This window comes from Bos mutus, chromosome 7 (assembly GCF_027580195.1).
Source record: "Bos mutus isolate GX-2022 chromosome 7, NWIPB_WYAK_1.1, whole genome shotgun sequence".
Lineage (NCBI taxonomy): Eukaryota > Metazoa > Chordata > Mammalia > Artiodactyla > Bovidae > Bos > Bos mutus.
The window spans coordinates 96,633,248-96,777,426 of NC_091623.1; the positions used below are offsets into that span (position 1 = coordinate 96,633,248).

At 41.2% G+C, this 144,179-nt stretch overlaps 1 protein-coding gene across 2 annotated transcripts; it reads right to left on the reverse strand.

The window, feature by feature from the left end:
* Positions 1–24,653: 24,653 nt before the first annotated feature.
* On the reverse strand, positions 24,654–105,356 carry PRELID2 (PRELI domain containing 2). 2 transcript variants are annotated; one of them, XM_070374553.1, is made up of 8 exons: positions 105,111–105,356; positions 89,202–89,259; positions 86,753–86,826; positions 86,170–86,193; positions 85,072–85,232; positions 64,033–64,138; positions 31,199–31,268; positions 24,654–27,129 (listed from the first exon to the last, which is right to left on the reverse strand). In XM_070374553.1, exons 1-7 carry the CDS (start codon positions 105,183–105,185, stop codon positions 31,209–31,211), a joined length of 558 nt encoding a protein of 185 aa, XP_070230654.1. In that variant the 5' UTR covers positions 105,186–105,356; the 3' UTR covers positions 24,654–27,129; positions 31,199–31,208. The 2 variants fall into 2 exon arrangements, with proteins under 2 accessions (XP_070230654.1, XP_070230655.1); XM_070374554.1 differs by lacking the exon at positions 86,170–86,193 and having other exon boundaries at positions 105,111–105,345.
* Between the last annotated feature and the right edge of the window lie 38,823 nt (positions 105,357–144,179).

Below are 144,179 nucleotides of genomic sequence, written 5' to 3' on the forward strand. Positions count from 1 at the left end.
ATGTCTGACTCTTTTGTGATGTCATGGACGGGTAGCCCACCATGCTCCTCTGTCCATGGGACTTTCCAGACAAGAATACTGTAGTGGGTTGCCATTTCTTTCTCCAGGGGATCTTCCTGACTCAGGGATCGAACTCGGGTCTCCTGTATTGCAGGCAGATTCTTTACCACTGTCCCAGAAAGAGAAAATCTGTACTAATTGTGACGAAACTTAATAATAGGAATGATTACAGGGAAGAGACTTAAAGGTGACAAGGACCCAAGATAGCAGTCTCAGAAGGGCACAAAATCTGAAGAGGAATAAAAAATCACTTTACAGTCTGGGGTGGTAAGGATAAAAGCATGTCAAGGAAATTTGGCATCCTACCTGACAAAGGAAAATTTTTAATATTTCAAATTGCAGTGCAGGGAATAAACACTGCAACTTGGCCACTTTGATAAACAGACATTAGAGAAACTATTTCACTTCACAGACAGAAGAGGAAGCTCTTGAATTAAACACTTATACAATCTGAATTGCCAAGTAGGTCTACAAAATAAAGATTCAATATACACTACTATATATAAAATTGATAATCAACAAAGACCTACTGTATTAGCACAGGAATTCTACTCAATATTCTATAATAACCTATGGGAGAAGAACCTGAAAAAATGAATATATGTACTTATATAACTGAATTACTTTACTATACATCTAAAATTAACACAACATTATAAATCAACTATACTCCAATATAAAATAAAACTTAAAAAAGTAAAAAAAAAAATCCAAAACGATGTTCATCTTTACAAACTTGGAAGAATAAAACTGAAACTTAAAATTGAAACAAACTGGTGAAAATTCTCCCACACCACCCTAAAAGCAATAAACAAGTAGAAAAAACTATAGCATAATGCATCAAACTAAATCCAGTATTTTCCAACAAGCATGTGGAAATATGAAAAAAATACCTTGAATCAGATAACCAAAATCTAAGGAAGCGAAATGACCATAAAGCTGGAAGAAATATGGAAAGAAATGGGAAAAAATAACAGTCTCAGAAATGAACAATTAAATTACCAGTTTTCCTAGAAAGATTATATTCAAATGAACAATTAATAAGAGGAAATAAAGTAGAGAAACAACCAAGATGATAAGAACATTTTTTAAAAGGGTAAAAAAGAAAGTAGTTTAAATGGAAGCTACATAAGGGAGATCCAATTACACAGAACTGGACTTTCAGGGGGAAAAAAAGCAATGGAATAGAACTAATATTTTAAAATATAATCCATGAAAAGATTCAGGAAATTATAGAATATCTAAATCCATATACTAAATAGGCTCAGTAGGAATCTAGGAAAACTTACCCAGAATCATCAACCCTCAGATATATCCTAGTAAAAGTGTTAGATTTTCCAGATACAGAAAGAAATCTCAGATCTCAACAGCAAGAAAATTAAGCTGGTATCAAAATTTCCAAGAGTGCCATACAAATCAAGGCAAGAAGAAAACAGGATGTGCAAGAAACTCAAGGGAGAGAAAGGTGAACCAAGGATTTTATATCCAGCTAAGCTGTTGTTCAATTTCAAGACATAAATAAAAAGTAACACACACATACACACACAAAACAGTTTTACACATTTAGGAACTTGGGGAATACTGTATTCACAAGTCCTTAATCTGCTAAAGGATAAATTTCATCCAGTCAAGTTATGACTGAGGAAATCTGGGCAAAAGGAGTAATGGTAAGGATTTAATATATTTAATTTAATCAGAATAATATAAAATGCTATATGTTTTGACAAAGCAAATATAATATGAATAAAAAGTACAAGGGAATGGAGAGGGGTAATGGAAAGAATAAATTCATTGATGTGGCACAAAGGAGTCCTCAAATCTTTTGACCTCCCAAGTCCTTGCACTTGTAAAATTTTTGAGAATCTCAGAAAGCTTTTATTTATTAAGTTATAGGAATCAATTTATTCCACTTTACAAATTAAAACTGAGAAGGTATTTATTTAAACATAATAAAAATAAGCCTATTATGGAAACATAAATAACATTTTTTATGAAAATAATACTTTTCCCAAAAAATATAATGAGAAAAGTGGTACCTTTCACATTTTTGCAAATACCAAGGCCTGGCTTAATAGCAGACACCTGGACTTTCATAGGGCTTACCCTCATAGCTCAGTTGGTAAAGAATCCACCTGCAGTGCAGGAGACCCTGGTTCAATTCCTGGGTTGGGAAGATCCTCTGGAGAAGGGATAGGCTACCTGCTCTAGTATTCTTGGGCTTCCCTTATAAGTTCCACACTTGTAGCTATTTGGTAGCTATTAAAGGGATAACAGGCTTCCTTGGTGGCTCATTGGTAAATAATTCATCTGGCAATGCAGGAAACACAGGTTTAATCCCTGGGTCAGGAAGATTTCCCTGGAGAAGGAAATGGCAAGCCACTACTGTACTCATACCTAGAAAATTCCATGGACAGAGGACCCTGGCAGACTACAGTCCATGGGGTTGTAAAAGAGTCAGACATGACTCAGCAACTTAACAACAACAAAGGGATAACATCATCAAGTATCATGTAGCCTCTGGATGATGTTTGTGTGCATTCATAAGAAAATAAAAGTGAAAAAGTCATGTAAAGTCTTACTTAGTATTATGAAAATGGTTTTGATATCACAGACTCTGTGAAGGTTTCAGAGCCTTCAGTGGATCACACTTTGAGAACATCTGTTGTACAGATAAAAAGGAGGAGTCAAATGTACATTAGAAACTGACACAGTAGTTAATAAAGTTAACTAAGAAAACAGCAGAGAAGGGCAGTTTAAAAGGCGTAAGCACAGAGGTTTTCAATAGATACCTAATCCTAATATCAGAAGTTTTTTCAATTAAAGACCAAAGCAAATGCATCTCCTAGAGAAACAGAAATTTTAATAAAATGAGACAGTAATTATACTTGAAATGACAGAGACCCAACATAAAAAGTACATTAATATATGTGAGTTAGCTTAATGCATCTTTTAAAAATATTTCCAAAGTGATTCAAAGAAACAACAAATCTTTGCTATACAAGAGCTGCATCTGGGGAAAAAAGGTGATTCTGAAAGGCTAAACATAAAAGTATTGGATCCAGGCATAATAGGCAAATGAAATCAATACATACACAGTGCTTGCACCTGACATCAAATTAGGACGCAAGCCAAAAAAAAATTACTGTGACAAAAAGGACACTATTAATGCTAAAAGCTGCAATTCAAAATAGAGATATAACACTCAGAAATATCTATGCACCAATAACACAGAAATCTTCTTTATATACAGCAGAAACTACAGGAGAAGCAAGTAGAAATACACAAAACACCCTGATAATAGATTTCATCAAACCACTCTAATTACAAAACGAGTAAGTATACAAAAATTATCAAGGCTACAAAATACCTAAACAGCATTCTCAATAAAATACAGTAGATCTTATGGAATCATCAAACATTAAACCCTGATAATGGAACATACATTGTCCTCTCAAGCAACATGGGACATTTACAAAACTAATCAACTTGTTAAGTCACCAAAAAAAGCATGAGTAAGTGGTATGGAGAAGAAATATTACAAACAACACTCCTTAATTATATTTGCAATAAAATAAGCAATAAATAACAATATTTAAAAATACAAAAACTCCTGAAATTAAATTTTTTTCTTGTAAAAAATTACTAAGTGACAGAGGAAATACAACCCCAAATTTCAAATGCAATAATGATGAAACTACTACAGATTAGAATCTATGGGATACATTCAAGCACTAATCAGAAAAGAATAATCAATTTATACACTTGCTGCTGCTAAGTTGCTTCAGTCGTATCCGACTCTGTGTGACCCCATAGACGGCAGCCCGCCAGGCTCCGCCATCCCTGGGATTCTCCAGGCAAGAACACCGGAGCGGGTACTGCAACCTAAAAATACATCTTTTTAACTTTAAGTGAGCCCAGAACCCTCCACAATATTCTGAGGCTTACTTTCAAAAATTATTTTTTAAAAGAACAATAAAGTTAACAAAAATAAAGCACCAAGAAGAAAATAGATAAAAGTGAAAATAGTAGAGAAGAAAAATATAAGAAATCTGATTAATAAAATTGTTTTTAAATGATTAATAAACTAGACATATCACTAATTCACCTGATTAATAAAAAAGGCACAAATATATGAAGAAATGATAAGAAATTACCAATGAGAAAAAAATAAAAGCTTTCAAATCATGAGATTAATTTACATATTTCTTTGCAAATAAATCTGAAAACCTGTATTAAATGAAAAACATTTGATGAAATAAAGTTTATCAAAATTGACTCAAATAGAGTTAGAAAGCACTTTTTTTTTTTTTTTGTCACACTGAGTGGCTTGCAGGATCTTAGTTCCCCAACCAGGGACTGAACATGGGCCTTGGCGGTGTAAGTGCTGAGCCCTAACCACAGAACCACCAGGAAGTTCCCAGGAAGCATTTTAAATGGACCAATGCTCATAGAAAAAAAAAAGAGAGAGAGAGAGAGAAATTTAATCAAAGCTAGACCTCACAGAAAAGTCCACCAGGCCCAGATGGTTTTAAAAGGAAATTTTACCAAACTGTCAATAACCAGATAGGTCCAGTGCTACAAAAACTGCTCCAAAACATAGAAAATGAAGGAAAACAACTTTTAAATCATTTTATAAAGAAAATATCATCAGATCAGATCAGTCGCTCAGTCGTGTCTGACTCTTTGCAACCCCATGAATCGCAGCATATTGATGCCCAAATATGATATAGTTCAAAATTTTTAAAAATCAAATTACAAACATATAGTTTATCAAAATTAGCACAAAATACATTATTCATCACTATGCTATGAAAATAATATACAATAACCAAGCAGGATTGGTTCTAGGAATACCATGTGCACTCAATATAGGAAATGCATTACCATAAAATACCATAAATCTGAAAAAAAAATTACTGTTTTTACTTTGATGAATCCTAGAAACTTCTAAAAAATGCAACATCTATTCCCAGTAAATTCACACACACACACACACACACACACCATGATTCTGAAGCCCCATTCCTACTTACTGTAAAAACACTTCAGACGTGTACTTCTGAGATGGTCTCAACGATCCCCATCTCCACATATTCACTTCTTTGAATAGACCCCACCACATTGAAATTATGGAAATGATGTGTACTATCCAATACTAAATTATATTTTAAAAAATATAGTTTCTACCTCATTCTCTCTGTGGGATCTTTTGTCCAGTGGAAGTCAGTTACCATGTTGTGAGGAAAGGACCGAGTGGTGAGAAACTACGGCCTCCAGCTAACAGCCAGCCCCAACTTGTCAGCCACGTGAACAAACCACTTTAGAAACACCAGTGAAGCCTCAGGTATCTGCAGCTCCACAGCCACTATCTTGACTACTACTTCAAGAGGGACCCTCAAGCCAGAATCACCCAACTAGACTTGACTTGAATTCCTGACCTATAGAAGGTGTGTGTGATAACGAATGATGATAATCGTTTCAAGCTATTAAGTTTAGAGGTGATTTGTTATGCAGCAATAGATAACTAGTACTGTGTGTACGTGAAACCTTAAAAACACCACTGAAAGGCAAAAAGTTAGATTCTAACAAATAAAGAAGAGCCCTTGTTCTTAGGAAAACTAAGTGTCAAAAGAAAGATCACTTCTTACACTAATTTATAAATTGAAGGCAATAACAAAAATACCAATAAGCTTTTTTTTCATGAAGCTGGATAAGTTGTAATGAAAGTTCACCTGAAAAAATAAACATGCATGAAACACTGAAAAAGCTGTGTTTCAGGAAAACACTGAAAAAGCAAAGTTATGAAAAGGGACTAATCCTACCAGATACTAAAACATTGTAGCAAGCTTCTATAATTAAAACAGTATAATACTGGCACACGAAGAGGCAGACAGACTGGTGCAATAGGATAGAGTGAGATGCCCAGATAGAGAACCAAGTACATATGGAAATTTAATACATAATAAAGATGGTCCTCCAACTCCTGGGCAAAGACAAACAATTTTTTTAAAAAGGTACTCACATAACTGGGTAGTCTTTTGGAAAAAGATACAATTAAATGCATCACATCGTATGTAAAAATAAGCTCTAAATGTATCCAGGGATTTAAATGTGAAACATAAAACTATACAAATACTAGAAGAAAACATTGCTGAATTAATCCATAGTGAAAGTGAAGTTGTTCAGTCGTGTCCGACTCTTAGCGACCCCATGGACTGCAGCCTGCCAGGCTCCTCCGTCCATGGGATTTTCCAGGCAAGAGTACTGGAGTGGGGTGCCATTGCCTTCTCCATAACATGGGTATAAAAAGAGAATTTCTAAATAGGACAAAATTAAGTTGAAAAAATTTTAAGATAAATGTTACTATATAAAAATTTTAAATGTTTCTCATGGAAAAAAAGCCACAATCAAAGTAAAATGGCAGAAGACAAAGTGGGGGCGGAATTTGCAAAATATACCACAGATAAGGAGATACGATTCTTAATATACTTTAAAACTGTTAAAATAAAGGGGGGATGAGCAAAACGTCAAAAGAACAATGAATTTAAGGCCCAAGCAAAGAATTTATGAAAAAGATATACAATGGTTCTTAGTCATACACAACTATTTCAATTTTACCCATAATAAGAATAAAAGCAAATAAAATTACACTGGATACCGTTTCTCTTCTATCAGGTTGGCAAAAAAGTAAAAAATCTTGGCAACGCTTTCTACTGGCAAGGCTACAAGGCAGTCTCTTTCACTGCTGATGGGAATGCAGATAATATAACCCTTATGCTGGGGAATTTGGCAATCTCTAACAAAATTACATATGCATTTCCTTTTAATTTAGCAATCTGAGTTCTAGGAATTTAGCCTGAAGCTAACAAGAAAATACAACCACATTAGGTTATCCATTGCAGCATTATTTGTAAATACAAAATCACTGGAAACAACCTAAGTATCTATATATAGGAGACTGGTAGAAGACATGATACACACAATGGCATGCTTTGTAATAAATAAAGGAGATCCCCAGATGAGTTATACTAAGTGAGTTCAGCATACGTGATCAGTGACAAAGGCATAGTGCATATATATTTATATATCCACAGTCACAAAGTGTCTACATAAAACTTAAAGGAGAATGGTCATTGATAGACTCACCTTAAGTAAGTGACCAGAGTTAACACTTTCAGTAATGGTAAAAATTGGTATCATGTACCTTCTGACATGATGCCCTGAGACACAATATTACCTTTGTAGTATTTCTACAAAAAAAAAAATTATAATCATGAAAAAAAAAATCACACAAACTTGGCAACAGTCTATAAAATAAAATGTTAAAGCCAAGAAAGATAAAGAATTCTGAGGCAGAGAAGGAAAGAAAGGAGGGAGTGGAGGAGGAAAGAGAAGGAAGGAAAAAGGAAAGGAAGAAAGAAAGAAAGGAAATAAAAGAGATGGAACAGGCAGAATCCTGGTCTAGAGGGAGAAAATAGTTATAAAACTCAACTTTGAGAAAATTGGCAAAATTTGAAGTTGGAGAGTGGATTAGTCAGTGTTCAACTTTCTGATTTAATGACTGCACTCTGGTTATAGTTTATTCCTATTCTTAGGAATGTGTGTGTGCTCAGTCCTATTTGACTGTTTGAGACCCATGGACTAGCCCATCAGGCTCCTCTGTCCATGAGATTCTGCAGGCAAGAATACTAGTGTGCCCTCTTCCAGGGGAATCCCCGACTCAGGGATCAAATCCACATCTTTTGCATCTCCTACATTGGCAGGTGAGTTCTTTACCACTGCGCCATGGAAATAACTAAGGTAAAGAAATAGATGCTTGCAATTACTTGTAACTGGTTCATTAAAAACATAAACTATGGATTGTGTTTGTGTATGTGTGTGCATACATATATATATATATATATATACACACACATAAAACATACAAAGGAATAAGAAAGAATAATGAGCTAATGGAGCAAAATGTTAAAAGTAGTACATCTGAGCAAATAATATATTGAAGTTCGTATGTATTACTTTTGCAATTTTTCTGCAAGATTGAAGTTCAAAATACTGTTTTAAATCTGGAATTTTGTTTGGTAAGTGACAACAATGACAAAGTTCACTTGTGGTTGCAAGCATGGGAAAAGATATTTTGAATTTCTGAAACTCACAAGGCCTTGACTGAATGAAAGGAATTCTTGCAAAGCAACAAGAAAAACCAGAAGCTCCAACAGAAAGCCATACAAAGGCTTTCTGACCAGATAATTTACAGAGGAGGAAATCCCCAAACCTGTCAAACATATAATAAATAAAGGGCTCAGAATCATGGATAGTTTGAGATATTCAAATTAAAAAAAACAAACAAACAAGGAGATATCACTTAACCCTAGCAATTCACAAATGTTAGAGTTCTAAACAAATCTAAGGGTTGGTAGAAATGTGGGGATGTAGAAACCCCTAGGAATTGCTACAGATACAAATATGGAAATATAAATGACATGGTCATTCCACCCCTTGGAATAGAATGGCACTCCTTAAAACGTTACTGGACACTTGTTAAAAATATCAAGGCTGACTTTATTACAATAGAGGAGAGAGACTATACTCAACTCTGCTGAAATAAAAGGCAGGAGAATCTTCAAATGCTGACATGAACTAATGGAAAGGGACTAAGGAATATTATGGGGAGGTTGGTTGATGTGACTGGGCCACCCATGTTTCCAGTCACTTTTCAAAGGTAGGCTCCTACCCTCCCACTGGTAGCCTTCCATGATTACATTTCAAAGAGATGACTCTCAGGTCCTAGAGAAAGATGTTTCTGGGTGGTAGAAATTTTACAAGTACCAGTTTTCTAAAATTGATGCCCTAAGGAAAGAGAGGAGGGGGCCTACAATCATGGACAAACTTGCCTCAATTTTAGTGAAGCTAAAGGGAGTGTTTGGGCAGTCTTGATCAACAACTATCAGCAACTCCACACCAGCAGATAGTTGACAGATTGACAGAAAGATGGATAGATAGACAGACAAGCAGATATGTATGAGTATGTCTACTGGAGATTATATTTAGGATCAGGGAGTTGGAACCCAATACCCAAGAATGGATAGGTCACCTATGGCATACACACACACACTTATTTAACAACCATTCTGCACCATATGCCCTTAGCCGAGTTTTTACATCAGCTATCGCTTTTCACACTGACATCTTTCACCCTTCCACCTATTTTAGACAGGTTTTCTCCCAAACAGTAGGAATTACTCTACCCATATAGTGTGCATTGATGTTTGTCTGGAAGTGACTCAGGTCTCTTCCAATTATATTCCACTGGCCGAAGAAATTCACTTGGTCATGATCAATTTCAAAGAAGGGAAGAGAAGTGCAATTCTACCATGTTCCGCAAAGATAGAGAACAAGTAATACCTATGAGTAGAACTAAGGACTAGAACACTCTCAAAATGCCCAACTAAGGTGGTTTTGGCTAGTCTCTTTTTTTTTGGTTTTGACTCTTACTGAATGACATAAAGATCCATGACAAGCAGTCATTTGCAGTTTTACTGAGCCATGATTTGAATCACATGTTAATGAGGGTTGGAGGTTGGTTGGAGAGAGCACCAAAGCAAGTCTCTTATCTGCAAATGAATCAAGCTAACTTCCCACCATCTATATCACATCACACTGCAACTTCATTGTTCTGTTGTTGCAAATGCACTAATGCTTAACGTACACTTAGATTTCATAGGAGAATTTAACTGCTATACATTTGGGGACTATCAGAGTGCTTGAGGGGCTTCCCAGGTGGCACTAGTAGTAAAGAACCCACTTGCCAATGCAAGAGATGTAAGAGATGCAGGTTTGACCCTTGGGTCAGGAAGATCCCCTGGAGAAGGAAATGGCAACCCACTCCAGTATTCTTGCCTGGGGAATCCCATGGACAGAGGATCCTGGCGGGGTACAGTCCATGGGGTCAAAAAGAGTTAGATATGACTGAAGTGCCTTAGCACATGCACACAGAGTGCTTGAGACAGGTCCATTCACTGATTTGCTGATCATGTCTATTAATCGTAGCAAATGTTCATATCAACTACTGTTCTTGGTCATAATGCCTCCCCACTTACAAGTCACAGTGACTAAGATGCATACTGACTGGAATTCAGTGAGTCCAGTGTTATCAGAGAGAGACAGTCATGCCTCAAAGTGGTCTGGGTACAGTGGAGTTTTTATTCCAAAATGTGGAGTGGGACTTTGGAAAGAGCACAAGATTTGGAGCACAGAGGCTCGCTAGCTGTGTAATCACAGCTATGTGATTGAATCATTCTTAACTTCATTGTCTTTATTAGAAAATGAGACTATAATACAGAAAATATGACTTTCTTCCTTGCCTCACTTTTTTTTCCTTCTACCCCTCCCTCCTGTTGAAATTATGCTATGCTGCTGCTGCTGCTGCTAAGTCGCTTCAGTCGTGTCCGACTCTGCGACCCCATAGACGGGGAGCCCACCAGGCTCCTCCATCCCTGGGATTCTCCAGGCAAGAACACTGGAGTGGGTTGCCATTTCCTTATGCTGTGAGAAACTCAAATTTAGCAGAGAAGGGCTTGCTTGTTTCCATTGGAAAGATTATAAATACCTGAGCCGCCTCCTATGAAAGGAGGCAAAGGTTCTAAGGGTCTTCCTTCCCCATCTCAGCAGAGGACCCCAGGTCCCTGCTGCCAGGATGGAGCCACAACCCAGGGGAGGAGCAAACAGAGAAGGAGATCCAAGAAAAGCCTCTGAATGACCTGAAGGAAAGGTGGTTCCGTGATGTACAAAAGATGCAAAACCTATTGTGCGTCACCTTCCCTGTTTTCTTACCTGCATGTCTGAGTGGATACTCCATGTATGACCAATGGGTACAATAATAACTCTGTCACTCAAGGCAGCTGTAAATCAACAGCCTTTCAAATTATAAAGTGCTGCATGTAAATATAACACTGAGCTACAAGGGAAGCACAAGAATACTGGAGTGGGTAACCTATCCCTTCTCCAGTGGATCTTCCCAACCCAGGAATCGAACTGGGGTCTCCTTCATTGCGGGCAGATTCTTTACCAACTCTGCTATCAGGGAAGCCCATACATGTAAATATGAGAGATGATAATTTTGAGCTCAAGGATTATAGTGTGTGTAAGTATGCAATTCCTCCAGAGGGAACTGGGTGGGGGCATATTTGAAGTCCTTTAACATGCTGAATCTAGAACCATTACTTAAAGTTTTCATATTTAGAGCCTTTCTTTTGTCTTCTCTTTGTCAAGGACTCTCATTTGAGGAATGAGTTATTCCACACAAGCACAAAGAAATGCTTGATATAGAAAACGTCTCCAATTAGAAAAACCCACAGCATTAGAACTGGGAGAGTTCTTAGAGATCATTTAGGAAAATGTTGTCCCACGAACTTTATACAATGATGGACATGTTCTATATCTGGACTGGGCTATACAGGTGCAGCCTCTAGCCACATACGGCCATGAGGCACTTAAAATGTGGCTAGCACAACTGAGAATTTTTCAATTGTACATAATCTTAATTTAAATTTGAATTTTGAGAACAGCCCTCAGAACATGCATAAATTATTCTAAAATTATATGTGAAATGTTGAGTTTGCAAAACAACACAATCTTCCTGTAACATAGCTATCCAAGAATAAGTATTAAATAAACTAGGAAGGGTATCTACAGGGAGAATGGTGTAGGGCTGGGAATGAAAATGGTGATGAGAGGCGAAGGTAAAAACAAGAAGATAGCTTTGCACACAAAAATGAGAGCTGAACACAAACTGAAGGATTTAGTAACTCTGTACCCAAAGTACTAGAACGAAAGGAAAAAAAAATGTCTGTGTGGATGTTTTCCAAGGTCAGACTTAGCATTCACCAAATTCTCAAAAAGGCTGAAGACTTCCACCAAAATGTCAAGAATCTCTGAGCTAGGGGAGAATAACCTCCAAACAGATGGGATAGAAATGGAATGTGGACTGATTAAATAATAAAAGGACAATCCTTTACCTGACCATGTGGTTGACAGTTCTCTGGTTAACCAACAAAGTGAGACATTTTATCTTACAGTGGGAAAACAGTAAAAAATAGTACTCAAACATTTTAAGGAGAAGGCAATGGCACCCCATTCCAGTACTCTCACCTGGAAAATCCCATGGACAGAGGAGCCTGGTAGGCTGCAGTCCATGGGGTCGCTAAGAGTTGGACACGACTGAAGCGACTTAGCAGCAGCAGCAGCAGCAGCAAAAAAACATTTTAAGTATCTCACTTCAACTTATATAAATTACATGTAAGTACCTTTGCCAGTCTTCTTGTGTGGAACCAAGGACTTTTCATGAATGCATCCATTGACTAGATTTCTGTATTACATTTCTCCCATAAATAAACATAATGCCTTTTCTGATTCCCACTGTTTCTCTAAATGAAGCAAGAGCATAGGGACACTTCAGAAGCAACCTGAGTCCAGAATCCTTCTTGACTTTCTATAGTATCTAGCCCACCTCTAACTCAAAAGCAATCTTTTTTCAATTTAATGCAATTAGTCTTACCAATGGAAGAAATTAGGTTTCATAAAAACACCCCCTCTCTGCTCCCTAATGTTGATAGCTATGGTATGCAGAATAATGATCCCCCAAAGATGAACATGAGCTTCTCTGGTGGCTGAGTGGTAAAGAATCTGCCTGCCAATGCAGGATATGTGGGTTCGGTCCCTGCATGGGGATGACCCTCTGAAGTATGAAATGGCAACCCATTCCAGTATTCTTGCCTGGGAAATCCCATGGATAGAGGAGCCTGGCAGGATACCATAGGGTAGCAAAAGAGTAGGACATGACTTAGCAACTAAACAACAACAACAACAAAAAAATGACCATGCTCTAATTCTCCGAACCCATGAGTATAATACTTTTTGGCAAAAGATGATAGCAGATGTGATTAAATCAAAGTTCTTGAGCTGGGGAGATTATGTCAGCTTACCCAGTGAACCCAGTGTAATCATAATGTTCCTTGTGAAAGAGAGAGGTGATGAGGCAGAGAGAAATTTGAAAATACTGTACTGGTGGCTACTACGGAGGAAGGAGCCAGTCACAAGTCAAGGAATGTAGGAGGCATTTAGAAATTGGAAAAGGCAAGGGAACAGGTTCTCCCTTTGGGCCTCAGGAAGGAATGGAGTCCCGCTGACAACTTCAGCCAGTGAAACTCATTTCAGATTGACCTCTAATAACATAATACATTTGTATTGTTTTACTTTGCCAACAAGGGTCCATCTAGTCAAAGCTATGGTTTTTCTTGTACGGATGTGAGAGCTGGACTATAAAGAAGGCTGAGCGCTGAAAATTTGATGCTTTTGAACTGTAGTATTGGAGAAGACTCCTGAGAGTCCTTTGGACTGCAAGGAGATCCAACCAGTCCATCCTAAAGGAAATCAGTCCTGAATATTCATTGGAAGGACTGATGCTGAAGCTGAAACTCCAATACTTTGGCCACTTGATGCAAAGAACTGACTCACTGGAAAAGACCCTGATGCTGGGAAAGATTGAAGGCAGGAGGAGAAGGGGATGACAGAGGATGAGATGGTTGGATGGCATCACCAACTCAATGGACATGAGTTTGAGTAAACTCCGGGAGTTGGTGATGGACAGGGAGGCCTGGCATGCTGCAGTCCATGGAGTCACAGAGTTGAACACAATTGAGCGACGGAACTGAACTGAAGCCACTAGGTCTATGGTTATTTGTTAAAGCAGCAATGGGAAATGAATACACCTATTTACATAATATTTAATTAAATAGTCATAACTGTAATGAACATAAACTGCTTTGGGAATAAATACAAGTCTTACAAAACATGTAGTTCAATTTTTGAGAACAGAATTCTCAAAGTAAATGAGTGAGGTATACTAGCAATGATTATTCAGGATGCTGTAGATATCAGTCACCATGTATAGGGGAAAACAGAGAGCGTTCATCAATCCAGCCAACCAACCTCCTAATCTAGAAAGAAAGCTCACTTTTTTTGATTGGTTGCTAAATGCCAGGCACTGTTCTAATTACTTTACAACATTTCTGTCAGTAAATATAGTTTCCAATTACATTTCACCAATGAGAAAAAATTCAGAGTGCTTAAATAACTTGTCTCAGGCTACGCAGTTAGTAAATGGAAGACTTACTAGCCAACACTTGATCCATGATCCATCCAATTTGACAGTTTAGGCTCTTAAAGCCTCTTCTAAACATGAGTTTCTACATTCCCCAGATGCTAACCCAAATAGCTTATTTTACTGGTGAAAAAACTACAATTAGTATAAGTAAGTCTGGCTCTATCACCATAGTAGTCAAAATCACAGGAAGAAACAATAGTCAGACGGGGTAATTTGAAAGGAACTAAAAAAAGGCCTTTTCACAAGATGTATTTTTATACACACTCAGAAACCATCAACTGAGTCAAAGTGGAAGTTTATTCCACGTCAAGGAAAGAAGGCAAATAAAATTCACATGAAAATGACATGACAAAATGCAAATAGTAGTTTGTGATCAGGAAATATCAAGGGATATATAGACGTTTCTCTCTGATGTTTCTAGCATCACATGGCATTATCAAGAAATTTCATTTGCAATATGATAAATATGTAGCCAAACAATGATTCCAATTTAGCCACTTACTACCTATGTGCTCTCAGACAAGTCAATTACCCACCGTGAGCCTCCGGTTCTCACCTGAATGTCACCTTCTACCACCTCCACACGGCTGCTTCAGGGATTACACATGATAATGGATATGGAAGTGCTTCGTAAATAAACTGACATGCCCTCTACAGATATGAGGGATGATTACAACATGTGAAATAAATGAAGTGGATGATCCGCATGACCAGCTGTGTCATTAGACTAATGCGTGCTAACTCAGGCTCCCTCTGAAATGAGTAGAACTTTAGCTCAGAGAAATGCTGGGTTTTGTTTAAAACCTTGTTGATGTTACAGGCTTTGTCATCCAGGACCTTTCATCACTGTCTCTGACATCTGAGAAATGCCAAATCGAATAATCATCCTTAAGTAAAATAAGATGACAAATTAAAATCCAGGCAGAGTCCTTTGCAATTACAACCTACCACTGCAACTGGCCCTTGTTTAAAATAGTTTCCTTAAATCCAACTGCTCAATTCCCTCTTGCAATGTATGGTATTTAACTGCTGCTACACAGTGAGGCCACACATTTATTATAAAAATAAAATGCCAAAAATCACAACCATTTTGGCCTTTATTTTTCAAAAAAAAAAAAAAACCTTTTACTGAGTGTACAATATAGTCACAAGTGAGCTTCTCAGACCTGTATTTTTAGAAAAACACTTTTGTTTAAATGTATGAACTGGTGAGGCAGAATAGATGCTGAGTGAATTGTGAAATGGACTATCTTAACTTTACATTTCTCATACTCCTGAGCAAAATATTTGTTAAGTGAATGCTGAAAAGGAGAGGGCGGCATGTGGATGACCAACTAATCTGGAGATGCAATTCACAAAAGATATGTAAATAATAATAATATGAAAAAATTTCAACTGCAAGCTCCATGAGAGCAAAGTCTTTATTTTGTGAACTATTCTATCTCCAACACCTTCTTCCACCGATTATGGAACACAGGAGATGGTTGACATTTATTGATAGGATGGATGAACTTCCCTGGTATCCAAATAAGTAAGTGCAAACTAAAACCATAGGAAGAAGTCATTATTTATCTAACAGATGACCAAAATTTACATTTTGCTTTTCATGAAAAACAAAACAATGTTGACAAAGCACAGAAGTAGAAGATTTCAGGTGTGATTCTATTTTGGAAACAATCTGGAAGGAGGAGTAGGGGAAAAGGAGAGAAAAAGAGGAAAAATAGGGAGAGAAAAGGAAAAGGAGAGATGGAAGATCTCCAAATTCATTTATTCCAATTCCCTCATTTTACAAGTGATAATGTCACTCATTTATTCCAGACGGGACCAAGTCCCTTCCCTCAGAGCTGTCAACTGGAAGAGATAGACCTGAACAAGTTATAGGAAGCAGTACAGTGTGCTATGTGAAAGGGTAATGGGGATCCCACCTAGTGAGCTTAGGCTCCCTCGGAGCTAGCGTAGGCTCTGAAGGAGCTTCCCAGAAATGACACTTCAGCTGAGAAGCAAAGGAAGGAGCGCAATGACTTTGGACTTATAAAAAAAAAGTCAGTGGTACTAAATTTAAATCCCTGAATGTTACAGAAAAAACAAAACAAGCATACTATGACAAGTGAAGGAAAGAAGACAAATCAACTAGGAAACTTGAGGTCCAAACAACAATATGACAATTAGTTTCCCTTGTAACTCACATATTTCAGGCTGAGTGCTGAAGAAACCAGCAACCTGGAAATGCCAACGGGCACAGACCCAAAAAAAAGCAAACAAAACAATAAAAGCCCTCTCTCTCTAGGCAGAGGACCAGGAAAGGGGCAGCCTAGTCATCACTAAAAGAAAAGGTTACCCAAAGACAGTCACTCAGAAACACCACATGATAAACCAAACAAATTTTCTAAAATGTGTTTGAATGACCCCAAGGAAGGCATCCCCAAAACAGAACAAACAGAATTTTTTTTAAAAAAAAGGAAGACTTAAGCCCTAATAAGTCAATAATTATATTAAATACAAATGATCTAAATAACCAATTAAAAGTCAGAGAATGCAAAACAGATTTAAAAACATGACCCAACTGTATGTTATTTATAAGAAATGCACTTAAAAAGTAACATTAATTAAAAAAAAATGTAGGCACTCCTATTAGAGGTACTCTAACTAAAAGAAACTTTAGGGCAAAGAAAATTATAAAATTATAAAAGATTAATCCAAAAAGAAGACATAGCAATCCTAAAAGTATACATACAAAAGAACAGAGCTATAAAACACGTGAAGCAAAAATCTACAGACATAAAATGAGGAGCAGACAAATCCACAATTGTAATTGAAGAGCTCAATAGCCTTCTCTCAACAACTGATAGTACAGCTACATGGAACATCAGATAGAATACAGAACAACTCAACACCACCATCAACCATTAGGATATAAGCAACGTTTGTAGAACACTTCCCCCAACAATAGCAGAATATCCATTCTTTTCAAGTTCCCATGAAATATATACCAAGATAGTTTATACATTCTGGGCCAGAAAAAAAAAAACACAGTAAATTTAAAGAGTTGAAACCATTTGAGTGTGTTCTCCAACCATAGTGTAATGAGATTAAAATCAAAAGCAAAAAGGTGTCCACAAAATTCCCAACTGGAAGACTAAACAATACACTTCTAAATAATCCATGGGTCAAAAAGAAAGTCTTGAGAGATATTTTTTTAATATATTGAACTGAATAAAAATGAAAATACACCATATTAAAATTTGTGGAACACAGTTAAAGCAATGCTTGGAGGGAAATGTATAGCACTAAATGTATACATTAGAAAAGTGGAAAAGTCTCAAATGAATAATCTAAAATTCCTACCTTAAGACCTACAAAAGAAAAGCAAAATAGCAAAGCAAAGCAAGCAGGAGACAGAAATAATAAAAACACAAGTCCATAAAACACACCAAAAAATCACTGAAACAAAGAGCTGGCTCTTTGGAAAGATCAATAAAGTTGACAGAGCATATGATTAAAGACCAGGCAGACATCAAAAAGATAATATGAAAATACTATGAACAACTCTACAAAAACTTGACAATTTATACAATATGCAGCAATTCCTCAAAAAACACAAGCTACAACAACTCACCCAGTATGAAATAGAAGAGCTCCATAACATAGATCACATTTGTAATTAAAAATCTCCCTAAAACAAAGATCTTCAGGCTTGGATACTTTCACTGGCAAATTCTACCAAATATTTAAAGAATTAATACCACAGTCTCTTCTAGAGATTGCTTGAGTGTTTACTATGTGCCAGGCACTCTTCCATTCCAACTGTTTTTACATGTCTTAAACTCATTTAATCCTTTCAACAACCCTATAAAATAGGCCCTATTACCCCTCCATCCTATATGAGGAAAATGAAGCCCAGACTGCTTATTAGGCACACAGCTAGCACAGAGCATAACTAGGATTCTAGTTTAAACCTCTGGGCTCTATTTGAAGCCAATCAGATTTCTTGTATTTTAATCTAATGCCAAATTTATTGTCAAATTTCACTTTTGTGAAGGGAAATTCAGATCTGACCAGGATGTGTTATTTCAACAAAGAAGCTGGGGTAATACCAAAGCTGGCATTCTCAACAGAAACATGTATTTTTTAAACAAAAATAAAGGTTATTCCTGCTAGCAGCTGCCATACAATTTCCATCTACATGACAGTTAAAATATATCTATAAACCAGAAAAGGGCTTTCTTATTGGAAATGATAAGAGCTTCATGATAGCAGAAACAGCCGCACCACTATAATTACAAGAATCAAAACACTGCTTCATTAGTTTTTTCCCTGTGTTTGTTATTTTACCCCATCAAGACTAATTACACCCCTTCCCATTGATTTTAACAAGCACCCTGGGTTAAACACCACAGACAGCCCAGTTAGAGAAAGCTGTGGTTTATAGCTGCATCTGAACTGTCTCTGTTTAGAAGAAAACAGTATGTTTAAAGCATTATATTGACAAATGAAATTTTCTTATGTTTTCTCTGAATAAAAGTGGAAACATGACTGCTCCCCTCAAAAAAAAATGTAGTGAAAAATAATTTAAATTTTAATAGTCAGTAAAGGCTCTTTCTACTTATGTACTTCCTTCTCAACAACTAAGAGCTCTACATTAACTCAGTCCCCAAAATAATCTGTGATGCCCCTGAAGGCAAGCCTTGCCCAAGTTTCCTGGGTATTTGACACGTTTTCTACTACAAGACATTGGCAGGCAAAGGCCATGCTGCCAGGAAGGAAGGCCGACTCAGGGGCACAGCGGTTCTGGCAGTTTTGGGGGGTCAGAGGTGGCTCCCATCAGGTCTCTCCAACTTTTCCAGAAAGGGACCTCTAACCAGCAGAACAGGGCCCGCAGGATTTGTTGTTTAGTCGCTAATTCGTGTCCAACTCTATTGCCACTCCATGGACTATAGCCCACCAGGTTCCTGTGTCCGTGGGATTTCCCAGGCAAGAATACTGGAGTGGGTAGCCACTTCCTTCTCTAGGGGATCTCCCAGAGTCAGAGACCGAACCCGCATCTCCTGTATTTGCAAGCGGTTTCTTTACCATTGGGCCACCAAGCTTTGAGGATGTACTAATTGCAAGTGCTTCTGTAAGACTGAGCATATATAGCTGCCATCCTTCAGAATTTCCATATATTCAGCCTAACATAACACCTGCTATGTACAAGGCAGCTTGTGAAGCAGGGTCCCAAGCAAGATGTCTTTTATGTCTCCTTTTGTTAAAATTAAGAATCCATTGCAATCTCACACTCCATGAAGTTATACATTCAAGAAAAACGTTTTTCCTGCAAATCTTTGAGAGAAATTTGCTAAGAGGAGCATTTTGCCCATCTATCTTTCAGCTCCACGCATCCTTCAGAGAGATGGCCATATTTTCCCAGTACAAATACATACACTGCTTTGAGAATTGCTGGTGATACCCCTAGGAAGAGGTTTCAGAGGTAGATCAGAGGGACTGGCTGGCACTTTGATATTCCCCATTTCTTCGCTGCAAAATCTTTGCCTTTAATAAGGCCCCCAAACCATTGTTACTGTTTATTGTTTCAGGACAAAATGGTTCTCATAGCACTTGACAGAACAATTAACACCTAAGGAAACAAGTTATAATGCTGGCTCTAACTTCACACATACAAAAAAACTACTCTCCATACTGGAATGGTTCCAACTGTAATCTGATGCATAGTTTAATCCAATTTAAAACTGTAATTAAAAATCGTAGCCATCTAGTTTCAAAGCTTTAAATCCAACCACCAAGACACCAGAAGAGCTGTATTGAACTTTTTTCTGCTGTATCTGTGGATACGTTCAGAAATATTTTTAAACAAATTAATTAAGGCTCTAAACCTCCACGCTATATTCCCCAGCTCTGAAATGTCATTTGGGAAAGAAATTAAGACAGTAAAGTTTTCCTTGTAGTCACCCTAACCTAATCAGTGACTGGTATGACCTTGTACATTTCTCCCCTCCTTGCCTCAAATCCTGTTTCCATTTACTATAATGTTACACTGGGATCATTCATTTATTGAATTTTTTCTGGCTGCTTTTTGGAGACTTCATGTCCTGAGGACCACAGAAAAAAATTTTTTGACCAACTGACAAGAATGACTTTGGTCTTGACTAATGACTCCATCCTTAAACTACACAAATAACAGAGGAGCTTCAGCCCCAAAAATAATTTCCCCTAAACCTCTAAAGAAACTGGAAATGGAATCATTTCAAAGTCTGAATAACTGATGGACTCCTGAATTTAAGGAGACACCTAAACTCAAAACAGGAAAACAAAAGCATGCAACTGAACAGTTAGCATTTTCTCCTTTGTCATCGGATCTAAAAGTTCATCCTGGCACCGACACAAAGCAGTAATGATTCCATCAGCAGCTTAACAGATGGCAGGCACTAAATGGCTCTAACCTTCTCGTAGAATGCTGGAGAATAGCTCCGTGGAGTTTAATTTAACAGGATGGGGACTGCTATTTTCTCTCTGCTGTCTCCTGCACAGCATGACTGTCCATAGCTTAGAGAGCTACATCTTAAGGTCCAGCAGTGCAGTCACTCAGTTTAACCCTTTAGGACAAATAAAGGTCTTGAGTTGTTAGGGGATCCTTGCATGAGATTCTGTTCCACCAAATACAACCCAAAGTTTTGAGTTAACAAAGCAGGCTGTGCGTGGTGGCGTATTTTTAGGCTCTCTTTTCTTCTATTAGCATTTAAGAGACACTGGATCATCTTTTTCTTAGACAACGAATTATATTTTTCTGAAGGACTAAAATCCCAGGTGGCACAGTGGTAAAGAATCTGCCTGCCCATGCAGGAGACACAAGAGACATGGGTTCAATCCCTGGGTAGGAAAAATGCCCTAGAGGAGGAAATGGCAACCAACTCGTTTCTTGCCTGGAAAATTCAATGGACAGAGAAGCCTGGTGGGCTATAAAGTCCATGGGATGGCAAAGAGTCAGACATGACTAAGCACACACACAGGCAAAATATTAGGAAAAAAAAGTTTTCATTTTGCAAACTCCTTCTCCCAGCCAGCTTAAGGATAACCACATTATTTAGAATCCTGATAGAATCGCTGCAGCTGTTCGTGATCAGTTGGGGAGCTTGATGCAACCCTGAGGCAGGGGCTGCAGCCTAGAATCTCTGGGGTGGGATCCAGGCATCAGAATTTTTGAAACTCCAAGGGGATTCCAATTGGCAGTCGAGGAATGTAAGAAATATAGCATTTTAAGTTAAATCTCTCAAGTGTTTCTATAAGTTAATTTTTATTCGGAGTCCTCATTGCACTGGGTCTGTCCTTACGACTCTACCCCTTTACCTGCCTCAGTCTCTCCAAGACTTGTGTGAAGGCTCCAGGGTTTTCAAGATGAGCCAGAATTAGTATGACCTGCCCAGACATCAAGGAAACCAGACACTGAAACTGCAGCCCTGAATTCAGGGATGTCCTCAGAGCAGGTTGTAGTGGTTAGAAAGGTCTGAAAGTAAAAGCCTTTTATGCTGCATATTGCTCCCTGCAGTCATGGTGCACTCCTGACCAGGGTAGGAGGTGGTCCCACACAGGGCAGCTCCACCTTTCTGTGTATAAGGCTGAGCCTGGAGAGAACTCATCTTCCAAAACATATGATGTGCCCTGCACTAATTCAAACATGATTACACAACCATGCAAGCTGCTGGTGAGGCTGTGGGGCCATTGAGCTATACATTTTGTGCTGAGCTCTCCACTGTGCATCCTGTGCTATTTTCTGCATCTTTTAATTAAATAAGCAATCATGGTGTGATTAACCCAAGTGATAGGTGTATCTGGTCTTACCATCAATTAGTGCCCCCTATTGTTCCCTCTTAGTACAAGGAAGTGGTAAGCCTCTTGGAAACCCACTGGATCAAGTCAAAAGAGAAGACAAATCCCGTCCTTCTATTGCACACAGTAGGTGTTCAATAAGTGCTGGATGAATCAACCAAGGACTCTACCCCTCAAGGCCCCCAGGCTTTAACAAAGGAAAGGCATCAATAGGACTTGGACAGGGCACTTTGGAAACAAGGCACTGAAATCTACTTGCATACATTCAAGTAAACGGTGGACAAATACAAGGACAAAAGCAAATCTCATGTAAACAAAGTACAGAAAGTATAGCTGAGCCTCACAAACAGGTCAACACGCAGCTGCTCTGTCTCTGCCTCCCCTTTAGGACCACATGACTTCATGTCTGTTTCTCATGCCTTCCTGCCCTGCAGAACCTTTGTTCCATTAGCACAGGACCCATTTTCTCATCTGGTAAGAGCAGCCTCTGCTTGTTTCTGGGAGAAACAATGGCTCCACTTGGGAGAGGCAGGGAACGAACATATCTGATTGGCCTAAAACTCTTCTCTGGGATTGCTAAAAAGAACTAGATTACTACATTAGATTATCATTGCTACAAATGATACATACAAGCTCTGCCGGGTGGTGTGATTCCCTCGAGAAATTAACATTCACACATAAATATTAGTTGTGACACTTTTATTTCAGAAGGATGACAGGATCAAATTTCAAAGGGATACAACTAATTTGTAGCTCTAAATCACAGTAACACTGAATCAAAAACACTTTATCCCAGACAGACAGTTGGCACAGATATGTTCATTTGTAATCTACTTACATTTAACATTATAAAACTGTATATATAAGAACACTAACACAGTTGGGGAGACAACAGAGTACAGATCTAAGGACATCATTGGTACCAATACCTCAGTTATCTTGTGGTCACAGATCTGACAACTGCAGTTGAGGATCAGGAAGTAAGTCAGAGGAAGTAGCAGAGCCACTAAAATAACATAGCAACACTGATCCACTTCACTGTTAGAAAAGCCTCCCGAAGACTCGCTTGGCTCCTGTTTACTGTTCCTTCACACAGTATGCAATTAACAGCATTACCCAACCCCAGGTGGCAATGGAGACGGAAGTTCACAGAGATACGCAGAGTTAAGGCAGCGAGACATGACAGGCAACAGTGACAGAAAAGAAGAAACTTGGAAAACCATGGAAAAACTCAAGGAGCAGAGCTGTTCAGCAGAGGGGCTTTAACAAACCTGAACAGAACCTGAAAGAAGGCAAAACATAAATGACCACGCTGAAATGAAATTCCTATCTTCAGTAGAGTCTGTTTACAAAAGCAGGGAAATAGATACTAAATTAAGAGTTTCACGTAAATGGCTGAATTAGAGCAAAAAAGACGTGCGACTTAAAAGAATAACCTTACTGAGAGAGTAGCATTGACATATAAACACTACCACGTGTAAAATAGCCAGCCAGCTGGAAGTGCTACGTAACACAGGGAGCTCAACTAACTGCTGTGATGCCCTAGAGGGGTGGGATGGGAGGGCGGCTCAGGGGGAGGGGATATACGCATACACATGGCTGATTCACAGTGCTGTACAGCAGAAACTAACGCAACTTTGTAAAGCAATCATAGTCGATAAAAAACAAAGGATAACCTTGAGTCGGCTATACCATGTGCCCATGATGTCTGATAAATAAGATATTACTACACAATACTGCTTATAAAATACACAAAGCAATTTATATCCAAAGAATATAGCACCTTTTATATCCACATAAAACCTGAAACCACAAAAAGCTCATTCATGGTGAGAGCACCTCAATCATGTAGGGATAGCCTAAGTCAGCCTCTCTGTGCATGAGAGCTTGATACTGTGTCCTGTATTAATCAGTGGGCCCAATCAACTATAAAGCCTTCTTATATGATAGACACATAAGCCACAAACACTTCCCCTAGATCACCGTTTCTCAGAATCTGGTCTGTGGAACAGCACAACCAAATCTGTTAGTGAACTTGTTTTAAAATGCAGATCCCTGAGCCCCAACTGAAATTTCATCAATCACTGGGGCAGACTCTCGGAACCTGCAGTTGAGCCCACCTCCTCAGGATTTATGGTACAAGCAGAAGCCTGAGAATCACTTTGATACAGCCTCACCTTCACTTGTAGGTTCAGCAACCAGGCCAGGAGCAGGCTGGCCAGGTCTGGGAGTTAACCCTGCCCACTCATGTTCCTGATGTGCTCACAAGGCTATACTCCTGGTTTTGACATTTTATAGATAGTCAAGTTAGACGTGGACTTCTGAATGTTGTATCACATGAAAAGGGTTCTGACATATAATTTAAAAAAAAAAATTAACAAGCCCTAATTAATTTTAAAAGGAGCATAAGATTTCTAAGCCATATATGTAAGCTTGAAGTAATGGATGCCCACGGAGAAAAAAATAGTGAAGAAAAGTGTCTGATGTGAGTTCAGAGGACTGCTCGGGAAAGGGGAGGAAAATACATGTGAAAGCAGTCTTGGAGGAGAGGCAGAGAGCAGCTTACATCCAGAATCAGGAAATGCAAATCTCTCAAAAATTGGCTGAGATGTTTAAGCTGGTCCTTAACACTCTTGAAGCAAAGGCTGGAAACTACCGGCAAACATGTTTTGTTTGGCTGGCACAATGTTTTAAACAATCCTGAATTCGTTGCCAACACATAAAAATTGGAAGTTTTTTTTTTTTTTTTTAATTCTATCCTTTCCCTGGAAATTGGAAGAACAAGAAAAACCAGCCACTTGGCAGCACTGTGCTGAACTGGGTGGCAGCTGCCCACCTTTGGCCAGCCACATATTCCTGGGGTCTCCCTGGGGTCCAGCAGCCTGCTTCATGCACCAGATCTTGCCAGACCCTGGAGGCATTTGCATCAGCTGCACCAGCTTTAAGCAGTTAAGGCCAAAAGTCAGTCTCTCTGTGCTTTACTCTAACAGTAATTCCTGCTACAAAGATGCTTTCCTACCTTGGAGGTGTTACAAAAGGAATCAGATAATACCTGCAAATCACCTAGAAATCACTGTAGAGTTCGTGTCCTTAGCTGTTCATTGGAATCACCTAGGGAGCTTTATAAAAAAAAAAAAAAGCTGATGTTTAGGATCCACCCCTGGAGACTCTGACTTATTGGTCTGGGATGAAACCCCGGCAATAGGATTGCAGAAAGCTCCCACGTGGTTCTAATGGACAGCCAAGGCTGAGAACTCCTGCCTTCAGGGAATGCAAGTTATTGAATGTGAAGGGTTGCATTTATTCTCTTTTTTTTTTTTTTTCTGGCCAAACCTTGCAGCTTGCAGGACCTCAGTTCCCTGACCAGGGCCTGAACCCAAGCCATGGCAGTCAAAAAGTGGAATCCTAACCACCAGGCCACTAGGGAACTCCGAAAGTAATGATTATTCTAACATCAACTTTCAAATACTGGTTTCCCACCTCTCACCTCCATGATAACTCACAGTACCTTTTATTTTTGGAAATGTGCCATTATTCCAAAAACCTACGTTTACAAACTGGAAAAGGAGGTCAAAGCATGTTCAGATTTCCACCATTCATTTTCCCTCTGAACCCAACCAAAGAATAAAACACTAAGGAAATAAAGGGAAATTATCCTGAGATACAAAACTCAGGCAGCACAAACAGCTCAAATACCGTATGAGGAGCTCACAGTGGCTGGCTTGTATTTAAAAAAAAAGAAGAAGAAAAAAAAAAAAAAGAAGAAAGAAAAATACAATTCCTCTGAAATTCATCAGTGCACTAAATGGAAAATTTTTAAATATTAAAAAAAAATGATTTCCCCAAGACTTTCCAGTAATGGCCCAATTTTTATCTTAAAATGAATTGCAAATTATTGCCTCTCTTCAAGCTTTCGTTTAGGTAGTGCATACATACATTTTGGTTTCCGATCATAGGAAATGCAAACTACCATCATCTAATTTTCAAACAGTAATACTACGTTACGTTACACTGGAAAAGCACATTTCCAAAACGGTATCACATAATAATAATAACGGCTTCTATTTACTTCTGTGTACCAAAAAGCATGCTAGGCACTTAATCACATGTTGTCCAATTGTTCCAACAACCTTGTAAGGTTAACTCTATAACCCCATTTTACAATTTTAAAAATGAGTATCAGAAAGACTTTAAACTACATACATGATCATGGAGCTGCTGGGAGCCGCGTGTATGTTCAAACCCGCTTCTGTTCGTTTGGCTCCCAGACGTGCACCAAACACCCTGGTTTAATCATCACAAGTAGAAATATCTGTGCCCGATTATCCCCATTTGCTCAGTGAAAAAAAGCCAAGAGGTCACGTGATCTGCTCCACATCCCAGAATGAGTTAGAAGGAGCCAAGATGACAGCCCACAGGCCCCCTGCCCGCTCCAGGTTGTGTTAAGGACCAATCACAGTTCACATTATAAAAGCTATGCTGGTGGCAGGTACGTTGTATTGCTGGGTAGAAAAAAATCAAGTGCTCCTGACTTCTGAGACTCTTCAACATTACTATGAATATGGCTTAACTTCAACACAGGTCTGGTGTTTTTCTGTCTGTTTCAGGCCACCCAAGAATCAGGTATCGGGTTTAACTCCTTTATTTGCCCCAGCATCCTCTTGTGAATTCTATGAGCCATGATGCATAGAACAAGCAGAAACACACAGCACTTTCCAGGCCTCTGGCCCATCCTTAGCTGCCCTGACACCATCACCAGGCAATCAAAAGGATGTCCTGATGAAGGACGGACATCAGCTTCTCCAGAATTTTTTCTTTGGACATCACCTTCTCCAGGACTTTTTCTTTATTTGTAAAATTGCAGAGCTTGTGCTGCAAGAATCAGCCAGAATGTGTCAGCCCCACAAAAGCCTCTCTCTGGGGCCGATTCCCAGGGGCATGGATCACATCAAGTGCCAGCAGGAAGGTCTCCTCTTCTGTAAGCTGCCAACACCACATCCTTAAACCTGTATCTCTAAACCCATGTCTTTGGATGTGTTGTGTCCGAGGAAAGATTCTCGAGCAGAAGAAGACACAACACGGCTTCCCTGCAAGAGAAAGAAAACAGGCTTTATCACCTAATAAATATGTCTCAACAGTCAATACTTATTTGCCTGCTTTTTCTGAAGCAACTCTTAAGAGTCACTTGAATTCTATTACTTGAAGAAATTGCATTTCTGCCTCCTAATGATCTTCTAACAAAGCAAGCACCTCATTTTATTAAGCCCAGCTACCCAGAGGAGCTGGTTCAAAGGGAAGTTAAGATATAGCGAAAACTGAGGTCTTTATCATTCCGATGTGAAAGAAGGTGACTATGTTATCAAACCTCACCAGGCCCGGCCTCCCAACTGCCAGCAGCAAGAACAAACAGATGTCAGGGCTATTTGTTTTCTTCAAAAATGACAGGAAATCAAAAATCTATCAGATAGATGTGTCAGCTGCACACCGCAAGCGGACTGGTTAGTGAGATTTATGCACCTCCCTCTTGGCTCAGGACAAAATCACCTTCTAACTATCAACACCAACTAGGATACACGTGCCACTGAGATATGGAAGCATCATTAGTGCGAGGAGGTACCCTACACAATGTGGTCAGGTTCTATGTGTGATTTTAAATTATGCACATTTGAAATGTGTAGTAGAACAGACCCCATGGAATGCTTTTTGAAAACACTGCGACATTCCAAAGCTCAAAACCTGAGTACACTGGACATGGCACCTACAGTATCGCCACAGCAGAGTGCTACTGCACCTGCTAAACAAAACGCCTATATTTCCACCCCACTACGCATGTGCACTAGAACTTTATGAAGCAATTTTAATGGTCACTATTGCTGGTGTCTTAGCTTCATCGTTGTGATTGTTTTAATGCTTTTTCATGCCTTAAAATAACACCCTCCAACCCCTGGTCAGAGTTAACGCTCATGCTATTATTAACTTTGGACTAGAGGCGAGATGTGATCAAATGATACATTTAAAACAAAACAAAGACCATACCACCACCAGGAGGCCACCTCATGCTAATTTAGGAGCCATCAAACTCTAATCCCTGGGAGAGGCAACTTTTCTTAAAGGGCCAGATGGTAAAAGATATGTCACAGCTCTATGCTTCTGCTGTAGCTGGAACATGACCAGGAACATAGCTGTGTTTCAATAAAACTTTATTTACAAAAGAGGCCACAGGTTAGATTTGACCTCTGGGTTATAGTTGGCTGACTTCTGCTCTTTAGCTATGGAGCTAATCCCTACCCCTCACCTCCCCCTCAGCCCTTTCTTTTAATGTAGCATTTTATTGCATATAAAAGAAGTTTCCCCACCTACATTCTCCCACTCTGGTAAATGTAATTTTGAGGAAATAAAAAGTTCCATTAAGATAGACATATTTCAAACTTGCCAAAATTCTGTAAAAACAGTCCAAAAAATGAGCTAAAAGGTGGGAGCAATAAGCTGGCAACAGCACTACAGGAACAGCAATGCCTCAAAATGTTCCATATTGTGTTTTTCATGATGTATACATTTGTCAAAACTTACCGAGTCATACACTGAAATTAGTCAATTTAATTGTGCTAATGAAGGCAATTTAACTGAGCAATGAAGCCAATTTTGAAAAAAGCGTAAAGCCTTGGCCTTAGCCCCTAATTTGCAGTGACTGTAGACCTCTGTGGTAAGAGTAAACAGTACTTAATTCATATTTGCCCCTGAGAGAACTGGTCATAAATGATGACAGTTTGAACTATGTAAATCCTTCAGGAACCCTGTTGCATTAAAGGCATTAAATGCAGCTCTCCTGCACTCAACTCCTCATAGCATCCAGACCTCAACTTCTTCACTTCAGGGAGAACTGGTTGCTTTTTAGAAACAACAAAAAGCCTCGGGATCATGACTTAGCTTTCTACCACAGTAAAACCAAAACCAAAAAACAAGAACATGGATCATTTAAGATGGGAGGTAATGCTTATTAAATTTCCACTTTTTCACTATAACCCTTTAAATCAAAACCACAGGCTGACGATTTCAAACATGAGGTGTTGTTGAGTCTCAACCCTTTTCAGTCATCTTTGCTCCACTGTGAAGCCTGTCAACCTTCGAGGAGGGGGAAGAAAAGATAAAAGTGTCAAACAAGAAGAGGCTGAGGTGCTAAACTCAGGGAAAAGCCAAACACAGAAAATTACTCCTCCTCTGATTAAAGTTGATGGAAGATGTACACAATAATTTCAAAACGCCAGCTATCAGCTTTTGCAGGATCCTTGCATTTCAGCTGTCTCCAACTCCAAGATGGGAACTTATTTAAAGCAATCGTTCTTAAAGTGTGGTCCCTGGAGCAGGCTCACCAGCATCCCCTGGACTCTGGTCAGAAACACAAAGTGCACTGGGACGACCCAGAGGGATGGTATGGGGAGGGAGGAGGGAGGAGGGTTCAGGATGGGGAGCACATGTATACCTGTGATGGATTCATTTTGATATTTGGCAAAACTAATACAATTATGTAAAGTTTAAAAATAAAAAAAAAAAAGAAACACAAAGCCCCAGGCTCCGCCCAGACCTCCTGAATCAGGAACTCAAGAGTGGGACTCACCATTCTGTGTTTACCAAATTCTCCAGCTGATTCTGACACTCCTAAAGTTTCCAAATCACTGATTTAAAGTCTGAAAACCAATATATACTTGTAAGTGGAGTTCCTCATTCTCTAATTGACCTGACTTTAGATTCCACCCTGCAGGGTAAGATGGGCTCTGTGCCCAAGTGCACAAGCACCAGAGGTCCTTGGTAAGCCTCACAAAGAGGCCAGCCTGGAAAAACAGGGGGATGTGGCCAAGTTATTCTCCACAACGTTCCCAAGAACAGAGCAGATGTGGGAGCACACCACATGTCGATTCCATGCCAACATTTTTTGAGCACCTGCCATGTGCCAGGCTTTCACTAGATGAAATTATCTTGCTTAGCCCTTCCAGTAATAAATAGATGTATCAGTATGTGTTAAGTATACAGAGGTTTAATATTCATCAGAATGGAATCAAACTCGCTAACAAGCAGAAACCCTTTATAATTCTCTACTCCTCACACCCAGGCCTGGCCAGCATGCTTTGAATGCTGAGGTTCTTGTATACAAATGTTCCTTTTGCTTCTTCTTTGGTTAACTGTTCTCAAACTTTATTGGATATCAAAGTTAGAGACCAGGTCGTTTATACAAGACCCTGTATACTCTAGTTTAAAGCCAACATAAGGAACTTTGAGGTAATTCTGAATTACCCATGACAATGTTTGCTCTACTCAATGGTTTTACCTTCTCTCAGATGTTAAAAATCAAAGTCAGATGAATCATGTAAGATGCAAATCCACTAACTTATATTAGGCTTTTAGTCTCTCAGATAACTTTGTTCTGCCCTTCCCAGCAAGCATGCCATTCTCCTTGATGTAGATAATAAAAACTTAAGGAACTGAAAAGGAAGCACTTCTGGAATCCACCTGCTTATCTGTTAACCCAACATCACTTGCCCTGAAAGTGGCATGTGCTCCAGTACAAGTACTATCTGCCCATGGCATCCTCTGCCCATGGCAGGCATTGCTAATCAATCACAACACTCTTACCCAGAGCCCAAGAGTTATTCTCCAGGCCTTGGAATCCTCCTCAGTAGCATTTCAGACAGCCACCCCTGATCGGCAGGAGTACACATGACTGATGAAATATCTGTATTTCACTGGTCAATCAACATGCCCCTTTCTTATTTTTTTTTCCTGCTCCAAATACAGCTTTAAACCCCTGCTTTCACTGTTCTTTGGACACTAAAATTAAGCTTCAGTTAATTCTGAACTGCAGTCTCTACAACCTATGCTATCTTGAGGGTGGCAATCACGGTGGATTATATTGAGCAGTTTAAACAATCTAAGAGCAGTTGTAACCCAGCATGTAGTACAAAACTGCTCTGAAAATCAAAGAACCAAGCAAATAAAGGTATATAGAACAGATAATAAAAACACTTGCAAGAAGCATCCTGTGAGTATAACTGGGAAACATACAGCAAGAATAGCCCAGGGAGGCTGAACCATAATACTTAGGCTTATAAGCATGAAGACATAGCTTGAGTAAATAATTCTGATTTTGCTTTTGGTACTCACTGGTGATTTTTTATTCGGCTAAGGGGGCACCACACTGTTCCTTTAGCAGCATCTCCATTATTCTAATTCCCTATGGAGAGAAGAAAGAAACATCAAAATGCCACATTTCACGGACAAGCACTTTTACATTTATCACAACCTTTCCCTTCAAGGAATCCAAGCAATGGCCATGTATTCATTTCAGAAAAGTAGGCTTGTAGTCATATCTCGCATTTTTATAATATTCCATTCAGCAATTTTATATACATTATCTCCACATGTGCTCGGAACTACTTGGGGAAACAGGCAGAGCAGAGCTGTGAATCTTCCATTTTAAACATAAGAAAGCAATTCAAGCGACTTACTGAAAGTGATCCAGCTACTAAGTGGCACTGCCAGAGGTGGAATAACCATGGTGATAGTTAACACTACACTAGGGACACCAGAGATCACAGATCACTGTAGCAGGTATAATGACGACGAACAAGCCAGAAAGTACTGACATGTGACACAGAGACACGGAATGAGCAGATGCTGTGGGAAAAACGATGCCAAAAACTTGCCTGGGGATTTCCCTGGTGGTCCAGTGATTAAGAATTTGCCTTCCAAAGCAGGGGACATGGGTTTGATCCCTGGTCAGAGAACTAAGATCCCACAAGCCACAACCAGAGAAGCCTGCAGGCCACAACAAAGACCCAGCACAGCCAAAAAAAAAAAAACTTGCTTGATGTAGGGTGGCCACAAACCCTCAGTCTGTAAAATGTGCAATATCTCAATATCTGTGAGGTGTGATAAAGGGAGCTATGCCTGTGTTTACCAATACTTACCCAAGTGCTAGACTCGATGCTAAGGTCTGCATGGGCGTTATCTGGTGCACCGTTATCTGGTGGTGGGTACAAGGTGCATTACAGAGATCCTCCCCCTTCTGCCAGCACACAGCCACCCTCAGCCAAAGGGAGCTGCAGTACCTGAGGTCATGCCCCTCTCCAGGAGTGGCCCACATCGGATGGCTAGCTGATATAAGGTAGAAAGACCCAGCCCCCCGGGTAAATTTGGGTCCGCTAGGAAGGGCATCCCATGGCCACAGTTCCCCAGGGGATCAGCTGGGTCCTTCATCACAACTGCACTGCAGTTCACGGTTACCTTCTGCCTGCTCCCCTCACTCCCTCACAAGAGTTGTTCCCAGGAGCCCACTCCAACAACCCTCTGCACAAAAATCTCCATCTGAGCCTGTGTCTGAGAGTCCAACCTTGTTTAATACACACAAAATTCCTGAACAGACACCCTCATTTCACTGATGAAGAAAACAGAAATTCAAACAGGATTTAGTAATTCCCCCCACATTATACAGCTATTAAATAATAAAACCAGAGGAAGAACACAGACGCTGAATTCTGGTTTCAGGGGCACCCCTTAACATCACAAGGCTCACACCAAGGCTGAACACATCAAGTTGCCGGCCCACCCACCTCAGCTGGTCAAGTTCTACGCTGAAGGAAAGAAGACAGCAGATACTCCCTCTTTCCTTCTTGAAGGACAAGTTCTGTAGATCAGAGGCTAAACCTTCAGATGGAAAGGCAGGGTTTTTATGTAATTATGAACTGGAGTGTTAAGGAATTCAAAGCTGGGTTATCAGAAATGGGACACTGCACTCAGGGACAGGACAGAGGATAACAAAGCTAACTTAAATTGCAGGCCTCAGGCCCCACACAGTAAGGCTTTGATTTCGGAGGACTCTAGTAGACCCCAGGGTGCTGTATTTTTAACTGGTGCTTCCCACAGTCAAGCAGGGCTAGGAAACACTGAGTGAACCTACAGGAGACAGTAGGGACTTCTTACCCGGGGTTTGTTCTGAGCCACAGGTAGGGAATGCATCTCTAGAGAAGACAACACAATATACTGAGTACTAAAGTACACTGAGGGCTGCCCTGGTGGCTCAAAGGTAAAGAACCATCAGCAAGGAAGGAGACATGAGTTCAATCCTTGGGGCGAGAAGATCCCCCTGGAGAAGGAAATGGCAACCTATTCCAGTATTCTTGCCTGGAGAATCCCATGGACAGAGGAGCCTGGTGGGCTACAGTCCACGGGGTCACAGAGTCGGACTCGACTGAGCAACTTCACTCACTCATAAACAGAGGAACCTGGTGGGCTACAGTCCATGGGGTCGCAAAAGAGTAGGACACAACTTAATAACTAAACACCACCACCAAAAGTACACTAAACAAAAGTTAACATTTCCTTGAGGTTCCTTGAGGTTTTCCAAAGGTCCTTCAGATTTCTAGCCGTTGTTGTTGTTCAGTCACCCAGTCATGTTCGACTCTGCAATCCCATGGACTGAGGCACACCAGGCCTCCCTGTCCCTCATCATCTCCCAGAGTTTGCCCAAGTTCATGTTCATTGCATCAATGATGCCATACAGCCATCTCATCCTCTGACGCCCTCTTCTCCTTCTGCCCTCAATCTTTCCCAGCATCAGGGACTTCTCCATTGACTCAGCTGTTTGCATCAGATGACCAAAATACTGGAGTTTCAGCTTCAGCATCAGTCCTTCCAATGAGTATTCAGGGTTGAGTTCCCGTAAGATTGAGTGGTTTGATCTCCTTGCTGTCCAAGGGACTCTCAGGAGTCTTCTCCAGCACCACAAATATAGCCACTATCTTGAAAGGAAGAAATATTAACTAAAGGATCTTGTTGATGCCAAGAAGCATGGAATGTGGGGCGAACCCAAACATCAAACTATAGGGCCAGGAGCCCTGATGAGTACCCTGCTGGGTACCTCAGGCTCCTCACTTTTACCAAGGCATCACTTAGACCAGAGAGTTCAGGGCACCCGGAAGCTGATTAAACAGTGGAACCCACAAAAGCAAATACAGATTCCCAGCCCTGCCCGGACCCCTACAATCAGAACTTCCAAGGCTGGAGCATGGAGTCTGCAGACAGTCCTCTTGTGGTTCTGAAGCACAACTTGTTCAAATATGAGAATTTTTTTTAAAAAAAAGGCAGCTGGATACCACCTCCTGACACTAATGAAACTGTCCTTAATCATTTCTGAAGATACAGCACATACTCTTAGAGCTATTTACCTTTTTAATTAGACAAGAAAGGAGGGGTTGGGGATGAAACAAATGGAATGACATTTAAACTAATTCTGCTCTCACTCATTCAACAACAGAACCAGTTCACAAATATTTACTGGGCACCTGCCCATGTGCACTGGAGAGTAAATGGTGAACAAATCTAAATCCCTGCCTGCATGGAACATATGGACTAGTAGATTTCATTCCCCTTGTCTCGTTTTTTTTTTTTTTTTTTTCCCTTTGGTTCAACAAACCCCTGGGCAATAATTAAATGCCTTCCTTCTCTTTTCAGGATGAATAAAAACAGCCATGTTAATTCTGTTGCAAGCTTCTTTTTATAGAGTGGGCCCCAAAGTCTAGTCGGTATGTCTTTAAAACCAGAAAAACAGATTCCTTCCTTAGAAGTGAGCACCAGTGAACTCTTCCCATCTGTCTAAATTAAGAATGCCACCATTTACTGAGCCGAGAGCTAGCTGATGTAAGTGAAGACTTTGGGGTGTGCCTTGGGAATTGAAAGACATTATTTATCGAATCAATTAAGCTTACAATGTGACAGTTGATTTTCTTTCCCTTTTACCCCCTCTTTCACATCACTTCAGTCTTTTTAAGTAGAACAGTTAGAAATAGAAGGTGGAGAACAAGGGCAAATAGAGAGACCCATAAAATGAATTAAAAACAAAAAAGGCCTACCAGGGAGGCCCAGCCATTATTTAGTACTCTCTTTGGTAAGGAGGGACCAAATCAAAACCCAGTCAATAGAGTCCTTTGAAATAAAGTCTCTTAAAATCCAACTCCCAAGAGATCAGGCTTAAAGGGGCTAAATTTACACCACTTATCACACAATGATGCCTGAAATGCAAAACAAACATTGCTTGGACCCACCTTTATAGATAGAGCTTAACTCAAAAGCTTTTTGGACTGATGAGCCATAAAGCAGCTTGATTTTATTATTTCCTTCCCCTCTGAGCATTTTTTCCCCTGTTTCCCAGCCATCTTTCTCTATTTGCCAATGTACAGACATGGGAGCCCTCCCACTCTCATCTCCTTCATTCCAGGGCTAAGCTGGCCAGATGGGTCCCCAGGGAGGAGACCCAGAGTCGCATTTTTCAAATTCAAAACACTTCACAAATTCCCCTATTCTCAGAGCATTTGAGAAAGCTAATTATTACAGAAAATGAAAAGCTTGCCTGAAGAGGAGGCAGAGAAAGTTACTAAAGGTGGCTAGATCCAGACAGTATATTTATTTTATTATCAAACAGATGCTTCCTTAAGAAGCTCGGACTTAAATTCAGGAGGTCCTGAGGAGGCTGGCATGAAGGAGGACTGCAGAAGCTGCAGTTTGAGTAAGACCCAAGCCTGGCTGTGACTGTGACATACAGAGTGAAGGGAAGGTTCAAGCAGAGGAGAAGAGAGGAATATCAGACCTTACAAAAATTACAAAGTCCTTAGGGAATTCCCTGGTGGTCCAGTGTTTAGGATTCTGCACTTCCATTGACAGAGGCCTGGGTTTGATCCCTGGTCAGGAAACTAAGATCACACCAGCTAAAAAAAAATTACAAAATTCCAAAGCAGTTCTAAAAGACACATCTGTAGGGGGCTCTTAACAAAAGAGCTGCTCACCTAATTATCACAATAATACAAGATTGGCCATAATTAGATGAAGAATAACTATTTGTGTACTTAGTGTTTAACCAGAAGCTAGGTACTGCGATAACCAGCTTAAGCACCAGAAGACTTCTCCCACTGCTGAAAAGAAAGCATTCTTGTGCATCATGGCTTTGGAATAAGTACCAGGGACAATATTAGCACCCACTGTGTATAAAAGACTGCACTGATGCTGTGAGGAATGAGCTGCATGTAAGGCATGATGCTTCTGTTCAAGGGGTCATCGATTTCTTGGGAGGAATTACGAGGAATGCAAAATAACTGAAAAACAAGACAGCCTCTGAGAAGTATTACCATGTTTAGAAAAAAAAAAAAAGTTCAATGGAAGAAGGAAAGTACACACTGATCCTGCATGAAGGGAGGACCTAGAGAAGCTGCTGGAAGATGAATGGTTTGAACAAGACCCAAGCCTGGCTGTGAACGTGACATAAAGAGCGAGGGGAATGTCAGGCAGAGCGGGGACTAACAACAGGCATGGGGGCGGGAACATCAGTGCTTGTGCGGTTAAGCGTCCGCCTTCCGGAGGGGGAGGAAGTGGACTGGATGCAGCAGCAATGAGAGTATTACACTTCCCATGTTTCCACGCCCCCCACCACCACCTGCTCACACACACCCTTCCTCCCACCTCAGCTCTGCTCTTTCCTAGAAGAGACAAAAGCACATACAACTTCCCATAAATAGCCCTGTAATTATGCAACAACACTCAGATTTAGGGCCAAGTCCAATTTAACTGTGAAACTTTGGGCATTTTACTTAGATTCTCTAATCATCAACTGTCTCATCTTTGAAGGAGATGATGTAGTAACAGGCTTTTGTAAGAATCAGTCAAAATAATAATGTTTTATCTGGTTACCAGAGTACCCAGCTTCTGGTAAATACTCAGTAAATAAATAGTTGTTCATCTAAATCTCTTTCGTGACCATCTAATCTCACTAGAATGCAAATTCCATTAAGGCTGAGAGCCTTGTCTGTCTTGTACAAGTTGTGACCCCTAGAAGAAAAACGCCCAGTACACAGAAGGCCTGCAGTGAATGTCTACCGAAGGAATGAATCTATCATTCGACCAATTAATCATCGGTTTACAAGGCTACCACATTAGACGAGAAGGTGCTCAGAGACAGGCAGCAACAGTTACATACATTTGAATCTTTACTGTCTAGCGCAGAATTTGGCACAAAACACATGCTCAATATTTATGAATCATAAGGCTGATCAACTGATTAGTTCTGAATGCCAGGCTGATGAGTGTTAGTTTTGGAATTATAGTGCGATCGGCCCAGTAGTTAGCATCCTAGACAGTGTGGTAAAAGGTCAGGATAATACGAGTTGCCATAGGAAATGAAAAAACAAAAACAAGGAAAGAATAGAAGTATGAACGATAAATGGGAGGGAATGTTGTGGAAAGAGCTGACTGACAGCAGCTTGGAGGCCTGAAAATGGGACCTAAATCCGGATCAGCCAAGAGGAGCTAGAAAGCGAGGTCATCCCAGGTGCCGAGTGTGCTTTATAAAACCACTCACCTCCTGCTAAGAACGTACGCAGCAAGTTTACTTTAAAAACCTCACTTCTCTTTTGATTCTCAACTTTTTTAAGTTGGTTTACATAAAACTTCCCCAGAATCTTTTTATTTACTTTATGTAGAATCCTAACAGTACCAATAAAAAACAGAATAAGAAAATGTTGCTTTCCCTGCTTTAGTGTTTCACTGCTTTTATAGTATAATTCACCTTCTTTACCACGGTTAGAAGGCTCCAGGTGATCTGGCTCTAGCCCACTTCAACAGCAGAAAGGAAGGAAGGAATGAGGAAGGGGGACGGGGAGGGAGGGAGAGACAGAAAGGGAGGAATCCACGATCAGGAAGAGAAACATTGCTCAATGCTTCTCCAGAAAAAGATCTTTTCCACAATAAAGTGTCTTTTATTCTGAGGCTTTTATATCTGGCATTTCGCATTTATTAAACTGGGATAACACCAGACTACAGCAAGAGTTAAAATGTCCTGGCACATACTGTGTGCCAGGCACTGTGCGGAGTGTTTTACCTGCATCGGCTTATTTTACCCTCCTATCTGCCTTAGAGATGATTTTTTTTGGATGAGTCCCAAGGCTCATCTTGATTTCACCCAATACAATCAGGATTAACTCTGAATATTCATTAGAAGGACTGACACTGAGGCTTCAGCTTCAGTACAATACTTTGGCCACTTGCTGCGAAGAACCGACTCACTGGAAAAGACCCTGATGCTGGGAAAGGTTGAGGGCAGTAGAAGAAGGGGGCGACAGAGGATGAGATGGTTGGATGGCATCACTGCTTCAGTGGACATGAGTTTGAGTAGGCTCCAGAGATAGCGAAGGACAGGGAAACCTGGTGAGCTGCAGTCCATTGGTATGCAAAGAGTCAGACACGACTTAGTGACTAAACAACAACAATCAGGATTTAGAGTCCAGGATTCAGGATCCTAGAACACCGGAGAGCTGTAGGGTTTTAATGAGACTGCACGCATTAAGGCACCTAGTGTGATGTTGGGTACACAGCAAGAGTTTTTCTTCCTTTCCATATCGATCCTGCTCAAAGAGCCTGATATATATATAAATCAGATATTTCAGCCCTGCACCCAAACTAAATGACAAGATTCTTAATACACAAATCAATATTTAATCACATCTACAAACTATTTTAAATACAATGCTTTTCAAGTAGGAATATCCTAACAGACTGTATGACTTCAGTATCATTTTCCCACAGGGGCTAATAAACTCTTGAGTAAGATTTATTTTTATTTTGATAAGTAACTCAACATTCTTAGGTGTAACTGCAGAACATTAAATTGATTCAATAATTCAGATGTCTCTGCTTCAATTTATAAATCTTCCTCTCTTCTTCAGGAGAATATTTAATCTCGGATTTGTAAAAGGAAAAGAATATATCCCCAAATAATAAAAATCTAAAAACTTGCAAAGGACACTATATTATTCAGTCCAGATAAGAAACTCTCAGCAAAGAAATGAAAGCAGCCCATCCAGTTTAGGGAGTTGTCCTGGGATCAAATATCACAATGAGAGATGACAGAGCCTTTTCCACACTGCCAATTTGCAAATGATCCTTGACTTGAAATCAACCTTTTAGTGGCTAAAGGCCTTTAGTCATTGGTCTCCCACAATCCAATGTGACTCAGTAAGTGTATTTTCAATTTTTTTAAATGTGACTTGTATAAAATTTCAGTTTTCCTCAGACTTCGTGCAAAATATGCCCTGTTCATATGTATCTGTCAGATATAATTAGCAGTAATTTTTTTACTTAGTCGTGTCTGACTCTTTTGAGACCCCATGGACTGTAGCCCACAGGATCCTCTGTCCACAGGATTTTTCAGGCAAGAATACTGGAGTGGGTTGCCATTTCCTCCTGTAGGGGATTTTCCAGACCCAGGGATCAAACCTGCAACTCCTGTGTCTCCAGCATTGCAGGTGGATTCTTTACCTGCTGAGACATCAGGGAAGCCCAGTGATTTTTTTTAAACATCAGGCTACCCTCCCACACTGGCCAGTGCCACATCCACCTATGACATTTCTGACAACTGATCATCTTGCTTAGAAACCTCCATTGATGGGATGCTCTTTACTCCTTATTCCTTCTATCTCAGGCCTCATTACAACACAATCTTCCTTACATTGAAGCAGCACTGGCTGGGTGCCTGGCACCAAAGGGTCCCAGTACCAAGTCTTGTGCCAACTCTTATCCTGCTGCTGCTGCTGCTAAGTCTCTTCAGTCGTGTCCGACTCTGTGCGACCCCATAGACGGCACACCACCAGGCTCCCCCGTCCCTGGGATTCTCCAGGCAAGAACACTGGAGTAGGTTGCCATTTCCTTCTCCAATGCATGAAAGTGAAAAGTAAAAGTGAAGTCGCTCAGTCGTGTCCGACTCTTAGCGACACCATGGACTGCAGTCTACCAGGCTCCTCCGTCCATGGGATTTTCCAGGCAAGAGTACTGGAGTGGGTCGCCAGTGCCTTCTCCAAACTCTTATCCTACCAAACTAAGACAACAGGGTTCCTATCAATTCCCTTTATTAGTTTTTTTTTTTTTTTTTCGCTATTCATCAGGTTTTTTGCTCAGTCATAATTTCCCCTTGTTTTTTCCCCGTTCTGAGAGAGACAATGGCTAACAGCATGCTTGTACATTTAATCAGTGAACTGTCCCTAAAAGAATAAATAAATCCAACCGTCGCCTAGATAATAGATAAATCCAACGGATGCCCAGACAATTTTCTTTTAATCTTTTATCTCTACTTTTCTCCTTCCCCTAAATTCTCAAATTTCTATAATAGCCTTCTTTACAAGCAGGGCCAGTCTGTTGACTTTGAATTATGTATTTTCTTTGAACAAAATATAATTTTCCAAAGCCTTATTTTGGTCAAAGCTATATCCCACCAAAGCCTGTGACTTCCCTGGTGGTCCAGTGGTTAAGAATCCACCTTGCAATGCAAGGGATATGGGTTCCATCTCTGGTTGGGTAACTAAGATCCCACAAACTGTGGAGTGACTAAGCCCACTCACTGCAACTACTGAACCCATGCACCCCAATGGAAGACCTCCATGACATAATGAAGACCCCTTGTGCGGCAGCTAAGACTTGACGCAGCCAAAAAAAAAAAAAAACAACCGATCAACCCATCCCACCAGATCTCAACAATACTGAGGCTAACAATTTATCTGGGGCGTACTCAATGCTGCGGGGCTTTGCCTACATTATCACATTTAATCCTCTCAACAGTCTTACAAGGTGCTATTTTTACTCTCACCATTACAGGTAAGAAAACTGGGCATGAATAGGTTATTCAAGGTCACATGGCTAGTAAGTAGCCAACCTGGAATTTAAACCTGGATCTCTCCCACTTTTTCCACAATGGGTACTCACAGTGCATCTGTGTCTGTGAAATGGGAGGAGGGAAGAGAACACACACACACACATCCTTGTAGGATCACTGTGAGGATTCAAAGAGGCAAGACACAAAGCTGCTGACACACGACACTGTCATTAACCATCACCTTCCATTCCCCCTATGGCCTGGAAAGTAGCTACCGATTTCTCTATGGACCTAAATCTGACTGGGGGCCTCACAAACTTAAAGAACTTTTGCATCCATATGTGCTACCGGGTATTGGGACGCCCACAACAAGGGACGGCAGTTGGTGGTCAGTGACCTGAGGAAACGTCAGCAGGGGCTCACCTTGTGCTTGTTCATATTTTATGAACACAGAGAATATTTCACTTGCTCGCAACATCACCTCTAAGAGTTAGTAATACTGCTGCCTGATAACACTGAGCTCAGCAGGGTAAACCAGCCTTCCTAGGTCACAGACGTCGTCTGCAATAGAGACGGAACTAGGTAGAATCTGAGCCTGATTGCTGAGAAGCTGGGGCCCAACGGGCTATGCTGAGCACGTTACAGGCCTTGTCTTATGTAACCCTCAAACCCAAGCTATGAAACAGAAACATGTGTCCTTGTGCTCAGTTGCTCCGTCATGACCGACTCTCTTTGACCCCATGGAACGTAGCCCACCAGGCTCCTCTGTCCATGTGATTTTTCAGGTATGAATACTGGAGTGGGCTGCCATTTCCTTTTCAGGGGATCTTCCTGAACCAGGGATCGAACCCACATCACCTGCATTGGCAGGCAGATTCTTCACTGCTGAGCCACCTGGGAAGCCCTGAGGAAAGCGAAATTCAGATGAGGGAAGTGACCTGATCAAAGGCTCTCAGCTAGTAAGTGCAGAGTCTAGATTCACATCCAGGTTTTTTGTGACTCTAAGCCCTAAACACACCACCTCCCTAAAGAGATTTGTTAGCTTTCCTGTTTGTCATTTTTTCACCTTGGGCACAGTCCTTCCTGCCGTCATAAAGTTATTTCTATCTATATCTGGGTGGTTTTAATCTTACAAATTTAGGGGAGGCAGGTGAAACCAAATTACATACAGTTCTTGGAACTGTCCTAAGAATAAAAGCACCTCACCACAGCTCCAAATCCATTTCATGTTCTGTTGATAGCAAGTGAAGCTCCTTCGTGCACCCTGCAGAAATCAGAGGACACACTTGGGCGCTGGAAGCGCTTCTGTTTCAGCACAGCATCTGCTGATTAGAACTCCTTGCTTGGTCAAATGCCAATCCGGAGAGCCCTTACTTCCCCTGAAAGGCCTTTCAGTGCTAAGCATGATCATTGCTTCTTGGGGACAAAACCAGAGGAGGGAGAATGAGGAATCAGGTTACAACTTGGCCAGCGTCCAAGGGAACATGAGCAACAGAGATATAACAGTGAAGCTCACCTTCACTGCCCATCCTTCATGTGACCTGGGGAGTGGCAGAACAGTAAGTTTAAGATGAGATGCTTTTTTTAAAAGCATTTAATTTCACAAAACAAGAGCAGCCAGGACAAAAGCTACATATACATGCCTAAAAGAGAAAAATCTCTATACACAAAAAACAATCTAAAGATAACCCACAGGCTGTTTTTTAAGCATCAATCATTTGCAGAGGGGTGGGGGCGGGGGGTGGGAAATACTGGGTAGCACTTATAGATGCAAAAGTTCTTTAAAATTCCCAGGCCCTGTAATGAACTGATATGGGGAAAGGAGAGACTGAAGAAATGGAAGTAATAACATAGCTGATACTTTTAAAAGTTGCTCTAATATTTCAACTGCTAACTAAACAGGGCATTATTGGTTAATCCTTAGGCTCATACTCTTTGTACTGTTCGGTCCCAGATATTCCTGTGTGGATGAATAACCCCCATGTGGATAATGTTCTAACTCTAACAGCTGTCTTGAATGTTAATAAAATCTAATAAAATTCTTCCCTTCAATTAAAAAATCTGAGGCTTGTAAAAAAAATACATTCAAACACCCTTCACTCGGTGAACCGCAAGGGTAGAATTCCTCTTAAATAAGCAGGGTGGTAAGTAATTCTGCCTCTCGTTCTGAGGCTCATGCAAAATGCTCAGGGCTGAGGGACAACTCTTATTCACACCTTGTTTGAGATTTGGTCAACAAAGTCAGGCTCCTTGGGAAATCATTTGTTAGACTGGCTGGAGTGTAAAAGGGTACAGTGTGGAAAAATTAAGATTAGCAGGAATATGCAACCTAGTCATCAAGTGTTCAGACTCAGGATCCAACTGCCTGCTTTGAACAAGGATTTTACCACTCACTAGCTGGGTGATCTTCGGCAAGTCAACTCACTTCTCTGAGCCTGGTCATCCATAAAAATCATACTTATCTCAGAGAATTGTTGAGCAATTGGGAGGAGCTAATGCATGTAACGTATTAAGTATGATGCCCGGGGCAAGAACATGTTCAACAAAATATTACTTGCTACTGTTTTCTTTCCTGTTGCCCTAAGAGATAAAAAGCTTCTTTGCTTTTAAGATTTTTTTAAAAGATAATACAATGGAAATATTAAGCAGTCTTACTACTTTTGGAAAATAATACACTAGGATATACATTTGTTCACTAATTCACTAAATATTTATTGGGCACTAACTGTGTGCTAGATACTGAAGACAATGTGGTAAGATCCACTCAGAAGCCTATCATTCAGTGAGGGAGACAAAAAATACATTCAAAGAGTCATGAAAATACTCACAAACCAATATGGATAAAGAAAATATCCTGGCACATATACAGTGGGAAATTACTCAGCCATAAAAAGGGAATGAAATTGTGCCACTTGCAGAGATGTGGAGGAGCCCAGAGACTATTATACAGAGTGAATTAAGTCAGAAAAACAAATATTAGCACATATATAGAGACTTAGAAAAATACTATGGATGAACCTATTTGCAAAAGCAGAAATAGAGACGCAGACACACAGAGAACAAACGTATGGACACCAAGGGGGAAGAGGAGGGCCTGGGATGGATTGGGAGACTTGGGCTGACAAACAGAGACACAGACTATTGACACTAGGTATAAAGTAGATAACTAATGAGAACTTACTGAACAGCACAGAGAACTCTACTCAGTGCTTGTGGTGACCTAAATGGGAAAGAAATCCAAAAAGGGGTGATATATGTAAACATATTTATTCACTGTGCTGTACAGCAGAAACTAACACAGCACTGTAAAGCAACTATTTTGTTGTTGGTGTAATTGCTAAGTCATGTCCAAGAGAAGACAATGGCAGCCCACTCCAGTACTCTTGCCTGGAAAATACCATGGATGGAGGAGCCTGGTGGGCTGCAGTCCATGGGGTTGCTAGGAGTCGGACCTGACTGAGCGACTTCACTTTCACTTTCCACTTGTATGCATTGGAGAAGGAAATGGCAACCCACTCCAGTGTTCTTGCCTGGAGAATCCCAGGGACAGGGGGAGCCTGGTGGGCTGCTGTCTATGGGGTCGCACAGAGTCGGACACGACTGAAGCGATTTAGCAGCAGCAGCAGCAGGAAGTCATGTCCAACTCTTATGGTCTCTTTTGAGACCCCGTGGACTGTAGCCAGCCAGGCTCTTCTGTCCAGGGACTTTCCAAGGAAAGTATAGCGGAGTGGGTTGCCATTTCCTTCTCCCTGGATATGGGAAGGAAATCCAAAAAACAGATGATAAATGTAAACACATCTGATTCACTTTGCTGTACAGCAGACATTAACACAACATTGTAAAGCAACTATACGCCAATAAAAATTAACTTAAAAAAAAAGTGAATGCAGGAGATGATACCCTGATCTTTCAACTGTACAATTCAATAATAAACCTTATTCTAATGGTTTCATAAAAAGAAAAAAAAAAGAAGAAAATACTTACATACCAGTAACATTTAGGGAATTTTTCTAAGGTAATGATATAAAATAGGAAGGACTCTGTGTATAAAGATGTTTCACATGGCCTTGTTTACAACGGTAGGACTCAGAAAGAACTTTGGTGCTCAATACTGAAGAAATGGTGAAATCAATTGTTATACAACTACTTAATGAATATTATGCAGTCATTTTTTGGGGCTCCAAAATCACTGCAGATGGTGACTGTAGGCATGAAATTAAAAAAATCTTGCTCCTTGGAAGAAAAGTTATGACCAACCTAGACAGCATATTAAAAAGCAGAGACATGATTTTGCCAACAAAGGTCCATCTACTCAAGGCTATGGTTTTTCCAGTAGTCATGTATGGATGTGAGAGTTGGACTATAAAGAAAGCTGAGCGCCGATGAACTGATGCTTTTGAACTGTAGTGTTGGAGAAGACTCTTGAGAGTCCTTTGGACGGCAAGGAGATCCAACTAGTCCATCCTAAAGGGAATCAGTCCTGAATATTCATTGGAAGGACTGATGCTGAAGCTGACACTCCAATACTATCTGAAAAGACCCTGATGCTAGGAAAGATTGAAGGTGGGAGGAGAAGGGGATGACAAAGGATGAGATGGTTGGATGACTCAATGGATATGAGTTTGAGTAAACTCCAGGAGTTGGTGATGGACAGGGAGGCCTGGCATGCTGCAGTCCATGGAGTCGCAAAGAATTGGACACGACTGAGCAACTGAACTGAACTGAATGCAGTCATTAAAATGATGGCTTCACTGAGAGCTCTAAGCTGTGCACTGCAACTACTGAAGCCCTGGTAACCCAGAGCCCGTGCTTCACAAGAGAAGCCACCTCGATGAGAAGCCCGCGCACTGCAACTGGAAAATAGCCACCGCTCGCCGCAACTAGAGAAAGCCCATGCAAAGTAACAAAGACTCAGAGAGCCAAAAATAAAGTAAATAAATCAGCCTATAAGATACAAAGAATGAGTTATATTTTCCAATGAGGCTATGTTATGAGACCATGAAATGTAATACTCTAGAATTCATTGAAAAGAAATGTTTCTGTTAAAGGTCAGAGGATATATTAAAATTGCTGTAAGCAAAATATATTTAAAAAAATGATGGCTTCAAAGTTTGTGTAGTTACTGTGAAATGCATTTGTGATAAAACAATACTTGAAAAAAAGCAAGACATAAAATTATACTTATACTATAATTATGAGTGCTTGAAATCTGCACATAAAAGACTAGAAGGAAATATGCCAATTTGGGTTATAATGGAAAGATAACAGTTATCATTTATGGAGTATTTATTGTGTGGCAAGGTATTTTGAGCACCTGTTTATGCTATTTCCCTTAATTCTCCTACTCACAAGGTAGGTACTACGTTCATACTTTACCTACAGAGGTTAAATTCGTATCCACCCTATAAGGGAGGGCACAGACATTTAAACACAGGTTGAGTTGAGCAAAAACAGGCTCATCGTAACCACCAAACATTTGTCTATGGTGTCATAATGAAAATTTCAGTTTTTGCCTATAACATCCTTGCATTTTTCTTTTTAAATAGTAGTAACAACTGATCATCTACTGGATACCAAGTCCTCTCCTAAGCATTTTATGTACGTAACTCATTCACCTCTCACAAGTAGTATCTGAAGTAGGTTCCTACATTATCCTCATTTTACAGATGACAAAAATGAGACTCAGAAAATGAAGCGGTGTGCCTAAGGTCACACGGCTGGTCAGTATAAGGTATGTTGCTGCTTTCAAAGAAAGCCAGGGCAAAAGAACATAAATGCCTCTGCTGGAAATATGGTTTAAAACATTTATGCGCAGGTAATACCTACTCAAAACATTTTATATAAAATGTTTTTTAAAATTTTGTTTAAAAACTGAAAGAGCCTTCTGGAGGGAGTGCAGCCATTTTTTAAATTATGAAATATTTCAAACATATCAAGAAGTGCAGAGAGTATAAAAACTAGTGGGCTTTCACAAACATTCATGTCTTAAGAGTAATAAAAGCTACATCCTCACCAAAGGTGAGTGATCGAGAAAAATTTTAATTATAGTCTTTTAAATTCTTATTAAACCAGGTGTCAACATGAAAGGAGTTAATTAACTCTCAAAAACCCACCATTTTTCTTTACCAAGAAAATTCAGAGAAAAGCTGTTTAGCTAGAATCTAAGGAAGAAAGCTAGACAAAGAATAAGGCAGCAAATCCCAAGCAGCAAATGCAATGCCAAGGCAATTGAAAGAAATATCACCACAACAAACCTGGGTTTCTGAGATACAAGGCTCCTTTTCTCCTTAACAGGCAGACACCCCAGCCTGTCCCCCATCATCTACCTCGGGTTCTGTCTGATGTCCCCAGGCCCACAGAGGGTGGGCACACCAAAAGGACCCTTCAGCAAGAGATGACGTTCTACTGCAGAGTGAGATAAAATAAGAAATGACCACCGACAGGCGGGTAGAGAATGATCAAGATGAACAGCTGGACACGTTGGAGCACTCAAGGGGCATTTAATTATCACACTCCAGGACTTGAGCACAAAACTGAAGTTTCACTATTAGATGTACCTTCAAGAAATTAACTTATCTTTGCTATTCAAGTTGCTCTACAGAGAATTCTGTATTAACCCCTGATCTGAGATTCCTGAGTGACCTTTTCCTGGCCTTGTTGGTCAGAGAGGCTTAATTTAGCACCAAGAATTTAGCCGAATCCAATCCCAATTCTACAACAGACTTGATACACCAAAGATCTGTGACGAAAATGCGCTTAGTCCATACATGCTGTGGGGCAGCCCCTACTTCTCAGTATTTCAACACAGCCCGGTCAGAGCTGTTTCAGTTCTCAATTCTGCGCCTATCTTAGGTGTACAAAGTGTATGCGAAGATTGACAGTGGCCACCAATTCCTATTTTCCCACTGTCTCTGAACTCACCACAACAGAGTCTGAGAACAGACTCAGAAAAGTAATAGATTCGTTGGAAAATCCAACCAGAACAGTGAGGAGAGCAAGACTTCAAAATCTCCAACGATTCTGGTTGGGTGTGAGCATAAAAGAGCAACAGAAAAACAAGGGCCACAGCGTACAGTTTAAGGTTTAAGTTTCTAATTCAAAGTCAGGCGTGTACCAAGCTCTGGATACTGGCTGATGACACTGTGCATGTAATTTAATCTCCACGTGCCTCTGTTCCTTCATCTGTAAAATGGATAACTGGCAATAACAACATCTCTCTCTTAGAGGATTATTGGGAGAACTCAATGTTCATAAGACAGGGCAGGACCTGCCTCCTGGTGAACACTCAACTAATTACAGTTACTAGTATTAGTATTGTATCTGGCTTTCTCCAAATTTTCCAGAAAAGTCTGTGTTTATAGAGGCATGGACTGAACATAAGCCAGCATAACTATCACTGGATACCAATACTCAAAGACAAGGGGACTTTCCTGGGGGTCCAGTGGTTTAAGAATCTGCCTTGCAATGCAGGGGACATGAGTTTGATCCCTGGATAGGGAACTAAGATCCCACAAGCTGTACAGCAATTAAACCCAAGCACTGCAACTACTGAGCGAGTGTGCCACAACTAAAGAGTCCATGCACTGCAACCAACGATCCCAGATAACACACAGAACAACCGTCTTCATGCTGCAACTAAGACCTGACACAACCAAATAAATAAATATTCTCAAAAAGATAAATATTTATAATATGCAGTGCATTTAGCTCACATGAATAAAATTATAAAATGACATTGCAACAACCCTACCACAAGCTTACCACCCTCTCTTGCTAATTCGTATTTCTAAAAAGTGCCTTATTTTTAGGGCTTCCCTGGTGGCTCAGTGATAAAGAATCTGCCTGTCACGCAGGAGACACGGGTTCAATCCCTGGTCCAAGAAGATCCCACATGCTGCAGAACAACCGAGTCTGTGCACTCCAACAATTGAGCCTGCGCTCTAGAGCTCTGGAGCTGCAACTGCTGAGCCCACATGCCGCGTACTGAGGCCTGTGTACCCTAGAGCCTGTGCTCAGCAACAAGAGAAGCCACTCAGTGATTGTCCACGCACCAGCAGCCCCTGCTCACAACTACAGGAAAGCCTGTGCAGCAAGGAAGACCCAGCACAGCCAAAAATAAATCAATAAATAAAAATGTTAAAAAAAAAAAAAGTGTTTTATCTGTAAATATTTTATTGCTGTCACCTCAACCCTTGACTGTCTACTCACTGCATGAATCATCTCTGATGTTCTTGGATCTCTGCTGCTGCTGCTGCTAAGTTGCTTCAGTCGTGTCCGACTCTGTGCGACCCCATAGACGGCGGACAACCAGGCTCCACCATCTCTGGGATTCTCCAGGCAAGAACACTGGAGTGGGTTGCCATTTCTTTGGATCTCTACTTGGCTTCAACTCATGAATTTTTATGCAGACTTCAGGACTATTTGTCAGACAAATTTTAAATTCTTGGTATTTACACACTGGGGGGAAAAGGAAGTGTGAAAGTGTTAGTCACTCAGGTGTGTCCAACTCTTTGTGACCCCATGGTCTGTCCATGAAATTCTCCAGGCAAGAATACTGGAGTGGGTTGCCATTCCCTTCTCCAAGGGATATTCCTGATCCGGGGATCAAACCCAGGTCTCTTGCACTGCAGGTTGAGAAACTTTATCATCTGAGCTACCAGGGAGACCAGACATATACAATGTCAGAATTGAAAACAACCTCCTAATCTAATCCCTGATTTTACAAAAAAAAAAAAAAATATATATATATATATATAAATAGTGAAGTTCAGAGGAACTAGTCCAAGCACTGTGGCCAAAAAAGAGCAGTCAAGGCAGGGCTGGAGCCCAGGTTCCTGATTCCTGGCCCTTGGGCTCCATGCTGCATTGTGCAGAGACATGACTTCCAATCACTATGCAAATAATGACACAGTGAAGCATCCTGAGCTCAGGAACCCACTTTGTAACATTTCAGGAAACAGCTTAACTTCCCAGGTTTCATTTAGTTTCATAGACAGTAAAACCCCAGAATTCCAGCTGGCTGATTCAAGGGATTCCCAAAAGCTTTACCACTGAGTAGTCTATTACAACCCCAGTGAATTCAAATGAGCCGTGGAGGGATTTCTGAATTCCTTAGTCTCACAGTCAAGGTAGAGGCATGGATTTAAATTCTGTAGAGGGAACAAAAACTGCATCGCTGACAGAATACTCATTTTCACTAAGATGTTTTCACTGAGAAGGTTACATTTCTTGGAACTAAAACACCAAAGGTAAGAGCAGGCTGAGAGGAGTTGGTGGGGAGTGGGGTATACAAGGAGAGTGCAGTTACCATTATTTAACTGATCTAGAAATAAGTTGTTAAAAATCAGAATCCTGGTAGTATTCTCACACCATCTAATGAATAAATATCAAGTAAATCAATCTATCTGAGTGCTCAAGAATGGGATTAAAAAGTATTATCAACAGATTTAAATTGAAAGCTGGGAAATAAGATGGACAGAATATATTTCATCTGTTCTTCAAGTGATTCCAATAATGCAAAGAATCTTAAAAGAATTCACATAACCAAGTGGGAAATACATGTCTTCCATATAGTCAGCAGAACATTACACTAGTGTTCTTATGTTTTATTTGTTAGTTTATACTTTAGAATGACAGTTTTATTTGCTCTCTTCTATCCTGGAATCATTATTGGGTTTGGAAATGGTCATTCATTTTTAGGACTGTGACTACCATGCATGTGTGGATAGGAATTGAGCAGTTCAGGGCAACTCACCCAAAGACACAGTTCAAACCTTGGAGGAGAACTGAGGTCACACAACTAGTTAATGACAGAAGCATTAGCTCTCACTGTCTTTAGAGTAAGAATTAAAAGCCTGGAGCTGACCATTTCATTTCTTCTTCACAACAGTCCTATGAGGGTGGACCAATTAGCCCTGCTTTCCTACTAACAAATGGAACTTTTAAGAGGTTGTCCTTCATTCAAGTCATACAGAAAGAAAACTGATAATACCCAGAGCCAGCTCATAGTGGAAGCTAAAAATAGGCAGAGTTCTTCTGGAAGCAAATTGGTGATACACATCAAAAGTCTTTAAGTTGTGCACACTTGTTAGCATAGAAAGTGACCAGAAATAAATACAAGCATTTACATTTATGGATTCATTACAATATTATTAACAATACTGGAAAAAAACAGAAATCAACAATAAGGGCTATTATGCCAGTGACATATTATGAAAGCATCAAAAATCATGGTTTCAAAGAATATGGAAAATGTGTCATGACATAGAGAAATGTTCACAGTATGTCCAAGGTCAGAATAATCTCAATTTTGTTTTTCAAAAAAATACATATACATACATATGTAAATATACACAAAGACATATGGAAGGATCCATATCAAAAGTTAAACGTAGACACACTGAGAAATATAATTATGAATTTTAATACCATTGAAATATGTGCATTACCATATGTAAAACAATGACCAGTGCAAGTTTGATGCATGAACCAGGGAACTGAAAGCTGGTGCTCTGTGACAACCCAGAAGGATCGGGTGGGGAGAAAGGTTGGGGGGCAGGGGGATGGGCCACGTGTATACCTGAGGCTGATTCACATTGACATATGGCAAAAACCATCACAATATTGTAAAGTAATTATTCTCCAATTAAAATAATAAAGATAAAATAAAATAGATAACCAACAAGGACCAACTGAATAGCACAGGGAACTCTATTCAATATTCTGTAATAACTAAAAGGGAAAAGAATTTGAAGAAGAGAAATCATAACCTTGCAATGAGTAACTGAATCACTTTGCTGTATACTTGAAACTAACACAACATTGTAAATCAACTATACTCCATTATAAAATAAAAACGTTAAAAACTCAAATGAAGACACACATAATGAAGAACTTTCCTGGGAGTTTACCATAAAAAAATAAATAAATTTACATACCAAAAAAATGATTGCAAAATAGTATTTAAAGAAACAAAACCTTACCCATACTGCTGCTATCTAAAATTTTTGTTTGGATAAATATTTAAAGACTTTCCTGGTGGTCCAGTGGATAGGAGTCTACTTGCCAATGCAGGGGACACAGGTTCGATCCCTAGTCTGGGAAGGTTTCACACGCTGTGAAGCAACTAAGTCGGTGCACCACAACTCAGCTCGTGCTCTAGCACCCGAGAGCTGTAACTAGCCAGCCGTGCAGGCCCTACAGCCCAGGCTCCCCAACAAAAGATGCCACCGCGAGGAGAAGCCCTGAACTGCAAAAGAGAGCAGCCTCCACTCGCTGCAACTTGAGAAAGCCCATGCCCAAAATGAACATCCAGTGCAGCAAAAACAAGTAAATAAAATTCTACAAGATATGTAAAAGGCTATTTACTTATGAAAATATACCTCTTACCAGAGAATTTCTCTTAATGCTAGTAATTATGTAAGCTTTTCTATGTGGCAGGTATGTTTCATATGTATGCACTCAAACCTTGAAACAACCCCGTGTAGGACTGTTATCACTCCATTTTAGAGGTGAGAAAACTGAACATCCAAGATGTCAAATGTGACATCTGAGAAATGAGAAAACCATTTACTAAGGGGCAATTCTCCAAAGCTTAATATTTGTTACACACACAGGCAAAACCTTGTTTCACACCAAATAATCTTTCTAAAGGCAGAACATACTAGGTTTTTAGTTCAGGAGTTGGCATCCAGAAAACGATTATTAGGATGTCTATAATTGCTTCAAAATATTCCAGCATGTGCAGCATAATATTATGGTGCACGTGTTATTCAAGTTGCATACCAGGTAGTAAGTTGCCCTAACACAGGCTTCACCCTCCAGGCATTGGCTATAAGTGTTCTAATCAGCAGTCTCACTCTACAGAAACCTCAGTTACCTTTATCTGAAAACACCAGAGGCTTTGATAATTAGCAAAAGAAATGTCACAACTGTGAATTTTTACTGTTAACATTAGTGGCTTACTAACTAGCATGATGGATGTTAGAAACGGACTTCATTAACTCAATTAATAGAACTTGAGATGTGGGGATTAGCTCAAAATTCTAGAGACACACTCAACGTTGCAATGAGGATTTGAGACTATTTAGCACCAGCCAACCTTAGGGATGGCACCCACAGTTTATGTCTCAATGGCCCTGTAGCCAGACACTGGATTAAAGATTCTAGCTACCTGATATTATCTGTAAACCAGCTGAATCTTGCCTTAGGAATATCATCAGCTCCGTCTTCAGGGAATGAAGCACCCAGAAGGACAGAGATGTAATAAACCTTACAGAACAGGTAAAGTTACTTTGAGCTTACTTGTAAATGATTAACAAAGAGTCTGCACGTATTACAGAACTTTTTTATAAGCTGGTAGAACAACTGTGAGGGTGCAGCTGACCCTCACCAATTATCTATTTCCAATAGGTACCAAAGAGACCTTAACTGTACATACAAATCACTGAAATGACTTTTCAAATGCCCATCTGGACTGCATATATAGTACCTCAGTATACTATACTATATACATACCACACACACACGTGTGGTTTGTATCTGTATATATGTGTGTGTGTGTATATATACACACACGTATATATATATACATACACACATATATATAGTATACAATGGGCTTCCCAGGTGGCACAAGTGGTAAAGAATCCGTCTACCAATGCAGGAAACAAAAGAGATGCAAGTTCAATTCCTGGGTTGGGAAGATCCCCTGGAGTAGGAAATGGCAACCCGCTCCAATATTCTTGCCTGGAAAATTCCATGGACAGAAAAGCTTGGTGGGCTACAGTCCATGGGGCTGCAGAGTCGGACAGGGCTGAGTGACTAACCACATCCACATAGTGTACAGTGTATAGTGTGTGTGTATATATAGATTGTGTATGTATCCATATATAAAACAATATATATATATATATACACACCAGTGTATACAGTATAGAAGAACAGTATCTGTGGTCTCAGAGAATTATCTTCCACTACTGAAATGGATTTTGTAAGGCTCAAATAAGCTCACACCCTGAGGAAGCCACATATTCAGATCTCTTCAGCTGTAGCATGCCTAGTCCAGACCTTCTTCAAAATGACGCACAAATCGTTTGACTTGCCCACATTGTTTCAGTGGCAAATATTTCACAGGCTTTTGAATTCTACCTCTCTCTGCTTCAGCCTTCCCATCAACACAATAAGAATAATGATGGAACCAATAATGGGGCCTTGCCAGGAGAGTGGCTCAAATAACTAATTATTTTATCACGCAGTGAAAATGTATTTCACAAACTTAAAAAAAAAGAAAAACCACCTCTGTGCGGGTGCATAATGAAGGCCCTGCGTTTCACAGCATTTGTATCATCCTAAAGTACTCGGACAACTGGACCAAAAAAGAACACGTGCATGACAAGACTGTCATCTCCTGTATTATCTCCTGCGCCTCTCCCAGAAAAGAGTGCGATTTACAAGAACCACGTGGGAGCTCACTGAAAAGTCCCTTTGATTTTCGTTTGGAATTGGAGGGGTTTGTGGGGAGGGGGCGTTGCAGGGGTGGGAGTGGGGGAGAACTGGTGATTGTTTTGTTTTGATTTGGAGAGATGGAGGCAAAAACTACAAAAGATAGTTACACTCATTGCAGTACAAAATATGCTTTCTCAGTGGGGACAACACTGAAATAATTTGTTCATGGGAGTGAATAAAAAATATCTTACACTTATTAAGTATCTAGCAAAGATATAATAGAGTACATACACAGATCATTAGGATACCTATGGTAGTAACATTTCCTGAAGTGAGGGACAACTAGGAAAAAAATGCCTGAAAAGGATTAGTTGGGGCTGACAATAGAATGAAGACTGAGCAACACTGGTGGAGGGATGCCTTCTCAGGGCTGAGGATCACCTGCAGAGCCATGCCTGCCCCAGGGAATATCCTTATCTCTGCTTCTTGTTCTGAGGATTCCTGAGGTTGAACTTGACTGGCCTGGGTTACTTTCAGCTCTCTGTTACAGTTGCTGGCCATTCCCCTAGGCAGCAGAAATGTGTATGAAGACTTACAAGTGTCCCAGATTTCCACCAACCCCTATTTTCCCTCAGATTTTTCTGTTTCCTTAGTGTTTTGAGTGTGCTTGCTTCCCTGGAGGCATATGTATTTGGCATCCAGCATACTGCCTGTCCATGGCACTTTTTCAACACTTCCAGCCCATACTCTGTTGGCCATCCTGGGCCAAAATTCTCCACCAGAACATGAAATCAGCGCGAAGAGACAGAAACAATGGCAGAGTCAAGAGACAGGTGCGCGCCCTCCAGAATGAAGAAAGTACCTGCATGGCATGCTTGCTAGTGTCATCGGCCAAGAGTGTAGTATAAAGAGCACTCACTTTCCTGAGAAAAACACACAGTAATGGTGCAGGCTACTGCTGTCATGGATAAAGATAGACTGCTATCTCAAAAAGAAACTTTCAAGCAGTTTCTTGACAAATTAAACCCAGAATTACTATACACTCTGGCAAAGAACTAAAAGCAGAGATTTGAACAAATAATCACTTGCCTTTGTTCACAGCAGCATTTGTGTCAGAAAGGCACCCCCCAATTGCAGATATCAAGGTGGTGAGGGGAAGAGGGAAAAGCAATCAAACAAGTGCCCAGAGGCAGAAAGAAAAAAAAAAAGAGACCTCACCTTAGGGGTGCATATCTAGTACTAGGTTTTAATTTCTATACACAGAGATATATACTTCATGAGCACCTAGTTTTTCTCTTTCTGATGAAAAAAAAGTCCCACCTTCATCACTGTTACTATGTCTGTTAGCCTTAAGCTCTAACCAACCCTCTTCCTTGAAGAAAGATAAATGCTATCTTTGTCTTACAGGAAACCACCAGAACAGAAAAACAAGAGGCCAGCAGAATTGGTTAGAATCAGCCAAACCCAAGATGGCAGAAGACCAGCCCTCTAGCAGACCCCGAGCCTCTTGACATGCTCATGGCAACATCAGCATGCTCAGCAACACACCTGCTAAGCGCCATGACAGGGATCACCAGACACAGAAGGGAGAAAAAGAAGTGACACCCAGCTGCAGGAGGAAACCCACCTTTTCCAGAAAAACCAATGCATATGCTCCCTCTACCATTAACCCTGCCTTTAAAAATCTTGCTTTGATCACCCTCCACTCCCAAAAGTTGACTGTGAACTAATTTCCCGCTTCTCCATTCTCTGGCCATCAAAGAGTTTGTGCTGTTTCAGTCTCAGCATCAGTTTTGTTATTGGCTGTGTGAATCCAAATGGAAAAAGACCCTTCACCACTGAGGCAGGGGATTTCCAACAAGCTAGGGTCCAACTGGGAGTCCATACAACCAATTTGGAAACACCACCACGAAACAGCCTCAGGAATACAGTTCTAAAGGGAAAATTAGTTACCTAAAACACTCTAAGAAAGTAGGGAAAACCACTAGACCATTCAGGTATGACCTAAATCAAATCCCTTATGATTATACAGTGGGAGTGAGAAATAGATTTAAGGGCCTAGATCTGATAGATAGAGTGCCTGATGAACTATGGACTGAGGTTCATGACATTGTACAGGAGACAGGGATCAAGATCATTCCCACAGAAAAGAAATGCAAAAAGGCAAAATGGCTGTCTGGGGAGGCCTTACAAATAGCTGTGAAAAGAACAGAAGCGAAAAGCAAAGGAGAAAAGGAAAGATATAAACATCTGAATGCAGAGTTCCAAAGAATAGCAAGAAGAGATAAGAAAGCCTTCTTCAGTGATCAGTGCAAAGAAACAAGAGGAAAACAACAGAATGGGAAAGACTAGGGAACTCTTCAAGAAAATCAGAGATACCAAAGGAACATTTCATGCAAAGATGAGCTCGATAAAGGACAGAAATGGTATGGACCTAACAGAAGCAGAAGATATTAAGAAGAGATGGCAAGAATACACAGAAGAACTGTACAAAAAAGATCTTCACGACCCAGATAATCACGATGGTGTGATCACTGACCTAGAGCCAGACATCCTGGAATGTGAAGTTAAGCGGGCCTTAGAAAGCATCACTACTAACAAAGCTAGTGGAGGTGATGGAATTCCAGTTGAGCTATTCCAAATCCTGAAAGATGATGCTGTGAAAGTGCTGCACTCAATATGCCAGCAAATTTGGAAAACTCAGCAGTGGCCACAGGACTGGGAAAGGTCAGTTTTCATTCCAATCCCAAAGGCAATGCCAAAGAATGCTCAAACTACCGCACAATTGCACTCATCTCACACGCTAGTAAAGTAATGCTCAAAATTCTCCAAGCCAGGCTTCAGCAATATGTGAACCGTGAACTTCCTGATGTTCAAGCTGGTTTTAGAAAAGGCAGAGGAATCAGAGATCAAATTGCCAACATCCGCTGGATCATGGAAAAGCAAGAGAGTTCTAGAAAAACATCTATTTCTGCTTAATGACTACGCCAAAGCCTTTGACTGTGTGGATCACAATAAACTGTGGAACGTTCTTCAAGAGATGGGAATACCAGACCACCTGATCTGCCTCTTGAGAAATCTGTATGCAGGTCAGGAAGCAACAGTTAGACCTGGACATGGAACAACAGACTGGTTCCAAATAGGAAAAGGAGTTCGTCAAGGCTGTATATTGTCACCCTGTTTATTTAACTTATATGCAGAGTACATCATGAGAAACGCTGGACTGGAAGAAACACAAGCTGGAATCAAGATTGCCGGGAGAAATCTCAATAACCTCAGATATGCAGATGACACCACCCTTATGGCAGAAAGTGAAGAGGAACTAAAAAGCCTCTTGATGAAAGTGAAAGTGGAGAGTGCAAAAGTTGGCTTAAAGCTCAACATTCAGAAAACGAAGATCATGGCATCCGGTCCCACCACTTCATGGGAAATAGATGGGGAAACAGTGGAAACAGTGTCAGACTTTATTTTTCTGGGCTCCAAAATCACTACAGATGGTGACTGCAGCCATGAAATTAAAAGATGCTTACTCCTTGGAAGGAAAGTTATGACCAACCTAGATAGCATATTCAAAAGCAGAGACATTACTTTGCCAACAAAGGTTCGTCTAGTCAAGGCTAAGGTTTTTCCTGTGGTCATGTATGGATGTGAGAGTTGGACTGTGAAGAAGGCTGAGCGCCAAAGAATTGATGCTTTTGAACTGTGGTGTTGGAGAAGACTCTTGAGAGTCCCTTGGACTGCAAGGAGATCCAACCAGTCCATTCTGAAGGAGATCAGCCCTGGGATTTCTTTGGAAGGAATGATGCTAAAGCTGAAACTCCAGTACTTTGGCCACCTCATGCGAAGAGTTGACTCATTGGAGAAGACTGATGCTGGGAGGGATTGGGGGCAGGAGGAGAAGGGGACAACAGAGGATGAGATGGCTGGATGGCATCACTGACTCGATGGACGTGAGTCTGAGTGAACTCCGGGAGTTGGTGAGGGACAGGGAGGCCTGGCATGCTGCGATTAATGGGGTCGCAAAGAGTCGGACATGACTGAGCGACTGATCTGATCTGAAAACACTCTAATGATGATTTCTACAGAAGCCTCTTATGCTGGCTCAGATGTGAAGGTTTATCAGGAAGTCAGGCTGTTACCAGAAAACATCACTACTTGGATATTAGAACTGAAAAGCTAACTAATTAAACTAAACCTCTTTAAAAAACTCTGAAAAGGCAAAAGCTAGCAGGAAAAATACATTTTTACTTTTGGGCATAATGAGAGGGAATTCAGAGGAACCACTTGGTTCCTCACTTTAAAAATTTAAAGTCACTTGACTTCTAGATAACAGTTCAGAAGTCAGCTGTGGACCTCCCAATGCATTCTATTGCCTTTTCACTCATTTATGTACAAATGCATTAAGCACTGGCCAAGGTATAATGGTCAGGGAGGACTGGGTTTAAGGTGAATAAAACAGTCGTTCTGCCAAGTGTCTACTACTACTGTGAGCACTGCCATCAAATGGCAGAAGCCTTGGGAGTATTCACCTATTCTACCATCGCTTTCCCTGGGAAATGACTCTCCAACCATGATCCATGTAGTCATGACAGAGGATTAGCCATAATTACACAACCTGGCTTCTACCCTCCTGGCCATGCATGACCCATGGAAGGCCAATGAGAGTCTCTTCCAGAGAATCTGGAAATGAAGAAATAAGCAGATAGCCTTTCTAGTAAGCCAGAAACCTACATAAGTGGTACACTTGGACTGTGGAGGCCCATGTCACCCTATACAGCCTGTGAAGGAGAGAAAGCCAGACTACAAAGGAAGAGAATCAAACAGATGAATAGACTTAAAGGCAAGACCTAAAGAAGGAACATTACCTGGTTCCTGGCAGCTCTCAGTTCCAATGCAGACCATTCTGAAGCCTGCCAGCCTCACCACCCTTGTTGATCGATATTGAGCTAGCCTAACATAAGTTTCTGTTATTCAAAACCAAGGAGCTCTAATAAATACACAGGGAATAGGACAACAACACAAATTCATCTAATACACAACACAGTGCTGAGGAGGCCAAATTCTGCTCCATTCATCTGAACACATCTTATATAGTAAGTGGCAAGGGGTAAGACTTGTTGATACAAGATGGAAATTTGAGTCCCAGTCAGGCGGTGCAGTGGTAAACAGTCTGCCTGCCAATGAAGGAGATGCCTGAGACACAGGTTCGATCCCTGGGTTGGGAAGATCCCCTGGAGGAGGAAATGGCCACCTGCTCCAGAATTTCTGCCTGGAAAATTCCATGGACAGAGGAGCCTGGTGGGCCACAGTCCATGGGGTCTCAAAGAGTTGGACATGACTGATCAACTAAGCACAGCACACTCCACCCTTTGCTAGTTCTGTGACCTTGAGTAAGTTCATTTAACCCACACTCAACACAGTTTCTGCCACAAAACAGGTGCTCAATATACACACACACACACACACACACACACACACATATATATATGCAAAATTAAGGAACATGGGCAAGCAGCCACCTACATGCTAGGTGCACTTATCTCAAGATAATTCTCATCAATAAAGTGGGGATAATAATGTCTACTTTATGTGTCTCACAGGATTACAATATATGCAATCACTGTATCAGTCAGTTTAGTTGCTCAGTTGTATCCGACTCTGGGACCCCACGGACTGCAGCATGCCAGGTTTCCTGGTCCATCACCACCTCCCAAAGCTTGCTCAAACTCATGTCCATCAAGTTAGTGATGCCATCCAACCATCACATCCTCTGTTGTCCCCTTCTCCTCCTGCATTCAATCTTTCCCAGCATCAGGGTCTTTTCCAATGAGTCAGTTCTTTGCATCAGGTGGCCAAAGTATTGGAGTTTCAGTTTCAGCATCAGTCCTTCCAATGAATATTCAGGACTGATTTCCTGTAGGATTGACTGGTTGGATCTCCTTGCAGTCCAAGGGACTCTCAAGAGTCTTCTTCAACACCACAATTCAAAAGCATCAATTCTTCGGAGCTCAGCTTTCTTTATAGTCCAACTCTCACATCCGTATATGACTACTGGAAAAACCATAGCTTTGACTAAATGGAACTTTGCTGGCAAAGTAATGTCTCTGCTTTTTAATATGCTGTCTAAGTTGGTCTTAGCTTTTCTTCCAAGGAGCAAGCATCTTTTAATTTCATGGCTGCAGTCACCATCTACAGTGATTTTGGAGCCAAAAAAAATAGTCTGTCACTGTTTCCCCATCTATTTGCCATGAAGTGATGGGACCAGATGTCATGATCTTCGTTTTCTGAATGTTGAGTTTTAAGCCAACCTTTTCACCCTCCTCACTGTATGATTAGGTTTTTAATAGGCTCAGAATTATGGGTGGGTCAAATAGAGACCCACTTAGAATAACCAAACAATATTTATTTATCTATAGCAAGGGCTGGTAAATTATAGCCCACAGGCCAAAGCCAGTCATGACCTGTGCTTGCATGGTCCACAAAACTAAGAATGGTTTTTATAAATGAACATTTGCAACAAATATCATTGTAGGGAACACTAATTTTTAACCTCAACTCAGATAAACACACTGGTTCCAAATCGAGAAAGGAGTATGTCAAGGCTGTATATTGTCACCCTGCTTATTTAACTTATATGCAGAATGAGTGAGTTGCTCAGTCATGCCTGACTCTTTGCAACCCCATGGACTGTAGCCTGCCAGGCTCCTCTGTCCATGGAATTCTCTAGGCACAATTACTGGAGTGGGTTGCCATTTCCCTTTCCATATATGCAGAGTACATCGTGCGAAATGCCGGGCTGGATAAAGCACAAACTGGAATCAAGATTGCTGGGAGAAATATCAATAACCTCAGATATGCAGATAACACCACCCTTACGGCAGAAAGCAAAGAAGAGCTAAAGAGCCACTTGATGAAAGTGAAAAAGGAGAGTGAAAAACTGGTCCCATCATTTCATGGCAAATAGATGGGGAAACAATGGAAACAGTGAAAGACTTTATTTTCTTGGGCTCTAAAATCACTGCAAATGATGACTGCAGCCATGAAATTAAAAGACGCTTGCTCCTTGGAAGAAAAGCCAAGACAAACCTAGACAGCATATTAAAAAGCAGAGACATTACTTTGCCAAAAAGTCCGTCTAGTTAGAGCTATGGTTTTCCAGTAGTCATGTATGGATATGAGAGTTGGACTATAAAGAAAGCTGAGCTCCGAAGAATTGATGCTTTTGAATTGTGGTGTTGAAGAAGACTCTTGAGAGCCCTTGGATAGCAAGAAGATCCAACCAGTCAATCCTAAAGGAAATCAATCCTAAATATTCATTGGAAGGACTGATGCTAAAACTGAAACTCCAATACTTTGAAGCGAAGAACTGGCTCATTGGAAAAGACCCTGATGCTGGGAAAGATTGAATGCAGGAGGAGAAGGGGACAACAGAGGATGCGATGGTTGTATGGCATCACTGACTCGACAGACATGAGTTTGAGTAAGCTCCGGGAGTTGGTGTTGGACAGGGAAGCCTGGCATGCTGCGATCCAAGGGGTCGCAAAGAGTCAGACACTACTGAGCGACTGAACTGAACAGGTAAATATTATCTTTCCCAAAAATAATTCCATTTTTTAAAGAATTATATGCTTAGTAGACTTGTATTATAAAAACTATACTCAATTACTATCATTATATTTTAATTTTTTCAATTAAAAATATGTGCAAATTTATTTCTCTTGTTACAAAGCACCTACACAGTATTTTGATGTTGTCTCTTGGCCCATAAAGTCTTAACATGTTGACTATCTGGCTCTTTATAGAAATGAATTAGGAAAAGGCGACGCACTCTAGTCTTCTTGCCTGGAAAATTCCATGGCCAGAGGAGCTTGGCAGGCTATAGTGCGTAGGGTCGCATAGAGTTGGACATGACTCAGCACACATGCACTTTACAGAAAAAGCCTGCCACTTCTAATCTAAACAATGACCAAGAAGTCAACTCAGTCAGGGACACAGCAACAAAGTTATTTTTCTCATCAGCGCTATTATTCTTAGACAGCAATTTTGCAGAACATGGGGCTGTTTACAAATGCATTATTTTGCAGTATAGCAGGAAAAATCTGCCATAATGTCTGCCAAAATGCCATAATGTCATAATAATCACAACCGCCCTTCCAGAAGCTCAAATACCTGCTTCAAGCCCAGGCTTAAAAAGGCAGGGCCAGTCTGGCCATGTGCTCACCAGGGTCAGGAACACATCATTAATCTCAACAGTATGTCTGTGCAGTACAGTACAGTACCAAATACTCATTCATCACCCTCAGCCTCTCTCAGACTAACACGTTGTGGTCCAGGTTCATTACTGAACCTAGATCTGCAAGACAAAAACAAAGGTTCATTACCCAGAAATTCTCTGGGGTCATAATGATAGATCTGTAGACCAGCCATTAAGTCTGCCCCAAAAACAAAACTAGGTAACATATGCATCAGACCTGAGCAAACCCTGGAAATAAGTAATTATGTCCATCATCATAATTAATAACAATAATAATGACAATTAAACAATTTTTAATATAATAAGGGCTTCCCTGGTGGCTCAGATGGCAGAGTCCACTTGCAATGCAGGAGACCCAGGTTCGATCCCTGGGTCGGGAAGATTCCCTGGAGGAGGGAATAGCTACCCACCCCAATATCCTTGCCTGGAAAATTTCATGGACAGAGGAGCCTGGTGGGCTAAATGATAATAAAACAATTCTAAACTATTTACACTTGCAGTAGGCATGTAAAGGTGCATGAGAAATGGACTTTCCTAGGCAACAAAATAGGATATAGCGATCTTAGATGTAATGCTATACAAAACAGGTGAAAAACAGAATAGTTTGGGACTTTCCTGGTGGTCCACTGGTTAAGATTTTGCCTTCCAATGCAGGGGGTATGGGTTCGATCCCTGGCTGGGGAACTGAGATCCCACACGCAGCAGGGTGTGGCCAAAAATTAAAATATAATACATGAATACAACATTGTAAATGAACCAAAAAAATTAAAAACAGAATTGTTCTACTTAGAACAAGGTAACACAGGACCACAGAACTCCAGGGTGGCCTCTGAACACCATTCACGGACACCTAAGCTCCCACAGGTACAGGGGTTGAAAACCATAATAAAAGATAATCAGGAGCTCCAGAGGTACGTCTTCTTCATCCACAACATCAGGACAAGAATAACAGCTATTTCCAAAATTTGCGAGCATTAAGTGAATTAATGATTAAATATTCTTTTTAGTGAGTAGCACATGGGAAGTGAAGTGAAGTGAAGTCGCTTCAGTCCTGTCTGACTCTTTGCAACCCCGTGGACTGTAACCTACCAGGCTCTTCCGCCCATGGGATTCTCCAGGCAAGAATACTGGAGTGGGTTGCCATTTCCTTCTCCAGGGGATCTTCCCAACCCAGGGATTGAACCCGGGTCTCCTGCCTTGCAGGCAGACGCTTTAACCTCTGAGCCACCAGGGAAGCCCAACACATGGGAAGCACCCCATAAATATTAGGTATTATTGTCATTTTTACTAAACAGTTGTCATCATATTATATATACTGTAAACATAATTATTCACTTTGATTTATTTCTCTTCATTAGACTGTAAGTATTCCCATATTATTACATATTCTTCATTGGCCTATTTTTAATTTAATGAGACACAAATGGCACTTTGGTTTCACTTTGATTTGGATTCATGTAATAATTAGTGAGGGTAATTATCTTTGTATATATTTGTTTATTAACTATATTTTTTCTTGTTACGTCTGTTCAAGAATCTTGTTCAAGAATCCAATGGGAAACTCCATAATTTCTTAAAATTAATATTGATTAAGAGTGAAAGGACGCTTACCTTCTGGACACCCTGTCTTAAAAATGACCTAGCAAAAGACTCCAAAACGCAGTTGAGAAAACCAGCCCCTGTGATTGAAATCCTGCCTTTCTGAATGAACTCTGTCCTGCAAAAAACAAAAATATACACACTTGGTGTCATTTCTATATTTGAATATTTAAATTACAGGGATTTCCAACAGCATAATTACCATTTATAATCAACACAAAATAATATCCATAGTAATTCAATAATTGCCTATTAGGACAAAAGATCTTCTTAAAAAGAGACTTCTAGTTTATATAATATAAGCAATGTATTATACTCAAATTAAAAACTATTCATTTCAAATCGCTAAGACAGTATATCTTTAAAGTCTTCACCATGCACAAAAACTGTCACTATGTGAGGTAATGGATGTGTTAACTAACCTTATTGTGATTATTTTGTAATATATACATATTTCAAATCATTACACCATACATCTTAAACTTACACAATATCACATTCCAACTGCATCTCAATAAAGCTGGAAAGAAGAGAAAATAAATGGGCACATTATTCTGGTTATAAAACCTATATAAAACACAAGTTTTATTTATACCTAACAAACATTTAATGATTAAAATGTGATAGGACAGTCAAAAAGCTTTAAGAATCTCTACTACAATAAATTTGACTGATTCTAAGTAAATATACTCTGGAATGCGAAGTCAAGTGGGCCTTAGGAAGCAATACTACAAACAAAGCTAGTGGAGGTGATGGAATTCCAGTTGAGCTATTTCAAATCCTGAAAGATGATGCTGTGAAAGTGCTGCACTCAAAATGCCAGAAAATTTGGAAAACGCAGGAGTGTTTGCAGGACTGGAAAAGGTCAGTTTTCATTCAAATCCCAAAGAAAGGCAATGCCAAAGAATGCTCAAACTACCACACAATTGGACTCACCTCACACGCTAACAAAGTAATGCTCAAAACTCTCCAAGCCAAGCTTCAACAGTACGTGAACCATGAACTTCCAGATGTTCAATCTGGATTTAGAAAAGGCAGAGGAACCAGAGATCAAATTGTCAACATCCGCTGGATCATGGAAAAAGCAACAGAGTTCCAGAAAAATATCTACCTCTGCTTTATTGACTATGCCAAAGCCTTTGACTGTGTGGATCACTACAAACTGTGGAAAATTCTGAAAGAGACGGGAATACCAGACCACCTGACCTGCCTCCTGAGAAATCTGTATGCAGGTCAAGAAGCAACAGTTAAAACTGGACATGGAAAAACAGACTGGTTCCAAACTGGGAAAGGAATACATCAAGGCTGTATATTGTCACCCTGTTTATTTAACTTATATGCAGAGTACATCATGCAAAATGCTGAGCTGGATGAAGCACAAGCTGGAATCAAGATTACCAGGAAAAATATCAATAACCTCAGATATGCAAATGACACCACTCTTATGGCAGAAAGCAAAGAAGAACTAAAAAGACCCTTGATGAAAGTGAAAGAAGAGAGTGAAAAAGTTGGCTTAGAACTCAACATTCAAAAAACTAAGATCGTGGCATCCAGTCCCATCACTTCACAGCAAACAGATGGGGAAACAACGGAAACAGTGACAGACTTTATTTTGGGGGCTCTAAAATCACTGTAGATGGTGACTGCAGCCATGAAATTAAAAGACACTTGCTCCGTGGGAGAAAAGTTATGACCAACCTAGACAGCTTATTAAAAAGCAGAGACATTACTTTGCCAACAAAGGTCTGTCTAGTCAAGGCTATGGTTTTTCCAGTAGTCATGTATGGATGTGAGAGTTGGACCATAAAGAAAGCTGAGCTCCGAAGAATTGATGCTTTTGAACTGTGGTGTTGAAGAAGACTCTTGAGAGTCCCTTGGACTGCAAGGAGATCCAACCAGTCCATCCTAAAGGAAATCAGTCCTAAATATTCATTGGAATGACTGATGCTGAAGGTGAAACTTCAATACTTTGGCCACATGATGCAAAGAACTGACTTATTGGAAAAAACCCTGATGCTGGGAAAGATTGAAGGTGGGAGGAGAAAGGGATGACAGAGGATGAGATGGTTGGATGGCATCACCGACTCAATGGACGTGAGTTTGAGTAAACTCCAGGAGTTGGTGATGGACAGGGGAGGCCTGGCGTGCTGCAGTTCACGGGGTCACAAAGAATCGGACACAACTGAGCGACTGAACTGACTGAAGTAAATATATACATATATCCTCATCCCATGCTATAAAATATCTTGTTAAAATTAAGTCTGAGACAATTATCAGCTTGAGTAGATTACTTAGATTCTCTTAAATCAGTTTCCTCCCCATATAAATTGGAAATAATTATAGCATCTTACTTTTACAACCAGTGCCAGAAATAAATAAACACATACATACAACAGGAACATGAACAGCTCCTGACACACAGTAAAGAACTTATTAAATGTTAGGCAGCCACCATTCCTAACGAGAGACAGACAGAAATAGGAAAGAAGCCTGGAATGACTTCTTTAATCTTTGATTAGAAAAGGAGGTGAGGGACTTCCCTGGAGGTCCAGCAGCTAACACTCTGTGCTCAAAGATCTCGTGTGTCACAACTAAGACCAGGCAGTCAAATAAATAAACCAAAATAAATATTAAAAAAAGTACTGCCCCTACTTTCTTATATCTCTAAGAAAAGGAAATGGGAGCCGCATCTCCCATAGGTGTACTTGGGAGTGTGTGTATATGTATATATGAACACATTCACTAAGAAACATATTAAGAAAATTATGAAATCAAAAAGCTGTGATTTGGGTGTAGTAACTATTTTTACTATAACCCTTAATTTCGGAGAAGGCGATGGCATCCCACTCCAGTACTCTTGCCTGGAAAATCCCATGGACGGAGGAGCCTGGTAGGCTACAGTCCATGGGGTTGCTAAGAGTCGGATACGACTGAGCATCTTCACTTTCACTTTTCACTTTCATGCATTAGAGAAGGAAATGGCAACCCACTCCAGTGTTCTTGCCTGTAGAATCCAAGGGACGGGGGAGCCTGGTGGGCTGCCATCTATGGGGTTGCACAGAGTTGGACACGACTGAAGCGACTTAGCAGCAGCAGCAGCAGAAGCAGGATAACCCTTAATTAGATCTCTCCAAATCTCTAATAGCGGTAGCCTCCACATTTAGACGATGCAGACTAAAAGGAAACCTTCAGAACACTTCTTTCTCGCTCCCTCCCTCCCTCCATCTCTCCCTCCTCCTCTCTCTCACATACATACAACAGTTATCTTAGCCAATCTCACAAATATTCTAGGCAAAGTAGCTTCCACCTCTTAGATCTAAGCCTATTTAAAATGATTTGCCCATGTAAAACTATATCCTAGTGACATTAATCTTTCCTGTCTTTGTTCCAGATTAAGTCAGAGTAGAATTTTAGTGATTTTAATATTTAAAAATGAAAAGTTGAGCAGTCCTACACTCTAGGGAGAAATGTACTCTTCAGTCTGCAAGGAAAATGTAGGTGAGGGATTAATATAAGTCTCACTTACATCATATTCTAACCAATATTTCTTTCCACCACTTTTGGGAGAAGTAAATGCTCAGAAAAGCACTCTCAGGCTTACCCACATATCAGAGAATAACAGGGCAGTAAAGCAGGGTCATGCCCTTGCCATCAGTGAGATGAGAGTTTATCCTATTATATTTTAAGACTTTCATAGAAGGAACTGCTGTATTTTCTCTCAATAACTCATTGACAAAGCATATCAGATATTTTCTTCTTAATACACATAGCAAATCTAAATCCCTCATGCCAGGTAAGCCTTCATTTAAGTTCCAGCACAAAACACAGTAGCTTACACAACAACTTATGGTTTAATTTCAGCTCTTTAAAAAAAAAAAGAAAGAGAGAGAAAGGCAAGATGGATGGATGAGTATATGAACAGATAGACAAGTGGACAGAGCTAAAATATGAACAGACTCTCTGGGCATTAGAATTATAGGTCCTATGTATTTACTTTATTCTTTTTACTAATTTTCTGTAATAAAGATGTATTACATGGCAATCACCAAAAATATTACTAATAAATCCTTAAGCATCATTTTCATATAAACAGTCGTCTTTAACAGGCTCTGTGCAGCCATGAACCATTTTCAGCATAGGGACATGCTAACTTCTGACTTAACTCCTTCATTTAAAGTCTCATTAAGTCACCTCTCGGCTTTCCTTTTCCTACACTACATAACTCCAGTTCTTTGTGCTTTTTGTCCTATGACTTTCTCCTTGACCCCAAGCTTTAAGCATCTGATGTTTGACTCAAGAGATACGAAGATGATTCAAGTTTTCCTATGCCTGTCTCTACTCAGCCTAAAGGAATGACTGCATCCATTCACCATGTTATATACTCACGGTCACATGCACTCTTCAAAAAACTGTACAGTAAAACTGTGTATTATATATCAGACACAGTATTATCTTCTAAGGTTGTCACTCTTAATATGTTTTCTTTCTTTTACACATGAGGAAACGGTGGTAGAAGTTAAATAACTTGCCTGTGGTCATAGCCTGCCATCATGCAGACACATATATACGGGCTCAAAACCCTAGCCCTGCCCCTATCTCAGTGAAGAAGACAACCATCGTCCCAGGCTATGAGATTAGAAATCTCAGCGACAGGTTACATGGCTCTTTTTTCTAATCCATCCAAACATTCACTCAGTCCCCAGACTGTGTTTATTTTACTTCTCAAGTCCCTCAACAGTCCATGCCATTCTCTCTCTTGCTGCTGCTACTGCCTGGGTTTAGCACAGCACTGTCTCTTCAGGACCACAACTGCCTCCCGATGGGGTTCCTGCCTCCAGCATGGGCTCCCCATAATTCACACTGCCCCGTCAGCTTCCTAAGCACATCCTGACCTTGTCTCTGTCCACCAAGGCACAGAGAATAAATCTTGCTTAGTGGAGATGCACCCACACTATTACATGAAGCTGTTGTTGGTTTTCACTGCTGTATACTGTTCTATTGTTTGAAAACACTCCAGATTATCTATCCACTCTCCCAAAGATGGACATACAATATGGAATCAGTTTGGAGTTTTGTAAAGGAAACATTTATAACATATCCAGTTACATATGTACACAAGTGTCTCTAGAGTGTCTTTGCTGTTATTGTTCAGTCGCTCAGTCATGTCTGACACTTTGTGACTCCATGGACTACAACATGCCAGGCTTCCCTGTCCTTCACCATCTCCTGGAGCTTACTCAAACTGATGTCCATTGAGCCAGTGATGACATTCAACCATCTCAGCCTTGGTCGTTCCTTTCTCCTCCTGCCTTCAAACTTTCCCAGCATAAGGGTCCTTTCCAATGAGTTGGCTCCTCACATCAGATGGCCAAAATATTGGAGCTTCAGCCTCAGTATCAGTCCTTCCAATCAATCCTTCCAGGACACCCGCTGACTCTGACTCCACTCTCCCCACAGGAAGCTGAAGCACATCGCCTTCAACAACATGAACCCTTTTCCCATGAAACATCTGCGCCAGCTGTGGGCAGCCCTCCGGGAGCCGCTGGAGGCCGAGCTGAACAAACTAGAGCAGCTCAAGGCCGAGCACCTGGAAACCTGGGCAGCCCAGGGCAGGGTCTGATTTTGTTTAGGATTGACTGGTTTGATCTCCTTGCAGTCCAAGGAACTGTCAGGAGTCTCCTCCAACACCACAGTTGGAAAGCATCAATTCTCCGGTACTCAGCCTTCTTTATGATCCACCTCTCACATCCATACATGACTACTATAAAAACCATAGTTTTGACTATATGGATCTTTGTCAGCAAAGTAATGTCTCTGCTTTTTAATACTCTGTCTAGGTTTGTCATAGCTTTTCTTCCAAGGAGTAAGTGTCTTTTAATTTCATGGCTGCAATCACTGTCCACAATGATGTTGGAGCCCAAGAAAATAAAGTCTGTCACTATTTCCATTGTTCACCCATCTATTTGCCTAGTGGTCAAATATCTGGGTCACCGGACATGCACAGTTTCAACTTAAAAAAAAAAATGCCACGGTTTTCTAAATGGCTGGACTGGGTTGGTCAAAAAGTCCGTTCAGGGTTTTCTGCATGATGATATGGCAAAATCCAAATGAACTTTTCGCCAACCCAATATCTAATATATATTTTTTCTTTACTGTATCATTTCCAATTGCAATGACTAGCACATGGTAGGAAATCAATAATGCATTAGGAACAGAAGAATGGAGAGGAGGAGGGAGGGTAAGGAAGAAGTAGGGAAGAAGCAAAAGAAGGAGAAATTTATAGTACATCTCAATACTTTGGTCAGGGAGATTGAACCAAATGTCTCAGGAGCTCACCTGTAGTTGTCAGTAGGAGGTAGCCTTTACCTGACTAAGAGATAAGCTGCTGTTATTGCTGCTGCTGTCGTTTCAGTCGTGTCCGACTCTGTGCAACCCCATAGATGGCAGCCCACCAGGCTCCCCCGTCCCTGGGACTCTCCAGGCAAGAACACTGGAGTGGGTTGCCATTTCCTTCTCCAATGCATGAAAGTGAAAAGTGAAAGTGAAGTCGCTCAGTCATGTCCGACTCTTAGCGACCCCATGGACTGCAGCCTACCAGGCTCTTCCACCCATGGGATTTTCCAGGCAAGAGTACTGGAGTGGGGTGCCACTGCTTTCTCCAAGAGATAGGCTAGCCCAATATCTGGAAACTTGTTTAAAAAGGAGGCTCACTCATTCATAGGACAAACATATGCTACGCTAAGTCACTTCAGTCGCATCCAACTCTGTGCGACCCCATAGACAGCAGCCCACCAGACTCTGCCGTCCCTGGGATTTTCCCAGCAAGAGTACTGGAGTGGGTTGCCACCTATAACTGAGTGGTAAAGAAGCCGCCTGCTAATGTAGGCGACACGGTTGGATCCCTGGGTCTGGAAGACACACTAGAGAAGGAAATGGCAACCCACTCCAGTATTCTTGCCTGGAGAATTCCATGGACAGAGGACCCTGGTCCATGGGGTCATAAGGACTCAAACACGACTTAAGAAACTGAGCACACAAGAACCTGAGTCCCATCTTCATCTATCACTTTGTCCACAGGCAAACAGAATTCTACACAGAACACACTGGAATCATAACAGAGAGCACACAGCTCAAAGGCTGGAACTCCTCTGACAGTTTATACCATCAGTCTCGGAGGTGGGCGTCATGTAAAAATGTGGTTCCTTCTGAACTGGAGAAAATGAAATAGTTCAGAGGAAATATGGATCAGGAATTAATCCCCAGGGTGTGCAGCCACCAGCAAGGAATCCATAAAATGGCTGTTTCCAGGAAAGCAAAAGCTCGTAATGAGATCCTGTCCCTGAGTTACTGACTGGCTGGGTATGGCAAATCTGGCCTAATTGTTTTCACAATGGGAATTTAATTGAAGTGTCTTTGATGAGAAAAAAAAAAGGTTCCATGGATACGCTTGAGATGACATCTCATTTCTAACTGAGATGTTTTTGACATTCTGTAACCAACACAGAGGGGTGGCCCAAGGGACAAGCAGAGTCTGAGGGTCAGATTGCCTGCCCATGCCCTCCTAACCCCCTGGGCCTGACATTGCTGCAGAGACTGTCCTGCACTCCACCACACCAGGACACATGGTCCCCCCAAAGACTTACCAAATCCACCAACAAAACCGTGCTTCCTCAGGGCCCCAATTCAAATTACAGGGTTCTCAATAAGCACTAAGCAGTTTTTAACCTTACCACAAACCCACATAATTTTATACAGATTGCTTATATTTTATATTTTTATGTGTATTAAATATATATATACATGTATATTTATGTATATTTATACAGGACATGGATAAGGCATGTGGCCCCTGCAGTCAGATGGCTTGGACTCATATCTGCTCTCTAACACAGAATGGGACTCGTCCACGTAGGTAAGTTCCTGAAGCCCCGTCTCCTCTGTAAAATGGGGTTAATCATATCTACTCAAAGGTTGTTCCAAAGGTGAATAAGATAATATGTAAGGTAATACTCAAGGTAATATGGTAAACATTCAATACAAGTTAGTTAATCACACTAACACTGGTAGTAATAATGCTGTTAAACTGCTACCATATTTGCAGAAAGAGGGGCACAGTGTCTTAGAAAGTAAATGCCCACAGAAGAAATCCAGCTCCAGTAAACTCCAAAGTATTTCCAGTCCATCAGCATCTAGGTGGCACTCAATCCTCATAAAGCACCTGGCAGGGAGTCCCTCCCTCCCGGTGCTGGCATTCAAGGCCCTCGGAGCTCCAGACCCTCCATCTTTCCAGCCTTTCCTCCCACGCTGCTGCTGCTGCTGAGTCACTTCATTCATGTCCAGCTCTGTGTGACGCTACGGACTGTAGCCCACCAGGCTCCTCTGTCCATGGAATTCTCCTGGCAAGAATGCTGGAGTGGATTGCCATGCCCTCCTCCAGGGGATGTTCTCAACTCAGGGATCAACCTGAGTCTTCTGCATTACAGTCAGACTCTTCATCACTGAGCCACAGGGAAGCTCTCCCATGCTGCTATCGCATATCAAATGCCAGCCCAGCAGCCACAGAGACCAAACAGTCTGCTGGCCTCTATAACCACCACTCCTAAAGTCCTTCCCCCTGAGCTGCTCTCTTTTAACCTGTTCTAGGAACCAATGGGTTGCTATCTAAGTGATTAGCCATGAGCAGCAGCAGGGAGTAAGTAACAGTGGATCTCAGGAGCAGGAGCGGGTATATATTACAGGGCAGGGTGGCTCAGCCTCTTAAAATACAGCATTAATTTTCACAATCTGTCTTATTAATAGCCTGCTGTGGAGAAGCACTGTATTAATACAGTGCTTCAATACACGTCTTTCAATTCTCACCATCTATCTTAGGACATAGATAATATTCACCCCATTTTACAGACGAAAACACTGAGGCTTAGAGAGGCAAACTGGCTAAGGTCACACAAAAGTAAACACATGGCCACTTTTTGAATCCACACAGTTAACATCTGTTCCCACATCCCTTCCCACAACCGTGTGACCTAGGAAGGTGCCTATTCAGTGCAAGTTCACTGGCATCCTGAGTGATAGGCAAAGCTTGACAATATACAAGTTTGTGGACTGGTCTAACTGGAGGCTTGTCTTGGTATACTGGGCCCACCATTGCGTGCATCCCATTCAGGCTGGCTTCAAGGATGTGTGCTCTACAGGGCGGCACAGTCCTCCACCATCAGAAGGGCTACACATTCCGCTGAATGCGCCACTGTCACTGTTTCAAAGTTCCTAACTCTTTTTTAACAGGGGACTCTGCCTTTTCATTTTGCACTGGCTCCTGCAAATTATGTAACTGTTCCTGATCCCATTTCAAATGTTGGTCTGTACAGCCCTGCCAAGTCCCTGGGAAGTTTTCTGAGATGCTTAGGCATACATACTTTAGTTTAGCAATACCTAATAAAAGCCTCAAACATGTGTAAACCTTTGGACCCATAATATCTACCTCTAACAATGGGCTTTGAGCAAAAAAAACCTTAGATGAGGGTATAGACCAGCCTACAAAGATTCTCATCACATGACTATCTATAAGAGCAAATAATGCAATTCCCAATAATTAAGCACATTAGAATAATTTTATCCAATAAACAAACTGAACAGCCATTTTAAAAAATCATTTTAAAGTGACGCATTTAATAAGGAAAGACAGTCCCAAAGGTAATGTTAAATTAATGTAAAAGTCAGAATACCATGTACAGCATGTTACATGTCTGTAAAAATGATTTGTTCTGCAGAATAAGTAAATGAATTATAGCAACTACAGTATTCTCCTACCACAGAATGCTCCAGAGTAACGGGAAAAGAACAAACTGCTGATCCCTTAAGTCCACCAGGTGGACTGTCAGCAGGTTCCTGGCTACAGCCCCAAAAGACCTTTAGGTTGTTCTGCATGGCATCAATTCTTGGTTGATATTAATAAAACACTGTAATTTTTAACACCCAAACTTTTTATTTACTAGAGAAGAGTGGAGGAAGGGAAAGGAAGAAAGAAAGGAAGAGAAAGGAAGGGAAAGGAAGGAAAGGGATAAAGATAAAAAGAAGAGAAAGAGATGAAGGAAGGGAGAGGGAGGGAGGGAGGAGGAAGGAAATTAAACCAGCATCTCTGTTCCATAAGAGATTCCAGAGGAGTTCATTCAAATTTCGCTAAACTTTTCAACAGGGTGTTTCTGCCAAAAAGTGTTTACTGTCTGCTGGAGAGCCAGATAATCAACTGGCCCTGCTTTATAAGATTAACAGGAACTATGCAGAAAACAGAGTTGCAAAAGGAGTGCCAGCTGTATGTCTGCTTTCCACTGGAACCACAGGACACTGATGAGTTATTACGGGTTCTTAAATCTAGAGGCTCCACAGACTTACCTGGAAAACGTTAAATATATTAATTCCCAGGAGCCAGCCCAGGCCAACAAAACAAGAATCACAGCAACGAATCCACATGTTTAAACACCCCTCAATGCTGCACTAATATACAACACAAAACCAAAGGGCAAAGGAGGAGGGGAGGAAAAATAATCAATAGACATTCACTAAGATATTTCAAAAGCCCTTACTTGTAAATGGCACAGAATGCTCTCCTGGCTAAACACCATTGTTCCAGTTCAGTCATCACCACCATTTTCAATAAAATAGCTTACTGCACTTGTCAAAGTTAGTACCTTTAAGGCACCACACCACTCTGAAAACAGCATTTATTCACCATTACAACCTACATTTATCTAGTGCTTTATACTCTCCAAGTGTAGAGCATTCCCATTTATTATCTTATTAAATCTCCACACAACTCTTGTGAGGACATCCCTGGTGGCTCAGCTGGTAAAGAATCGCCTTCAATGCAGGAGACCTGGGTTTGATCCTTGGGTTGGGAAGATCCCCTGGAGAAGGGAAAGGCTACCCACTCCAGTATTCTGGCCTGGAGAATTCCATGGACTGTATAGTCTCCATGGGGTGGCTAAGAGTTGGACATGACTGAGCGACTTTGACTCACTCTTGTGAGGGAGCTCAGGCCAGCTTGAGCCCTCTTTCTGGAGTCCATCAGCAAGTAAATGACTAAGCAGGAAAAAGCCAAAGAGAAGTATTCTGTATTGCCGGGTTCAAGATTCCCTCTACACCGAATTTCCCAATAAATCCTTTCAGGCTTCCCTGATCTGCACATGTTCCTCCTGCCGGCACCCTTTTTACTCCTCCTTATGTCCCCTTTTCAGCTCATAAGAAGGATTATCTGGCATTCATTCAAAAAATGGCCACAGAGCCATCTCTATGAGCCCTGCACTGTGCCAGAGGTGGGGGTTCAACAGGATAGGAAATAGAGAAGACCCTGATTATATGGATATATGTTATATGTTATATGGATAACAATTATATCTATTGCAGGGGATTCTTACTGAGTGAAAAATAAGGCTCCTGCCCAGATGCTATATTTACAGAAAAGGCCTTGGTTTTTCATGTTCAATAACTAGCAGCTCATTCTGCTAATTGTCTCATCGCTCACTGATACATGGGAAATTAAGGTCAATAGAATCAGAGGCATCTTGTTTGGGGGCATGAATACAGTGGGTTTTTTTGTTTTATTGTTTATTAGATAACAATACCCTCAAGCCCTTTATCATCACCATCAAGGCTTAGAAATAATTCCTAAGTAAAGTTGACAAAATCAGAATATTTTAATATATTTCAGTGAAAACAAGCTTGGAGGTCAACTAAAAAGGCCACTGTCAAACAAACACAAGGAAGTTACCTGTCAAATTTTCTCCTGGGGGAAAAAATACATCAGAATAGGGAAAAAATCGATACACAACAAGAAATGCCCAACAATTAGTCCCTAGAAACATGCAAATTAATTATACTATTTGTCAATCACCAAATGAATACTCGAGACTTGGGATGTTTTAATCCAGAAACTTAAAAAGTAAAAATGTTACATACCTTATTTAACAGCATGAAAAGTAATTTCAATAGTAACAAAAACTAATTGAGCTAAGAACAGCTACTCATCTCAGTCAATTAATCTGTGTTTAAAGTTTTGATTTGGGCTTTTTTGTTTACTATATTCCAGGAGGGACATTTTGGATATTTTATAAATGGCAAGTCAACATAACCAATGTTATTAACACACATGCTACTAGGCTGAAATCTCCGTATCTCAAAAATAAGGTTTGCAAGCATCAGTGGACAAGCCAAAGTTCTTAGACATGGACAGGTGAAGACATGGGCCATCACGATGCTTGATGCTGACTATGGGATTATGGTCTTGTCACTCAAAAGCAAAAGAAACGCAGCTCTGTACTATCACAAACAGCATGAGTCTCCACTGACAGCGATAAAACTTAAATTCTGCTTCACGATAACAGGAACTTTTTATTTACCACCCAACACACACCGTAATGCTGAAAGGGCAAAGCCCAAGAAAATAGTTTTACAAGATGATTCTTTTAGAATTACATTACTTGGATAAAGTAAATGTTATTAAAACCAAATCTTCTGCATATCAATTACATTTCTACATGGTACAATAAAAATCTGTTAATAGTAAGAACCAGAAACTGACAGAAGTACATTTTAAAGTCTAGAAGCAAACACAAATTAGCAAGAAATTAATAAGTTTATCCTGGAATGGAAGGTTTCGGAGGGCAGAAACCATGACTTTTCATTCTGAAAAATCATACAGAGTGAAGTAAGTCAGAAAGAGAAAACCAAATACTGTATATTAAAGCATATATGTGGAATCTAGAAAAATGGTACAGTATGGACACCAAGGAGGTGAAAGAAGAGGTGGGGTGAATTGCAATTGAATCAGATACACTACCATGTATAAAGCAGCTAACTAATGAGAACCTACCGTATAGCACAGGGAATGCTACTCAGTGCTCTGTGGTCTTCTAAAAGGGACGGAAATACAAAACAGAGGGGTAAATGTGTATGTACAGCTGATTCACTTTCCTGTACAGCAGAAACTATACCGCACTGCAAAGCAATTATACGCCAATAAAATTTTAAGTTAAAAAAATCTAAAATAAAACACTCCATTCTCCACTTCCAAGAGTAAATAAATGCCTGTGCCTGCTTGTTAGGTCACTTCAGTCATGTCCAACTCTTTTGCAACCCCATGGACTACATAGTCCACCAGGATCTTCTGTCCATGGCATTCTCCAGGTAAGAATACTACAGTGGGCAGCCACGCCCTCCTCCATGGGATCATCCCAACCCAGGTGTCAAACTCATGTCTCTCATGTCTCCTACATTGGCAGGTGGGTTCTTTACCACTAGTGCCACCTGGGAAGCCAGTAAATGGCTGTATCCTACTCTATATAATAAAGTACATTCCCACAAAAGTTGACTTTTAATTTTTTTATCTTGGGTGGATTCATTTTTCTGTTCTCTGATGTGGCCCAAGTGTCACAAGCTGTGCAGTGCATTGCCCCCAGCATCTCTGACTTTGAAAATCCGGGCAGTTCTTAGAGCACCATGCAGCCTCGGATCTACAGCAGGTGGGGTCACAGCATAAGCCAAGAAGAGAACCCAAAATCCAGGGCAATTCAGTCGGAGTCAAACGCCTATGGGCTTCTCAGGTGGCTCAGTGGATAAAGAATCTGCCGGCGATGCAGGCGACGCAGAAGACACAGGTTTGATCCCTGGCTCGGGAAGATCCCCTGGAGGAGGGCATGGCAACTTACTCCAGTATTCTTGCCTGGAGAATCCCACGGGCAGAGGAACCTGGCGGGCTGCCATCCACAGGATCGCAAAGAGTTGGACATGAGTGAAGTGACAGAGCAGGCACACACACGTACAAACGCCCGCACTGACCCCTGCGTGTCATGCTCTTCAGTGCCTCAATCTCACGCTGGAGCTAAAAAAGAAGGGTTCCTACTCCCATGACTCTCGAATTGAGGGACTTATAGCCCCAGAGATGGTGAGCCTGCAGAATGTAAAATCACAACATGAAATACTTCCCCGAAACATAATGGGAAACAACCATAATGTTTCAACATTAAAACAGTACACGCTCAGGATTAGAATCAAAAGTTACATGAATTTTTAAGAAGATGAGGATAATAGCAGCAATAAAAGTCATGATGCTGAGCACTAATATTTATTGACCATTATTGGCAGGCACGGGTTTCCCTGGTGTCTCAGAGGGTAAAGAATCAGCTTGCAATGCAGGAGATACACATTGAATCCCTGGGTCAGGAAGATCCCCTGGAGGAGGAAATGGTAACCCACCCCAGGATTATTGCCCGGGAGGAACTTTCCTGGTGGTCCAGTGGTAAAGAATCTGCCTTCAATGTAGGGGATGCAGGTTCCATCCCTGATCAGAGAACTAAGATCCCACATGCTGTGGGGCTACTGAGCATGTGCTCTGGAGTCCTCATGCCAGAACGAAGACCCACTCTAGTATTCTTGTCTGGAAAATCTCTCAGAGGAGCCCAGAGGACTACAGTCCATGGGGTCACAAAGAGTCAGACATGACTTAGCAAGTAACACTTTCACTTTCACTTCACTTTCATAGGCAAGCACTGCTCTAAGCTCCCGGTGTGTATAATCGCATTTGATCCTCACAGCAGCCCTCTGAGATAAGGATATTATCCCCAACATACAGATGAAGAAACTGAGGCTTAGAGCAGTGAAGTACATTTTGCAAGGACATATATTTTGTTTCCAAGGTTGTTTCTAACCCCAGAATCTAGTCATTTACTGTGACACAGGACAGGAAAGACCTTGCACAGGCCTGGAGGAGCCAGGCTGGTTGTGCAATGAAGCAGAGCTATGATACAAACAAAGGAGCCAGGTATGGAAAGACGAGAGGCTGTGAGGGTGCCTTAGGGCTTGCTTTCCAGCTCCTGGTTCCTGTCTCTTGGGAGGCCTGATGATTGGTACAGAGCTACCTCTGTATTCACTTACTGAAGTAAGTTTCCATCACTTCCCAAAGCATAACGGAGACAATGGGTGCCATGTTGAAGAGGAAAAAAGGTGTGCAGTGGTCTTTCTTACTACACTCCAGTGGTGTGTACGCAGGCACCCCTCCATCTTCTACGCAGCTCATGTGTTTCAGAGGGAAGAGGACACCCCCTCCCCAACACCCACACTGCAGCTCCAGGGGCAGATGCTGACTGGTGAGGGCCAGTCAGCCCGTATCAGCCTCTGACCACTCTCATTGGTCCAGGAAGGAGCGGGTGATTGAGGCTCACTCAGAGACTCAGAGAAAGGCCCTTTTTCCCACGGCTGGGATGGGTTCTCTTGCGCTCACAGGTCTCTTTCCCTCACTTAAATGAGGACAAATGTACGCCCATGGAGGATTCATGTTGATGTGTGGCAGAACCAATACAATATTGTAAAGTAAAAAAAATAATAAAAAAAATAAATTTAAAAAAATAAAAACAAATTAAGACATGAGTCAGAAGCACCCACAAAAAAAAAAAAAAAATGAGGACAAATAAGTGTGCTACTCTAGTTGCTCCTGACAGCTAAGAGCTAACCCAACTTGGAAAAAAATTAGATATACAGGGAAAGGTGGAGCCCAAAGAACAACAACTACAAAACTGCAGCCCACCTGGTTACGAGATAACAGAGCTCCTTACTGAGAGAAAGGGTAGTGTCATTGCCAGCAGCATAAATTCGAGAGCCAAATCGCCTGGATTTGAAGCTGATTCTGACACTTACTGGTCATGTTAGCTAGTATAAGTTACTTAACTTCTCTAAGCCTCAGGTTGTAAAGGGGGATAAGAACAGTTCTAACCTCATGGAGTTTCTCTGAGGATTAAGTGAATTTACATATATAAATTCATAAATACATACATACATCAAGCACTTAAAACAGTGGCTGGCATATAACGAATGTATATAAATGATGGCTGGGTAAGTCAGGGTGTCTGTAATTTACTGTGGAAGGCAGCCTGATTAGAAGAGGGGACAGAATAAGTAGAGAGTAAGTATAAGAGGACATCTCTGAGGCATGCAGTACTAAGCTGAACTCTGGAAAAACTGAGATCAATGCAAAATATCACATCACTCCAGGCTCTGGAAAGGATGCTAATTCCATTCCATAAAAACTGCAGGAAGAAAATGTCTTACAAAGTTAACAAAGGAAGAAAGCATATTAGAAATACCCAGTTGTGTGATACACAGACACGGAAAGACCGACGGAGCTCTGCCCTAAAAGATGCCACAACTGCAGAGACATCAGCAGGAGGCCAAAACTGGATTTATGTAGAGAGACGCGGAGCAAGGCTTAGCCAGAGTCTACGGGAGACTCACTGTGGGCCGTCTCTGAATTGAGCCGACAGGCCATGCACAGGACAGAATGACATCTGGTTTCCCATCACACGCCCACACCTGCTACCTAACACACAGCTTGAAGGCCTAATTTTAGACTCAGCAGCCGTGACAGCCTCTTTTTTTTCTTTATAAAAGGACTGTCCACATTTCATCCTCTGGACGCACTGACTAGTCACTACTCACACTCTCTGCCAAGGAGGGGATTGGAAGTAATACTGGGTCCTTCTTTCTTTAATGTCCCTCCCCACGCCCTGCCAAGATTATCCAGTCATTCAGAATGTCTGCCTAAAACACCATTCTAAATCCACATCAAGACCTAAGAAAACGTAAGTTTCCCAGAGCCTGGATCACAGCTGTCATCACACCATTCCCTGCTCAGAAACCTTTGTGTGACCACTTGTTGCCAAAGGAACAAAACCCATTCTCCATAACCTGGAACCTAAAGCAAGCTACAGTTTGAGATTAAGTCCATCCTTTTATAATTGTCCATATTCCTGCCTCACCACTTGGGGTCATATCTTACCTCAGTGACTCAGTGATGCTATCACTTTGGGTAAGTTATTTAACCTGAGCTTCAAAACACTACAGGCGAAGGATCTAGCTCTGACCTTGACATAGTAAGAGTCAGTAAATTCTGGCTGCTGTGCAGTAACCAAAAAGAGAGTGTTCTGCAGAGGACAAGAACATAAAAAAACAAAGAAAGGAGAAAGTGTAGCTGGCCAAAGCTTTTTTAGAGAGGAATCTGATAATATGTATCAAAATACAAAATGTATATAACCTTTGACCCAGAAATCCCACTTGCTCCATCTACTCTAAAAGGTCATTGAATAACTGAGGAAACATGTAACTACAATGAATTCATCAGGGCTTCCTAGATGGCTCAGTGGTTAAAAAAAAAAAAATCTGCCTGCAATGCAGAAGATGCAGGAGACTCAACTCGGGTTCAATCCCTGCATCAGGAAGATCCCCTGGAGGAGGAAATGGTAACTAATTCCAGTATTCTTGCCTGGAAATGCCACAGACAGAGAAGCCTGGCAGGCTACAGTCCATAAGGTTGCAGAGAGTTGGACAAGACTTATCAAGTAAACAACAACAAAGTAATTTTATCACACCACTGCTTATAATAGCAAAAAATTCAGAAACAATCTAAATGCCAATTAGGATTGGACAAAGAAAATTATGCAAATAGACACAACTGTTAGATGATGAAAACTGCTTCTTTTTCTCTTGAATTGCTTAGTGTTTTTTACAAGATGCATGTATCATTTTTTTCCAGAATCAGACTATTAAAAAAAAAATTTTTTTTTTAAACACACAAAGGAAAAAGGTCCTGAAGGATGTTCTCCCTGGATTATCTGGGCCAATTTTCATTTTATGAAGAATTGATGAAGCTTTAGTAAAAATTTTCAGACTCAGTAGCCCAGAGAGCTGATAAAATGAGGCTGAAATGAGATACTAATATATGAAATGAAAGACTTCTGTATTTTTTACATAAAATCAGCCAACTCTGTCCTTTTACTACTTCTACCAAAAAAAAAAAAAAAAAGTGAGGGAGCTCTATTCTTTATCTATAATTTTTATAGTTTGTCCCAAACATCTATGACTTTGGTCAAGTTCTTGGCATGAGGGAGACTGACAGGAAGGAAAAAAAAACCTAGTGGGTGGTTCAGAGTAAACCCACCTGAGATGCTAATAAGACTTGGCATTCATAATCAGTGTGCTGCTGGAGCATTCTAGAATTGTCACTATAGGACCAAAATTATGGGGAGCAGAAATGATGTGCACAAGTGCTGGGGTTTCATATGGATCTTAGACTTCTGTTTTTTAGTTATTTGGGTTTGGAGGCTTTATTTGCCTTAAAATGATAGGTGAATAAAAAGTTCAAACCATACAGAATAGCAAAACAGACAGTAAATTATCCTCTGAAATCAGTTCACAGCAATAATCACTATTAACATTTGGTGCTTGTTATAGTTTGTTTTTGTTTGTAAACCTACCTCAAAGGAATTAATCATTTCTCACCCGTTATACTGGCAAAAAATAAAAAAGTATGTTAAGTTGGCAATGTTATAGGAAATGAGCTTTCATGTTGATGTGAGTGTAAATTAACACATTAACATACTGGTCATAGGAACTTCCCCTGTGGTCCAGTATTAAGAACCCACTTTGCAATGCAGGAGATGCAGGTTCAAACCCTGGTCAAGGAACTAAGACTCCACATGCCGCAGGGAAACTAAGCCTGTGTCACAACTAGAGTCCTCACAACTCAACAAAGATTCTGCAACCAAGACCCAGCTCAGCCAAATAAATATTTTTTAAAAACCATATTGGTGACAGAATCTATATAAACCTAAAATATGCATACCCTGAGAACCTGTCACATAACTTTCTTTTATTGAGGAATAATTCATATACCATAATGTACCCCTTTAAGGTATATAGTTCAGTGGTTTTAGTATACTCAAGAGTCATGCAACCATCAACACTAGTTCCAGAATATTTTTATCATCCCCCCAAAAAATTCCATCTCCTGTCCTTCTTGCCTATGGCAAACACTAAATCTACTTTCTGTCCCTATGAATCTGCCTGTTGTGGACATTTAAAATAAACTGACTCAAACAATATATGGCCTTTTGTAACTGGCTGCTTTCACTGAAAATAGTGTGTTTAAACTTTATCCATGTAACATGAATCATTACCCCATTTCTTTTTATGGCTGAATAATATTCCATTGTATGGATATACCATTTTTTGTTCTATATTCATCAGATGGTGGACGTTTGACTTGTTTCTATATTCTGCCTATTAGGAATAATGGTGCTATGAACATTCCTGCAAATCTTTGTGGACAATACAGTGTAGAACTGCTGGGTCAAGTGATAACTCTGTTTAACTATTTGAGGCACTGAAAAACCATCTTCCACCGTAGCTACACCACTGACATTTCTTTCAGCAGTGTGTGCGGCTTCCAGTTCCTCTACATCCTTTCCAGCACTCGCTATTGTGTCTTTTTTATTACAGCCATCGTAGTAGGCTCAAAATGGTATCTCATTGTGGTTTTAACTTCCATTTTCCTAAATACTAAAGATGCCGAATATCTTTTCAAATGCTTATTGGCCAACTGTATACCTTTTCGGATAAATATCTACTCAAATGTCTTAGCCATTTTTTAAGTGGGTTGTCTTTTTATTACTGAGTTATAATAGTCCTTTATATATTCTGGATACAAACTGAACTGAAACCCTTATCAGATTTTGCAAATACTTTCTCCCATTCTCTGGACTGTCTTTTCACCTTCTTGGTGTCCTTTGAAGCAGAAAAGTTTCAATTTTGATGAAGTCAAATTTACCTTTTTTTTTTTTCTTTTGTTGCTCAGGCTTTTGGTGGCATACTAAAAAATGATTGCCTAATTCAAGATCACAAAGATTTACCCCTATTTTTTTTTCCTAAGAGTTTTATAGTTTTCACTATTTGATTTAGATCTTGGATCCATTTTGAGTTAATTTTGTATTTGACATGAGGTAGAGGTCCATCTTTATTCTTTTGAAGGTGGATATCCAGTTGTGCAAGAATACTCTGTCCCCATTGACTTATCCTGGCATATAGCTCTTTAAAGGCAATGGCACCCCACTCCAGTACTCTTGCCTGGAAAATCCCATGGACAGAGGAGCCTGGTAGGCTGCAGTCCATGGGGTCGCTAAGAGTCGGACATGACTGAGCGACTTCCCTTTCACTTTTCACTTTCATGCATTGGAGAAGGAAATGGCAACCCACTCCAGTGTTCTTGCCTGGAGAATCCCAGGGACTGGGGAGCCTGGTGGGCTGCCGTCTATGGGGTCGCACAGAGTCGGACACAACTGAAGTGACTTAGCAGCACAGCTCTTTAAAATCTACCTGAAGCTTGACTATGACAGTGGTTACACAACTGTATATGTGTGTGTTTGCCAAAACTCAATGAACTGTATGCTAAGAACTTCACTGTTTGTAAATAATAACTCAATAAACCTGACAATTAAAAATTCTCCTTTAACATAATACTGTATCAACTATATTTCAATAAAGAAATCAATTTGCCTTCAGAGAAACATTCACATATAGCATATTCAAGGATCATACACTTCACAAATATTATAGTACTGTTTATAATAAAGAGCAGTACTGCTTATAATCAAGAGTAATTAGAAATCATCTGAACATCTGTCAAAAAGGAAAAAAGCTAAAGAGAATACAGTATAATGATAGGATTGAACATCATGCAACAGTTTAAAGGAAAAATCTAGATTTTACAGACATCAAATGGATAAGGCTTAGAAACATTCTACAAAATGAAAAAGATAAGTACACAATGATTTGAACAGAATGAATGCATGTATTAAAAAGGATAAACAAAACTATATTATACAGGTTTTATGAGTATCTAAAGTTATCTCTTACGGGTCTAGAAGAATACTCAATGCATTGAAAACATTCACTTCCTCTGGAGAAGGCAAAAGAACACCAGGATTAGACAGGACAATCAGAAAGGAGTTGAGCTGTCATTTTTCCCCCCAAAGAGAAATCTATTTACTGATTACTTGTGTGATTAAAAATCAATACTATGTAATTTATGTGAGTTTTAAGCAGAGGTTGTAAGAATAAAATCATAGCTCTTTAATGAGTGCTCATTTGTGCTTCCCTGCACCTTACCTACACACACACAAATGCACACGTGTGTGCACACGTGCACGCACACACACACACAGGTGATCTTACCAATTTGGATTTTCCGTACTTTCCCTGAAGACAGACTCTTCTTTCATGGATGCATATTGTGTCCATGTAAGGCAGTGACTCCTTATAGCCATGTTCCTTTCCTGAGGATTGAACCATGATTCCTCTTCTAACTGGATATTAGGTACCTTTAAGATGTTCACCTGTCCAAAAGAGGGAGAATGGCTTTCTGAATTTAAGAAGAGCAAGCTATTAATATATAAAGACTCTGTCCAGAGTTGCTTCCAATCTTGAGGACAAGCGATCCTGATATATGGATGATGGTTCACCAATGGCTCTAGGTCCCTGATAATCAAACATACAATGACCTTACTAAAGGCTGGTGAGGACATGCAAATGGCCTAGAATTTATGCAGGCTGTACAGTCTCTGGCCCAATTTCCCTAACTGCTAAACACTAAGCAAATTAACAGCCTCCCTCATGTCTCCTCTAGGGCTGGTTATGGCCTTCTTAAATTGATGGATTCTAACTGGGCCCACTTATGGACTCACATGCAGGATAAAATATTTTCTTCATTTTAAACTCTGTCCAATATCTAGAAATGTATGCTTTCCTGGGTGGAGGAAATGGAAAACTACAAAGGCAGAATCGTACAAGTCAGAGGTGTCCTTAAATTATTTAAGAATAGAGATACAAGACAAAGTTGAATGCCTTTTTAAATAATAGATTCAAAGCGTGTATATAGGGCAAAGGGAGGGTACACACTCTGTGAAAAAAGCCAGCAATAATTTCCTGCATATACTGCAATATACTGCTATCTGGAAAATAAAAGAAAGTTCATTTTCACTGTCTTATCAGCCTTCTTTCCAGTAAAGAAAGTGACAGTCTTCACCCATGTTTAGAAAGTGATGGAAGCTGCCATGTTTTCTATATACAGCACAGCTACACAATTTGCAAGCTACCTGGCAGGAGCCTTGGGTTTTACATCAAACACACAGTCACTTCCGGGTTGAAAAGATCACATGAAACATGTTTTAAAATGTGCATCAAGACGTTCTCCTCTTATTCCCTAATGATTCTAAGGATTTTTGTCATAATCACCCTATGGTTAAAGCAATGTGATTAAAATTTTCCACTCACCTCTTTCCAGCAATCATCAGAGTGCTTAAGGATTTCAAAGAGAAAAAACAATTTGCTATCATGAAGATTTCATCATCAATACCATTACTTTACAGAAATAGACACAAAAAGACTTACAGAGGGTGCTGAGAACATTATACTACCAAAACCATTCTCTCTGACAGTGAAATGGAAACTGAAGCTTTTCTCTTCCTTACTGAAGATCAGATGAAATATTTACCACCTGCCCCCTTCTGATTATTCTTACCTAAGAGTCGTATCTAACCATGGACAGATCAGAAAAGATGGTCACTTCATGCAAAATAGCCAAAGTATCTTAAAATAATTGCAGTCCATCTCTATGTACACTAAGCGCCCTCCACAAAAGAGAAGCAAAACATATAGGAAAAAAACTCTCTCTGGTAGCACCTATCAAAACTGAGGTTGGAGAGGAGACAGATGTCTTCCTTTGAAAGGCTAGGAGACAGGAGAACTGGGAAATTTCTAACACTTATTTACATCAGAAAACGCTATTTCTTTGCATGACTATTTGAAAATCACCCACTGTTACACAAAATCTGATTAAATTTTGAAATGAGTTTACCTTCCTTAAAATTTCTGGAACCACATTCTGACAGACTGCAATCCTCTTTCTATAGATGATCCCTGTTGACACATCTAGAAACAGAAAATGTTTACACTCAAAACAAAAAAACAACTGAAGTAAATGTATTCTTATTTTAATGTCAATAAAATTTTAATGTCAATCTCAATTTTCTATATGGAGAATTCCTAAAGAAAATGTTTAACTCAAAACCCAGCTTCCCTGACCACTTTCCTTCACCAAATCTCTCCAAATATCTGTGAACCCACCAGGCTCCTCTGTCCATGGGATTCTCCAGGCAAGAACACTTGAGTGGGTTGCCATGCTCTCCTCCAAGGGAATCTCCCCGACCTAGGGATCGAACCCAGGTCTCCTGCATTGCAGGCGGACTGTTAACCATCTGAGCCACCAGTGAAGCACATTCTAAAGTCAAGGACAAAAGAATTGCAAATGGGGACTTCCCCAGCAGTCCAGTGGTTATGACTCCTCTTGCCAATGCAGGCAGCATGGGTTCGATCCCTGGTCTGGAAACTAAGGTCCAACATGCCGTAGGGTACAACCAAAAGAAAGTTTTTAAAGTAATAAAATAAGAAAGTCTATTTCTGAAGTCTCCAATGAGACCTTTAAAAAGACACAAATTGTTCACTGCTCTGGACTATCAATGTCAACACTCCAGTGGCCATGGCCAATGAGCCTTCTGCTCAGCTGCAGCTAATGTTTAACATGTTTTAACAAAACAATGGAGAATCTAATTCTGTCACCTTCTGTACCAAAGGAGTTTTCAAGCACCGATTTCTGGCTACGAATTTAAACCTATTATTATTACATTGGGCATACTCTTCTGTCATAGGGAAGCAGACTCTCTGTGGCTGGAACTATTCTGTTCTGGAAAAAAGTTTACAGAATAGTATTAAGGGCATTAAAAAAAATGTGATAAATTTGAGTTGAAAAAAAGGAAAGCGAATCAGAGAAAAATATAAACTCTGAAGTGTTGTCTTTTGCTCTGTGAAGTACATGACTCAGCCAAGTTCCTTCACGGTTTCTCAAAGCTTGGACTATAACACTATAACAGTCCTGAACCTTGGTGCAAACACCCTGAATACTCTGAAGTTGTTGGGAGGATGAGAAACTGGTTCATCTCCTCTGCCCACTGGCACCCTTTGGCCATCTCATCCAAAGTCTGCAGCACACATAGAGAAAATGGATGAGCTACTCCTGGAGGTGAAGATGCCCCTGTCAACGGCAGAAATTATAATTAACCACTTTGGAATATGCATGCTGTTCTATTGCTTGATTCTTCTCAACAACCTAAAGACAGGCTGTGATTACTTTCCCATTTGAAAGAAGAAGAAATAGAGCCTCCAAGAAGTTAGGTCATGTAGATAGGAACGAAATTAGGACCTGAAATCAAACTTCTCTAATACCATGTAAAACCTTTCTCCCATGAGTACAGGTACCTGAGAAAATCGTTTTTCATCGTATTTATAGAGCTATAGAAATGCAGAAAAGACCCTCACAAAGATAGTTCTCTCTTCACCAAGCACAGAGAAGGCCTCAGAGTCATGAAATAAAGAGCAGCATCTCATGTTTTCCTAGAAGAGGTTCAAGAGCCTGGTAGACCGGACCTGCCTGTCTCCAAAGGTTTATACTTTGACAATGAGCACCATTATAGCTTCCTTCATTGCCCAACTCTCGAGTTCAAACACTGAGAGTGAAAACACTTCTACCAGAGATGTGAATGACAGAACAGGAAAGACCCCTACACTCCAGTCCAGCAGTCAATAAACATCTTCTGTAAAGTGCCAGATAATAAATAAATGTTAGGTTTTGTGAGCCATACAGTCTCTGTTACAAATCTACTGTTGTGATAAGGAAAGAAGCACAGATAACACATAAAAAAATGGGCATAGCTGGGTGCCAATAAAACTTTATTTACAACAACAGGCCACACAAAGATAATTTGTCAAGCCCTGCTCTAGTCAATAGTGAACCATATTGTTAAGCACAGTTCTGACTCCATAATCCAATCACTTTACAGTCACATCTCATATACGTGCTATTAGTCACACCTATTTTGTCATAAAATGATATGTGAATATATTAAAGGACAAAGTCATGTAACCTCAGTTAAGTTACTTAACCTCTCTATACCTTGGTTTCTTCATTCATTAAAAAGGAATTATATCGTTCTGAGGATTAAGTTAATAAAAATAAAAGTCCCCGGTACACATTAAGTTTTGAAAAATGGTAACTGTCACAGCTGTCATCAATTCTTAATGGAGAAGATGACAAGAGTGAATGGCAAGTCTTCTACTGCTGGAAAGGCTGGGTGCTCTTTCTGATCAGCCACCTCGAATGCAGAGCTATACCTGTTAATAGATATGTTTAAAATATCACAGGCCACACACACACACAGACACACATCTTTACAAAACTCAGTAATACTTACCTTTTCTTTCCTCCACAATTTTTACGGAGATGACATTTTTATCCATGGGGTTTGGATACTAAATAAAAACACACAAAGAAAAATTACCATTCATTTTTTGGCAAAACGAATTACTTTATAGCAACCACTTATTTGCAGGAACTGTAAATCTTTTTCAAGCAATCTCTAGGGGGTTCCCAGGTGGCGCTAGTGGTAAAGAACCTGCTTGCCAATGCAGGAGACCCAGGAGACGCAGGTTCAATCCTTGGGTTGGGAAGATCACCTGGAGAAGTGAATGGATACCCAGTCCAGTATTCTTGTCTGAAGAATCCCATGGACAGAAGAGCCTGGTGGGCCATAGTCCATGGGGCCACAGAGTCTGATGCAACTGAAGTGACTTCACATACATGCACAAGCAATCTCTAAGGCTAGTTTGCAATCAAATGTCTTAATTTTACTAATTCAGAATAGATAAGTGAGATGCTGTCACCAATTGTACCTGTTGGAGTCAGCCTAGCTCTGGGTGGAGAAGGGAAGGTTAGGTTAAGCTTAATAATAATACTGGGCTTCCCTAGTAGCACAGACGGTAAAGAGTCTGGCCTGCAATGCGGGAGACCAGGGTTCCATCCCTGGGTCAGGAAGATCCCCTGGAGAAGGGGATGGCAACCCACTCCAGTACTCTTGCCTGGAGAATTCCATGGACAGACCATGGGGTCGTAAAGAGTCGGACATGACTGAGCACTGAACAGCAACAATAATACTACTATAATATTGAACCAGCCTTACATAACTCAGGAGTATTCTTTGTACAAGGCACTGTGCTAAATGCTTTACTTGCATGATCTTTTTTAAAATCAGCCTCTCTGTTGTGACTGGGTTATGGGATATCATTGTCTTTCAGAAACTAAATGGAAACTAAAGAAAATCAGAAAACTTAAGGTCAGCCAGCTGGTTAATAGTAGAGCCACAAAATTAAACCCGGCCTAAAACACAGCGCATTCCTTCACTATTGTCCTTTACTATTGCCTGGTGGGCTGGGTCAGCATCACAGGAGTGTAATCACAGAAGTCTATGCCGGGTCCTCAATAAGTAAGTGTATATATGTGCACAGCTGAGTCACTGGGCTGTACAGCAGAAACTGGCACAGCACTGTAAATCAACTATATTTCAATAAAGAAAAAAGTGCAAAATAAATACTTTATTTATGGATTAAATTCCCCTGAAACACAATTTGGATGTTAAAAGAGCTGATAATAGCTACCATTTTTGTCCTAGGCAGCTTAATACATTATTTCAGTTTGATTTTCAAAACTATTCCTTGAGTTCCATGTTGGGTTTTTTTTTTTTTCTCCCTTCCACCTGTGAGAAATAAGACTTGGATAAACTAGGTAATTTGCTTAAAATCAGTTAATGAGCGTCAAGACTGTAATTTAGCCACAGATACTTTCCTTTGCCTTCAAGGCCTGCCCACCTAACCTATTTTCAAACATCTCAGCTACTCAAATCCCACCCTTTCCATGTCGCAGATGCAAAAAAGGAGACTTAAGAGCGTAGAAGTCCTCAAAGCTGTAGGACAAGCAGGCTGTTCACCAGGCCTGCTGAGCACCCCTCAGGTTCTGTTCCCAGAGGCATACTGCTTCATAGTGAGATCTAATCCGAAAGGAAAATCACAGGCGAGTCTCATCCAAAGCAGCATAAAGTGCTGAGGGGGAGACCAGGGCAGCAGACAGATGGGGGCGTGGGTAGGAGACAGGGCCCTCCACTTGGTAAGCTTGAGCTGTAAGCCTTCTGAACCCAGGAAATGGTAAAGGAAATTCAATGAGCAGGGTTCTCCCCAACCCCGCAGCAGCTGTGTGCCTGTGAGCATCCATGTGTGTATGTATGTGTATATAAGAGGCTGACTGATCTTCAGGGAACATTCTTAAAGATATCTGTGGCCCAAAAGGACAAGGGGTTAGAATACAGACTCTGAAAGAGCAGGGCTTCTCTATCTCCATCACCTAGCAGTGCCTGGCACATAGTAGGCACTCAATGAATATCTGCTGAATGAATGAACCATCTAGAAGATAAACCTCACTGACCTCCAGGATGGATGTGGAAACTAAACCTTACCCCCTTCAGGGACCAAGGGACCAATTTATGAAGAGAGCACTGGGCTCCATTCTCAGCATCCTCAACCCCAAACCAGACCTCAGGCCGTAAACTCTGCCAGTCACACTTCCATCCGGACAACTGCAATTCTGAGAACTAATCAACAACATTTTTTTTTTTTGGCGGGCGGGGGGACCACACTGAAAGACTTTCAGTATCTTAGTTCTGTGACCAAGGATCAAACCCAACTCTGGCACTGAAAGCATCAAGTTCTAACAACTGGACAACCAAGGAATTCCCCAGCATGGCTTTTTAAATATTTATTTATTTGTTCATTCATTCATGTTTGCCACAGGAAAAAAAAATGCTCAAAATTATGATGCCTGTTTTCTTGAAGTTTAACTTTCAGTGTTTTTTTGAAGATAATGTTCACCACAGGGGGTCAGGTTTAACTATTGTGTTTCTCAGGAAGGGGGCCTCACACAACACCCTTGAAGTTAGCAAGATACCTGAGACTCACACAGATGCCCTCAGTTTTTAAGTGTGTGTGTATGTATACATCAGAACTTTTATACTAAGGTAAAATGAGAATATGAGAATACTGCCTCTACTCTAATTCTAGTTTACACACTGTCTTATATTCATCAATATACCCTGACTGATGAATATTAGAAATACACTGTAAACAGCAGGAAGATGGCTGAACTAAATTACAAAAGAAGCTGTAAATGTAATCACCAGAGAAGGCTAATGATAAAAATTTCCTAAGTTCTGATTACTGCACAAAATTAGCAGTGAAATTCCTAAAGATTACAAACTCAAAGAAGAGCCAATTCTTTGAGACCCTGATGCTGGGAAAGATTGAAGGCAAAAGAAGAAGGAGCAGCAGACGATGAGATGGTTAGACAGCATCACTGACTCAACAGACATTGAGTCTGAGCAAATTCCAGGAGATAGTGGACAGGGAAGCCTGTTGTGCTGCAGTCCATGGGGTCGCAAAGAGTCAGACACGACTGAGTGACTGAACAACAACAAACTCAAATGCTTTATTTATGCTTTTCTATAACTTTAATATTTGCTTATTAAGGTAAAGGTGAAGTCGCTCAGTCACGTCTGACTCTTTGCGACCCCATGGACTGTAGCCCACCAGGCTCCTCCATCCATGGAATTTTCTAGGCAAAAGTACTAGAGTGGGTTGCCATTTCCTTCTCCAGGGGATCTTCCAGACCTGGGGATCGAACCCGGGTCTCCCGCATTACAGACAGACGCTTTATCGTCTGAGCCACCAGGGAATCCCCTAAGGTAAAGGATATCGATTTAAATAATAGCAAAAACATTCTTCATTTAACAATTTTCTTGACTATGCAGGCACTGTTCAATGCACTAAGGATAAAGGAATAAAACAAACAAAACTGTAGATTCTTAGAAATTTTACATGTTAGAAAAAAAAATAAAATAAAATAATGACAAAATAAATCATAGGGATAATAGGATGGGAATTGTGAAGAGGGGCCATTGTAAAATATTTATGTTTAGTCACTTCGGTCATGTCCAACTCTATACAACCCCATGGACTGTAGCCCACCAGGCTCCTCTGTCCATAGGGATTCTCCAGGCAAGAATACTGGAGTAGGTAGCCATGCCCTCCTCCAGGTAAAACACTTAAGGGTCACTAACTAGACAATTCTTATAAATTACAAAGTAATATGGAAGTTGTCTCAGTCAAACACAAGAAATCCCAGACTATTCATATCAGTAAACTCATTTACAAGACTCAGGTCATTTTCCTGTGCAACTACTTTTGCAGTTGAATAGATGTGGAGCCTCAAGTTTCCTTCCATAGAAGAACGGGAAAAGAAATCAGAGGTCTACTTACAAAAGCTAAATACTGTGACATGAAAGGCATATATTTCAAGTTTCTTTAAAGATTTATTGTGCTGAGGCTCCCCCTACCTGGCATCACTTGAAATGATCTGACACCATCTTGTAGTAACTTGAACATTCATGATTTAACTCACAAAAATGTATCTGAAGTCAGATAACAAGGGACCCAGAGAGGGAAGCCAGCTCAGAGAAGGTCACCACCAGGAATGCCAATTTGGGAAGACAGGAAGCAGGTGACCAGGTTTCTCTGGACACCTCTACAAACACAGTGTGACAGTGGAAAGGATCAAGCTAGATCGTGATCGAGCACATCAAAGACTTACTGAGCATCTACTATCTGAGCAGAGTGCTGGAGTAGAGGGCCCCATGTGTATTATACCTCATTTCATCCTCCTCAAAACAAGTAAATCTATTAAAATGCATTAAGATAAGGAGTCTCGTGTTGATAACATAATGGCATATGGGACTTCTCCGAAAGTCCAATGGTGAAGACTTCGCTCTCCAAGGCAGGGGGTGCTGGTTCGATCCCTGGTCAGGGAACTAAGATCCCACATGACTCACAGCCAAAAAACAGAAGCAGTATTGTAACAAATTCAATAAAGACTTGGAAAAAAAGTGGTTCACATTTTTAAAAAAAGAATCTTTAAAATAAAACAGAAACAAACAAAAAACCATAATGGCATAAAGCCTGACCATGTGCAGGGCAACCCTGGGATCTTCCGGTTTCTACTTCACACTGATGACTCTTCATGGAAGCAAAGTGGTCTGATGAGCCAGATATCAGCCAAGAACCCTTACCGTCCTTGGACCTGGTACATCCAGTGGACCACAGACTGCAGTGGCTAAGAACTACCTCACAGAGATTTGCACATTTGCCAAACGTTCTGGGTGACATGAGGGATTTTTCAAGGTATATTTGAGATCATTTTGAATTTACTTACAATTCTTACTTTCTTCACACAATATATAAACTAGTCCTTTACCTTTTCTTAAGATATAAATGTATTGCAAATATCACTGCTTATATTATATGTATGTAAGTCAAGACTCGGATGCTGGGAGGGATTGAGGGAAGGAGGAAAAGGGGACGACAGAGTATGAGATGGCTGGATGGCATCACTGACTCGATGGATGTAAATTTGAGTGAACTCCGGGAGTTGGTGATAGACAGGGAGGCCTGGCGTGCTGCGATTCATGGGGTCGCAAAGAGTCGGACACGACTGAGCGACTGAACTGAACTGAACTGAAGTCTAACAAGGGTAAAATGTAGCCTCCTCCTACATTGTCATATACCTTGCTTTCATTTGTTTTTACATATTAAAAGGCAAGAAGCCAGAAACTGCAAAATAAAAGGTAAAAAACACCATAAACATTAAAACAAACACTTAGCTATGACGAGTGAGAGGCCAAGAGAGAGTATCTAACTACAGGAACAACAGTCAATATACTTCTGGGAGTAGATTCATGAAGATAGGGTATATTTACCTTTCTTATCTACATGAGGGAGAAATATAATCAGCTTTCATAAAGCTTACTCTTAAGAGAGTGGAGCTACTACAATACCAACTTTCGGGACTTCTCTAGTGGTCCAAATTAAGAATCCGCTTTCCAATGCAGGGAACATGAGTTCAATCCCTCGCCGGGGGACTAAGATCCCACATGGCACCAGGCAAGTAAGCCAGCAGGCCACAGCTAGAAGTCTACATGCTGCAACAAAGACTCCGCACAGCCAAACAAATTTTCTTAATAAATATCTAAATAAAATGCCAACTTCCCAAAAAAGCCAGAAGTCAGTGCCTGCCTTTTATAAAACTCGCACAAAAAAAAGTCAATGACCTCCAAAGGAGCCATTGTTTACCAACTTGCAAACAGCATTATCCAAGACAGCACAAGCACAAGGAAGCAGTTAGCTGATGTATCTGTATTAGTCCTGCAAAGAAGGCCATAGGGACCTCAAATCAGTCTGGGATGTTAACATATTACTTTTATAAGCATTAAGGGAATCTTTGCTACCCAGGCTGCTGCCAAATGCATGCATGCAGAGGGATAGAGCTGCTGAAAGAGATTTGGCATTTAGTTACACAAAGAAATCACCGTGGGCTGTGCCAAACTCCCTTTACGAGCTACATGCAACAGTCTATCTTAGAAGAAAAGCACAGTTGATTGTAAAATAAAATATTATAAAATACCAAGATCAAGTGATTAATCAAAATGTCAATATCAAAGACTAAACACAGTGAAGTCAGCAGACATTTCAAATGGTTGTTCACTGGCCTCTTCAGTAGGAGGATGAAGTAGACAGAACAAAGGACAAGAAGCCAGGACCTGCAGACCGCGATGCTGCCACCTGTGAACCCCGGCCGATGGCCCACCAGATGATCCTCAAAGGCCCTCCTGGTAGACAAGTTCTGATTCTAAACAATGGCCAGCCACCCTCATGCATGCCAAAATGTCCCAATGATGGGCAACGACATGATGAAATTCTTTAAAAAGTATCATTTATACAATTGTACAAAGGAACATCCTCTTCCCTAAACATTAAAGGCATACACAAACCCAACGCATTTAGAGATACAATGTCTACAAAATAACTGACAGGTACTGTTCGAAAGAAACCAGGATTCAGGAGAGCACCAAGGAACTGAGGAGGAGACAAAGACACAACTAAATGCAAAGTGGGATCCTGGACCCCAGAGCACGGGATTGAATCCTATACTGAAAAAAATACCATATTAGTAAGCAAGTGCCAAAATTTGAATAATGTCTGTTATAAGAGTTAACGTGGTATCAGCGGTAATTCCCTCATTTTATAAACTATACAGTATTTGGGGAAGTTAAGGATACTGGAATTTTCTGGTTCTGCAACATTTTGTAAGTTGATGAAAGCTTAAGAAGTAAACAAAATTAAAGACAGTCTGGAAAACAGAAAGGATTTTAGAATCCAAGAGACCTGAGTTGAAGCCCACCTATGGGAATCTCAGAAAAATTATTTTATCTCAGTCTGCCTTCGTTTCTTCATCTGTGAAATTAGAAAACGAAACAAAACAAAAAGGCCACACCTCAAAGAGCTGTTATAGGAATTCAAGGAAATAATGTTATGTAAAGTGTAACATTCGGCACCTTACTGGTTTGCTACTAAAAAACGAATCAATATTTTTGAAAACTTAGTTTCAAGACTTCAGTCTTTATCTTGTAATTTACTGTGGTGTGATATTAAGTATATTAATAGTATCCATTTGCAATCCAGATATATTTAAAAGATTATTCAAAAATTAATAGATGTTTCTAATATTTCTAGATTAGTAAAACCATTTGTGTGAGTACTCCCAGATACTTTCCTTCCCACAAGCATGAAGGAAAGCACTGCATTGGAGCAGAGAGTACTCTGTACTCTCAAAGCTCTTGTAAAGTGAAGTGAAGTGAAGTCGCTCAGTTGTGTCCGACTCTTTGCGACCCCATGGACTGGAGCCCACCAGGCTCCTCTGTCCATGAAATTCTCCAGGCAAGAATACTGGAGTATGTTGCCATTTCCTTCTCCAGGGGATCTTCCCAACCCAGGGATCGAACTCCAGTCTCCTGCATTGTAGGCAGACTTTACCATCTGAGCTACCAATAATTAAAACATCAATCTTGCCCTACAGGGTATGTCTGTGATATGCCTTTAAGAAGGCACTTATTACAAAAAATACAAAATAACTTATCTCCCTTTATCCCCCATAACAGGAAACTCCTTGAGGCCAGGGCTATGTTTTTCTTAGCTTTTCATCTCCCAGAGGCCAAACGATACACAGATCTATTGTGAATTTCTATTAGAAAACACATAAAGAATGTTTAACTATTAGTTCTTTGACAGCTAAAAATCTCCTATCTTCCAGGCACTGATTAAGCCATAATCTCTACTAGGTAACTTACCAAGTATGCTTTGGTACTATTTAAATGCCAAATAAAAAATAAATCATAATGCAAATGCACACCTTTATTCATGCTCACTACTGACTTCCCTGGTGGCTCACTTGGTAAAGAGTCTGCCTGCAATGTGGGAAACCCAGGCTCAATCCTTGGGTTGGGAAGATCTCCTGGAGAAGGAACTGGCAACCCACTCCAGTATTCTTGCCTGGAGAATTTCATGGACAGAGGAGCCTGGTGGGCTCCAGTCCATGGGGTCACAAAGAGTCAGACACGACTGAATGACTGAACACTTTCACCTTCTCCCCTTTATTACTCCAAGTTAGTAAACATCTCTGCAGAGATACTGTGTGGCACCTACCATGTGGCTACATTACACTATGAATATTGTATGCACTGTGTTCATTATCTAACTTACTTCTTCCCAATGACTCCAGAAGACAGTATTATTAGTATTTTGCAAATGAGGAAACTGCGGCATAGAAAAGTGAACTGACTTGCCCAAACTCACAGCTAAAAGCTCCCGGACCCCAGCTGATGTCAGAGCCCATGCTCTTCCTTTCTGTAACTTCTCCTTCCTGTTGTGCTTAATTTTCTAATAGAATTGAGGAGAGGAAGTTAAAAGTGAAGAAGGACTATCACAGTGTGAACAAAAAGATAAATAACCACATGTTAACCCAGGCCTATCATTTGTCAGATCACTTATTTTGGAAATACAGGTCTATCTCAAATATTTCAGGAACTCTGCACAGAGAGATGTTCCCCACATTTAAGTGCCAGATTTGCAAGGGAGAAAAGACAGGATCAGAAATGGAAACATTATTAATTACCCAATCAACTTTCTACTCTAAATGGAAATAGCCATTCATAAATCTCCTTTATGAGTTTAATGGTAAACATTCAAACCATTTTGTTCAGAACATCAGGCTCCTGGCTAGAATAAATAAAACCTGAAGCCACTGTGTTGAAGCAGAGAAATTATTTTACTCTGTCCATTTTGTTACAGTACCCAAAGGACGGACATGCTACTGAATCCCACACCAACTTCAGCCTGAAATTGCACAAGGCTAAATCCCAGAAGAGAATATTTCACTCATTCATTCAATAAGGATTTGCTGACTGTCTACTATGTTCATGATCTCTTTGGATATTTGAGATACATCAAGAACAGATGATAAAACCTCCACCCAGGAAGCTTACACTCTATTCACAATGGCTCTTTTTTGCCTATAGGATAACAAGAAAATCAACCTGAAGGGCTTCCTTGGCAGTTCAGTGGTTAAGACTCCACACTTCGGATTCAGGGGGGTGAAAGTTCCATCCCTGGTCCAGGAACTATTAAGATCCCATATGCCACATGGCATGGCCAATAATTAAACAAAAAAGAGACAATGAACCTGAACAACTCGATGGTGAGAAAAACCGTAACTTCTCTGGTTTCATTAGAGAATAAACAAGAAAAATCCAGGCACAATCAATGCTCTCTGAGTCCTTCTTTATGACTTTCAATTCCAGGTAGACAAAATTTAGGACATCTTTTAGAAAGAAACTTTTAAAAAATATAGGAATCCAGTTCACCATGCAAGGCAAGCCCATGAAAGAGCCCACACGAGCTTTCAAAGATGGGGCAGCCTAGCAGCTGCTATATCCACCTATGCAGTAGTGGGCTCTGTTTCTGGGTGTTTTAAGTAAAAGAAAGGAAGCAGCTATAAATGATGAGAAGTACAAAGCTGAGAGTCATACAAAGAAACAAACCAAAACACACTGTCAAGAGCACTGACACTAGTTCACAGAAAGTACAGTTTAGCATCTGATGAATAAACCATTTTGGTTTTCACAGCATTCCTCCGTGAAGAGTTCATTGAGACACATTACACTCCACGAACAAAGAGTATTGAGGTGTTTGTTTTCAAGGTGCCACTTAACTTTGAAAGCATGTAGCTAATATATTGCCTGTGGTATCCAACAGGCAGGTGTAAGAAGAGCAAACATTCCTAAGGCTTTAAAAATAGTAGGATATTATAACTTGGAAGGCAAGCCCTAACATACCAAAAGCCAGAGATCAGTAGACTCCGTTTAAAATAGAATTTCCTCACTGCTGTAGCGCCTTCAAACATACCATTGTGCAACATCAGATTAAATGCTTCCCAGAGATCCTCAGATGATTGTCCCTTCTGCAAAGCACTTTCCTTTGAATCCAAAAAAAAAAAAAAATACATAAAGACTAAAAGAAAAAGAAAAGTGTATTTTGCCAAAAGGATCATTTTACTACCTTATGCTTAAAAAAAATTTTGTCAACTGTTAGACATTTGCTTCTCACAAAAATACTGGGAGATTGGTGGGGTACACAGCATAACATTCCACATGCAAGAACTTAAGACAGCAGGGCTGACTCACACGGTTGTGCATGTTGCCGACTGCACAAGGTTTTCCAGCCAAGCAGGCCAGGGAGCGCAGGGCTACAACCACAGAGAAGAAGGAGCACTTCTTTCTAACTTGTATTAACAGTCCGCAGACTTCCCACTAGTCCCATTTACTGCGAGCTTATGGGATAAACCACCTCAACGATGCCTCTTTCTAATTTGCACAAGGGCACAGTCTAGAATGGTGGAAACTCTTTCCCAAGGCCACCCCAAAACTGCTCGTACTGAAGGAAGCACAATGAATGGACTCCAGGGCTACTGACTTCCAGCTCATGACTTTAAATGAAGGTGAAAATTCTCACAGCAAACGAATTTACTGACTTCCTAGAGATAGCCCCTTAGCCCCATCCAGGGATCTCTGGAAGGACTGCTTTGTGACTAGAAGTGCACTGACCCATCTCTAGACCTTTTCTGCAGGTGTTCTCCTCCTCTTTCCCTGGCCTTACTGAAAGGTTGTTGTTGAATCACGCGAATACACCAGGATTCTTGGCCCCCGGAGGAGAAGAATTCAATCCGGGGCCAGAGACGAGGCTTGATGGCTCAGAGCTTTTGTGTAATAAAGTTTTATTAAAGTATAAAGGAGATAGAGAAAGCTTCTGACATAGGCATCAGAAGGGGGCAGAAAGAGTACCCCCCTGCTAGTCTTTAGCTGGATGTTATATAGTCACTAGCAGTCTGTTAATGAAAGAAAGGAATGTCTTAAAATTCAGAATGGCAGCAGGCCCCTCACCCATAAGATGCATTTTGGGATAAATGGTTTATCCTGGGCCATAAAATGATTAACTTGAATCTTGAAGAAGGGCAGACCACCATACAAATAGTTTCATTTACACAGATTAGGGGAACAATATCCATACTGGTTTGTCAAGTAGGTTCTGGGCCAAGAGGCGGAACCGACTTGGAGACAGAGTTTGGGGTAAAGGCATAGTACATTAGCATAGCTTAAGACAAACATTTCCATAAGAAAAAGACATTGGTTATCTCTAGGCTCGAGAATAGCTAACTTCAGGCGAAACCGGGGTGTCATTATGGCAACACAGTATTTTAAGAGAAACCTCCTTTAAATTTGTATAGAGAAGGAAAAAATATTGCTAGTTTGTTTCCTCCTGCCGCTTAAGAGAGATAAAAATGTCTGACACTTGCAGGCTATTTCCTCCATTTGGAGACCCCTGGCCTTCCTGCCTGTTACCCTCTCATTACCTTTCAAATATCCTCCTCAGTCTTTATTTACTATGTGCCAGGCACTTTGCTAAGTACTTTATAAGAATTCTTTCTAGGACTTGCCTGGGGGTCCAGTAGTTAAGACTCTGAGTTGTGGTCTGAAACAAGAGAAGCCACCAAAATGAGAAGCCCATCAATGCAACTAAAGAAAGTCTGGGCACAGCAATGAAAACCCAGCACAGTCAAAAATTAATTAATTAATTAATTAATTTTAAAAAAGAATCCTTCCAGATCTTAACTGAACCCAGCTAGATAAGTGACCACAGCTATAACACAAAGCACCTAGAAACCACCCACCTGAGCCCAGGCAATCCACAGAAACACAGAAACATGAGAATTAAAAGCTTACCATTGGTTTAGGCCTCTAAAACATTTTAGGGTGATCGGTTACACAGCAAGAGATAATCGCAAGAAGCAACAGTTAAAACCAGACATGGAACAACTGATTGGTTCAAAACTGGGAAAGAAGTACAACAAGGCTATATATTGTCACCCTGCTTGTTTAACTTCTATGCAGAGCACATCATGCAAAATGCCAGGCTGGATGAAGCACAAGCTGGAATCAAGATTGCCAGGAGGAATATCAACAACCTCAGATATGCAGATGATACCATTCTAATGGCAGAAAGTAATGAGAAACTAAAGAGCCTCTTGAAAGTAAAAGAGGAGAGTAAAAAAGCCAGTTTAAAACTCAACATTCTAAAAACTAAGATCATGGCATCCGGTCCCATCACTTAATGGCAAACAGATGGGGAAAAAAATGCAAACGGTGACAGATTTTATTTTCGTGGGCTCCCAAATCACTACAAACAATGACTGCAGCCATGAAATTAAAAGATGCTTGCTCCTTGGAAGAAAAGCTATGACAAACCTAGACAGCATGTTAAAAAGCAGAGACATCGCTTTGCCAATAAAAGTGCATATGGTCAAACCTATGTTTTTTCCAGTGTCATGTACGGATGTGAGAGTCAGACCATAAAGAAGGCAGACCAAAGAATTGATGCTTTCAACCTGTGGTGCTGAAGAAGACTCTTGAGAGTCCCTTGGATAGCAAGGAGATCAAACCAGTCAATCTAAAGGAAATCAACCCTGAATATTCACTGATGCTGAAGCTGAAGCTCCAATACTTTGGCCAACTGATTAGAAGAGCTGACTCACTGGAAGAGACCCTGATGCTGGGAAAGATTGAGGGCAGCAGGAGAAGGGGATGACAGAGGATGAGATGGTTGGATGACATCACTGACTTGATGGACATGAGTTTGAGCAAACTGTGGGAGATGGTGAAGGACACGGAAGCCTGGCATGCTGCAGTCCATGGGGTCACAAAGAGTAGGACTAGGACATATTTGACTGAACAACAACCACAAAGAGATAACTGAAACAATGTATTTTCTCCCCTCTTATCTTCAAAGCTATACCCTTAAACCAGGCATAAGGGGTCCACAGAGATGAATAAACCCTGAGTGAAGATTGCAGGCAAAAAGAAACTGAGACTGGATACAGAGCACAGCAAAGCTGAGTCTGCAACACTGTATTCCCTCAATGATTATCTGAGTGCCTACTATGTGCAAGGTAGCACAGCCTAGTGATTAGGGGTATGGGCTTGGATTCAGATGTGTTGAAATCCTGGTTCTCCCACTTGCTAGCTATAAGAACTTGGAAAAGTTACTTAAACTTCTCTGAACCTCGGCTTCTCCAGACAATAGAATGGAAGTCCACCATAACTACTTCCAGAAGCTGCTGGGAGGAACAAACAGGGTAATGTAGGAAAGCACTTTCTCCCCCTACCCCTAGGAAACTAGGAAACTCCTCTCATGCCTCGGCCATAACTTCACAAACACCACTTTCTCAAGGAAGCCTTCCCTAACGGCACTCTCCAAACTTCACAACACCTGTGTGCTTTCCCTGTATAAACACACATCATCAGCTGGAGTTATCTGTTCGCTTCTTAATCATTTATTCATGTTAGTCACACCCACTAGAGAACATCAGCTCCCTGAGAAGAGGGTCTGTCTATGGTGCCCCATACCCAGAACAGAGCCTGCTACCCAGAAGAAAAGTGTCTTTAAACACCTGCTGAAGGCAAGAAAAGCATTTAGCCCAGAAGCCTGACTCATGCCAGGTATTCTCTAAATGAGTCTGGCCCTGTGCTACATGCTTCTGCAGTAAGCTTCCTTCCACTAATAAGCTTCCTACCCCGAGGAAGCTTATTAGAGTCTAATGAGGAAAAAGACACATGCAGAACTATCCAACACTGTCAAAGATGGTCACTGAGGCCCAACGTGTCCCTCCAGCTCTGACAAGGCAGAGATTACCTTGTGACGGGGACAACCCAGAAAGGCTTTCCAAAGGAGCAGTGCCATTGGAGAACTCACATTTCAAAGTGCCAGTCCTAACAAAAAATGGGGTGGTAGCTTTTTCTCTTCAGGGCCCAGAAGCCTAGTCTAAGGCAAAGTCTACATCAGATCAATAAATATTTCTTTATTCATTCATCACTCATCAGATGTATACTGAGTACCTAGGAAGTGCCAGGTACTATTTTAGATATGAGATCAATTAACAATGTCAACAAGCTGGCATTCTGCCCCCAAAAGGCTCCATAGCAACCCCATCATTACCAGGGTCCCACTCACTCCTCTGTGACCTGGACCCCCAACAGTATCAGCTCCTCTAATGGAGGTCAGGTCTTATGTCTTTTAATATACATCCCTTAGTGGTCCAATGGCTCAGACTCTAGGCTCCCAATGCAGGGGCCCTGGGTTCAATCCCTGGTCAGGGGACTAGACCTCACATGCCGCAACTAAAAAGAAAAGGATCCCACAGGCCACAACTATGACTGCTGCTGCTAAGTCGCTTCAGTCGTGTCCGACTCTGTGCGACCCCATAGACGGCAGCCCACCAGGCTCCACCGCCCCTGGGATTCTCCAGCCAAGAACACTGGAGTGGGGTGCCATCGCCTTCTCTGACTATGACTGGATGCAGTCAAATAATTTTTTTTTAATAAATTTAAAAACCCATCTCCAGGGTTCCAGAGAGTATTGCCAGTGGCGTCTGCCCAAGATAAAATACAATTCTTGCAAATCTCCCTTAAGATGTGTAAGCTGAAAGGTCTTCTGATACAACACTCTCATCTGTAGACAAAGAATGTCACCTGCCATTTCAGTAAACGCACAATGTTGTGACATAAAAATCCTGAGGGTGCTCCCTGAGGGGATTCGGGACAGAGAAAAACAGGATAAAGGCCCTAGACAGTTAAGGAGCCTATCAAAGGAATTTCAATTGAGTCCAGACTCTTGAATTATTCCATACACAGAAAAGCATTAATTCCATTAACTTGAGATGTCTGGTTTTCTTTCGATAGCAGTCATCTTTGGACAGTCAACTATCTTTTTCTTTGTTTGAACTTATATATTCTGGTTCCTCCCTAACCTCTTTCAGCCAATCTCTCAGAGCTATCTGAGAGACTATATCCAGGCTTAAGTCCTCAGCAAGTCTGCCCAATAAAAATCTAATTCTCAACCCTTAGGCTGTGCTTTTTTTAATAGAACACATCTTTAGATGAAGAAACTGAAGCCTCGAGAGAGAAGATGACCCTTGACCAACGTCATCAAGTGAACTAACTAAAAGTAGAACCAGACTAGAACCCAGGGGTCCCACATCCCAGATCTGGATGCTTGATTTTTCAAAGAATTTACTATTCTACCATTACAAGCCACAGTTTCAAGAAAAGTTCTTGAGATAAAGAGGGCCACTGACTATTGAGACTAGAGTGGACAGTTTACAGTAGCGCGAATAACCATAACTTTTCAAAGGACTTACTAGGCAAGCATCAGTCACTGTGATAAGCACTCTGTAGGAAGTATTTCACTTGAATCCTCACAACTCCTAAATTGGTATTATTATTTTTCCCATTTTACAGATTACAAAACTAAGGCACGGAGGCGCCCAAAGTCCCACAGCTGCTAATAAAAGAGAAAGGGGTGAAGTGGTAGAACGACAGTGCTGGGTAAACTAGGATGGCGGCATCAACGGCCCCCACTAGCTTTGACTCAGTAAACGATGTATTTACTGGAGACATCGACAAGCCCTGTGCAACCTCAAAGGGGCTCCAGAACCTGGGCTCCCCGCGTCTCTCCCTCCAGCTGCGGCAGGATGTGAACGTGATGCCAAGCACTGAGCCTTTCCCTCATCCTGGAGGCACAGCCTTCGAGGAAATCCACCCCCGCCCTCGCCCGGCACATCCCAGAGGAAAAGCCCGCAGCTGGATGCGGACCTCCGCGCGGGCAGCAGGGAGCCGAATGGAGGAGGGGAACTTCGGACGACGCTGCCCAGAGCGCAGACGGCCTGGCCACAGGGGCAGCGCGGGAAAACGCGAGCCCCAGCCGAGACCAAGCGGGCAGAATACCTTTCGGAGGAAGCTGGCGACCACCTGCTCGAAGGGGTACTTGAACACCTCGTGCACGTCCACGGTGACCCCCATCCCGGCGCGCCGACCACGCCTCCGCCAGCACACTATCGCTAGAGCTCCGTCTGAGCCGGGCCGCAGGCGTCCACGCCCGGGAAGCCTAAGGGGCTTGGGGATTTTTTTCTCTTCCTTTTTCAAACTTTCGAAACTTTATTGTCCACTCGGAAAAACAGACAGTTGGCACGCCCCCTTTCCCTTCCCCGTCCCCTTCCGCCAGTCTGGGCGGCAGGCGAGGGAGGTGCCGGGCCCCTGGGCGGTGTGGCTGGAGGCCTCAGGAGCGGCCCCGCCCCGCCCTGACTCCGGCTCCGCCCCTCCGCGGTCTGATCACACCTCGCCCACTCCACGCCACGCCCCACGGCCTCGCCACGCCCCACGGCCTCGCCACGCCCCCACGGCCTCGCCACGCGTGCCTCTGCGGACCCAAGTTTCCACCTCACAGCTGGGGAGTCTTGAACCTTGCAGCTGGGGTTTTTGTCATCACTTCGCTTGGAGCCTTACTTAAGCCGCTACTGGCAGCACTAAAAAGATGTAATAAATACATAAACTACCCTCCCTCCGAGTTTAGGGACTGTAATATAACCCTCCTCAGTGTTGCCCAGTTCAGTGTGACAGAGGCCAACAACTGCATTCCTCACAGGACCTGGGCAGTTGCCTCTGAGGCTCCAGGTTGCGTCTCAAGTACATAGAAATTGCCTGTATCTGCGTGTGACTCCGTCAAGAAATTCCTACACTCATAAAAGGTTAAAGACCATGGGAAGAGGAAACAAGAGATACAAAAAGAATTTGGAATGGTCTTCACTCGACTGTACAGATTTTACAAAAACAAGCCAGTGAATCCATTAATCCAATACCTTATTTAACATATGAATTCCTGATCACCTACTATGTGCTAAGCACAGTGCAGTAAGGAAAGCACAGTCCCTTCTGTCATGTGGGATGAGTCAATCAGATGATTTAACACCCAGTAAGTAAAATAGATCCTTGGATGGCATCACTGACTCAATGGACATGAGTGTGAGCAAACTCCAGGAGATAGTAATGGACAGGAAAGCCTGGCATGCTGCATGGCATGCAGTTCATGGGGTGGCAGAGTCTGACACGACTCAGCGACTGAACAACAACAACAAACAAAATAGAAAAAGAAACAAGATAATAGGTCAAAGTTACAGGTGACATAATTTTAGCTAAGATGAATCAGAGAAGTCTCTGAGGTAGTGACTTTTACTTTATAATTGCATAATCTCGCTTACCCGTGACACACAGAGTCACACTGATCTGGCAAGTTCAGTTCAGTCGTTCAGTCGTGTCCTACTCTTTGTGACCCCATGAACCAGAGCACGCCAGGCCTCCCTGTCCGACCCCATGAACCACAGCACGCCAGGCCTCCCTGTTCATCACCAACACCTGGAGTCCACCCAAACCCATGTCCATCGAGTCAGTGATGCCATCCAACCATCTCATCCTCTATCGTCACCTTTTCCTCCTGCCCTCAATCTTTCCCAGCAGGGTCTTTTCCAATGAGTCAGCTCTTCACATCAGGTGGCCAAAGTATTGGAGTTTCAGCTTCAACATCAGTCCTTCCAATGAAAACCCAGGTCTGATCTCCTTTAGGATGGACTGGTTGGATCTCCTTGCAGTCCAAGGGACTCTCAAGAGTCTTCTCCAACACCACAGTTCAAAAGCATCAATTTTTCTGCCCTCAGCTTTCCTTATAGTCCAACTCTCACATCCATACATGACCACTGGAAAAACCATAGCCTTGACTAGATGGAACTTTGTGGACAATGTAATGTCTCTGCTTTTTAATATGCTGTCTAGGTTGGTCATAACTTTCCTTCCAAGGAGTAAGCATCTTTTAATTTCATGGCTGCAATCACCATCTGCAGTGATTTCGGAGCCCAAAAAAATAAAGTCTGACACTGTTTCCACTGTTTCCCCATCTATTTGCCATGAAGTGATGGGACCAGATGCCATGATCTTAGTTTTCTAAATGTTGAGCTTTAAGCCAACTTTTTCCCTCTCCTCTTTCACTTTCATCAAGAGGCTCTTTAGTTCTTCTTCACTTTCTGCCATAAGGGTGGTGTCATCTGCATATCTGAGGTAACTGATATTTCTCCCCGCAGTTTTGATTCCAGCTTGGGTTTCCTCCAGCCCAGCATTTCTCATGATGTACTCTGCATATAAGTTAAATAAGCAGGGTGACAATATACAGCCTTGACGTACTCCTTTTCCTATTTGGAACCAGTCTGTTGTTCCATATACAATTCTAACTGTTGCTTCCTGACCTGCATACAGATTTCTCAGGAGGCAGATCAGGTGGTCTAGTATTCCCATCTCTTGAAGAATTTTCCACAGTTTATTGTGATCCAAACAGTCAAAGGCTTTGGCATAGTCAATAAAGCAGAAATAGATGTTTTTCTGGAATTCTCTTGCTTTTTCGATGATCCAGCGAATGTTGGCAATTTGATCTCTGGTTCCTCTGCCTTTTCTAAAACCAGCTTGAACATCTGGAAGTTCACGGTTCATGTATTGCTGAAGCTTGGCTTGGAGAGTTTTGAGCATTACTTTACTAGCATGTGCTGCTGCTAAGTCACTTCAGTCGTGTCCGACTCTGTGCGACCCCATAGACGGCAGCCCACCAGTCTCCCCTGTCCCTGGAGATGAGTGCAATTGTGCGGTAGTTTGACCATTCTTTGGCATTGCCTTTCTTTGGGATTGGAATGAAAACTGACTTTTTCCAGTCCTGTGGCCACTGCTGGTTTTCCAAATTTGCTGGCATATTGAGTGCTACACTTTCACAGCATCATCTTTCAGGATTTGAAATAGCTCAACTGGAATTCCATCACCTCTACTAGCTTTATTCGTAGTGATGCTTCCTAAGGCCCACTGACTTCACATTCCAGGATGTCTGGTTCTAGGTGAGTGATCACACCCTGGTGATTATCTGGGTCATGAAGATCTTTTTTGTACAGTTCTTCTGTGTATTCTTGCCACCTCTTCTTAATATCTTCTGCTTCTGATCTGGCAAAACCTTGAATAAATCCATCTCTCCATTTACTCACTGCCTTACCACTGAGAGAGCCTGGAGGAAAAGTGTACACCCAGACTTCTATTTAGATTTGTAACCAATCTCAAGGAGCCTTTTAAGTGGCGCTTAGACCATAAACAAAAACCCTGCAATTTTCTAATCCACTTCGTGTCCCAGGCTCCTCTCTCTTCAAGCCTCCAACACCTCCCTCCCCAGCTTCATTCTCAAGTGATTATGTAGCTTCCTTTTTCACTTAGTAATAGGAAACATCTCTCTGTCATATCTACCCACCTGTCCATTTGCCCTGCCTTCTCTCCTGTTCTTGTGGACGAACTGCTAACACTTTGGGGCCAATCTCTGCACTTGTCCACCACATCCAGTCGTGGGCTGCAGATGGTTAACAAACAGCTCTACATTAAAAATCAAACCAAAACAAGGCCTGATGTCCAATGGCTGCAATTTTTGTGGTGTAAACACTCCCACCACAGTCAATTTCAAACGACCAGGGTGGTGTCATTTCCATCACGCACACACTACAGACATAACTGCAAGAATATAGACCATGGTAAAGGTAGTAATGGAATTAGGAAGGGAAGCTTTTTGAATATCTATTACCTTTCAAAATATAGTTTAGTAGTAATTTTATATAATTTAACATTTAATAATAGCTGTGTTTAACAACCAGCTGATGAGGTTCAGAACACAGTAGCCCAAAATATGGCACCTCAGTATACTGAGGGTGTTTTAAACTGAAGGAGTCTGCCCAAACTGCAGAAGCAGGAAGATCTCTCTGGCCTTCCCCTACCCTCCTCCCCTGAAGCAGATCTTTTCTCTATACCCAGAGGGAAGAAGTATCGTTATCTCCAGGATGAAGGGTCACCAAGAAGAATCTGAACAAACACAGCTTGCCAAGTTTCCCCCTGTTTACTACACTTACCTCATCATACCCTTTGTCCTATACTTCTCCACAACTGCTGACTCTTTATCAAAGCTAGAATAAAAACTCTTATGTTTAACCATTTCTTCATGTCTTCATTTCATTATGAAGGCTCCTATGTCACTTATAAAACTTACAGTTAATAAATCTGTATCCTTTTCTCTAGGACTTCTCTGGTGGCTCAGCAGTAAAGAATCTGCCTGCAATGCAGAAGACATGGGTTCAATCCCAGGGTTGGGAAGATCCCCTGGAGAAGGAATGGCAACCCACTCCAGTATTCTTGCCCAGGAAATTCCATGGACAGAGGAGCCTGGAGGGCTGCAGTCCATGAGGTTGCAGAGTCAGACATGATTTAGCAACTAAACAACAATGCTTTTCTCCTAATAGTCATCGTTAGTTTAATTTTCACATCCAGCCAGGGGCCCTAAAAGGGTAAAGGAAAACTTTTTCTCCCTTACACAGCTCTACTACATCCCTAAAATTCCTTGTCCTCTTTCTTGTTCAAGGACATGTCTCAAGCCTTATCCACTCCCTCTTTTTTTGCATCGTCAGTTTTTTCTCTACTGGTCATTCAAGCCACCATACAAGTACATTGTGATTTCGTCCATCTTAAAAAAAAAAAAAAATCCACCCACCCTTAACCCCATATCTTCTGCCAGCTCCATTTCAATTCTCTGGTCCATTTTTGTTCTTATAATGTCTTGAACCCACTCCAACCGTTTGAGCCCCTGGCATTCCACTGAACCTACTGCTGTCAAGGTCACCAAGAACCAAATTGTGAAACCCACTAGTTAATTCTTAATCCCCACTTTACTAAACCTATGGGTCATATTTCCTTGAAATATTGAATGAGAAGTGGGGTGGAGGGTTAAGTGCCAAAGCTGTTACACATTGAATATACGTATAAAGCAACTCTACTATATCACCAACCCATCCTTAGAGGAAAACAAACACACACCAGTGTCCCTGGGGGATTACACACAGCCCCACAAAGGGGAGATGATTTGTTTGTGGAGTTCATGGTGTCTCTAATCTGCACCTGCAACCAGACAGCAGCTGGAAACTGAGTGTGACACAGAAGACCCTATAAGGCTAGACCCTAGGCTCCCACTCCATCCTGAACATCGATTTCTTCCAGAACATATCCGTGGAAAGCTGCTCACCCACTCCTGGTGAAGAGGCCACAAAAGGCCAAGACTGTGTACTGAAAGATTAAAGGACCCAGCACCTGTTGGCTCTACTTGAGCTGATTGGCTAACTGCCTTGTGTAAGAACAAATGCCACCTGCCCAGTCCAAGGACATCAGAGCACTCTGAAGGTGAAAAGGGGCCCAGCTGGACAAGGGAGGCCACTGACAAGCAGTCTTACAGCTCAGAATCACAGCCAGTTTGCACAACTTGCTTGCTGTGTCCCCAGGGGAGAGAAGAGGGCTGCAAACCAACTTTCCTTTGCTTTGAAATCAGGTGGCTTCACCAGTCAGGGACTCGAGTCTGGAAATTTACTAGCCAGCCTCACAAATTCAGACCTTATCTGGTCTTTAAGATACCAAAATCATCTTTGCATCTTCAAGGAAAAGCTCAGCAGACCACCCCATACATTTGGATGGAATGAATGGATGATTGGCCCTTTACACATGTTGTGAGATATGAGTGGATGGTGAGATTCATCCTTGCACCTCTATCCTTTTTCATTTACTCACCCTTTTTATGCTGGCTCAGTTTCCTCTTCTGACTCTCTCTTTTTCATGCTGATCTTTTTTTATCGAGTCTTATAGCTGTCTGTTCATGTGAATTCTCCACTGAAGTATGAGGTTGTCCAGACTGGAAAGAACTGTGTGTTATTCACTCTTCCCTATCCGGTGTTGAGTTGGAAAAATCTCAGTCCATCTGTTGTGCTTCTCTTTTATTCTCACATCACTACCACACTCACAACACTTCTGACACCAGGTATGTGGGGGTTTCCCCCACATTGAGAAATTCTGTGACACCAGCTAGGTGTCCTCCAATGTAACTCAATTCTGGCACCATCTACCTGGAAAGAGCAACAGACCACACAGGTTAAGGGGTCAGGCCCACAAGACTGCCCCTCCCTTCAGATGTCAATCCCAAGTCCAGGTGGTTCCTCATGCTTCTGACCCAAGGGCTATGAATCACAGTTTCCCATGGTTCAGTTAATTTGCTAGAGTAGCTCTTAGGACTCAAGGAAATAATTCACTTACTGTTTACCAGTTTATTATAAAAGGACATGACAAGTCCATTCTCTGCATCTGTGTCTCTATACGTGCCTTGCAAATAGGTTCATCAGCACCATTTTTCTAGATTCCAGTGAGGGAAGGAGAAGGGGGATGAACTGAGAGAGTAGCATTGACATATTTACACTACCATGTGTAAAATAGATAGTTAGTGGGAACCTGCTCTATAGCACAGGGAGCTCAGCTTGGTGTTCTGTGATGACCTAGATGGGTGGGATGTGGAAGGGGAGGGAGGTTCAAGAGGGCAGGGATATATATATATACTTATAGCTGATTCACGTAAATTTACAGCAGAAACTAACACAACATTGTAAAGCCATTATACTGATTAAAAATAAATTTTTAAAAGGAGAAACCTAGTTTCTATACCTTTACCTAATAAAACAGTCATTTTTAAATTACAAAAAAAAAAAAAAGGACATGATAGAGAATAGAGATGAACATCCAGCAGGAAGAGATGCATATAACCAGGTGGGAAGGGGCACCAGGCTTCCACACCCTCTCCGACCAGGACCTCCACACTTCACCACCCTGGAAAATCTCCAAGCCCCATACTCTGGGGATTTTTATGGAGGCTTCATCACATGGAGGCAAGATCAATCATTAACTCCACTTTCAGCCCATCTCCCCGTCTCTGGAGCATAGCAGGTGGCGCTGAAAATTTCAAGCCTCTGATCCTGGACTGGTCTTTCTGGTGACCAGCTTCCATCCAGGAGCCCACCCAGAGTTGCCTCACTCGAACAAAAGTCACTCCTATGACCCAGAAATTTCCAGGGGTTTTAGGAGCTTGGTGTCAAGAACAAGGAATAAATATGAGGGGGGAAAACCATGCTCCTAATGCTTTTTATCACTTAGGATATAACAAAGGTTTTAGGAGCTCTGTGCAGGACAGAATTTAAGGTGTGAAGGAGGTGAGTGCAGGGTGGAGGGGGGCAGAGACCAATATACATAGATTTTTCTATTATTTCACGAGTGCCTAGCAAAATACCTGGCATATAGTATGTACTGAATAAATTCATGAATGTACTTAGAGAATATGACCTTGAGTGAGTTCCTTCCTGTCCCTGAACCTCAGTTTACCATCAACAAAATGACAAGTGGGCCAAGATTATCTCTAAATTTCCTTCTAACTCTCTGACATTTCAGATATGGATTCAGGGCAGGCACCATGGGTACAAGGGCACAAAGTAGAAATTTGCAGGGAAAACAAGGCAAAAAATCTCAGAACAAGTTCACAATGTCAGGGTAAGTTAGACCCATGTCACTGAACCGGAATTCTCTTCCCCCAGTTGAGGAAGACAATGATCAAAGTGTAGGGTCAGGCTGCCCAAATGACTGTTCTCTTGTTCTCTTTATATCCTCTGCAACCAGTCTCTGCTTTACCTACACCCTACTCACATGACTCACCTTCCCTCTAAATCATAGAGCCTAATCAGTAACTGTCTGCATGCTTGCCCCTAGCCCCAGCTAGTGATTGTTCTAATCTTTAAATCAGATCTATCTCCACTATGATAGTTTATCAAAGAAGCATGCCCCTCTGATGTCTTCCCTGGTAACCCAACATCAATTCCCTCTGCAACTGGTAACACACACACCTGCTCCCCAGCCAAAGACGGCTGCCATGCCCTGTCCTCCATCTGCAGACAGTGGGGCAATGGTAGGTTGTCAGTCTAGGACCTTACTTCACACGTGTTAAATTCCCTCCGCCTCTATCTATTAAAGTAGTGATCTCTCCATCCCTGACTCCAGACTCTTCGTTCAGTCTTAAGGCTGAGCAAGTAAAGGGCTTGCAGGCTGGAGGGGTACAGCTCAGCACAAAGAAGTTTAAGAATTTTCATCAGGCAGAGAAGAAAAGTTTCAGGGCAAGGAGCCAGAAGGTCACCATACCATACAGCATACTACAAAGGACCTAGACGCTGTTCAAACTCCAATGCTGAGCAAATGAAATATGTAAACCATTATTGCATAAGTATGTGTGCTAAAGGGGGAAGAGTAAAGTGGAAAAGAAGGATAATGAATGAATGGGGGCAGGGCAGAAGAGAAACCCTCCCAGACAAAGTGACACTTAAGTAGAAGACTTGAGGGAGCTGGTTGTGCTCATATATGAGGGGTGATCATGCCAGGGCTTCCCTGGTAGCTCAGTTGGTAAAGAATCTTCCTGCAGTGCAGGAGAGCTGGGTTTGATCCCTGCATCAGGAAGATCCCCTGGAGAAGGAAATGGCTACCCACTCCAGTATTCGTGCCTGGAAAATCCTATGGGCAGAGGAGCCTGGCGGGCTTCTGTCTATGAACTCACAAGAGTCAGACACGGCGACTAAACCACCACCAGGCCAGGCAGAGGGAGTGGCAAATTCAAAGGCCCTGAGACAGCACTCCTCTGCCTGGCATATTTGAAAACAGAGGCCAGTGAGGCTGGCCCAGAGTCCTGGGAGATAAGGTCAGAAAAGTAATAAGGATGAGGGTCATATAGAGTCTTTTATTGATGAAACTTTTGGCCTTATCTCTGTGGGAAATGGGAAGTTACTGAGAACTTTGAGCTGGGGAAAGACATGTTATGGTCTATTGCTATTATGGAAATCCTGGTGGATAAATTTTTATCAGCATGTTTATTGATTTTTTTTAAAACAGAGCCCTTGAAGGGTAGTCACTGGTTAAAAAAACAGGGCCATTTTTTGAGGACCATTTTAATCCTGCCAGCACCTTGATCTTAGACTTCTAGCCACCAGAACTGTAAGGAAACTGTAAGGAAATATTGATAAATATCCTTTTTTTTTTTTTGGCCATACTACATGACTTGTGGGATCTTAGCTCCTCAACCAGGGATTGAACCCAGGTCCTTGGTAGTGAAAACAGAGTCCCAAGCACTGCACTGCCAGGGAATTCCCAGGAAAAAAATTCTATTGTTTAGCCACCCAGACTGTGGTATTTTGCTATGGCAGTGCCAACAAACTAACACATCATCCTAACTTGCTCATCTGTTAAAATTCTCGTTCCAAATAAGGCCACATTCACAGGTCCTGGGCTTTAGGAATTTAATACCTTTTAGAGAACAAAGGTGTCAACCCACAACACCACAAAACAAACAAGCAGAGATCAAAGATAGAGACTTGTGGAACCAGATTTCCAGGTCTAGTCCCTGAATCCCATGGGCTACCCTGTTTCCTGTAGCTTCTTGAATCTTTTGAGTTTCCCCAGAACCCTTCTAGTAAATATTTCGTGCTTAACTAGAGTTTTCTATTACTTTCAATTGAGACTCCTGCTTAGCATAATATGGAAGAAAATTTTAGCTCATATAAGTTCATATGCCAGGGGGATAAAATGAAAAGACAAAAGAACGTTGCCAAGCATTATTCCATCTGCAAAGCAATCCAACTCCTGAGACCTATCAAAGTTGGGCAGTCTTTCACTTTTATATTTTCAACTCTCTTTTAACATTTTGCACCTTGATTGTTTAGAAAGCCAATGAGAATTTTATTCATCTTGTTTGGTAAAACTGCATCCTTTAAGGCCAGTTCACCTTTAAGGCCATTCATCCTTTAAGGTCAATTTTAGGGGAAATTTTCTTTGTAATAACAATAGCAATTAGTGACATGCATTTTAAAAGAATCCATTTAAGATATCTCCTGTCTGGGAAGACCAGTTTTAAAACACTGATCTCACACCAGACAGAAGACCAGAAATTATGGAAGGGCATCTGTGTCATAACAAAGAGAACAATAATAGTAAAACGAAAGACATACAGAGAGAATTTCAAAAGAAGTGTAACTTAGAAAACTAAGGGGTAACATATTCAGCCTCAATGTGAATTACCAAGTCTTTTCTTCCCACCTATTTTTCTAGGGGAAGGTGTGAGCAGTAGGGTGCTGGAGAACTGGAATGCTTGGAGGGGAAGGAGGTAACCATGAAGGGCCCTATGGCAAAGGAAGAGTGAGTTTAGGGAGAAATCACAAACTTAACACAACTTAACTCCGCCTTAAGCGAATTATTACTTTTCTTAGAGGACTATCTGATTGATGAGATCAGGCAGAAGTGAGAATGTCATCAGCCAATGACATACAGGAGGATTGGGTGTGCCTTGGGGAGAAGCAGGAAGTTAATCAGGAAGTTAAGAATGCAGGATTTGGGAAAAAGGTAATCTGCCCCCAAATATGCTTCCAACTGAGTCTCAGCCAGCCCTGTTAAAGGCTCTGGTGCTGGGTAAGCCCCACTGAGGCCAGGGGCTGGGAGGCAATTCCCTGGTGGTGGAGGACAATTACCATAAGGAGCAGTGCTTGGGATGGGGGTTGGGGGAGCATAAAACCTGAAGAGGGGATCCGGATAGACTGCTACCTCCATTATCAATATTATCCACAGTTTACAGATGAATAAATGGAAGCCTGGAGAGTATAAAGGGAGCATAATCCAGTCTCCCCACATTTTTACCTGCAAAAGTGTAAACTAATAGATACAAAGTCACTGGAAGAAAACTGGACTGATTTGAAGGCAGAATACACAAGAGGGCTCAGATTAAAGGCATTGATACTTCTGAAGAAAAACAAACCAGTCTAAAGAGGGACTGTGCTGGTGGTCCAGCAGTTAAGAATCCACCTTCCAATGCAGGGAACCTAGGTTCAATCCCTGGTCGGGGATCTAAGATCCCACATGTCTCAGGGCAACCACGCCTGTGCACTGCAACCACTGAGCTGCACACTGTAGAGCCCTTCTGCTGCAACAAGAGAATCACACGCGCTGCAGGTGGAGAAAGCCCGCGTGCACCACAGTGAAGACCCAGGGCAGCAAAAGTAAAAAAAAAAAAAAAATTTAATTAAATTTTTTCAAAAAGAGGTATTGGTGACTCATGAAAGCATAAGATAAAATAGATAAAATTCAAGAGGTGAACATAGATATTGGAGAAATCACCACTAGAAAATGGCAATTCATGCAAGAACTTTGAACAGTTCTTTCCTGGTAGGAAAAAAAAAAATGTATTAGAATGGTCACATCAAGATTAAGCTAGGCCATTAAGCAACTGCCTTTGTTTGCTCACCAAGCAGGCTGAACTTGCCAGTAAGAGCATGTCTAATTACTACAGTAGTGAAATTTCAGAATTAAGTGGTTCTTGACTTTGCTTTTAGCTCCCCAGAAGCGTAAGTGACTCTTGAGGATATTATGCAGTGGTCGTATGTACTTGGTTACCCCAAGTCTATCCATGAGACATGGACCCTTTCTTAGAGATGAGATCAAAGAGATGTTGAGCATGCAAATCAAAGGGTTAATTCCAGGGAGGTAACACATTTACCAATGTCACCTGCACCTAACGTTATTTTTACTTGTGACCAGGCATGAGATTTGCTTCTTTTTTTTTTTTTTTTTTTTACTGTATTACCACTGTCATTATATATGATGAGTAGGAGGCTAGACTAACCTGTTGTTTCTGCATGAAATAACATTCCATTGAGCCTCTGAGTCTGTCTGACATAACCGATTAAACAACAGTTAAAGGATGGACTTTCCAGGTGGCGCTACTGGTGAAGAATGTGCCTATCAATGCAGGAGACCCAGGTTCAATCCTTGAGTTGGGAAGATCTGCTGGAGAAGGGAATAGCTAACCACTCCAGTATTCTTGCCTGGAGGAGGCTACAGTCTATGGGGCCGCAAAAAATTGGGCACTACTGAGAGATTTAGCATACAAAGGATGGGGAGATAGTTCCTAGTCCTCCTAAGATCTAATTAATCCATCAACATCTGCTTCCCTAACCTTAGAGCTGGAATCAAGAGAAAGCTTAAATGGCAATTTCTCCTGGGCACAAATCTTAGAAGACAGACTCGTCCACTACATATGATACACATGATACCAACCAGTCAAAATATGCCCATGACCTGGGAATGAATGAGGAACATCACAACTTGTAATTAATCAGCAATGGGGCTCCAGAAGAAAGGGCCAATCCAGACCTTCCCTTTAGTACTTCTGGGACTAGGTGGAGTCCATAGTCATGTTGCTCAGGGAGAAGGCAATTAAACAAGAAAAAACTGGTCATGCTAGTTCCTGGGACAGACATGTCTAGGATGCAGGAAGCTTATGTAAGGTGAATAAGAATTCTTTCTAGGTTCTACCTACTATCCATTCTTCCTGCTCGTATTTATTAAGGATTTGCTATGCAGCTGTTAGAACATAGAGAAAAGTAAGATATGGTCCCCTTTTCAAAGGGTAGGCAGGGAATTGTCGGTTGTTTACTCTGCATTCATTCCATCCTCTGTCTTCAAGATAAACCCTGTTTTTCTTCAAGGATTCACTCTAACCCTAGCTTCAGTGGTAGGCCTTAGTGGCCTAGGAATGATCTTCATTGCCACTGATTGGCAGTAGAATGGGCATATGAGTCAGTATGGACCAGTGAGACATAAAGAAAAGTTTATTGGGACCTCCTGTTAATTAACTCCTCCTTCCTTGGCTTTCCTTGTGGCTCAAGACAAGTAAAGAATCTGCCTGCAATGCAGGAGACCCAGGTTCAACCCCTGAGTTGAGAAGATCCCCTGGAGAAGGGGATGGCAACCCACTCCAGTATTCTTGCCTGAAGAACCCCAGGGACAGAGGAGCCTGGCAGTACACAGTCCATGCAGTCACAAAGAGTCGAGCATAACTGAAGCGACTTAGCACACACACATCCACATGAACAAGGAAATGTCCCTAGTTCTGGCTAGCTGACATTCTATAGGGAAACAGCCTTGGTTTGATGCCATCCCTGTGTGGTCACACTGCATGGCTTGCAGGATCTTAGTTCTCCAGCCAGGGATTGAACCCATGTTCCCTGCAAACGAAGTGTGAAGTCCTAACCACTGGACTGCCAGCGAAGTCCCAGGCTTTCTTTCTTCTAAATCCAGGTTTTAAAGTGAACACTATGGAGCCCTTGCCAATTAGCCCCAAACACCACACTATTTTCATTGCCCCATATATGAGCTAACAAATCCACTTTGTAATCCAGACCAATCTGAGCTGGATTCTCTTACTTGCAACCTAGAGAATCCTAACCGGTAAAAAGCTAACAGTCCAAATTTAGCTCCCCTGGAGAGGTATTTTCAAAACCCAAGCCATAGGATAAAGTATTTTGCTGGAACTCAGTTGCGAATTTCTCAATGATGGAACCAGGTCTTACATTTCTTTATATCTCTGGCACCCTGCAAACACTAAGTGCTGAATCTTTCATGCAATTTATATAAGGTAATGTATAAATAAGTCCTCTGGTAGAGGAAATTGCTGTTCAAATAAAATAATAAAGGAACTAAAGCACTAATACAAGCTGCTCATAATAATAGGTAACATTTCTTGGGCACTTAATATGAGCCAGGCACTGTTCTTTGTAATTGCTTTGAAAAATTTGCATGTGTTAACTTATTTCATCCTCCCAGCACAATAGTCAGGCACTATTATTGTCCACAGTTTACAGATGATGAAGCTGAGGTCCTACACGTTTACTCATATACTTTTAAGAAACTTTGCTTAAGATGAAAATCCTCAGTATTTAAACAACTAATGACTAACAAAAAGAAAATCTTAAAGTCTCCATACTTCAACCAATAGGACTTGCCTAAACCAGTTCATAACAGGATTGTGTTCCATCTTCTTTACAGATGAAAGGTGAAAAATAGAGATTTGCTCAGTTTTATTTTGCTGTTGTTTTTCAGTCAAGTTGTGACCTACAATTTGTGACCACATGGGCTACAGCATGCTAGGCTTCCCTGTCCTTCACTATCTCCCTGAGTTTCCTCAAACTTGTCCATTGAATCAGTGATGCCATCCAAACATCTCATCCTCTGTCGTCCCCTTCTCCTCCTGACCTCAATCTTTCCCAGCATCAGGGTCTTTTCCAGTGAATCAGCTCTTCACATCAGGTGGCCATAGTATCAGAGCTTCAGCTTCATCAACAGTCCTTCCACTGAATATTCAGTATTGATTTCCTGCTATGTTGATTTATAGATTCTTGGAAACTTGTAATTGTTTGCTTGTTTGTTTTCTCATTTTGCTGCACTCTAAAAGTCATTAGGTTCATGACATTGTATAGGAGACAGGAATCAAGACCATCCCCAAGAAAAAGAAATGCAAAAAAGCTAAATGGCTGTCTGAGGAGGCCTTACAAATAGCTGTGAAAAGAAGAGAAGTGGAAAGCAAAGGAGAAAAGGAAAGATATAGCCATTTGAATGCAGAGTTCCAAAGAATAGCAAGGAGAGATAAGAAAGCCTTCCTCAGTGATCAATGCAAAGAAATAGAGGAAAATAATAGAATGGGAAAGACTATAGCCCTCTTCAAGAAAATTAGAGATATCAAGGGAACATTTCATGCAAAGATGGGCTCAATAAAGGACAGAAATGGTATGGACCTAACAGAAGCAGAAGATATTAAGAAGAGGTGGCAAGAATACACAGAAGAACTGTACAAAAAAGATCTTCACAACCCAGATAATCATGGTGTGATCACTCATCTAGGGCCAGATATCCTAGAATGCAAAGTCAAGTGGGCCTTAGGAAGCCCCACAATGAACAAAGCTAGTGGAGGTGATGGAATTCCAGTTGAGATATTTCAAATCCTAAAAGATGATGCAGTGAAAGTGCTGCACTCAATATGCCAGCAAATTTGGAAAACTCAGCAGTGGCCACAGGACTGGAAAAGGTCAGTTTTCATTCCAATCCCAAAGAAAGGCAATGCCAAAGGATGATCAAACTACCACACAATTGCACTTAACTCATATGCTAGTAAAGTAATGCTCAAAATTCTTCAAGCCAGGCTTCAACAGTACATGAACCATGAACTTCCAGATGTTCAAGTTGGTTTTAGAAAAGGCAGAGGAACCAGAGATCAAGTTGCCAACATCCACTGGATCATTGAAAAAGCAAGAGAGTTCCAGAAAAACATCTATTTCTGCTTTATTGACTATGCCAAAGCCTTTGACTGTGTGGATCACAACAAACTGTGGAAAATTCTGAAACAGACAGGAATACCAGACCATCTGACTTGCCTCTTGAGAAACCTGTATGCAGGTCAGGAAGCAACAGTTAGAACTGGACATGGAACAATAGACGGGTTCAAAATTGGGAAAGGGGTACATCAAGGCTGTATATTGTTACCCTGCTTATTTAACTTACATGCAGAGTACATTATGAGAAACTCTGGGCTGGATGAAGCACAAGCTGGAATCAAGATTGCCAGGAGAAATAACAATCACCTCAGATATGCAGATGACACCACCCTTATGGCAGAAAGTGAAGAAACACTAAAGAGCCTCTTGATGAAAGTGAAAGAGGAGAGTGAAAAAGTTGGCTTAAAACTCAACATTCAGAAAACTAAGATCATGGCATCCGGTCTCATCACTTCATGGGAAATAGATGGGGAAACAATGGAAACAGTGTCTGACTTTATTTTTGGGGGCTCCAAAATCACTGCAGATGGTGATTGCAGCCATGAAATTAAAAGATGCTTACTCCTTGGGAAGGAAAGTTATGACCAACCTAGACAACATATTAAAAAGCAGAGACATTACTTTGCCAACAAAGGTCCATTTAGTCAAGGCTATGGTTTTTCCAGTAGTCATGTATGGATGTGAGAGTTGGACTATAAAGAAAAGCTGAGTACCGAAGAACTGATGCTTTTGAACTGTGGTGTTGGAGAAGACTCTTGAGAGTCCCTTGGACTGAAGGAGATCCAACCAGTCCATCCTAAAGGAGATCAGTCCTGGGTGTTCATTGGAAGGACTGATGTTGAAGCTGAAACTCCAATACTTTGGCCACCTGTTGCGAAGAGCTAACTCATTGGAAAAGACCCTGATGCTAGGAAAGATTGAGGGCAGGAGGAGAAGGGGATGACAGAGGATGAGATGGTTGGATGGCGTCACCGACTCAACGGACATGAGTTTGGGTAAACTCCAGGTGTTGGTGATGGACAGGGAGGCCTGGCATGCTGTGGTTCATGGGGTCGCAAAGAGTCAGACACGACCGAACGACTGAACTGAACTGAAAAAGTCATTATAGGCTTTCCTGGTGACTCAGCAGTAAAGAATCCGCCTACCAACACAGGAGACCTGGGTTTGATCCCTGGGTCAAGAAGATTCCCCTGGTAAAGGAAATGGCAACCCACTCCAGTATTCTTGCTTGGAAAATCCCATGGAATGAGGAGCCTGGCACGCTACAGTCCATGGGGTTGCAAAGAGTTGACCATGACTGAGTGACTTAACACACACATATACAAAGGTTATTATAGAAACATTTGATAATCCGTGCCACTAGTCCAATCTGTTACCTGTGCTTTCTTACTAAACTGTATCTCCTTGTTAACCTAGACATACCAGGACATAGTATCTTTGAGCCAAAACCTCCCAAATTCTGTTCCATCTCTTTATCTTAAAATCTGTAAATATCCACTGCATAGTCTTTGCTGTTATTTCTTTCAATTAATATTTTGGTGAGCCACCGCATGCTAGGCAGTTTTCCAGACACTGAGGAAATATCAATAAACAAAATAGATATACAGTTGGTCCTTGAACAACACAGGTTTGAATTGAATTGGTCCACATATAGGGTTTGTTTGTTTTTTTTCCAACAAATTAGTACCTGTTTTCATTTTACTGATCTTTAAATCAACTGAGTGTGGTGGAAAGCTTGTGTTCATTTAGAGATCACAATATATGGACTCAAAAAAATTAAATTTTGGGTTCTGATTCTGCCCAAACTGTTTCAGTTTCCTCCCCTTTGATGAGTTATCTATCAATTCCTTTATTTTTTAGGCAGAGATAGCAGTACACAGATTTTTGAATGTGTGGGGTGGGCACCCCAAACCCCCACTTTGTTCAAGGCTCAGTTGTAGTTACTGCCCTCAAGGAGCTTGCCTTCTAGGAAGGGAAACAGACATTGAACAAATTATCACACAAATAAATACAAAATTACATATTCTTCCTTGAAAGGAAAGGGCCTCCTGGGAGATAATAAAAAGAGTAAGTAATTCAGTTGGGTATACCAAAGAAAGTCCTCCCGAGGAAGTGACATTAAATATGAGACCTGAGAGAAAAGAGCAATAAATATCTTTTTAACTTTCTTACCTAGCATCAATTCACATTCTTCTTCTACAACCATCACCCAAGTCTTTCTGGAGACTATTGAACATTCTTCCCATGCTCACTGCAATGGTAGTTTGGAGACTTTTCTGCCCCGCCTCAAGGCTAGGATGGGGCCAAGACCTAGACTGTGTATCTCATGTCCCTGGTCAGTGATGTATCCAATTGCATCAGGCATGGGAAAATGACCTCTGTGAGGGAAATTATAGCAACAAGACTCTATCTAGGGCCTTTGGTTTAAGCCGTTTTATCCATTGCACTGAGTATTGTGAAGATATGACCTTGAAACTGAAGGAGGGGCAATGATGTATAACAGAGAGATCCATTTCTGTATCAAGAAATAGATCTTCTTGTCATTATTCAAGCTCCAGTTTAGACTGTGCCTGGGCTTCCCTGGTAGTTTAGTGGTAAAGAATCTGCCAGCCAATGCAGGAGATGCAGGTTCAATCCCTGAGTTGGGAAGATTCCCTGGAGAAGGAAATGGTGACCCACTCCAGTATTCTTGCCCAGGAAATCCCATGGACAGAGGAGCCTGGCGGGCTATAGTCCATAGGGTCACAAAGAATCAGACACCACTGAAGTGACTGAGCACTGACTATATCCATAACCCAAGAATTGTTGAGATATATGAAACATTGCACATTCCTTTCTGGCTAAAAAAATATGTGGTAGCTTTAGTGTTAGTCTTTTTTTTCCTAGTACTGTTTCTTCTGGACATATGGTGGGACTCTACTTCCTCACTCCTTTAAGTCAGACTCCCTTATATTGATTTGGCCAGTATAATGTGAGCAGACTTAATGTATTTCACTTCTAGGCAGAGGTCTTTAAGAGCTGTTACACACCCCACAATGTTATCTTCCCTGGCCATGGCAGTCAGATACGTTACAAATGGTAGAGACTCTTGTCAACCCAAGATCCTGACTGAACTGGACTGAGAGCAGAGCTCCCATCAACCAAGATGAAGAAATGAAAGCACTGACATCATGAAGCTGTTCTTCATTGTAGCATAACTTATCCCACACTGAGTTAAATCCACCACTTGAATTGTGTTTTTCTGTCTTTTGCAACAGAAACGCAATGAGTATAAGGAAGGTGGTGATAAAAAAAAAAAAAAAAAAAAGATAAAGCATTCCAATGAACAACTCATGTGAAGGGAAGAAACCGAATTGGAGGCTAAAATAGGAAAGACTTAAGGTTACTGAAGTGATCCAAGTAGGAGCCAATGTTGATTGGAGTATAGCAGTGGTATGGAATACAGAAAACAATGGGGAGATTATATATATAGGAATTTAGTTCCTCAACTAGGGATTAAACCCATCCCCCCTTCAGTGGAAGCACCATGTCTTAACTACTAGACCACTGGAGAATTTCCTCAAAATATATATATATTTTTTTCCCTGTACTTTCTCTCTCTTTTTTAATTTAAATTTATTTATTTTAATTACAGGCTAATTACTTTACAATATTGTATTGGTTTTGCCATACATCAACATGAATCTGCCACGGGTGTACAAGATACGAAATGTTAGGAAATAATTTTTCCCTGCCAAGACTGATTGCTTTGTCATTTTGACTTTAAAAGGCCCAGGAGTGCATTAAAAAGTTAATGAGCTGAGGATTAGGAGACCCAGAAATCTGGGGCTAAATCCGTTAAGTAGGGTGTGACCTTGGACAAGTTCTTTGCCTTTGCAGACCTTCACTTCTCATCTCTATAAAAGAAGGGGGAGCCAGAGTGTCTCTACATTTTCCTTTAAGAGCTGACAATCTATGGAGGCTGATCATATGAAGCTAGTATATCAAAATGTTTGAATGGGATAAGTGTCCCTGACTCAATTAAGGAAATAAAGAATGAAAGCTCAGAAGACTTGGCCATAGTATAGTCATTTTGTGAATAGCGAAGTCAAAATAACACCCAGTGGCATAAGAAGGGCTGGGACCTTTTGATTATGACTTCATAATGATAGTTTAACACAAGTGTCTGAAAAATGGCCCAGATGGCATACGTGCTACATTGTCAGTATGACTCACTCTGATTTGGATTCAGTCAGACTCTTCTAGATTAAATGTGTTCCTCCAAATATAACAAATAAATTGAGAGGCAGGGAAGGTACCCAAGCAATATTGAACAAGGTGAACTTCATAGGCACTTCATCATAACACTGTTCACTACAGCAGCATTTTCCCAAAGTTGCATTTAGAGGCTTTAACTCAATAAACGGACAAACATGTATGCTTAGTAGTTACTTCCCCTGACTCCGTGCTTGATTTACAGAAATGTCTATTAGCTGGGATTTCCCTGGTGGTCGAGTGGTTAAGTCTTCATGCTTCCAGTGCAGTGGGTGCAGGTTCAAGACCTGGTTCGCGAACTAGGATCCCACATGCCATGTGCTGAAACCAAATTTAAAAAAAGAAAGGAAGAACTATCTATTAGCTTAATACTCCTGGCCCCTCTCTACTCCCTTCCTCATTCCTCCCCCATTAGTGAGTTCAGAGAAAAAAACCAAGTATGGTAGCTCAGTCTTTCTCTCCCTACGCTTTCTCTCTCTCTCTTTTTTGTTTATTTACTTATATGTCTGTGTCTAATCTTAGCTGTGGCATGCAGGATTGTCGTTGCGTCGTGGGAGATTTCTCATTGGAACACACAGACTCTAGCTGTGGTGCACCAGCTCAGTAGTTACAGCGCGTGGGCTTCCTTACTCCCTGGCATGTGTGATTTTAGTTCCCTGACCAGGGATCAAACCCGTGTTCTCTACATTGCAAGGCAGATACTTTATCACTGGGCCATCAGGGAAGTCTCTCCCTACCTTTCTGAATTTGCCCCCTTCAGGGAGAACAACTTCTGTGCTGTCCTTGGCTGTGAGGGGAAATAGGCCATGCTGCAGGGCAGGCCTGTCGGCAGACGTGTTTGTTCAAGCCTGGGGTTTACTCTTAGGGAGCCCATAATTGCCCAGCACCTAAGCAACTCTGGTGGCTCAGACGGTAAAAGTGTCTGCCTACAATGCGGGAGACCAGGGTTCCATCCCTGTGTTGGAAAGGTCCCCTGGAGAAGGAAATGGCAACCCACTCCAGTACTCTTGCCTGGAAAATTCCATGGAGAGAAGAGCCTGGTAGGCTGCAGTCCATGGGGTTGCAGAGCTGGACACAACTGAATGATTTTCACTTTCTTTCACTAAGTAACAGCCCCCGGTGCAGCCTATATTAGTCCTTAACCTCATATTTTGAGCTCCATTTGCCTGACTCTCATCTGCCTCAAGTGAGGAAGATGACATTTATTGAGTCCCCTAAAATTCTAACACTCATATCCATCTTAATGGATACTGGAAAAATATATAGCCTGTTAATGAAACCCTATAATACCACAGATGTTATTGTTTAATATGAATATCATTCTTTTAAGGGTTTCACTTTAATGTTCATCAAACAAAAATACTAAGAAAACATTAATATAAATGGTACAAAATTATGAATTTGGCAAATCTGTAGAAAAAAAGTTATGAATTCTATGACTGACAGAAGTTTTGGAATTATTGTACTGAAGAGCAGAATGTGATATGAAGCATGTCTTGGCTCCATCTAGGAGCTTCATCAGATCAAAAAGATTGTCAATTCAGGAGAAAGGCTTGTAGCTGATGAAACCTTATATAAGACAAGAAAAGTATGGAATAGCAATATCGTAAGTTAAATTGGAAATATCAGTGCGAAATAATAACCTTAATAAATTTGTTTTCAGCTCTCAGTGACCCAGTACCAACCAATTCACTCTTGTTCATCACACATTCACCTGTATTAATACATACCCAGGACACAGCTCCTGGTCTTTAAAATTATTTTCTGTTAAAAAAAAAAAAACACCAGAATCCTTTAGAAGGTAGCTAATTTCCTGATTTATGATGGAAAAAAGATTTCAGAACATCTCTCCAACATCCAATCATTGCTAAAAAAGCAAGACAGTTTTCAAGACTATCAGGGGCAATACATAAAGGATAAAGGAGTCAATATGAAGAGTGCTTCAAAGACCGTATGGTGAGCTTTTCAAATAAAACTCTTATTATACAAATAGAGCAGAAAACACATACACACACACACATCAAATGTATGCCCAGGTAAAAAAATAGAACTTAGGCATTTGTTCCATAAGCTCCATCCTTGAGCCTCATTCTTATTACACCTCTTTCCCCTTCTGCATATCTTCATTTTTATAATAATGCCTTTCTTGGGGTATCTCATTTGTTTTATCACCCAAATGTTCATCTCTAAACACTACAGTTTACTCTTGCCTGTTTTAAAAAGATAGATCTCTTGCATTATCATCACCATCATCGTCACCATGGTTTATAGGACAAGATGAGTTTTGTGAAATACTATGAATTCAAAATGACTCAGAAGAGTTAATATGAAGCTTGACCAAAAGATTACTGTAATAGAAAGTGGTGACTGTAATAGATCATATTTATTTTTTATTGATTTTAATAATTAGGAGGGTTTGATATTTCTTCTAGTATTTCTTATATGAATATGGTATGTTTAAAAGCACAGTCATATGCCTACCTTATCTATTAAGAATAAACACTTGCCAGTGTAAGCTAAAGAGTTGGACACGACTGAGCGACTTCACTTTCACTTTTCACTTTCATGCATTGGAGAAGGAAATGGCAACCCACTCCAGTGTTCTTGCCTGGAGAATCCCAGGGACGGGGGAGCCTGGTGGGCTGCCGTCTATGAGGTCGCACAGAGTCGGACACGACAAGCAACTTAGCAGCAGCAGCAGTAGCAGCAGCAGCAGTGTAAGCTATATAGCCCCAGAAAAAGTAGATGCCAAGAACAGGAAGGACTGTTCAACTTAGGTGGGCATCCCAAATAACCAACCAGAAAGAGGGGTCCACAGCATTTGCCAGATGACCTACAGAGGAACGCTACATAGACTTAATCTCGCAACTCCTAGGAGATTAAATCTCAATACTAATAAGGGAGATGTAACTTTTTAATGCTAAGAGACAAAATCAATATTTGATTATGACAAGATAATAGGTTTTATAACAATGGCCAAGCAATCTTTTTTTTTTTTAAATCAGAGATAGATACTAGGTTGCAAAATTAAAACCCCAGGCATAAGATAAAGCCTGAAATAGTCTCACTGACCTTAACAGATGTAATTTAACTATAGAAAAGCTTACCATAGAAAGGTGATTTGGGTTAGAATCACCTTGAGAGAAACAAACAAGTATGACCAAGAATTAATCAGTCAATAAACCAAGTTCTGCAATCTAGGCTGTTCTGATAAGTTTATTTTTTCTTCAGGATCTGCTAAGAATTCTGTGACCCAAGGAAAGGAATAAAAATAATAATGCTGAAACTCTGAGGCTATATAAAAACTAACATAGAAAAATAAGAAGAGAAATAGAGAGGCATTAAATCCTTGATATTGATGCTTTAGAGTAAATTTATATGAAACTGTAAGCTCTATAGTCTTTGTTTTATATGTTTATAAATTAAGGTTTTGAAGTGTTTAAAAGGATCAGCCATTCTAAATATATAATTGCAGTTAGTTTAAACTGTTTAATACGATATGCTTAATAAATCTGTAATCAATGTTTAAAAGCCCCAAGAAAAACTGATTTTCAATTTGGGGTATTAGATTCATAAACTTAATAAATTCAGTTTTAAACAAAGAACAAATCGTTCTGAGTATTCCTCCCCATAGGAAAATCTGTCACAAAAAAAAGAAAAGAAAAGGAAACAAAACAAAATGCTCTGTCAATAAAGACCTAGAGAGAAGGTAGTATTGCTACTGCTGCCACCAAGTCACTTCAGTCATGTCCGACTCTGTGCGACCCCATAGACGGCAGCCCACCAGGCTCCCTGTCCCTGGGATTCTCCAGGCAAGATCACTGGAGTCGGTTGCCATTTCCTTCTCCAATGCATGAAAGTGAAAAGTGAAAGGGAAGTCGCTCAGTCGTGTCTGACTCTTCAAGACCCCATGGACTGCAGCTTACCAGGCTCCTCCATTCATGGCATTTGCCAGGCAAGAGTAGGGTGCCATCGCCTTCTCTGGAAGGTAGTATTATCTTGTGATAATTATCTATCCCTATGTAACAAATGGTTCCCAAAATTACTGGCTCAAAACAACATCTATTTTCTCAACATTTATCATCCCACAGGCAGGGATCCGAGCAGGGCTTAGCCGAATGGCTTGGCTCCAGGTGGCTCACAAGGCTGCAATTAAAATGTCGGTTGTGGTTGAGCCTCAAATTCACGGAGGGAAGGAGACCCTTCCAAACTCACACATGTGTTTGTCAGCAGGATTTAGTTCCTAACAGGCTGTTGGACTGAGGGCCTCCATTCCTCCTGGGCTGTTGGCCAGGAGACACACTCTCCTGGCTGTTCCTGGCTATGTGATCTCTCCATAAGGCAGCTCACGGCATGGCAGCTGGCTTCATCAGGTGAAGAAGCAAGAAAAGCCAAAAATAAAGTCATAGTCTTTTTTCCTTTTGCTTTGTTTTTTGTTTTTGGCATTTCCTCCCAACATTTTATTATGAAAAATTTCTAATGTACAGAAAAGTTGAAAGAATTATAGAAGGAATAATTCTTAAACCACCTAGACTCTAGAATTTACATTTTGCTGTATTGCTTTATCACATGTTGATCCATTTATCCATATTTCCACTCATTCATTCATCCCCCAGTTCATCTGTTATAATGTGTTCTCAGAGATGGCATCCCATCATTTTTGCCACAGCCTACTGTTGGAAGCAAGTCACTAAGTCCAGTTCACACTCAGAGAATGACTGCATAGGATGAGTACCTATGTGGGGGTCACTGGGAGCTATTTTAGAAGCTGTCTACATGTGAAATTTCCCAAAGCACTGGCCCACACGACAATATACCAAGGGCCATGTGTGTGCATCCCACAGTCATGTCTCTGCAAACACCAAATCAGCAGACATTTCTTGAACACTTTCTATGCACCAGGTGCTGTAGGAGAGGCTGGGGACTTAGTAATAAATGAGGTACACTTCCTGCTCTTAAGGATCCCATAGCTCAAAGAAAGATACCCACATTTCCATGAGAGTTAGACACTCTTCCGCTTCTTCCTCTCCTATAGCACCTTTAACTTTATTTTGCAAATATTTATTTAAATATCTGGTGCCCTGTGAGACGATAATGTCCCTGAAAGAAGGGACTATGTCTGTTTCATCTTCTGGCTGCTTGTGTCTTGCACATGGCCTGCCCTATAGGAGGCATAGCATAACCCTAGAAAGCAGGCATGGTCAATAATCTACTAGGTATTCACATCCTAGTGTAAATTAATGGCCACAGTCTTCTGAGAATTAATCATTAATAAGGAAACAAGGACAGGAGTTGGACAAAAATGACACTAAGAAAATTTCACAAAGAGGAATCCTGTAATGTTAAAAGAGATAAACATTGACTGACCAGGCAGCAGAGAGAGCAGGCGGACAAGTCGGAGAGCTGTGGCGGCATGGGAGAGAAGGGGAACGTGGGAGGGAAGGGGAGCGTGGCAGGCCCACTGGGGGAGCCACCCCAGTACATGGAGCCCAGGTGCCCTCTGAACAGCCTCTGCTCAGTGGCCATACATGTGGGCACAGGGAGCCTGGGCAGCGGTGCGCCAGACAGGGGTGGCTGGGGAGACCCAGTGACCCAGGAAGCGGGACAAGGAGCCAGAACCAGACTGGGATGAGAAGGTGATGCCACCTGGTGGAAGGGGGCACCACTCGCTTTCTGGGGAAGATGCTCAACTACTGCCTGCAAGATGCCACTATGTTGGACATGGAGAAATGGAGGAAGCCTTCCAAGCACTATAGATCAAGCCCTGAGCCTTTGGAGTGGGAACACTGACTCCAAGACCCTAGACTACCAGAGAACTAACCCTAAGGAGTATCAAATAGTGTGAACTCACACAAAGGAAACCACTTGAATACAAGACCCAGCATCACCCAACCACCCATAGCACCCTGTGCAGGACGCCTCTAAACAACAAACAAAACAAAAATACAAACCCAATCATCAGCTGACAGGGTTACCACCTCACTCAGCCTTGCTCATCAGAGGGAAAACATACAAACAAAACTCAGCACAAATATCACCCTATACGAAGCTCACACAAACCTTAGGGCCAATCTTAGGAGGGCAGAAACCAAAAGGAAGAAAGAATTCCACCTTCTTCAAGGAAAGAATTCAACTTTCCTTGAAGCCTGGGAAAAGGAGACCTCAAACACAATAACTTAAAAAAAAAAATTATGAAAAGGCAGAGAAATACTGCACAAATGAAAGAACAAACCAGAAACACAGAGTCCAAATAAATGAAGAAGAAATAGGCAAATTACCTGAAAAATAATTCAGAATAATGATAGTAAACATCATCAAAAACCTTGAAAACAAAATGGAGAAATGCAAGAATCAATTTAAAAAGACCTAAAAGAATTAAAGAATAAACATACAGAGACAAACAACACAATTGCTGAAATTAAAAATACTCTAGAAGCAATCAGTAGCAGAATATCTGAAGCAGAAGAATGAATCAGTGAGCTGGAAGATAAAATGGTGGAAATAATTTCTAAAGAGCAGAATAAAGTAAAAAGAATGAAGAGCTGAGGACAGTCTCAGAGAAATCTGGGACCATATCAAATGCACCAACATTTGAACTATAGGGGTCCCAGAAGAATAAGAGAAAAAGAAAGGCTATGAAAAAAACTTTGAAGAGATTATAGTTGAAAATTTCCCCAATATGGGAAAGGAAATAGTTGATCAACTCCAAAAGGAACAAAGTGTCCCACACAAGATGGGACACTTGGTGTCCTATAGACACATACTAATCAAATTAACAAAAACTAAACACAAAGAAAGAATATTAAAATCAGCAAGGGAGAAGCAAAAAGTAACATACAAGGGAAACCCCATATGATTAATGGCCGATCTTTCAGCAGAAACTCTGTAGGCCAGAAGGAACTGGCAGGATATATTTAAAGTACTGAAAGGGAAAAATCTCTAACCAAGATTACTGTACCCAACAACGATATCATTCAAAATTGATGTAGAAATAAAAAACTTTTCAGAAAAGCAAAAGTTAAGAGAAGTCAGTACCACCAAACCAGCTTTACAACAAATATTGAAGGGACTTATATAGTCAAGAAATACAACAGAAGAAGAAAGATCTACAAAATCAACCCCAAACTATTAGAAAAGGGCAATAGGAACATCTATATCAATAATTATTTTAAATGTAAATGGATTAAATGCTCCAACCAAAAGACACAGACTGGCTGAATGGATAAAAAAGAAGACCCATATATATGCTGTCTACAAGGAAATCACTTCAGACCTCAAGATACATATAGACTGAAACTGAGAGGATGGAAAAATATATTCCATGCAGTACAGTTCAGTTCAGTTCAGTTCATTCACTCAGTCGTGTCTGACGCTTTGAGACCCCATTAATCACAGCACACCAGGCCTCCCTGTTCATCACCAACTCCCGGAGTTCACTCAAACTCATGTCCATCGAGTCGGTGATGCCATCCAACCATCTCATCCTCTGTCGTCCCCTTCTCCTCCTGCCCCCAATCCCTCCCAGCATCAGGGTCTTTTCCAATGAGTCAGTTCTTCACATCAGGTGACCAAAGTACTGGAGTTTCAGCTTCAGCATCAGTCCTTCCAATGAACACCCAGGACTGACCTCCTTTAGGATGGACTGGTTGGATCTCCTTGCAGTCCAAGGGACTCTCAAGAGTCTTCTCCAACACCACAGTTCAAAAGCATTAATTCTTCGGTGCTCAGCTTTCTTCATAGTCCAACTCTCGCACCCATACATGACCACTGGAAAAACCATAGCCTTGACTAGACAGATCTTTATTGGCAAAGAAATATCTCTGCTTTTGATATCTTTGCTGTCTAGGTTGGTCATAACTTTCCTTCCAAGGAGTAAGCGTCTTTTAATTTCATGGCTGCAGTCACCATCTGCAGTGATTTTGGAGCCCAAAAAAATAAAGCCTGACACTGTTTCTACTGTTTCCCCATCTATTTCCCATTAAGTGATGCAAATGGGAAGCAAAAGGAAGCTGGAGTAGCAATCCTCATATCAGACAAAATAGACCTTAAAAATAAAGAAGATTACAAGAGATAAGGAAGGACACTGAATAATTGATCATAGGAGCAATCAAAGAGGAAGACATAACAGACAATAACACAATAATAGTAGGAGATTTTAACACCCCACTGACAACAATGGACAGATCATCAAAACAGAAAATTAATAAGGAAGCGCAAGTCTGAAATGATACATTAGATGAGATGGATCTCACTGATATCTTCAGGACATTCCATCCAAATGCAGAAAAATACACCTTCTTCTCAAGGGCACATGGAATATTCTCCAGGATAGATCACATCTTGGGTCACAAATCAAACCTCAGTAAATTTAAGAAATTGAAATCATATCAAGCATCTTCTCTGACCACAATGCTATGAGACTAGATATCAATTACAAGAAAAAAGTGTAAGAAACACAACACATGGAGATTAAACAACACGTTTCTAAATAACCAACAGGTTACTGAAGAAATCAAAAGGGAAATCAAAAAATTTCTAGAAACAAATGACAACAAAAACAGGACAACTCAAAACCTATGAGATGCAGCAAAAGCAGTTCTAAGAGGGAAGTTTATAGCAATACAATCCTACCTAAAGAAACAAGAAAAACATTGAATAGACAACCTAACTTTACACCTAAAACAACCGGAAAAAGAAGAACAAAAAAAAAATTATTAAAAGGAAAGAAATCATAAATATCCAAGCAGAAATAAATGAAAAAGAAATGAAAGAAACAATCAGATCAGATCAGATCAGTCGCTCAGTCGTGTCTGACTCTTTGTGACCCCATGAATCGCAGCACGCCAGGCCTCCCTGTCCATCACCAACTCCCAGAGTTCACTAAGACTCACGTCCATCGAGTCAGTGATGCCATCCAGCCATCTCATCCTCTGTCGCCCCCTTCTCCTCTTGCCCCCAATCCCTCCCAGCATAAGGGTCTTTTCCAATGAGTCAACTCTTCGCATGAGGTGGCCAAAGTACTGGAGTTTCAGCTTTAGCATCATTCCTTCCAAAGAAAGCCCAGGGCCAATCTCCTTCAGAATGGACTGGTTGGATCTCCTTGCAGTCCAAGGGACTCTCAAGAGTCTTCTCAATACCACAGTTCAAAAGCATTAATTCTTCGGTGCTCAGCCCTCTTTATAGTCCAACTCTCACATACATACATGACTACTGGAAAAACCATAGCCTTGACTAGACGGACCTTTGTTGACAAAGTAATGTCTCTGCTTTTGAATATGCTATCTAGGATGGTCATAACTTTCCTTCCAAGGAGTAAGCGTCTCTTAATTTCATGGCTGCAATCACCATCTGCTGTGATTTTGGAAACTATAAGCAAGGTGAAAAGACAACCCTCAGAATGGTAGAAAATACTAGCAAATGAAACAACTGACGAAGGATTAATTTCCAAAATATACAAGCAGCTCATACAACTCAATACCAGAAAAACAAATAACCCAATCAAAAAGTAGGAAAAAGACCTAAACAGACATTTCTCCAAAGAAGACATACAGATGGTTAACACATGAAAAGATGCTCAGCATCGCTCATTACTAGTGAAATGCAAATCAAAACTGTAATCAGATATCAGTTCACACCAGTCGGAATGGCCCTCATCAAAAAGTCTACAAACAATAAATTCTGGAGAGGGTGTGGAGAAAAAGGAACACTCTTGCACTGTTGGTGGGAATGTAAATTGATACAGCCACTATGGAGACGGTATAGAGATTCCTTAAAGCTAAGACTAAAACCACCATATGACCCAATAATCCCACTCCTAGGCATATACCCTGAGGAAACCAAAATTGAAAGAAACATATGTATCCCATTGTTCATTGCAGCACTATTTACAAAAGCTAGAACATGGAAGCAACCTAGATGTCCATCTACAGATGAATGGATAAAGAAGGTGGTACATATGGAATATTACTCAGCCATAAAAAGTAACGCATTTGAGTCAGTTCTGATGAGGTGGATGAACCTAGAGCCTATTATACAGAGTGAAGTGAGTCAGAAAGAGAAAGATAAATATTGTATTCTAAAGCACATATACAGAATCTAGAAAAATGGTACTGAAGAACTTATTTACAGGGCAGCATTGGAGAATCACACATAGAGAATAGACTTACAGACATGGGAAGAGGGTAGGAGAGGGCGAGATGTATGGAAAGAGTAACATGGAAGCTTACATTACCATATGTAAAATACATGGCCAAGGGGAATTTGCTGTATGGCTCAGGAAACTCAAAGAGGAGCTCTGCATCAACCTAGAGGGGTGCGATGGAGAGGGAGATGGGAGGGAGTTTCCAAAGGGAGGGGATATATATATACCTATGGCTGGTTCATGTTGAGGTTTGACAGAAAACAGCAAAATTCTGTAAAGCAATTATCCTTCAATAAAAATAAATAAATTTTGTTTAAAAAGAGAATTAAATGTTGACTGGATCAAACCTGGGTCTCCTGCACTGCAGGCAGATTCTTTACTGTGTAAGCCACTAGAGAAGCCCCTAGTTTGGTCAAGGCCTTACTTAACTGCCCCTTTCCTACCTCCTATCTCTTCCCCCACTCCCCCACAGACCCCCAAGCAATAAGGAAGTTCTACTGTGTTATGGCTCCTGGTCGTTTCTTCTCTGGACTGTACACGTGCTTTAGCACAGACAGTAATTAAATGACACAATCTGACACTGACATAACTCCATTTCTTTTTCACATAATTGCAGGAACATGAACTCTCTATAATTACTTCGTGTAATTAGAAAATGAGGAGATGCAACTAATGAGGACAGGTGATAAAAACAACTGCAAATATTTCTTTCAAATTTACCTTTATCATAAAATTCACTCAGATTAAACTCTAGTGAACTGCAGACATTTTTTATAAATGTCACTGGTGCAGGTTGAAATGAATATTTTACAACTGTGATTCATGTTTTCAGAAGACTTAGAGTAAGAAGATCATCATCTTTCCTGTATATATAAGCTTAATCGATGTCTTTGGAAAGGTAAATTATGTGGATTTCAAAAAATATTTTAAATATGCAACATTCTCCATTCTCTCCAAAAGAAATCTTACCTGGAAGGGAGGGGGGGTGGGGGGAAAAGGAAGCCAGAATGAAAAACAGAAAAAAGTAGAATTGTTCTAGGTGCAAATGTTTCAGCCATATGGATTCTGCCCTCCCAACCCCACAGAATCCCCTGAACAGGAAGGGAGGGGAAGATAAGCCATTTCAGACCACAGGGTCTTTCAAGAAGGGTGGGGTTTGTGAAAGAAAACCCATGGCCTCTGCCAATCTTGGTGTGTGAAGAAGCAGATAGGCCTTGAGGCTAAGTTATGTGTGGGAAAAAGGGCCATGAAGGTGTTATTCTACCCAACAGATTAGTAAAAGCAGAGAGTGAACTAGAAAAGAAAGGAGGAATCAGAAGTGGGGTTGTAAGTGACTGGCACAGTCAGCAAAATCAGTCTTGCTCATTTAGGTTGTCTCATTACTATAATACAATACCAGCCCCCTTTTTCATGGTTTGTTCCTTTCACAAAGGCCTAGTAAGGAAAGATATTTGTGAGGATCACAGAAAGGGCCTATATGTTTATAGTCTGGATGGATGTGGAAAGGAGAACCATGTGTGGGATTGAAGCAGAGTAGAATCCTGAGGGGCTCCTGGGCAAGGAAGCCTTTCTGTGTCTCTGGTTTCTTGTTGGAGGGAATGGTCTCCGTGACCTTCCCTGAATCCCAAAGGTAACAGATTCCAGCAGTTACTAATCAGGGAAGGGAGGGGATGCAGAGCCCATAGAGGAGCAGTCAAGAAACAATAGTGCAGGCTGGGGACAGGATCCTGGTCCTGCCTCAAGGGCACACATAGCAGTATCTTTAAGATCTTCTGCAGAACTAAAACTCCCAAATAGAAGGTGTTCCAGAGAGAAGGTCACACTTTGATAACCTCAATAAGCTCATAAGGAGACCAGTTCAGTCCAATTCAGTCGTTCAGTCATGTCCGACTCTGCGACCCCATGGACTGCAGCACACCAGGCCTCCCTGTCCATCACCAACTCCCAGAGGTTACTCAAACTTACGTCCACTGAGTCGGTGATGCCATCCAACCATCTCATCCTCTGTCGTCCCCTCCTCCTCCTGCCTTCAATCTTTTCCGACATCAGGGTCTTTTCAAATGAGTCAGCTCTTTACATTAGGTGGCCAAAGTAATGGAGTTTCAGATTCAGCTGAACTTCCAATGAATATTCAGGGCTGATTTCCTTTAGGGTGGACCACCTGAGGCCAAATGAAAGGAACCAGAAAAGGTCATAAAAAGACCACTTGAGGACAGATTAAAGGGATGCAGGCCCTGCACACACTCATCCTTACAGCAACACTGCCCTTGAAACATTTCTATAAAACTTCTCATCAAATCTTCCCAGGCTAGGACACATAGTTTTAGAGGCTCAAGCCTGCTGTGCCTCCCTTTGCCTGGCAAAGCAGTAAAGCTATTCTTTTATACATCACCAAAAACTTTGTCTCCAAGATTCCATATGGCGCCAGTGCACAGAGGCCAAGTTTGCAGCATTGAGACTAAGAGGTGATCCCTACACTGAATTAATTCCATTCTTAGGACAATTCAAGGTGTTCTTAAGTGCAGAGTGCTTAGGTAGTGCCTTGCACACAGTACAGCTGATACATACTTATTAAAATAAATAAGTAAGCTTTGCAATACATCCCCACACTGGCCCAGCTGACCTGGCCAAGCAGAGGAACTGTGAATTACCAGAGGTGTTAGGGGAACTACTGACTGAAACCACTCACCCTGGCCAAGCCTGATAGTAACCACTTGCATGAGTTATCTTACAACAGGAGGTCCTGGTAAGGAAGATGGAACTAACAAACTACCACCAGTGGGAAGAATTCAGGAAAGATCAAAAGGAGAGAAGAGGCACCAATCCATATGTCCTATCCACCTCCCAGAATCCTCCTTGCTGGAATCCATCTTGGCTGAGTGATGTGTGTGCCGCCAATGATAGGGATAGAACGAAGGGACCAAACAGATGACTAGATAGCTAATCCCACAAGGGGACTGTAAGTAGAAAAACATGGGAGACCCCTGTAAGCTAATGATTACTGCAGAAAGCAGGTTTGCATAATAACAAAACCATGCAACAGAAGCACGGGACATGCTCCCAAACAATAAAACAGTGGTGATACGAGACCCACATCCTGCCCAGTGCGCTCAGTAAGTAAATGACTCCTGATGCAGGACATGCTCTCTGCACCCATAAAAAACAATAATTTGTGGATGTAGTTTGACCACACAGGGACAACAAAACTCTCTTCCACTTTTCCTTTCATTATAAAACTGTAGCCTACCACCACCCCCCAAAAAACCCTGTTGCCCTCCAAGTTCTTAGGGCACAGCATTCCTCTTGTAAATCTCACAGGCGTCCTATTCTATTAATAATAAACCACTACTTATTTACCGCTTTGCTCTTGCTGAATTCTTCTCTGCACTGAGACAAAAAGGATTGTAGCATGGGAGCTCTTTGGAGCCCCCTGAAATGACACCAATCGGTTTCACCAGGAAGGACCCTGAGTCAGAGTGATTGGCCAGAGACAACCTGGAAACTAATCCAGTTACCATAAAACCTGAGACTGTGAGTCATGTGGCAGAGCAGTCCTCCTGGGTTCCCTTACCCTACTGCTCTGTGTCTGGGCACCCCTTCCCAATAAAGCCTCTTGCTTTGTCAGCCTGTGTGTCTCCCTGTACAACTCATTTCTGAGTATTGGACAAGAGCCCACTCTTGGGCCCTGGAGTGGGGGTCCCCCTTCCTCCAGCAGAGGAAGTAGCAGAGGAGGCCACAGTGTGCTCCTCAAGATGTAAAACCAGTTCATTCACTCTGCTGATTAGATGCCCCAGGTTATAATCTCATTAACTACTGTGTGTATTTTCATCTTCAAATCCCCTACTTATTAATTCTTTATTTTAAAAAAGAATATGCATAAAAGTCTATGAAACCAAATAGAAAATGTAAAACCTTTTAAGACTAAAAATACACTGTGATATTATATTATATATAATATTTTTTTGATCTCAAAATAAGAAGGAGATAAGTGTTTAGACTTTACCTTCCTGGAATCTGATTTTGCTGGAATACAAGTGAACAGATAGATAGTGTGCCTTTTGAAAACAAGTATTCATTTAAAATGTTTTGAGCTTTCAAAGTATATAGCATTATTTTTATTTTGACCACAGCATCACTGATATTTTCTAACATTCTTATTTGTTTCTAGTTCTCCTTATAGTCTTAGGAGTCCTGGTTGGCTAACCTTGCCCTAAACTTACCCTTGACACAGCCCCATCCACTGGCAATTCTCGTAATACACAATCAGAAAGTGGATATTTTTATGCAAACTTATTTCCACTAGTAGGCAAAGAACTTAGATATGATTTGCATATAGTAGGTCATAAGCAGCATTTCTGGGTACAAAGGACAGTAGGCAGACCCTCTGGCTCTACCTTCAAAATATATCTGCAATCTGACCCCTTTAACCACTTCCACTGGAACCAGACTGGCCCGGGCCAGCATTAGCTGTCACCGGGCTTACCGCAGTGGTCTTCTAACTGCCCTCCCACTTCCACTTTCGCCCCAATGTGACTGGCTTGTTAAAACATAAATCAGATGGTGACCTTCCTCTGCTCAAAACATTTGGATCAGGTGACATCCAGTCAGGAAACCAGAAACCACTCCAGATATCTCAAAGACAGGGAATACATAAGAAATTGATGACAAAGATGAGTAACTGAAGGAAACCTCTATCACCCTTAGGCTAGAGGAACAAGGAAATATGGAATGACATGGAGCCTGCAGTCAGAGACACTGAAGACCAGGCTGGAAGGACCTGCCGGAGCCAGCATTGCCAGCTGCCATGTTAGAATGGCTGCCAGGATGCTCAGCCAGAAAAACCAGGAAGGCTCTTCCTGCCTCCCTTCTTCAGTCCTGCCAGCACTTTCCAGGGCAAAGCCTAAGTAGATGCCAGCGGGCAAGGGACTCTGGGAAGTCTTGTCTGCAGGTCTCCTGCCCCAGCAGTAAGAGGAGGGAACTGAGAGAGGTGGAGGGGCTTCAGAAAACAGCTCCCATTCAGAGCAGTACTCTTTCACAGTAACACCCAAGTTCTTGCAATGATTTCAAAGGAAGGCGCCCCCTGGTCTTAACACACGTATACAGATCTTCTTTTCTGGCGTCTACTTATCATCTTGCTCACCATGCTTCAGCCACGCTGGCTTCCTTGCAGCCCTTGAAACTCGTCACGCTCTCCTTCCTTTGCTCTTTCTTTTGGCTTGAATAGCCCTACCCCAGGTACCTTTACAACTTGACTCCATCTCCTCTAAGCCTTTATTTATTTTTATTTATTTCTTTTACTTGGCTGCACTAGTCCCAATTGCAGCATGTTGATCTAGCTCCCTGATCAGGTATCGAACCTGGGCCCCACGCACTGAGAGCGTGCACTCTTAGCTGGACCACCAGGGAAATCACCAAGCCTTTATTTAAATGATACCTTCTCAAGGATACTTCCCTGAGAACTAATTTAAAACAGCCTGGTAGGCTGCAGTCCATGGGTCGCTGAGGGTCGGACACGACTGAGCGACTTCACTTTCACTTTTCACTTGCATGCATTGGAGAAGGAAATGGCAACCCACTCCAGTGTTCTTCCCTGGAGAATTCCAGGGACAGGGGAGCCTGGTGGGCTGCCATCTATGGGGTCGCACAGAGTTGGACACGACTGAAGTGACTTAGCAGCAGCAGCAGCAACGCATTATACATTGCATACATACATATTTTTATAAGGTAAATAAAGATCTTTTCTTTTTTTTTTTTAGATCTTTTCTTTCTATATCATATTTCAGTTCAGTTCAGTACAGTTGTTCAGTTGTGTCCAACTCTTTGCGACCCCATGGACTGCAGCATGCCAGGCCTCCCTGTACCTCACCAACTCCTGGAGCCTACCCCAAACTCAGGTCCATTGACTTGGTGATGCCATCCAACCATTTCATCCTCTGTCATCCCCTTCTGCTCCCAACTTCAATCTTTCCCAGCATCAGGGACTTTTCAAATGAGTCAGCTCTTCACATCAGGTGGCCAAATAATGGAGTTTCAGCTTCAGCATCAGTCCTTCCAATGAATATTCAGGACTGATTTCCTTTAGGATGAACTGGTTGGATCTCCTTGCAGTCCAAGACACTCTCAAGAGTCTTCTCCAACACCACAGTTTAAAAGCATCAATTCTTTGACCCTCAGCTTTTTTTATATCCATACATGACTTTCACATCCACGTAAGACTACTAGTCTACTTTGACTAGACGAACCATTGTTGGCAAAGTAATGTCTCTGCTTTTTAATATGCTGTCTAGGTTGGTCATAGCTTTTCTTTCAAGGAGTAAGCATCTTTTAATTTCATGGCTGCAGAGGAACCAGAGATCAAATTGCCAACATCCCCTGGATTATCAAAAAAGCAAGAGAATTCCAGAAAAACATCTATTTCTGCTTTATTGACTATGCCAAAGCCTTTGACTGTGTGGATCATAATAAACTGTGGAAAATTCTGAAAGAGATGGGAATACCAGAACACCTGACCTGCCTCTTGAGAAACCTGTATGCAGGTCAGGAAGCAACAATTAGAAATGGACATGGAACAATAGACTGGTTCCAAATTGGGAAAGGAGTCCATCAAGGCTGTATATTGTCACCCTGCTTATTTAACTTATATGCACAATACATCATGAGAAATGCTGGGCTAAAAGAAGCACAAACTGGAATCAAGATAGCCAGGAGAAATATCAATCACCTCAGATATGCAGATGACACCACCCTTATGGCAGAAAGTGAAGAAGAACTAAAGAGCCTCTTGATGAAAGTGAAAGAGGAGAGTGAAAAAATTGGCTTAAAGCTCAACATTCAGAAAACTAAGATCATGGCATCTGGTCCCATCACTTCATGGGAAATAGATGGGGAAACAGTGGAAACAGTGTCAGATTTTATTTTTCTGGGCTCCAAAATCACTGCAGATGGTGATTGCAGCCATGAAATTAAAAGATGCTTACTCCTTGGAAGGAAAGTTATGACCAACCTAGATAGCATATTAAAAAGCAGAGACATTGAAGCATTTCAAAAACCTATGAGACAATGTACTTGGCATCCCAGAATAGGAGATGAGAGAGGATTGGATAGGAAAAATATTTCATGAATAATAGTTGAAAATTTCCCAAATTTGGTGGAAAATATTAACTTGCAGATCCAGTAAACTCAGCAAACCTCATCAGGATAAATACAGTGAAAACCACAGCTAGTTAGAATATCAGGGTCAAACTACTGAAAACCAAAAATAAATATATTAAAAAAAAAAAAGCAGAGACATTACTTTGCCAACAAAAGTCTGTCTAGTCAAGGCTATGGTTTTTCCAGTAGTCATGTATGGATGTGAGAGTTGGACTGTAAAGAAAGCTGAGGGCAGAAGCATTGACACTTTTGAACTGTGGTGTTGGAGAAGACTCTTGAGAGTCCCTTGGACTGCAAGGAGATCCAACCAGTCCCTCCTGGGGGATATCAGTCCTGGGTGTTCATTGGAAGGACTGATGTTGAAGCTGAAACTCCAATAGTTTGGCCACCTGATGCAAAGAGCTGACTCATTTGAAAAGACCTTGATGCTGGGAAAGATTGAGGGCAGGAGGAGAAGGTGATGACAGAGGTGAGATAGTTAGATGGCATCACCAACTCAATGGACATTTGGGTGAACTCTGGGAGTTGTTGATGGGCAGGGAGGCATGTCATGCTGCAGTTCATGGGGTCACAAAGAATCAGACATGACTGAGCGACTGAACTGAACTGAGTCACCATCTGCAGTGATTTTGGAGCCCAAAAACAAAGTTTGTCACTGTCTCCATTGTTTCCCCATCTATTTGCCATAAAGTGATGGGACCAGATGCCATGAACTTAGTTGTCTGAATTCTGAGTTTTAAGCCAACTTTTTTCACTCTCTTCTTCCACTTTCATCAAGAGGCTCTTTAGTTCTTCTTCACTTTCTGCCATAAGGGTGGTGTCATCTGCATATCTGAGGTGATTGATATTTCTCCCGGTAATCTTGATTCCAGCTTGTGCTTCTTCCAGCCCAGCATTTTCATGACGTGCTTTGCATATAAGTTAAATAAGCACGGTGACAATATACAGCCATGATGTACTCCTTTCCCAAGTTTGAACCCTGTTGTTCCATGTCCAGTTCTAACTGTTGCTTCCTGTTTTCTCAAGAGGCAGGTCAGGTGGTCTGGTATTCTCATCTCTTGAAGAATTTTCCACAGTTTGTAGTGATTGACACAATCAAAGTCTTTGGCATAGTCAATAAAGCAGAAGTAGTACTCTAGCCTGGAAAATCCCATGGATGGAGGAGCCTGGTGGGCTGCAGTCCATGGGGTCACTAGGAGTCGGACACGACTGAGTGACTTCACTTTGACTTTTCACTTTCATGCATTGGAGGAGGAAATGGCAATCCACTCCAGTGTTCTTGCCTGGAGAATCCCATGGACAGAGGAGCCTGGTGGGCTGCTGTCTACGGGGTCGCACAGAGTCGGACACGACTGAAGCGACTTAGCAGCAATAGCAGCAGATGTTTTTCTAGAACTCTCTTGCTTTTTTGATGATCCAATGGATGTTGGTAATTTGATCTCTGGTTCCTCTACCTTTTCTAAATCGAGATTGAACATCTGGAAGTTCATGGTTCATGTACTGTTGAAGCCTGGCTTGAAGAATTTTGAGCATTACTTTACTAGCGTGTGAGATGAGTGCAGTTGTGTAGTAGTTTGAGCATTCTTTGGCATTGCCTTTCTTTGGGATTGGAATGAAAACTGACCTTTTCCAATCCTGTGGCCTCTGCCGAGTTTTCCAAATTTGCTGGCATATTGAGTGCAGCACTTTCACTGCATCATCTTTTAGGATTTTAAATATCTCAACTGGAATTCTATCACATCTACTAGCTTTGTTCGTAGTGGTGCTTCCTAAGGCCCACTTGACTTTGCATTCCAGGGTATCTGGCTCTAGGTGAGTGATCATACCATCATGGTTATCTGTGTCTTGAAAATCTTTTTTGTATAGTTCTTCTGTGTATTCTTGCCACTTCTTCTTAATATCTTCTCGTTCTGTTAGGTCCATAACATTTCTGCCGTTTATTTTGCCCGTCTTTGCATGAAATGTTCCCTTGGCATCTCTCATTTTCTTGAAGAGATCTCTAGTTTTTTCCATTCTATTGTTTTCCTCTATTTCTTTACATTGATCACAGAGAAAGACTTTCTTATCTCTCCTTGCTATTCTTTGGAACTCTGCATTCAAATGGGTATATCTTTCTTTTTCTCCTTTGCCTTCCTCTTCTCTTTTTTTCACAGCTATTTGTAAGGCATACTCAGACAAGAATTTTGCCTTTTTTGCGTTTTTTTTTCTTGGGGATGGTCTTGATCTCTGCCTCCTGTACAATGTCATAAATCTCTGTCCATAGTGCTTCAGGCACTCTGTCTATCAGATCTAATCCCTTGAATCTATTTCTCATTTCCACTGCATAGTCATAAGGGATTTGATTTAGGTCATACC

What these genes read in the sequence shown, in the direction of transcription:
- PRELID2 (XM_070374553.1), bottom strand. Translation starts at nt 105,185, where the DNA reads ATGGGGGTCACCGTGGACGTGCACGAGGTGTTCAAGTACCCCTTCGAG. An exon ending in AATTGTGGAGGAAAGAAAAG is followed by an intron (nt 86,827 to 89,201) that starts GTAAGTATTACT and finishes TTCTGTTTCTAG; the next exon opens with ATGTGTCAACAGGGATCATC. An exon ending in AGTACGGAAAATCCAAATTG is followed by an intron (nt 64,139 to 85,071) that starts GTAAGATCACCT and finishes TGTTTTTTGCAG; the next exon opens with GACAGAGTTCATTCAGAAAG.